Source organism: Eleutherodactylus coqui, chromosome 6 (assembly GCF_035609145.1).
Source record: "Eleutherodactylus coqui strain aEleCoq1 chromosome 6, aEleCoq1.hap1, whole genome shotgun sequence".
Lineage (NCBI taxonomy): Eukaryota > Metazoa > Chordata > Amphibia > Anura > Eleutherodactylidae > Eleutherodactylus > Eleutherodactylus coqui.
The window spans coordinates 37,495,206-37,617,101 of record NC_089842.1 but is presented as its reverse complement, the minus strand read 5'-3'; the positions used below and the strand labels follow the sequence as shown (position 1 = coordinate 37,617,101).

General features: G+C 44.1%; 2 protein-coding genes across 2 annotated transcripts; one reads left to right on the top strand and one right to left on the bottom strand.

The window, feature by feature from the left end:
• Nucleotides 1-1,150: 1,150 nt before the first annotated feature.
• LOC136572047 (uncharacterized protein CXorf65-like) lies at nt 1,151-19,125 on the top strand. The gene is made up of 6 exons (XM_066572665.1): nt 1,151-1,205; nt 3,600-3,686; nt 10,017-10,133; nt 11,565-11,639; nt 15,421-15,522; nt 18,262-19,125. Exons 1-6 carry the CDS (start codon nt 1,181-1,183, stop codon nt 18,309-18,311), a joined length of 456 nt encoding a protein of 151 aa, XP_066428762.1. The 5' UTR covers nt 1,151-1,180; the 3' UTR covers nt 18,312-19,125.
• A 20,414-nt stretch (nt 19,126-39,539) lies between these two features.
• On the bottom strand, nt 39,540-57,435 carry ATP12A (ATPase H+/K+ transporting non-gastric alpha2 subunit). The gene is made up of 23 exons (XM_066606607.1): nt 57,177-57,435; nt 55,933-56,085; nt 55,359-55,418; nt 54,449-54,652; nt 53,829-53,942; nt 52,360-52,494; nt 51,386-51,503; nt 50,996-51,264; nt 49,669-49,867; nt 49,310-49,419; nt 48,147-48,281; nt 47,876-48,068; nt 47,602-47,777; nt 47,202-47,338; nt 46,453-46,603; nt 45,984-46,152; nt 45,281-45,435; nt 43,663-43,786; nt 43,423-43,568; nt 42,255-42,388; nt 41,661-41,762; nt 40,436-40,527; nt 39,540-39,846 (listed from the first exon to the last, which is right to left on the bottom strand). Exons 1-23 carry the CDS (start codon nt 57,186-57,188, stop codon nt 39,818-39,820), a joined length of 3,117 nt encoding a protein of 1,038 aa, XP_066462704.1. The 5' UTR covers nt 57,189-57,435; the 3' UTR covers nt 39,540-39,817.
• Between the last annotated feature and the right edge of the window lie 64,461 nt (nt 57,436-121,896).

Below are 121,896 nucleotides of genomic sequence, written 5' to 3'. Positions count from 1 at the left end.
TGGCCTAAATCTGGAGTCAGAGCCTGGGGTAACCTGCCTTTCACCCTACCAATTGGGATCTGGTCTTTGCTGCGGGATCCCTTAATTGTTACATGGAGAAGTAGTCTCAGTTATATTGCAGTTGATGCTACACGAGGCCAAGGTGCGGTACCTTAGGGTGTGAACACAGACGTAACCAGGGGAGTTAGGAGAGGTCAGGACGGGCAGCATAAAGTTCTGTTCGGCAATCAGATCAGAGGTCAGGGCTGACAGAACAGGTGTAGTACGATAAACAGTCGGGGCAGGCAGCTGGCAGGGAAAGTAGTCCAATAAATGCTGCCGAGGTCAGGAATGGAGAAAGCAAAGTAGTCAGGAATAAGCAGGATTCCAAAAACCAGAAGAGCACATAAAGTACTGAACAGGTGGAACCAAATAGCTTAGTATCCTCCATAGGGAGGGGGGTTCCTAATACAGCCAGGACTGACAGAGGCTAGATTGGGGACAATTCTACAGGAGCGCATATGTGCCCTATTGACAGAATCAAAGGACTTCACCAAGTAGGATCCGGCGAAGGTATCTGAACAGCAAGCAACCAAGATGGTGGCTGCAGCGGTGCACCATGACAATATTGTTGACATATGAACTTTTGCGCAGTTTTTTTTTTTTAGTTTTTTAGGCAAAATTACATTATTTGTCCTATGAAGATATATGATTTACAGTCATTCATCCCATAAGCCAATTCTAAGCAAAGAAAATTAATCCAGCGTCGTTCAACATGTCAGTCAATGCTCGTTGCAACCGGCCAACTGATGTCACGGAACCATTACCCCCCCCGAGAAGGTAAGAGAAGAATCTTATGCATTGTAGTTGCTGTGATTGGAGATCTACTGGGCAGCGTGCGACGGATGCAAGACGTGCGCACAGATCTGATGCATTCTTGGCAGCAGCGTCTAGCAACACCTTGGAGACAAATCTATGTAAAGCCAAGCTGTGCGCGGGGCTCTGCACTGATAATAGGCACTGTGTACCCAGCAATCAGGGCTGGTTGGTAAACAGCAGCAGTCGCTGGCTGCCATGCCCGCTCTCCCTGGTGACTGCTGCTGTCAGGAACACTTACACTATCAGCTGCTGACATAAGCCTCCGTTGTCCCCGGCTCTCAGGCTTCTCCCACCGTCTGGTCCTTCCAGGAGGGCCGCAGAGATGTTCATAACCGTTCTCTATGGAGGTAAGTCACAATGGAGGAGGATCCCGCAAGGTTTCTACCAAATGAGTCCATTTGCGCACCAAAAGTCCCCATAGAAGTCATCGTGGATGCGCAAATGTGCGTGCAATACGCTAGGAGATGCGTGATATGCTGCGTAATTCTGCAGGAAAATGAACACGTCTGGAACTCATTAGACTAATTATGGCTGTGAGCATCAGTCCGTATTTTTTTGCGCGTGCAAAAAGTACAGCAAAATATGCCAATGTGCGCGCAAAAAGGCAAGGTTTGTTCCACAAAAACTCTATGCTCATGCGTAAAATGTGCAATTCGCAGAGAATAGATCCCATCAACGCAAAAAAGGCACCCGATGCCCGCGCAATTTCACAGGGAATCAAAAACGCCTGGCACTAATTAATTTAGCCTTCTAAATCACGGTGCAGGTGTGTCCGCGCCGATGTAAATGGTCTGCGGCAGTACAGTCAAATGCGCAGATACGCACGCTCGTGTGAGGCCCCCCTTAATGTGTGTTGTAAGGCAGCAGGTGCCTCAGCAAGACTGAAATGCCAAAATTAAGCAGATTCACACAAGCACAGCATTTTTGCGGAATGATTTTTGCTTTTTTTGGCGTGTTCTCCTGAACGTTTTATGCACGCAAGTCGTGCGCAAAAAATATGCCTCAATGCTCACAGCCATTAGTCTAATGAGTTCCAGAGGTGTTCCTTTTCTTGCGCAGTTATGCAGTGTTTCACGCATCTCCTAGCGTATTTTGCGCGGTTTGTGCTCTCCCTTTGACTTCTATGGGGACTTTTGTTGCGTAAATAGAGGATAGAGCACGCCACGATTTTTCTTTTTGGGCGACTGAAATATATGTGCATGTGAACAACCCATTGAAGTCAATGGGTTCTATTTTTTGCGTATTGCTCATGCAAGTTTTGTGCACGGAAATGCGAAGGAAGCCTTACGGTATTTTTTGCACGTGCATGTTGTGCAACTTACTTGAGAATACTAGCCGCGAATAGCGTGCTCGCAGCTGCTATTCGTTCGCACGATTTAACACTTCAATAGCCGTAATGTTTTAGCACGGCTATCTGAGCCTTAAACGGACACTCGTGTGAAAAAGCCCCTACTCACTCACTATGGCGCTACAACATATTGGAGACTCCACGCCGGCTAAGTGTACTTCCTCCATTACTACTTGGCATCTTGGTCCATCATCACGTCCCTCACAAGGCTGTACATCCACTTTTACTGACATTAGTACATACACATCTGCACAGACCGGAATTGGCAACTTGTGGAAAAGAGAACTTACTGGCATTTTTTCATTAAATGGGACACTGTATGAATTGATGTCTTGAACATGAATTTACAATCGCTTGCCAATACCAGCGACATCAACTATTAGCTAGTGTAGTACGCAGGAAAGTTGGCTTTGTCCACTTTATCCTTTGAAAGCTGCTGCTATACAACTACTGGCTGAGACTGCTTCAGTTTATGGCGTTGTACTTGCACTTTACACTAACATGCCAAAAGTCATGGGACAGGAACTAATATCATGTAGGACCAGGGGCGTAACTATAGAGGATGCAGGGGATGCGGTCGCACCCGGGCCCCGGAGCCTTAGGGGGCCCATAAGGCCTCTCTTCTCCATATAGGGAACCCAGTACTATGAGTAAAGCATTATAGTTGGGGGCCCTGTTACATGTTTTGCATCGGGGCCCGGGAGCTTCAAGTTACGCCTCTGTGTAGGACTCCTCTAGTACAGCGACTCAATGTGGCATCAATTGCACAAGTGATTGATTGATATCTGGAGAGATGTCGAGCCATGCTGTCTGGATAGCCCCTACAGCTCTGTGGTATTTGCAGGTTCAGAATCTCAGGTGTCAATGGACCTCTATTGCGCTCATGTTGAGCAAGCGTGCAAACTTCACCACTTATAGGAACGCTCTAGAACATAAATAAATAAATCTTGGGATTTGTATAGCGCCAACTTATTCCGCAGCGCTTTCAGGTAATTATTACTCATTACCCCCCACCAAACTGGGTTCTCATTTTACCGACCTCGGAAGGATAGAAGGCTGAGTCAACCTTGAGCCTGCTACCTGAATCACGCAGGGATCGAACTTGCAACCTTCAGCATTCCTCAAACCAGTTCTGTTTTGATCGACCAAAATATGAGTGCAAAATACGGAAATGTGAACGAACACAGTGAAATCAATGGGTTCTAGCACGCAAATACGTCCGTGTGATGCCGGCCTCGACCTTGTTCTTCTATGTACTTTAGCATATGAATTGCATGTGGTTTTTAATTAACCTACCCCAGTGCCTTTTTCTCTCGTTTTCCCTGTAACCTTATCCTGGTTGTATTGTATAACTCCAAATCTTCATTAATTGACCCCTAGATTTCCTTTGCAGACAGTGAAGAGACGCTCTTCAATATCAACTGTAAAGTTCAGCTTCTCATGGAAAGCATCAAGAACGCTTGTCGATATGAAAGTGAAGGTATAAAGAAAAGATGGGGGAAGGAATGGATGCAGTACGGCACAGGAGCATTCTAAGGCCTTCATGATGATACATTGTGTGTAGCAGTAGGTGATACATTGTCATCTATGATGTGTTATTTGTACTAACATACTATAATACATTATGATACTCCATGCTGAATAGGATGCAGTATGGGGATGTATCGCAACATAGTATTCATTATGATACAGTCATGTAGTGTGATAGTCTATGCCACAACTCAGAATTGGCCATATTGTTAAGGCCCTCCTTTAAAGGGTTTGTTCCATCAGAGACAGACCCTTTTTAGAATTCAGCACCCAAGGTGCACAGCCAATTGCACCCTCTGATACTCTATAACAGGGTTCAAAATTACCTGTATCCATGACTTCTAGGTGATACAGGTGGTGTGATTATGTCATTGCGTTGCTAGTGTCATTACGCAGGATGTGGGACAGAAGACGCTTGGTGGTGGATGGAAGACACCATTGGTCATCAGGGGAGATGAGTGAATTTATTATTTTACTATGTGGGGCATAGTATGGCTACAAAAGGGGACAGTATGGCTGATAATAAAGGGGGTATTATGGTTCCTATAGGAACATTATGGATATTTTTTTTTAGTACAAGGAACATTGTGGCTACTACTACAGGGAGATATTATGGCTATTTATTACTGTAGGGGACATTATTGCTATTTATTACTACAGAGGAACAGTATAGCTCCTTATTTACTACAGGAAGACATTATGGCTATTTATTACTCCAGCGAACAGTACAGCTATTTATTACTACAGGAGGACAGTGTAGTTCCTTTTTTACTGCAGGAGGTACAGTACAACTATTTATTACTACAAGGAGACAGTATGGCTATTTGTTACTGCAGGAGAACAGTATGGCTATTTATTACTACAGGGGGGCAGTATGGCTATTTGTTACTAAGGGAGAACAGTAGAGCTATTTATTACTACAGGGGGGCAGTATGGCTATTTGTTACTACAAGAGAACAGTAGAGCTATTTATTACTACAGAAGGACAGTGTAGTTCTTTTTTTACTGCAGGAGGTACAGTACAACTATTTATTACTACAAGGAGACAGTATGGCTATTTGTTACTGCAGGAGAACAGTATGGCTATTTATTACTACAGGGGGGCAGTATGGCTATTTGTTACTACAAGAGAACAGTAGAGCTATTTATTACTACAGGGACAGTATGGCTATTTGTTAATAAACGAGAAAAGTACAGCTATTTATTACTACAGGGCAACAGTATCACTATTTGCTATTACAAGAGAACAGTAGAGCTATTTATTACTACAGGGGACAGTATGGATATTTGTTACTACAGGAGAAGAGTAGAGCTATTTATTACTACAGGGACAGTATGGCTATTTGTTACTACAGGAGAACAGTAGAGCTGTTTATTACTACAGGGGGGCAGTATGGCTATTTGTTACTACAAGAGAACAGTAGAGCTGTTTATTACTACAGGGGGGCAGTATGGCTACATATTATTACAGGGGACAGTGCTTCTTGTTGTTTATTACTCAGGGGGCGCTATAAGTTGCACTGTTATACAGTATTTAGGGTAATCCATGTGTGGCACTATTAAAATGTCATCTTAATATAGCGATTACAGATCTGTGTAAGTAATTAATTAAAAACATCTGTGGTGCAATCGCTGATTGACAAATTGCGTTCAGTTGAAGTTGTCTGGACTGGATGGAGAAGAAAACCATAATGCTAATTAGAGATGATGTAACTTGTGGGTTACCATGTCCTCCTTTATCCTGCCTCTGATCGTCACTGTATGGGGCTGTAGAGTGATGACGGGTAGTAGCTAGAGATGAGCGAACGTACTCATTTAGGGCGATTTCGCACTCGAGCACTGCTTTTTTCGAGTAACTGACTACTCGGACGAAAAGATTCGTGGGGGCACCGGGGGTGAGCGGGGGGTTGTAGAGGGATCTGGGGGGGGGGGGGAGAGAGAGCTCTCCCTGTTTCCCCCTGTTCCCCGCTCTACCACGCCGCCCCCCAAATCTTTTCGCCCGAGTAGTCAGTTACTCGAAAAAAGCGGTGCTCGATTGCGAAATCGCCCTAAACGAGTGCGTTCGCTCATCTCTAGTAGTAGCATTCTTGTTTGTGAACTGACAGCTCCCATCATACTTTACCATTATTCAGGTCGTACTAGGAAGCACAAACTGGCTCACTTGACAGTTCAGCCCTTTATTGATCCTGGTTCTGGTACTGCATTTATGTAATTATCTGCTCTGGTAATAATGGTAACAATAATGTATCTATTTTAATTGTTTTATGGGATTATTAGTCAATTTGTCATTATATAATACACAATTTGTTTTTTTTTCTTTGTCAGTGAAGTACTGTTTCTTTTTTTTGGGGGGGGGGTTGTGGGGGAGTGGGGGGTGCATTTTGCTTTTGGCAGCAGAAAATCAATCTTTCCCCCCCTGATCCCAAAGGTAGTGGTACCTTTGTACATGTCATCTATCATTCCACCACCATCTTTATCAATCAGAGAACATATTTGCTTTCTGATTGTCATTTAGCCCCACAGATGCTACAGTCATTGCTGACCGCAGCAGCAGCTAAATGTTTTTTTTTTATAGAAAAACATTTTTAAAAAGTTTTTATCCCTTTGCATAATGCTTTAAATATTAAAAAATAAAAAGGACAAAAGCCCGTGTGCATAACTGGTATCGCCACAACTATAACAACGTGCACAATAAAATAGTACATTACTTATGCAGCATAAATTCCATTAAAAAAAAGGGTAAAAAAAGAAAATGCCAAAAATAGCTGTTTTCTGTTCATCCTGCTTCTCCAAAATAGGAATAAAAAGTAAAGAATAAGTCATACAAACTTCAAAACGGTAGCAGTAAAAACTACAAGTCGCCCCGCAGAACACAAGCCCTCCTGCAGCTCTGCTGGCAGAGAAATAAAACTGAACTGCTCCGGTCGTGAAACCTGGTGACGCAAAAAGTATTTTTTTTAGAAACAATAAAAACATTTAATATCCGCTCATATGTGGGTTTCAGTTGGTAAATATGCTGCTTATTTACACGAACGAAAATCACAATTGTCTGCGTATCTTCGCTGTTCCAGTGAGTGTCTGTGCATGTAAATACTCTGCATACAAATACACAGAGCGGCCCATTGATTGGATGTACAAATATGCAGTGAATACAGAGGTTCCCTGCGTATCTGCGCTGGCCCATTCACTTCAATGGGTTATTACGGTGTGCAGAGGCGTAACTTGAAGCTGCCGGGCCCCAATGCAAAACCTGTAACAGGGCCCCCAACTATAATGCTTTATTCATAGTACTGGGCTCCCTATATGGAGAAGAGAGGCCTTATGGGCCCCCTAAGGCTCCTGGGCCCGGGTGCAACCGCATCCACTGCACCCTCTATAGTTATGCCCCTGATGGTGTGTAATACGCACCCAAATAGAATATGTTGTGCTTTTTTTCACACAATCGAACATCGCATGAAACAATCTGCACATATGAACGAACCCATTGAAATCAATGAGTTTTGTTCACTGCGAAATACGCGCATAAAATGCTCCTGCGAACGAGCCCTTATATTGTGCAAATTAGTAAGACTTAATAAAACTTCTTCACATTTGACGTTCTCCTAAATCGTAATGATCTGTAGAATTACATTTACACAATATCTATACCACATGGTGAACACCGTAAAAATAAATCCCCCCCAAAAATAGTGGAACTGCTTTTTTTTTTCCCCCATTGCTCCTAGCAAAAGCAATACTAACAGTTATTGAATACATTATATGCACCCTATAGTAACGAGAAGTCATCTCAGAAGATACAAGGTCTCATACAACAACATTCATGAAAAATAAAAAAAAAGCTATGAGTGCTGAAACAGAAGAGGGAAACTATTTACTGCCTTTTAAGGGTAAAATTAGTTGTGTCACTAAGGGGTAAAATATGGATTTAAGGTGAGTGACTCCTGCGCCAAACATATTTACATGAGACGTAAATTGATAGTCAATAGAGATGAGCGAGCGTACTCGGTTCGGGTGTTTTTGCACTCGAGCACCGCTTTTTCCGAGTAATTGACTACCTAAACGAAAAGATTCGGGAGGCGGGGGGCGGTGTGGTGGAGCGGGGTTAGCAGTGGGGAACAGGGGGAGCTCTCTCTCTCTCTCTGCCCCCCCCCCCCACTCCCCTCTGCAACCCCCCCACTCACCCTCGGCACCCCCAAAATCTTTTCATCCGAGTAGTCAGTTACTCAGAAAAAGCAGTGCTCGAGTGCAATAACACCCGAACCGAGTACGTTCGCTCATCTCTAATAGTCAAGAATAAAAAGTGGCATTTTTTGAGGGGGGGTTTTCCAATCTTGATGTGCCTTTTAGGGGGTTAAGGGAGGGAGCGCCACTTGGAATTGCAGTGCTGCCCCTTATTTTTCATAGGACACAGCGCAGATGTGGATTTTTGTCAATTAGTGCTTTTTCTCCGATCCAAAAGCCAGGCAGCTGGTTGGAAAGTGGGCAGACTACTTTATAGTCAATGGGGTCCTCCTGGCGCTGTCCCCAAAACGGAGCAGGAAAGTGGGATCCCCAACGCACTTATTGTTACTGGTTTATCCCTTCTTTAGCTTTTAGTACTTACCTGTTTGAGCTTTTTTTCTAAGATAAAGTTACCCTCATCACTGAAGGAAGAACTTTCTGGAACAGGTACGAGCCGAGTCCTCTGAATATTGATAGATTAGTCATCCAACAGCGTCTGGAGGCCGTTATACAGTACAGGCATCCTGAGAGGAGGTGACAGATGATTGGAGCAGCTCCGTTCCTCGGTCACAGCACTTTCAGTGAGTTTGTTGCCCTGTTAATGCCAGGTGAACTCCGAGCCGTAGGTCTGTGTTCATTTGGTCACATCATTTATTGACCTGTTTTCTTTGAGTTGATATAAAAAAGTCCCCTAGTTGAATTATTTACCATTCATTACAATGCTATCCCATATTAATGCTAGTTATAGCGTGCATCCCGTAATAAGCACCGTGGCCCGATTTATTCCAAGTCTGCTATATATTAATTTATGTTAATTGTAATCCCATGACATTTGGACTTTATACGCCCTTCTCACAAATTCATACCTGATGATCAACATAAGTTTTTTTGCTGCTCTAGCCTCATCCCACCCTGAGCCATTCCTCAGAATATACATACATTGACAACAAAAAAAAACAACGCACCAAGAAGGAATTGTTGGAGTCACTTTCTATGTGTGAATGTAATGATGGTATATGTAAGTGATTACAATATTAGAGGGAAAGGATACATTTACTGGGAAAAACTGTACACTTCAAAGGAGGCTCTAGTACCCTGTTGGGCTGCCTCTAGCCTGAATACATGATGAGATACGGGCAGGCATGGAGGCTCTAGCACTTTGTTGGCCCACCTCTAGCTTGGATACATGATAATATACGATCAGCCATGGAGGCTCTAGTACCCTGTTGGGCCACCTCTAGCCTGGATACATGATGAGATACGGTCAGTCATGGAGGCTCTAGTACCCTGTTGGACCACCACTAGCCTGGATACATGTTGAGATATGGTCAGACATGAATGTATACAGGTTCTGCATGTTTCTCTACTACACATATGCCCACAGATGTTGCAACTGGGCTTCTAGATCCTACACACTCGTAGGCTCCCAAAGTTGGCATCCCCACTGGTCTCATAAATGCTGGACAGCAATAAATCTGCTGATGGGCAGGCCAAGTAAGCGTGGCAACCTGGTGGAGGCATTCCTGGGAAACCCTTACTATGTGTGGCTGGGCATTATCCTGCTAAAAAATGGCATGATCTCTACATATATATTCTCTACATACGTTGTGACCATGCAAACGCACAAGCTAATAAAAGGGCTAATAAAGATCAATGCAATAGGAAATATGTTGCTTTCCCCACAGCAAACCAGAGACACATATAATGCCTCCAACATAAGGATAAGTGCCCATAGCAGGTGAGGGAATAAAGCATCAAGAGATCGTGTCCACACTGGCTGCAGGTCTGAGAGCAGTGTGAGTAGAGGGGCTGCACTTCAGCCTTGATCTACAGGGATAAAACAAAAAAGAAATTAATTAAAGTTCATCACAAGATTGATGAGACTCACACAGGCTGTTAGATTGAAACATTAGTAGAAAAATAATCAGCCTATTGCTGTTGGAAGGTAACAATGCAAAAATGTAAAAAAAAAATACTGGTTAATGTTTACTATAATTACCTTTATTTCAAACTGTCGGGCTGATCCTATCGCCGGTCAATGTCAACTTTTGTATTGCAGGGGAAATAGAACTTGCAGACGACAGTGGACAAGTGAAGAACCTTCTGGAAAACCAACAGCGCTATGCCAATGAGCTCCTCAATGAGAGGGAGACGTGTGTCCTGCTAGCTGTGACCAGTAAGTAGTGAGTTTGGCCAACAAGATCACTCTGATGGTAACTTTGATATCATTGGTTTCTGTTTCACACCAATAATTGACTTATGGTTGCTAAGAGGCTTAGTTTTAAGGGGCCACCTACTAAAGGGGTTTTCCAGGCCTTAAAAAAATTTCACAGGAGCAGAAATGTATAAAGTAGTAGAATAGCACATACTCACCTGCCTCCGGTGATGGAACCCCAGTTCCAGTTGCTCGGGACCTGAAAGAAGCTAGCGGGTGGTCACAACCCATCTATTACGGTATGCTTCTAACCACTCAGCCAATCACAGGTTTCAACGCCTATGGAAGAATCACCACTGAAGCCTGTGATTGGCTGAACGGCCACATGCACAATGAGCAGCATGGGATCGCCAGCTGGCTTTTTACGGTTTTGAGCGGCGGGCACATGGGGTGTGTCTTGGTGGTAAGGGGTGTGGATTATCATAAAAGCAAGTGCTCTTAAATACGACAGTGGGTGCAAACGAAGGCAACCAATTGGTGGGTTAAGGTCAGATAAGTGTGCCTAAAGATGCATTAAATTCATCATCCAACATGAACTACTGACAAATATGGCAAAGTTTTAGATGCGTGGTATAAGATTACACTGCCTTATATCAGACAGGATTAGTCAATTTGCCCCAATATGTTACTGGTGTAAGTTATTTTCCCAATTTCTTTCCATGAAAATGCCCCCCTCCTCTTCCCTGAGTTGAGTTAATAAAATCTAGTATATTAGATGGGAAGTGACATCACCACCCATCTCAAGATAACCCCTCCTACACTTTCTGTGATGTCATCAACCCTCTGGAAATTATTCCCCTCACTCTATTGTCAGGGAAATTCTGCGTACAGCACCAATCAGGCCCACCCATATGCCCCGCTGCCGGCGGTAAAGAAGAGACACCACACACGGAGGTCTGGTATAGTTCCTCACACGGGGACATGACTGCGCACTTTATTACAGATTACATGGGATCTTATACCCTTTGGTCACATCACTAGGAATGGGTAATGGTCTCATTGGCTCAAATTCACCGCATAACCATATATGTTAAGTCCGGAGTTCCGGCTGAGGCACTGATAGTCATATACGTAGTTAAACAGTCGTTATCTTGATACGGCGCCTCCGGGAAGACAGCCAAGCATGCGGCCTTCGTGTTCGGTTCTGTATCATCTCTGAATTTCTGGACACATCTCTCTCAGCCTTGCAAACTTTTGGAATATCTGATGTAAGGCGACATATAAGTTTTTCTCATTTTAACTTTGAATAGAACGTTCATACAGGTATAAAAGCATAAAAAACATATGGCAATATATGCATATACCCTCACACTATTCTGTATCTTCTAATGTAGCTGTCTGTTCTGTTTTTAATGCTTTGCCTTTCACTGTGCATTACTCCTCTATCCGCAGGGTTTCCGAACTCCTCAGAGGTCATATTTACCCCACTGCTGAATGACGATACCATTGTAAATGCCAAATTTCTAGGTAAGGCTGAGCCATGTTAAAGGAATATTCCTCAGGATGGGTCATCAGTAGTTGATCAACAGGGCTCGAATGCTCAGGATCCCTGTTGATCAGCTGATGGTCCAACCCCCTATCAGTGCAGGGGGGCTTGTCATTTGATTAGTGGTCAGGGGAGGAAGTGTAAGCACTGGCATTGAAATCAATAGGAGTGGGACAATTCCTGATTCTTCTTAGGGTCAGGACCGGAAAAAATCTACCAGAAACTGGCGTCAAAAATTCCCCTGATGATAAATTATACCTGAATGGTATCTCAGAAAGTTGTTGAACTTTTCATTATAAGATAGTCTTCCTTCCATAGATTTTACAGATTGTGTTATCACCGTTCTATTGTTTGTAGTGTAGGAGATAGAACATAGGAAACCAGTAAAATTCTACAACCGAGAACCAGCCGATTGCAGCTTAGTGGAGGACGAACCCAAACAAGGTGTCATAAGTCACTAAACCAGAAATCAACAGGGGCGCGGGCTGAGAAAGGCCACATTAAAGTGTTGATTCAATGACTTCACTGTGTGTAAAACATCAACAGGGAAAGGTGCCAGAAATGATGGGACAAGTTCATCGCTAGTAAGAATGTGTATATCAGATGGTTATCAGGACTATTCCTTGTCTAGGAGCCAACTAGGGCACCAGTGTCACTGTAGCAGAGCTGAGCCAGTCTGGTGTTGGCCACAGCTGCGTTGGTATTCTGTACAGAGTCTAATGCCCCTTTAACCCCTAAGTGACCACCTCATAGACTTTTTACGTCCTGCCTTGCTGGGCTTTAATACCCAAGGCAGTAAAAACACGCTTTCTCTGGGGATTAAAGTCCTTCAGGCTGTGGATGTGACAGCTCCATGCTGCTAGTTGCTGGAGGTAGCCAACAACCTGGAGCTGTCATGGGGGGCTGCGGGAAGCCCCCTGCCCGGTCACACGATCACCGCTCTATCTATTGAATCGCAAGAAAGTAAATAAAAAGTTTTAAAAAGTTAAAGATTCAGCTACCATGATGGATTGTATCCATGAGAGCAGCTGAAAATACTCACCAACTACCTCTGTGATGTTCTGCAGCGATCTGGTCCTCCAGGACCTTACGCCGGTCTTCTGTGCATGCGTGTAAGACATTATTATGTCAGCTACATGCACAGAAGGCCGGGAGGCCCGGCAAATTTGAATTCTCCTGGCTCCCAGCTACTGAAGGTAGCCGTGAGGCAGGAGATATCACCTGGGACCGCGGTGACTAGTCCCTGGGCCTGTGATCGCCGTTATTCAATTGATAACGATGATGACAGAAAAGTGATTAAAAAGTGCATCAGATCCATTAGGGCAGCTGAAAATACTCACCTCTATGCTCACCGATGTCCCGTACACAGCGCCACAGCCGGGTTCACAGCTGGGATCCGCTGCAGGCTCCCCCAAGCAGATTCCACATAAGGCTGTGTGAGTCCGGCATTATTCAGATCGCTACCTGTAATGCCTACGTAATTTACGCCCCCCCAGGAACACTCACCTTCCTGCAGTTCCAGGAGCAGCTTGTTGAGCGCCTTCTGTGTGACACTGCCGCACCTCAGCAAGCTTACAAAACCTCTCAGTGCGCCACGTTTTACACCCCATCCCTGCTGCTGAGGTCAAGAAATACCCCCCAGAAAAGCATGGGTGGACGAGGGATACCCAGTTTTATTGCCCCATGTGCCCATCCCAACCGAGCCTCCGTAGTTACCCCTGCCTTCAGACATACCACACAGTTTACATTTACATTACTTTTATCTAAGATTTAGGGAATGACAAAAAATGCAGGTGGGGGGGGATTATTTTTGGGGAGTCAATTTTTTTTTCTGCACAAGTGGGCAATGGGGCCTGGAATTAATTCAGTTTTGCCCTGAAATCCAATGGGTGTTCCCTCCATTATGGGCCTAGCCATGTGTCCTGTAAGTAGATTAGGGCTACACTGGGGATGTCATGTACTTTACGTTGGTACCAATCCGGAATACATACGATTTTATGTTCGCTTTTTATTGCATTTTTTCTGGGAAACAGGGTGACTGAAAAAGTGCATTTCTGGCGTTCTTTATTTTTTTTTCGGACTACATTCACCGTGCGGGGTAAATAATGCACTACTTTGATAGATCGGACATTTATGAACGCGGCAATACCAAATTTGTATTTTTCTTTTAGGATTTAAATTTTTTATTATAGATATGGCAAAAGGAGGATGATTTAAACTTTCATTACTTTTTTTTTTTTAAAGTGTGAAAAAGTCATGAAAAAGAAAAATAACTATTCAATTTGGTATTGGCGTAACTGTACTGGCCTGTAGAATTACTTTAAGGCCTCGGTCACACGGGCGTTTTTTGCCGCGATTTGCGGATCGCATGATGGATGCGCATCCGCAAAACGCGTGACCGGGGCCAAAAAATCGCCCGAAAAATCTGCTCCTAGACGCGTTTCCTTTGAAACGGGCCCGAGCAGTGGAGCGCTGTCCAGCCCATTGAATTCAATGGAGCCGGCAATACAGCCGGCTCCATTGAAAGCAATGGGCTGCGGGCGATCTCAGGATGAATTTTCAGGAAGGGCTTAAAAATATAAGCCCTTCCCTGAAAATCATCCAAAAATGTGTAAAAAGTAAAAAAAAATATATACTCACCTTGTCCCCACAGACGGAGTTCAGCTGCAGCCGGCCGGCAGTTCTCCTGAACTGCTGTGAGTAGTATTCAGCAGGCGGGGATTTAAAATCCCCACCTGCCGAATGGGCTGCCTCTGATTGGTCACAGCCTCACCAATCAGAGGCAGCTCTCACTTACCCATTCATGCATTCATAAATGGGTGAGTGAGTGCTGCCTCTGATTGGCTCAGCGCAGGGACCAATCAGGGGCAGCTCTCAGCTATTGAATGATCAGTGATGCTGCTTATTGGAGCTTTTGTGGGCAGGTGTCGGCTGTAAGAAACAGCCGGCACCCACATTGTATGGAGCAGGATCAACTCCCGATTCCACTCCATACAAACCCCCAACCCCTAGGATGTAAATGTACATCCTGTAGCATTAAAGGGTTAAAAAAAGAAAAGATAAAGGGTTTTCGTTTTTGATACCTCAAGCAGATTACTACATGATAAGCGCTAGATGACAATTTATGTGATGACACCGTGTTAATGATTATTTCACTTTTTATGTCCTATAGCTACATACATAGAATGTTTCCAATTTTCTTCTTCGCATTGCCTTACTTTTTCTTCCATAGTCTCATGTTATTGGATGGCTTCAAGCAGCTCCCTTCTCCCACAGCTCCCTTCTTACTGAGGCTCATTCTTCTTAATCCACATTGCACACACCCCGCTTGTCTTCTGCATCCATATTGAGTAGAGATGAGTGAACGTACTCGTTTAGGGCGATTTCGCACTCGAGCACTGCTTTTTTCGAGTAACTGACTACTCGGGCGAAAAGATTCGGGGGGCGCCAGGGGGCGGCGTAGTGGAGCGGTGGGTAGCAGTGGGGAACAGGGGGAAGCTCTCTCTCTCTCTCTCCCCCCCCCCCCCCACTGCAACCCCCCGCTCACCCCCGGCACCCCCCGAATCTTTTCGCCCGAGTAGTCAGTTACTTGAAAAAAGCAGTACTCGTTTGCGAAATCACCCTAAACGAGTACGTTCGCTCATCTCTAATATTGAGCCCAGAACAGAAGATCTGCTTTAATCCCGTTTCACAGAATTTTCAGGTGTAATCTTGTACAATCCCCTTTTATGTCCTAGTAATGTATCCCTTATATTTTTGCAGCAAAGTTGGGAAACTGGGGAGAATCTAAAGACTCCAGTCGTAAGCTGAGATCAAAGAAGCCTAACAAAAAAGGCACTCTTGTGATTTCCACCTCTCCCGATGGTAAAAAAACATTATGGTTAGAGATGAGCGAGCACCCAAGTGCTCGGGTCCGCGTTATTCGAGTCGAGCTTTTTGTAAAATTCGAGAGCTCTACTCGAGTAACAAACCCCATTGACTACAATGGGAGACTCAAGCATTTTTGTATGTGGGACCCTGGGTGCTGAGCTTTGTTTTGTTTTTTTTCCTAGGTTCGTCTCTGTCTGTCTCTCTATCCCTCTGTCTGTCTGTCTCTCTGTCTCTCTCTCTCTCTCATTTGCCAATGACGAGCGCTGCATCGCGGCGGGGAGGGGCCAAAACAGGCACGTCACAGCGGGGAGGAGCCAAAAACTGGGATGGGGTTGAACATGGCGTGATGCTCGTTCGAGTAACGAGCACCATCGAGTACGCTAATACTTGAATGAGCATCAACTCTAATTATGGTATAATAAAAAAAAACAATGAGTAGTTTTTCTGCCATTTTGCTGCTGAATTCTTTTTGGACATGTACAATAATCCCAGCAATGTGTCAGTTCTATATACTAACATATATAGTGGCCATCAAAAATACATGCATCACATTGAGCATAAAGAAGCAGAAAGATACAAAGCAGCCGAGCGAGACCAGCGTGTGGCCGCTCTCACACGGGCGTTTTTTTTCTGTCAGTCACTACCATTAATTTCAGCGCTGCTGCGGCGTCTCAGTCCAGCATTTTTTCAGCACTGTCTGTTCTATTATCCTGCGTTTCTGTGTTTTGAAACGCGATGCTTTGCGCATTGAAATAAAAAGGGTGAACGCGGTTACCCCGTTTTTGACTGCATTATCAGCTTTCTTGGCTGTGTCTATAACTGTGCTGAAAACGCAGTCAAAAACGCTCAGCAACGCAGCGAAAAGGCACTTAAGGTTTTTACAAGCGCATGTGTGAGAGTGGCCTGATACTTCCTATATAGAGATGAGTGAGTATACTCGCTAAGGCACATTACTCGAGCGAGTAGTGCCTTAGCCGAGTATCTCCCCGCTCGTCTCTAAAGATTCGAGGGGGGGGGAGCGGCGGGGGAGAGCGGGGAAGAACGGAGGAGAGATCTCTGTCTCCCTCTCCCCCCCCCCCCCCGCCCCCGCTCCCCGACGCAACTCACCTGTCACCCGTGCCGGCCCCCAAATCTTTAGAGACGAGCAGGAGGATACTCGGCTAAGGCACTACTCGCTCGAGTAATGTGCCTTAGCGAGTATACTCGCTCATCTCTATTCCTATATGCAGATCTGCAGAACTCACACGGCACTTAACATTTCTAGACTCCAACTCTTGGCCTATTAGCTGCCGACAGTTGTCTGATGTAATCACATTGCACACGGCTTATGTATAAGGTGCATATTCACATTCGTTGTAGTCAGGCTCTTGTGCTGTAAGTCAAGTATAAGTGGAAAAACTAAAAGTCAGAATCAGATGATCATCACATTCTGCTCCAACATATTGGGATATAATCATAATAATGACAGGCAGCATGGTGGCTCAGTGGTTAGCGCTGCTGCCTTGTAGTGCTGGGGTCCTGCGTTCAGATTCCACCAAGGACAACATTTGCATGGTGATTGTATCCTCACCCCATGTTTGTGTGGATTTCCTCTGGGATACTCGCATACTCTTAGGTGACTCAGACTGTGAGCCCCAATGGGAACCCATACTGATGTACAGCGCTGTGGAATAAGTATGCACTCTATACATGTGTAAAATAAATTAATAATATAATCTAACTATTGAAAATTCACCATTTTTGGGGCACAAATTGCAGCATAAGCTTGTATTACCCATCTTGCACCACATTTATGATGTGTTTTAGACACATTTGGACACTTTTTTTGCTCCATACGACACTAGAGGCTTGGCTTTTTGGTAAGGGTCATGGGATAAATGAGGCATCGTGCAGCAATAGTTACGCCAAATTTGCACAAAAATGTTGGTACAAAATCTGGCATAAAGTAAGACTACTAGTAGGTGATATAAAGATAGCCTGGATAGTCTAGAGATGTGCCAGATTTATAATCCAATTGTCTAGTCTAAAGGCCCATTTAGACGGGACGAATGTTGGGCAAACGATGCCCGACACTCGTCCCTGTGTGTCCTCACTCTTGTGCTGTTGCACGGGAGCTAGTATCGGTGGCTCACTCACAGAGCGGCCAGCAGAGGGTGGGGCAGCTGCAGGAGATTTCTCTCCTTGCTCTCCCTCCCCCCTCTCCATTGAGTTAACATAGCGGCCGTTGAGCACTGAACGGCTGCTATTTACACTGAACGATGAGCGATCTGCTCATCGTCCATCGTCTATGCAGCATGAACAATGGACGATCAGCTGATCACTCCTCGCTCGGTATTAATAGCGGCCGTTCAGTACTGAACGGCCACTGTGTTAAGTCAATAGATCAAGTGATCTGCATGATAACTGCTAGGAGCAAATGTGAGCAGCAAGCGAATGATCTTGTTATTTGTATAGCGCCAACCTATTCCGCAGCGCTTTCAGATAATGTATTTAATACCCCCCACCAAGCTGGGTACTCATTTTACCCACCTTGGAAGGATGGAAGGCTGAGTCAACCTTGAGTCGGCTACCTGAACCAAGCGGGGATTGAATTTGTAACCTTCAAGTCGTGAGCGAGAGCTTAGAACTGCATGCTGCTGTCTTAACACTCTGTGTGTGCAGATAGATAGACAGAGAGAGTATTAGAGTCATGTCACTGACACTGCACCAATTGATCTTTTTTATTTTCCATAGTGACAGGAAAGCCGGCCCCATCTGTCCGAAAACGATCAACTAAACCATGAGAACAAAGCTAACATCCGCCGGTTCGCTGTGCTTTTTACTTGCCTGTATTGGACCGGGATGTCTTCTCTCTACAAACACATATTTTACATTTCTAGATGAGATTCTTTTATCAACGTCAAGAACATTCACAAATACTGAGAAGACCTCTACAGTGGAAATAGAGAGTATGCACCAGGGTATCCACCAGAGTCTCCACCAAGGTATCCACCAGGGTACCCACCAGGGTATCCACCAGAGTCTCCACCAAGGTATCCACCAGGGTACCCACCAGGGTATCCACCAGAGTACCCACCAAAGTATCCACCAGGGTATCCACCAAGGTATCCACCAAAGTATCCACCAGGGTATCCACCAGAGTATCCCCCATCAGACCAGAACAGGTTGTGCATTCCCGATCTCGGTTTTGCTCTGTAAGAACCTGTAAACACCAATAGGACATTAATATCATTTCTATTCATTGACATTTCCAGGAAAAATCCATCCTTCAACACTTCTCTGGTAGTTCAGGCTATATTATAACAATGGAACTGAAGTCTCCACCCCAACTGCGATACATTACATCAAAATTATGCATCAACATGAAACCTCGCCATCTCCAAGCAACACCAGATCATTATCAGGCTGATCTGGAATGTGTTAAAAGCCACATGTTCCCGGGTTATTAATGCTAACTCGCTCTTATAGCCTTAGGAGCTTTATGCCACCAATTAACAGATATGTTCTAAAATGCTAATCCAGCTATCTGCCACAGTGAGGAATGAAGCAAGTAATGCCGTCTGCCCGGCCTCCTTGACATCACACTTATTTTATGAATAAAAGATGAGTTCACTGAAATATGTTGTAACTTCTTCCCTGTACATTGGAACATACACTCTCACTGCTCTCATGCTCATCTTACACTAGCTGGACTAAGGCCAGAATCACACGAGTGAGCGCGCTCCAGCCGTGATCTGCCTGTCTAAACACTCTGTACGAGTGTAAACAACCTTACAGTGACATCAGCACTCATGCAGTCGTTCAGATGAGTCTCATCCCAACTAGCCAGGACCACTAGTAGACATGATCCGCCTATCGGACAGTCCGGGGCTAATTAACAACTGATGGGTGCAGGCGGCTCCCTACTAAATGCCATCTGAACAGCACTTGAATCCATTAATGTAATGACTGTTTGTGGTGACTGCTAATCAGAAGCATGGCTTCCCTCAGATGAACTCTTGATCTGGGCGATGTCTGCCCTTCAGGTGAAGTGCTGCCCAGACAGATCTGGCGGTGTCATGATGTTTCCAGGTAGTGCAGCAACTTCTGTGAATTGTTACCAAATTGCTACAGATGTTTAGTAAGAATGTACAAAGGGTGATTCCCAAAGAATGGTGCAAGCGTGAAGCTGTTTTATTTGTAGTAACCTGGACTGGCACTACAGGATAAAAGTACTTTACCTGCAAGTTAAGAGCAAGTGTTCTAACCACCAGTTATATTAACAAAGGGTAGTTATGCTGCACTTCATTTAATAAGAAGAGGGAGTCAGGAAACTAAAGAGGTAAGGTTGTTTAGGCACCGTCATGAATCAGTTAGCTGCTGAGCTGTGACAAGCCCCTTGAGTGAGGAAAAAAGGTGGGGGTTCTGGCTCATTTTTGAGTGGTGCAGGTTTTTTTTTATGAAAAACAGTGTTAGAAGACAGAAGTGAAAGGGCTGTATGGAGTGAGGTAGTGAGCCGTTCAGTCAGAGAAGAGAGAGAGGAGCTGAGATGAATACTAAGAAAGCTGAAAGCCATGTGAAGACCCAGCTTCTTCCTTCTCCTCTGTTCTGCTGTAATTAGAGACACGTTATGTAAACTTTCAAGAAATCCTGTGTGCAGCTGCTCATAAATTACCCCGATGCTGAGAGAAACGGTTTATTTTTCCAAACCTGATGTCTGTTTAAGCCAGCTCTGCTTTTTACCGGATGACAGCTTCAGACAAGCAGTAGAGAATCTTCATAGGATTTTGTGAGTACTAAAGAAAACCTGAGCACAGCGTTTCAGGAATGACAAAACTGTTAGTGGAGTTGATAAGGGGTATTTTCTCATCAGTTCTCTCTCTATAGCTCCTTCTTAGCTCAGATGTTGCCTCCTCAAGGCTTGTTTATCCACGTATAAAGTGTTAAACAGCGTATATGCAAGTTATATATGCAATTTCGGGTGCTTAAGAATAATACAGATAGCCATGGGCCTGAAAGTAAATGGTGTGCCTGTCATTTACCTACATACCTGTGTTAGTCTTATTTTGCTACCAAGCGCTTTAAATCCAGGCACTGGCGTCATGATCACCTAATTCCCTTAGTTGTCCAGATCCCCTTCTATACCTTCAATGGTGCACAAGATTACAAAGAGCATGCTGCACTTATTGCCACCGTGACTCGGCTCATCGGCCACATCTTAGAAACCGTTCATAGAGTGCAGCCGTCTGTCCGCTTGTCGCCGCTTGTAAATCCATACATGAAGTAGCACCCAACAGCCAGAATAACATGAACAGATCCTAAAACTCTTCACGTCTTTAACCCCTTAAGAACCATCCCTCTTTTTTCCGTTTTGGATTTTTCCTCCCCCTTTTTGAAAAATCATAACTTTTTTTTTTGCAATAAACTTTATTGTAATTTTATTATATAACATTCACAGTTCACAAATAATTTGTCAGCAACATCATTTAAGTTCTCACAGCATTTCACATACAAAAAAATCTAAACTTTTTTTTAATTTTTTTTAGAAAACATTCAGAGTGGCATTTCCAGAATACAATCTCTGTCGTTCTTCATCAGTACAGCCATTAATCTTAAATACAAAGGCTTACAATTAACAATTGTCAAAAGCTACTCTCTAAAAAGCATTCAAGCCCCCCATTAATCTTTGGAACCTAATGATATTTTATACACCAAACATTTTGCCAATATGGGAAATGACTTCCAGCAGCAATTTATGTCTTGGGACGCTATCATACGAGCGGCGGCAGGGCCTACGGCTCCCTGACAATTACCAGACTGAACCTGCAAGTAGAGGTGTAGCCGGCACTTGGTGCTATTACCTGAGTGTTAATAGCGCCCTTAAAGGATCAGCAGTAACCCACCCACAAGACGGAGATCTAAACAGTAATATCAAGGGTTAAAAAAGAAGACACAAGTATTAAATTGAGCTACTACTGTGTGACTATTCCCCCAGAACAAGAGCTCTGATGTTGTCACAGGCCGGCAGAAGGGAGAACAGGCAAGACGACATGCTACAACTTGATATAAAAGTCCACAGTAGCCATAGATGTTATATGCACATTAGGCCTCATTCACATGGGTGAGTTTACGAGCCACAATAAAAGGTCAGCCAAAAATCGCAACCATGTGAAGAATTTGATTCCAATGCATTCATTCACATGGGCGATTTTCCGTTGCGTGAAAAAAAAAAAAATCGCACTGTCAACACGGCGACCGTTTTCACGCTGTGACACTTCTTGACTAGAGATGAGCGAGTATACTCAGTAAAGGCAATTGCTCGAGCAAGCATTGTTTTTAGCGAGTACCTGCCCGCTCGAGACGGAAGGTTCGGGTGCTGGCGCGGGGGAGCGGTGAGTAGCGGCAGTCAGCAGGAGGGAGGCAGGGGGGGAGAGAGGGAGAGAGAGATCTCCCCTCCATTCCGCCCCGCTCTCCCCCGCAGCTCCCTGCCCGCTGCCGGTACCCGAACCTGCAGTCTCGCTCATCTCTATTCTTGACCTATCTTTTGACAAAAAACACTGATGGCTCCCATAAACTTATATGGGAGCTGAAAACAAAGGGAGGAGGAGTGAGTTTATCTGCGTCCGGCGCTCGGAAACGAAGACATCTGGCTCTGTTTAAGCATTAGTAGTCATTCCGACGATTTCTGCTGATCGATGGAATTCCACGCTGCAGCGTCTTTGTCACGCGATACGCCAGTGTGGATGGACGCTAATTAATCTCAGGGCTTGATCGCAGCTATGCGGCCAGCTTAAGATTGCGTTGCCAGTGTGAATGAGGCCTTAATCTAACACTAAGGTCTCACTCTTAGATTACCTAATAGCTGACAGCCTGAGTTATTAACAGGAATATGTACGGAGGTCACTCAACTACATACATATCTGCTTGGCTCTATAATGCTTACCTCTGTTGGCCCCCAAAGGCTTCTCTAAAGGTTTAAATACCGATCATTCAGTCCTTCTCATTCACTTGTGCAACAAATGTGAAAGATTGAAGCATTTAAGGCCCCCTGTCCACGGCCGAGGCGGAATAACACTAGTGGGAGAGGAGGGGGGAGCACTGACAGGTCTCTGAGGTGAGCCTATCTGATAGATAGGTTCACCGCGGAGAATCACGGCATGCAGCGATTTAAATCCCGTGAGTGGAGAATCGCTATGATTGGACGTTGGCGCAGCGCTTTCCATAGCAACGTTATGGAAAGCTTCAGAGAGCGTGATCCGCGGGCGATCATCATCCGCTAAGGATCATCATCCGCTAAGGATCATCGCCTGTGGACAGGCAGCCTTATAGTTTAAATGGGTGTCAAAGTAGGAAAGCTAAACTGGATAATGTGTCCTAAGAAGATAATTATATATATTGTACCGATTATAAAGACACAATGGATATTTTACCGCCTAGACACAAGATGCCTTCTAGACTGCAAAACACACAACCTAAAAGATGCAGATCTGCACAATCCATTATCACTCCAACATCCGAAAACCCAACATTCTGTATTACTTATCAGTTTGTGTTAAAAGCCCTCAATAGAAATAAAATCTAGAAGTGACTGTGACGTGGCTGTTGTAAAGTGAAGCTTGTAAGTCACTTTATATCAGGAAATGTCTTTATTAGAGATGAGCGAGCGTACTCGGAAAAGCACTACTCGCTCGAGTAATTTGCTTTATCCGAGTATCGCTGTGCTCGTCCCTGAAGATTCGGGTGCCGCTGCGGCTGACAGGTGAGTCGCAGCGGGGAGCAGGGGAGAGCGGGTGGGAGAGAGAAAGATCTCCCCTCCGTTCCTCCCCGCTCTCCCCTGCAGCTCCCCGCTCCATGCCGGCACCCGAATCTTCAGGGACGAGCACAGCGATACTCGGATAAAGCAAATTACTCGAGCGAGTAGTGCTTTTCCGAGTACGCTCGCTCATCTCTAGTCTTTATGAACAACTCTTTACTATATCACCGTTATCAGAATCATTCCCACTCCGGCAGTTCAGGTGAGCGAGGAGGGCAACTAGGAATCCAATGAGCCGGCCTCCTGCCACATACAAATGGCGTTAACATCTGCTGTATCTTTGGAATTTCGTATTTCTGCTCCACCTTTTTAACCCTTTCAAATCCACTGTCTGATGTCTGAAGACATTCTGATTGAAGGCTGTACAGCTCTGATGTTGGAAGACATCCAGCAGGGTATTCTTACTGTATATTACTGGCCGCTTTGTTGTCGGGGGCCTCTCCAGCATGTCCCATACCGCAGTACTGGCTCTAGCCAGCAGATGGTGCCATTGTATAATGGCAGAAAGAGAAAGCCCCCTAGGAAACCCTGAATCTAAAATTGGACTGCGAACCTCTAACTGTACTTGGCATTGCTTCAATCAACAAGTCCAGGCAAACAGCAGAGATCTGCGGGCATTGTGGTGGAGATCTGGAACATGCAGAAAACCCCTAAGGGCGATTCCGCAGCCGAAAACTCACAGGAAAACCACAGCGGCGAAATCCACCACATCCACATTGGGTTCTGGAGTAGAAATGTTGTGGGTTTGCTGCGGGTTTCACTTTTTGCAAGGAAAGTGGTGAAATCCACACTGAAAATAATGGACATATTGTGGATCTAAAATCTGCGTTACCGCTCAACGTACGTGCGGGTATAAATGTGGGTTCTTTATAAGCAGGTGTATGAGAATTTGGGAATATCGTCTACGTCACTGCTACTAGAAATGCTGCGGATTTCCCAAGCAGAAATTGTGCAAGGAAATTCCACAGTAAACCTGCGCTCTGTGAAGATGTGTGAACGGCCTCTTAGATGTTTGTTTGCTAAATAGCAGAACGGCATCATCAACAATTCCCACAGTGGATCCTATAGATGTATAGGAGCAGATGTATTAATAGTGACCTATGAAGACAACGTGAAGCTAGAGGAACAAGGCTATGTGCCAAATATATCACCAAGGTGCCTGCGGTTTTATAGGTTTGGCAAATCTTGCATATACCCTGTTTCCCTGAAAATAAGACATACCCTGAAAATAAGACATAGCATGATTTTCCAGAATGTTCGAGGATGCAAAATGATTTTTCAGGCTTTTTGAGGATGCTTGAAATATAAGCCCTACTCCAAAATTAAGCCCTGCTAACGATTAATTACAAAAGTCAATTTAAATAGTGTCCAGGCAGCTATGCGTGTAACAAAAATTAATATAAGACACTGTCTTATTTTCGGGGGAAACACGGTATGTGCCGAGCCCGTGCATCAGATGATAGAATATATCAACCAGCCATGAAAACACCCTCTACATTCTGGATTCATGTTATTACACAGACCAGGCTTCTGTGGTAAAATCATAACCTGCTTTCACTCACTATCAATCCCCAACATTCCTCCATCGTTGTGTCATTTCTGTCTGGTTTCCTATAGAAATGCACATGGTGAAAATTATGGAGCAGACTGAACCTGTGTAAAAGAAAATCTGTCTTTGTTGCCCATAGAAACCAATCACAGCGCAGCTTTCATGTTACCTCAGCAGAATAAGAAATAACAACCAATCACAGTGCAGTTTACATGTTACCTCAGTAGTATAAGAAATAGCAACCAATCACAGCGCAGCTTTCACTTTACCTCAGCAGCATAAGAAATGACAACCAATCACAGTGCAGCTTTCACTTTACCTCAGCAGTAGAATATATAACAACCAATCACAGGGCAGCTTTCATGTTACCTCAGCAGTATAATATATAACAACCAATCACAGGGCAGCTTTCATGTTACCTCAGCAGTATAAGAAATAACAACCAATCACAGCACAGTTTTCATGTTACCTCAGCAGTATAAGAAATAGCAACCAATCACAGTGCAGCTTTCACTTTACCTCAGCATTATAAGAAATGACAACCAATCACAGCGCAGCTTTCATGTTACCTCAGCAGTATAAAAAATACCAACAAATCACATTGCAGATTTCATTTTACCTCAGCAGTATGAGGAATGAAAGCTGTGCTGTGATTGGTTGCTATAGACAACTGAGACAGATTTTGTATTAGACAGTTCCCTAAACCTCCCGCTACGTCTATTGAGCCTCTCAGTGAAGTGGACTCTACCTGTTCTAGACAAGAAAGCCAAATGGGGGCACTACAAACGTACTCAGTTGAACAGCTTCTCTTTATGGTTCCTGAATAGTGGCAAATGGGTTCATTTAACACCTTAGACCGGTACTGTTTTTCCCTGAAAGTTAGGCCTACCCCAAAAGTAAGCCCTGCCCTGGCTTGAAATATCAGCCCTCTACCAAAAATATGCTCTAGCTAAAGTACATGAAAAAAAAAACAAAAAAACATCCATACTCACCTGGTCCACGGCATCCCTTGCAATGGTCCCCGGCACTGTAGCAAGCTGCCGTGTCCTCCACGCTGAGGTATCCTCTTCTTTCTGGTGACGGTGCTTTGAATATCCTGCCTCTAGCAAGGCAAGTGCTGTGATTAGATCGAGTGACAGCCAATCAGTCATTGAATGGCTGTGATTGGTTCATCGAGGGTCGGCACTGATTGGCTGGTGCTCAACCCAATCACAGTTCTTACTTTGCTGGAGGCAGGGTATTCAAAACCCTGTCACCAGAAAGAAGAGGATATTCAAGCGCGGAGGACACTGCAGACTGCCGCATCGCCGCAAGAGACCAACAGCACGAGGCAGCGGGACGCCGCGGACCAGGTGAGTATAAGGCCCCCCCCCCCCCTGAAAATAAAACACTGTGCCTTTTTTGGGGCAAAAAATAATATAAGGCAGTGTCTTATTTTTGGGGAAACACAGTATCACATGGGCGTCAGAGCATGTACATGTGCTTTTGTGGAATGGGCGTTACGTATTTGAGCGGGTTTTGCACTTTTTGAAAAAAAAAATCAAGCTCCCATTCATTGAAATGCACAATTAGTGTAATTAGTTCAATATGGGCTCTTTGCCTGCGTAAATGGGCATGAGGCTGGATTCAGGCGACAGCCACCACCCACCTGCAACAGCGATCACGATCATTGTGGCTGTTAATCTTTTAAATGCCCTGGTCGGAGTTCGGGGCATAAAGAGGTATCCGCTCAGACCCTTCCATCTCCTCTAGTACTCAGACTGAAGGTGTCTGAGTACAGGCCTAGGCTAGTCCTGTCCACTGACCCCTCTCTCCACAAACTAAACTCAACAACAACCAACAACCACTTTCATGTGCTGTGCATCCACATATATCAAACAAGGTCACATGACATACAAAGTGATACTTTCCCAGACGTAACCTAGACAGTAACCCATTTAGTGCTGCAAAGGTGCAATACACATCATATTCATACACATAGAAGACAGTGGAAAAACACAGAAACACAAGACTACACAAGACTACATAGACCATCCAGAAACTTCCAGAACATTTGCACATCAAGTCCTGTACACTACAACAGCGCAGCAGTATAACAAATAGCAACCAATCACAGTACAGCAAAAAGAGCTCTTTTAAAAGAACCAATGGGTTCCTAGTAATTACTCGATCGAGCACCGCGATTTTCGAATATTTCAGTACTCGGGTGAAAAGATTCGGGGGGGCGCAGGGGGGCGGGGGGAGGCGCGAGGGGTAGCAGCGGGGAACAGGGGGGAGCCCTCTCTCTCTCTCCCCCACTCCCCACTGCAACCCCCCACTCACCCACGGCGCCCCCCGAATCTTTTCGCCCGAGTACGGAAGTACTCGAAAATCGAGGTACTCGGGCGAAAAAAGGGCGTGGCCAAGTACGCTCGCTCATCTCTAGTTCCTATAGAAGCTCTCTCATGAGAGAATGTTAGGTGCGTGAAACGGTGAAATGGTGCGAGCTGTGCAGGCGTTTCCATAGACTCCTATGGGAGCAGCAGTTAATGGAAACTCCTGCGCTGGGAATAGATCCCCCGCTGCTTACAGCCGGACATTTAAAACAAGCTGCCCAGAAGCACATTTTAAATGACCTGCTGTAAACTCCTGTTAGTCCCTGCGGGGATGAGGGGACTGCCCGAGGGTTCCAGTAATTCCCACGGTGACTAACGGGAATTTACAATGGGACATTTAAAATGTGCTTCTGGGCAGCTTGTTTTAAATGTTCTGCTGTAGACAGCGGGGTATTCTTTGATTGCAACATTTAGTTGATAGACACTCCCATAAAAGCACGTATTTCTTGTTATTAGCCGACTAATGTTTTGTAGGCTTCTGGAACCCTTTTTCATCACTACTGATCTGTGTGATTCTTCTCCTTCTGCTTCTAGTATAGATATCTTGGTATGTATGTATGTGTGTAAACCGTGTTACCCTGAAAATAAGACCCTGTCTTATAATAATTTTTTGCCCACAAAAGGCAGTAGGTCTTATTTTTGGGAAATATCTTATTATACTTACATAGCAGGCTCGGTCGACATTCCTCCTAGATCTCTCCGGAGCTCCGGCAGCCATCGCTCTGTGGAGGTTGGATTTATGAATCGGTTGAGCCGTGGCATTGATTCACCAATTCATAAATCCTGCCTCTAGAACGTGATGGCTGTGATTGGTTCTCAAGCGCTGCTCAGCCAATTAATGAAGTGCTGGATGTACCAATCCCAGCCATCACATTGGTTCATCGAGCGCTGCACTAATTGGCTAGGCAGCACTCGAGAATCAATCAGAGCCACCGCTTCCTGGAGGCAGGATTTTTGAATCCTGTAACCAGGAGGCGATCTTGTCTGGGCAGCCATGGACGGTAGGAAGCCTGCCGGAGCTCTGAAGAGGCAGCGGGAGGGACGTGGACCGAGCCTGCTAGGTAATGTATTGTTTTTTAATGTATTGCAGCTAGGGCTTATTTTCAGGGTAGGGCTTATATTTCAAGCCTCCCCAAAAATCCCGAAAAAAGCAGGGTAGAGCTTATTTTTGGGTAGGTCTTTTTTGGGGGGAGAGAGGCTATGTGTGCGTGTGCCTCTATCTATCTATCTATCTCAACTTAATGTTGCAATCAAAGTTTCTATATATTCCATTTCTGCTCCAGATGCATAGAAGCTGATAGAGGCCACTCATTAACATTGCATGCTGCATCTAGTTTGCGCTGGCTGGCTGGGATGGGCGGAGGAGAGCTGTATAATGGTGAGAATGTGCTGGTACCACACTCCGGCATCTTATCAATCATGTGTCATTCCTGTGAGTTGCTGGTACCAGCGCATTCTCTGCTCGGCCCACACCCAGAGGGATGAGAGCCATATAATCTACGGAGAGGCAGGTAGACGTGTGCGGCTTAGAATGCTTTATGGGGAAGGGGAGAGTTCATGCTTTTATACAATGTAAAAAATTTGCTGCAAGTTACATTTGTTATTTGTACTTTAGTTTTTTGAAACTTTGTTGCTGATTTGGGATTTAGCTGCTGAAAAACATAGTAGCAGATGTACTATTAAAACTCTGCAAGCCGGCCTTGGAAATGAGTGCAGAACATCAGTATGATGTCTAGTAGCGGTTGCTATTAGGGGTTACTGTTTGCACATTACTTGGCGCTGTTATGGGAGCCCTGAATGAGGCTGCTTGCACACCTGCGTTAGGGTCAGTTCAGGAGTTTCAGAAAAATGGAAAGCAAAAGGAAAAATGACGCTGCAGGCTGCGCTATTTTCCTGGAAACGTATTGGAACAGAAGCAAACAGAAACCTTCACGTTTTTTTGAAATCCCATTGAAATCAATGGGAGGAAAAAACGGATCATTTTTTTTCCATTTTATTTCAGTTTCTCTCCTCGAAAAGCGGAGATGAGAGATGGAAACCCTGAACTGACCCTAACGCAGGGCCATTTATGCCCTTTATGTAGCGGTTCCAAGGGTCATTGTGCAGAATTCCACTATTATTGTAGAGCTGTACAACCATTTATTACCTGACTGCAGTATTTTTAGTGCACTGGATAGGTTTCCTCTTGCTATACCTCTTACTAACAGGCAATGTTCGGTTCCAGCTTCATATCTCCCATTAATATGCCCCTTCAAATGTTCCCAATTTAAAAAAAATCAGATATAGTGCCGACAAATCCATGATATTTGCCCGACCCGATTATCCTTACATGAACTGAGACTATAAACAAAGTTAACAGCAGATTGTAATGGCTGTACATCAGTCTATGAAACAGGGCTCCACTAGGGGGCAGCAGGTAATAAGGGCACTTCTGTATTAGTTGCAGGTACCAGCACATTTTCCAGTTTCCAGAAAGGTCAACTTCTTATCAGGCATGGGTAGCATAGGTAACTACCAGGGTAGCAGGCAAATCAGTTGCTGTGGGGTTCCTATCGTTGGACCAATAGCCAATTGGGGCTCATCTCAACTCAGAAGTAATGGGTTTTTAATCCCCTTAGCATCTTCAGATTACCCCAAGAAAACCATCTGCAAGGGCTCCTTCACACAAGGGTATGCGCATTTGCACGCGCCTCAGCACAACTTTTTTGCACTCTGAGCAAAGCTTTTTTGGTGTGCATATCGGTATATTTCACTGCGCTTTTTCCACCCCTAGGGCATGTTCACTGTTTGGAATGGCTAATATACTCTAATGAGTTCTAGATGTATGCTTTTTACAGCTTAATTACAGTGTATTACGCATATCCTTGCATATTGCACGCACATTTGCACCCCATCCCCCCCCCCCCTTTGACTTCTATGGGGGTCTTTGGTGTATAAATGCGCAAAAACACAGAGCATTCTGCAGATTTGTTTGCGGGCCCTAAATGCACACAATCAAAATTGAAATCAGTGGGTAAAATTCTCTGCATATTGTGCATGTAAATATTCCCATGTGAAGGAGCCCTATTTCTCCTGTCTGTCCCAGGAAAGGAGTGACATGGGCACCCCCTCATCAATCAGAGAACATACTTGGGGGTCTTTTTTTTCAGAAAAGCAGTGAGAATATGAGGACTTACTCATCTAATCACTCCTCTACTATTTAACTGTTTAACCCCCGCAGATGCGACAGTCATTGCTGATCATGGCATCTAACTGTTTTAACAGAAAAAAAAACATTTTTAAAGTTTTTTTTTCCCCTTACTCAATGCTTTAAATATTTTTAAAAAAAACCTACACATTGGTATCACCGCATCCATAACAACAATACTATAAAATATTACACTATTTATCCAGCCTAGTAAATTTTGAAAAACAAAGAATCCAAGAAAAAATGCATGAATAGTCATTTTCTTCTCAAAATAGGAATAAAAAGTAATCAGAAAGTTGTATTTACCTCCAAAATGGTACTGATAAAAACTGCAAGTCATCCCACAAAAACAAATCCGCATAGAGCTCTAACAATGGAAACTTGCACTTGTCTTGGAATGTGAAGCTACAAAAAAATTTTTGTAGAAAAAAAGTGTTTATTGCAAAACATAATAAATTTGACGCTGTCATAATCATAATGACCCAAAAAATAAAAACGTAATACCTGTAACACATGGTGAACGCCGTCAAAATAAATTCCCCAAACAATGTTGCTCTTCTCCTTTGCCCATGCAAAAACTTGATGAAAACTATTTTATATATGATATGTACCCAAACTTAGGTCCAGCCTGCACAGTTCCTTGTTGACAACTGGGGTCCATGGCTTCATGGGGTCTGTATCACACCCTACCATCAGCCTGAAACAATTGGCACCATGCCACATGTTGCCAGCCTTCTAGAGTCCAGTTAGCAACTTCACGAGCCCAGGTGAGGCGTTATGTCCGGGGTTGTGGTGGAAACAGAGGTCTCTGATGAGTCTTCTGCTCCGATATCCCATCGAAGCTAAAGAATACTGCACTGACCTGCAGGATATACATGTGGGGCTCCTGGATTGTATGTGGATGTGATTTCTGCCCGAGTCGATGGTCTGTTTGCATGGACAATTCTAGCCAGCCGCTATCATTAAGCACCTGCGCTGTCCACTGTGGGTGGTAATGCCATCCACCATTTTTGTTTAGTACATTATTGATTGGGGAATATTAAATACCAGCACAACTTTGGAAACTCAATGTCCCATCCGTCTGGCACCCACTATAATGCACTTGGGTTTTGGTATTTGGCTTTCTGTATCATTTACAGCAGGTTATTCTGGGTCCGCTCCCCATTACATATTTCAGTATGGAAGGTGCATGTACTTTGCATTTGGAAGAACTTTACAGAGGAGATCAGACTGTTATCTGGATTTAATACAAGTTTTTCAACCTAAAACCATTGCTGGTTAAACGTTATCTCTTAAATCAGCACCTTCCCCCCAGGGATTTACAGAAGTAGTGACATCTAAGAGTAATCAGCACACACTTGTCAATGTCAATGAGGGAACACATCCCTGAAAAGACTCCTCTCTACAAGGACAACAATGTTCCTCTGCCCGGTCGAGGATCTCATTATAGGGAAACAGGAGTAGAACATAGTACTGAGCGCGGAGGGGAGTCCAGAAATAAACTCTTGCCATAGGGCCTCTTAGATTGCTTCTGATTGGTCCAGCAGGTTACAAGGAAGTTAGATGTATTGTTGGGAAATATCCACCAGTTCTAAATCACCCATGTTGTAAAAACTCTTAGAAGGAGGAAATGAATGTGTTGCTAGAAAGGTAATATTCTGTCCTAGAGCTTTTTTCATCATAAAACTACCTTAAAAATATGGTTAGTGCAAAAATGACATTTTCTTTGCTGTTGAACTAAATGTCACATATAAATTTACCCCCACCTTCCCCCCACATTCTTTTTGTTAAGGTAATTTGATTATATAAAATAATGGTTCATGTCTCTTTAAAAACAGGCTTTTTCCTATGGTCTATTACCGTATTATATAGTAAGCTCTGTTCTGGTACCATATCTATGTAGTACATCTGTATGTACTAATGCTTGGTTCCGTTACTGTATCTTCATATCTATATAGTAAGCTGTATGTAGTAAGCTTGGTTCTGTAATCACATCTATGTAGTAAGCTTGATTCTGTTCTCATATTTATGTAGTACATCTGTATGTAGTAAGCTTGGTTCTGTAATCACATCTATGTAGTAAGCTTGATTCTGTTCTCATATTTATGTAGTACATCTGTATGCAGTAAACTTGGGTTCTTTGTTTCTCGACACTCCGCTGTAAATCCAGATGCCTCAACAATCACTATTAATGTTCTTATATTTTACACTATGAACTCTCTTTCTCGTTGTTCTTTGCTACAAGTGCCCAGTGATGCGAGGAGGTAGCCCGCAGGCCACCAGTAAACCCAAGATTACAATAAATATTTAGAATAACCTTGGCTATTATTAGTATAAAGTGAGATTCTCTAAGGGGAACCCTGCAGGTCGCAGTCACTCCCCCCCCCCCCCCCCACGCGCCCCCTCCGAAGGTCTTAGGTTTAGCAACAGTTGTTATCCCTTTTAGGACCGCCTCATAAACATACAGAAATAGCTCTGGGCTTGTTGCTGGTACCAGCACATTCTACTGTGTCTTCAGCCGGAGGAGAACTTCTGGGAACGTTCTGGGTGCACACTGAAATTCCTTAAAAACAACTTTCCTGTTACAGTATGAGCTGTCCTCATAGCAATATTGAGGTCAGACGCTTGGGTTAAGTGCAATACATATCATATGCAACGTGGCATACTGTAACTGTGTGTAACAAGACTAACATTCTGCCAGCAGTTCACTGTCCTGCACTTCCTTGCTGACACTTCCAATACTGCATTGCACAGTCTGTGGTCCAGTCAGGGGGGTGGCAGTATCTGACTGCCCATCCCTCTGCCCTCCCAGGACAATTTATGGCCTAATGGTGAGTAAACCCAATGTAATGTGTGTACACACACCCCTAGGAGAGGCAGAGATCATGGTGGAGATTGCTATTACAGTCTCTGCAGATCGGTCAGCCTGCAGCCTCTGAGTGCACGGGAGCCACGTGTCAAGATAGCTCCCTCCCCCCATTGCTAAGGCAACGTCCCTGTGTCTTTGTCACTACAGAAGCTCTGTACCCAATGACAGCCAGTGGATTGCAGAGAAGCTTCTCGTGTGAGTTTTCTGTGTTGCAAGATGCACAAAACCCGTGCTGAAATAGACCCCATTGTTTTTCATGTGGTCTATTTACATGTGTGATTTTTCTCTTGCAGATAGAGAAATCGCAGCATGTTCTATTTTTCTGTGAATCTGCAGAAATCTCGCCAATTGTTTTCAATGAGTGAGAAAAAAATGACATCACATTCGCATACACATCATGCAAGTAAGATGCGATTTTTTTTTTCCTATGGAAAATGCATACACTGTTTTACACTATGACCTTTCTATCATGTTGTTCTTTGCTACAAGTGTCCAGTGATGCGAGGAGGTAGCCCGCAGGCCACCAGTAAGCCCAAGATTACAATAGTTGGCTAGAGTAACCTTAGCTATTATTACTATCCATGTGTACTTCTATTTCCATGTCCCCAACCCCATGGTTAACTGGTAACGTTTTCTATAGGGATCCCTGTAGGTTGCAGCCACACACCCCTTCCTTAAAAAGTTCTTAAGTTTAACAACAGTTGTTATCCCTTTTATGACCACTTTATAAGCATACAGAAATAGCTCTGGTCTTGTTGCTGGTACCAGCACATTCTACTGTGTCTTCACCCGGAGGTGAATGTCCTGGGTGCACTCTGCAAATTCCTTTAAAACAACTTCCCTGTTACAGTATGAACTGTCCTCATAGGGATACTGAGGTCAGACGCTTGGGTTAAGTGTAGTACATATAATATGAAAAATGGCATACCACTACTGGCAGCTTCAGTATATTCTATATTCACCTCAGAGGCATAACTTGAAGCTCTTAGGCCCCAATGCAAGACCTGGAACGGGGCCCCCCAACTATAATGCTTTATTCATAGTATTGGGCTTCCTATATGGAGAAGAGAGGCCTTATGGGCCCCCTGAGGCTCCTGGGCCCGGGTGTAACCGCATCCCCTGCATCCTCTATAGTTACGCCCCTGATTCACCTATATAAACTACAGACCATAATTATACAATTAGGAGGATGAACTGTGATCTCCTTCATTATAACTGTGTGACAGGAGTCCCTATTGATCAGCAGTAACCGTGATAGGAGTTTATGTCCCTCATAAAGAACATGTTTGGTAGAGGCCATGCAGTACAACCACACTGGAATTATGCTGAAATTCTTTTGATAACATGAAGCCAAATAAATCTCAAGTGGCCAGAATCAGATCACATGACCCAACTGTGGACGCCATGAAGTTTCAGATAGAATGGAGTAAATTACCAAAGTAATAATAGTTGACTTATATACACTGGGGGGATAGTTACACAACTTCGAGTAACTAGCACCATCGAGTACGCTAATACTCGAACGAGCATCAAGCTCGGCAGAGTACGTTCGCTCAACTCTACAAGTTATCCCTTATCCACAGGATAGTGGATAACTAGCTGATCAATTTGACTCTGACCACTAGGATTCCCACAGGTCCCAAGATTTCATCCCGGCACATCTGTACTCCTGCTCCATTCACTTTAATGGAAGCACTAGAGGTAGCCGAGTTTCAATGCTCAGCTTTCTCCAGCAGTCCAGTTGAAGTGAACAGAGAATAGCCTCCATTGACCATGCTTGGCACACTCTGTGGCTGAAATCTCAGGATCGGTGGGGGTCCCACCTGTCGACTCTCCACCAACCAGCAAGTTATTCCCTATCCTGTCTGACCAGACTGTTAGGAAGTGATGAGACCAGTGGATACATGAGTATAGAAATGATCACCAGCAGCACTGGTTAACAACCCACCAGGGTGAGGCAAGATATATGCATAGCCACGAAGAGACCTAAACCTGGATCCCAAGTTTATGTCCATAGAAGAAGCTATAACCATTGTGTTAGGTTTAAATAGTTGGGGGAAAAAACATTACTGGAAGGGGATTGGGGTTAATGTTTGTTTTCCCCCAAGTATTTAAACCTGACACAATGGCTATAGCTTGACAAATAGCTTGCGTAGTCGAAACGTTGCCTTTTAATCTGGTTATGGAGGAATAAAGAATTTGATATTTTATTGCACCTCATGGATTCTGCCAGGCAGATTTTCTTCTTCAGTGGATATATGAGGGCATGTAAACAAGGCAACCAGGAAAAGGACGCCCCCGACACACCACCAGTAGAGAGGATCCTTTGACAAGTACAGGCAGCTTCAGCTGTTTCGTTGTCCGCCATCCAGAGACAAGTGGCACCATCGTTATACCCCTGACTCTGTCGGAACCATTTCCAGATGCTTCACTGAAGGACATTTGTTCTCACGGTGTCCATTACATGTACGGCCTTTGACACCCACTGCTGCCTCTGTTTGTAGTAGTGTCATGAAAGACACAACTGGACCCTACAGAGTGAAAACGGATTGTCTTCAGTGACAAATCCAGCTTTAGTTTGGGCACTGATGACGGTCGTGTTCATGTCTGGAGATTTCAAGGTGAGCGGATCAATCCTGCCTTTGCTGTGGAGTGGCACACTGCCCCCTGTTGGTGTAATGGCCTGGGGGGCCATCGCATGTGAGTGTACAGAAGAAGAAGAGATCTGCAGAGCATTATTATTCCTGTTAGTGGTTGTCGTAGGGGCCCCAGTACACTGCTTTGCCCAGGGGCCCATAATGCTGTTAAGACAGCACTGCCTGTGAGCCTGACTTTTAGACCGGGAAATTATTAAACAGCATGTATCCAAGTACTTTGGTGAGAATGGAGTATTACCAGAGCCAGCATGGCCTTGTGGCAAACAAGTCATGTCAGACGAATCTAATTTCCTTCTCTGACCAAATCACCCACTGGGTTGATCAGGAAAATGCAGTAGATGTCATATGCTCAGTGCAGGGGGGTGGACCAGATAACCTTGTTGGTCCCTTCCAACTGTACAATTCTATGATTCCATGAACAGACACCACTTTGCTGTCCATTTGACAGGTATCTGTTCATTTCTATTCGGGGAATAGAATAGTGTAGTCAATTATGTTGTTCTATACTCCAAATATGGCGGTAATTAACCAAACCCTTGTAAATGCACACCAAAAGTGTTGTCTGCATCACTAATGACAGTGAATGGTTCCATTCTTTTCTGCTTCAGGGGTCTCGTCACAATGCTGTTTTTTGGATCTTCTAGACAGAATCCCACAGTGTAATGAAAAATACAGTGTAGATCAGGGGTGTCAAACTCATTTTCACCGAGGGCCACATCAGCCTTATGGCTGCCTTCATAGGGACAATTCTAATTGTAAGACAGTATAGTTAAAGTAAACCCCATAGTAGCCCGATTGGTAATAAGGTCCCCCCATAGTGGCCAGTGGCGCACACTATTATACACATGTGTGTGTATATGTGTATATATATATATATATATATATATATATATATACACACACACAGGCGCACATTATTATACAAATACATGCACACTATTATACACATACATGCACACAGACGCACACTATTACACATACATGCACACAGATATACACTATTACACACATACATGCTCACAGACGTACACTATTACACATACATGCTCACAGACGCACACTACTATATACATACATGCACACAGACACACTTATATATATATATATATATATATATTACACAAACACACATACATACATACATACATACATATGCACACAAGGACACGTCTGCATTTTTATACACATTTTTATACTTACCTGCATCCAATGTGGTCCCACTGGCAGGTATACTGGCTGTTCTCAGTCCTTCTTGGGGCCCTCCTGCATACTTGGGCCCCTGATGTCTCCCCAGGCCTGCAGCCATAAACAGAGGTGGGGCTAGTGAGAGGAGGTCAGCACTGACCGTCTCTCACTCTGCAGCTGCTCCTCCTCCTCAGCGTTGCTCTCCTCGCTACAGAGATCATGTTCCCTGCAGTCTTCTTTCCTCCTTCGCGGCCAATGTCAGTCTGCTATCAGCACTCCTCTATTACTGTCTGCATTAGACAGAACAAGCCGATGGATGATCGCCTACTGACAGCAGCACGGAGGTGAGGGAACTTTGTGCACAGCCGGCGGGCCACAGAAAATGAGGTGGCGGGGCGGATTCAGCCCGCGGGCCTAGTGTTTGACACCTGTGTTGTAGATGCTTCCCGGTGATGCAGCGAGTGTCTGAAATGTGTGAGCGCTGTATCAGTAACTCATTTTATGGTCAGATTTTAATAAGTTCAAATAAAAACTTTACAAGCTGGATAAACTTTTTCTCCTTTTGCTCAGCATCTCCACATTTATACCTGACTTGCCTCTGAGAGGGGCCTGACTGTGCCACTTTAGCAATGCATTTGTTAAAGCGTTCCTGAGTTTTCAACATGTTTTCTAAAATACACTAGGTTCTCCTCACCCGCTCATTTGCTGTTATTTGCACCTTGTTTCAGGTCTATAAATTCTGATTTTTAAGTGGTCTTCCCATTTTTTCTAAAGTTCTGCTATTTGCAATTTGCTTTCATGCAGGGGTCGTGTAGCACGCCTAACATTCTGACAGTAGTTCACTGTCCTGCATTTTCTTGTCCACATTTCCAATGCTGCATTGCACAGTCTGTGGTCCAATCATCAGGGTAGCAGTATATGACTGCCCATCCCTCTGCTCTCCCAGGACAATTCAGGCTTTATGGCCAAATGGTGAGTAAAGCCAATATAATGTGTGTACACACACACCCAGGAGAGGCAGAGATCGTGGTGGAGATTGTTATCACAGTCTCTGCAGATCGGTCAGCGAACAGCCCCTGAGGGCACAGGAGCCACCTGTGACGATAGCTGCACCCCATTGCTAAAGAAATGTCCCTGTGTCCTTGGTACTACAGAAGATGCGGATTGCAGAAGTGGCTGTCACTGGGGGGTCTCCCTTCCAAATGTGATTACTAGCAGTAAAGCAATTTAATTTGTAATGCAAGTATATTACAGAAATGATGGAGACTAACACCAGCTAGTAGATGAGCAGAAGTTGTCTGAAAAGTTAAGGCCCTTTTAAAACACTTCTCTAAAAAGTTTTCTTCAATATACAGGTTTTGATATGTTGGTCCAGATGAGACTTCCTCCTTCAGTTCAGTGTGGCTTGTGTGTGGCTAGTTTTTTTTGTAAAACATTGAACGCTGATTAGTCTGAAAGGGGTTATCTGGGGACAATGGATTTTTTAAAAAGCTTTCAACTCTACTGTGCAAACACAACAGAAGCCATTCTTGCTTCTCCCTCAGCTCCGGGTCTGCTGCTTCACTTCCAGGTTCAGAGCGCAGACATCCCAACATCCAGGTAATGTGATTGGCCGCTGTGGTCACATGGCGCTGACTGTAGTGAGTCATTGCCGACTCCAGCACTTGGAAGTGTAGTTAAGTGAACACAAAGAGCCAGTGGACCAGGAGCTGCAGGACAGCAAGGGAAGCAAGTATGGCCGTAGTTATGTCTGTACAGTATAATGGGCAGCTTTTAAAAAAAAATATTACAGCTTATTTACTTTATTTACATTATGCCAGAAAACCATGTACATGCTTGAGCCACATTTATGTATTTTTAGACACTTTTGGACAGTTTTTCCAACTTGTCCAAAAGGGGGCATGGCCTAAATTGTACCACAATTTTGGCGCATTTTTTGTGCCAAGTAGTAAATGGTCTAAACTTAGACTAGACAGTCTTAAAATGCGACAGATTTATCATTCCCATGCCCCCCTTCCTCCTCACTACGGGCTCACTGCACCCCCTGCAGTAGGGAGGAGATTGAATGGAACGGCGGTCACACTTACGTAGTGCTGCTCCATTCATTTTTAATAGAACTGCCAGACATAGCCAAGGCTTGTACTCATCTGTTTCTGTCAGCCTCGCTGAAATGCATTGAACTGAGCCACTCATGCTTGACCACAGCTGCATTCACTCCAACATCACTGTAGGTGGGTGCAGCGATGGGACCCCAGTTGTTGGAATTAGTGAGACCCCTACCGAAGCAACATTTTTCACCTGGAGGATAGGTGATAAATTTAAAGGGTTATACCAGAAACAACCTTTTTATGTATCATATACACATTTTTGTTTTTCATTCACTAAAAAAAAGGTACATCGATATAAAAAAATTTTTTATTAACACCATTTGGTCAAGAAATAAAAAGCTGCAACTATAAACAAAATCTACATTTCCAGTACTTTGCAAGTAACGGAGCGACACACTTTATACATAACACTATTTAGTTAAAATATTCTTCTTCCTTATATAACTTTATACATTACAGCTATGATACATGAGTTTATTCTCCTGATTTGGTCAACAAACAGGATGGGTGTAATAGCAGTGACGTAAGTCCACACCACCAGGAAAGGTCCAAAACGGTCCAGCCAGCCTAGTAATACATGTTCTGGTCCCACCAGCCTGGAAAAGAGGGAAGACGGGTTAACTCTGACAAGTAACTCTGAAGTGGACAGACCTTAATCCCAGTACACAGCAACTCACAGGCTGCAGTTAGGCTGCTTTCACCTCTGCGTTGGAACCTCCGGCCGGAGATTCCGTCGCAGATCCAGCTGCAAATACCGGAAGGATAAGTGCTGCATGCAGTGCTTTTTCTTCTGTCCCGAAACCGGGCAACTGGGTGAAAAGCAGGTGGACCAGGGGCATAACTATAGAGGATGCAGGGGATGCGGTTACACCCGGGCCCAGGAGCCTTAGAGGGCCCATAAGGCCTCTTCTCCATATAGGGAGCCCAGTACTATGAGTAAAGCATTATAGTTGGGGGCCTGTTACAAGTTTTGCATCGGGGCCCGGGAGCTTCAAGTTACGCCTCTGGGGTGGACCCCATTATAGCTAATGGGATCTGCCCAGCTCTGTTTGGTTCCGTCCACAGACAGAACCATTCAGCTGCAGGGATTCCGAACGGAGCAGGAACGTGGAATCCCCAGCTCATGTATGAAAGCAGCCGTACACCTCTTTGGTGGGGGTGTATATGTTATTTGTGGATACTTACTGCCGGGATATTTCCTGATGAACAATTTACGGATCTCATCATATACAAAGATCAGAATGGCATATGGAGCCGCCACAAACCAGTACTGAGCCCTGCGCACAAGAAGAGCAGAGAAGGTAACATTACAACATTGCAGGATACTACAGGACAAACAGTGCTAACAAGGCCAAGTAGAGCAAGATTTACAGTATAGTCATCTGAATGAAAAAACTGAATGTCCATGCCACAAAAAAAACGAAAAAAGGAAAGCCACAAAAATGCATTTTTTGTAACATTTGGCATTAAAACAAATCTGTGTGCTGTAAAGTGTACACAAACCATGCATATTCAGGGGCATTGCATGTCATTCTCGGATGTAAAACGGACAACAAAAGGACATGCCATGAGATTTTTTAATGCGGACCAAGAGTCCCTGTGAAAAAACATCCATGTATATAACCAAAATTTGCCCCTGTGCATCTAGTCTTAAGCTGCCCAGCAATAAGCAGACAAACCTACGCTTGCAGGTTCAGCCTGGCAATTGTCGGGAAAACATAAGTGCTAGCGGCATCCACTAGCCCTTGTATAATAGCACCCTTAGAGAGCTGCAAGCTGAACAACATCCTGAGTTCCCCATATACATGTATGTGTTTTCAATGTGGAGAGGGGAATAAGCCACTGTCAGAGGAAAGTAAGAGGCATGTCTGACAAATGTCAATCTGTATGTTGTGTCTAAGGACAGAGGAGGACGCACTTAAAGGGGTTGTCTCATTTTACTGGTCATACTGGCGCTCCAGTCATGGCTTGTCTCGAAGTGTATGGGGGCAGGTGGTCGTGCACCAAGGCTCCATTCACTTCAATAGGATGACTGGAGCGTGCCAGAGATCTCTTCCAGCCACCCGGTTCCATTCAGAGTATACAGGCAGTGGTTCATACATGAACAACTGACTGATTATGGGCAACTGTCCTCTCGTGTAAACACTCTTTTGAGCAATCAGTCAGGCGACTATCAGTCCATATAAAAGTACCCTTAAACCCATCTGCTTTAAGGCCACTTATATGTCACCGGGAAGGTCTCTGAGAACGCCTCGGGAGATATCCCCATGACCTTTTAATATCACAATTTCTATCACTCTACAACATGGCTATTCACTATCCCATGAAATCAGAACAGCACATATCCATAAACTTCACTATCGAGTCCATATTGTTGCTGAAACCGGAGTCTTCAAGAACCAAACCTCACCTTAATGGTGTAAACTTCAAGGCGTACGGCATGCCTGGGCAGTAAGACAGAAAAGCTCCAATGATGATTTGTGATGCCAAACCCATCAAGAGAAATTTGTTACTGCAAAAATACAGAAAGAGAAGAGTAAGAAGGGATCAGGGTCAAACAGCCAATAAGTAATTATCTTAATAATGCTTGAGGGCTTCTACATATTCCACTATACAGTTGATGTCGCCATCTTTTTTCGTAGCTATGTGTATTTGCTTTTGTTAGAAATTGTGAGCCAAGATTGTATCCTAAACAGGGGCGTAACTAAAGGCTCAGGGGCCCTGATGCAAAACGTGAGCTGGTCCCCCCCCCCCCTCTATCTGTATCTGTACCCGTACCCATACCTAAACCATGCTGCACAGAGGCATAACTTAAAGCTTCTGGGCCCCAATGCAAAACCTGTAACAGGGCCCCCAACTATAATGCTTTATTCATAGTACTGGGCTCCCTATATGGAGAAGAGAAGCCTTATGGGCCCCCTAAGGCTCCTGGGCCCGGGTGCAACTGCATCCCCTGCATCCTCTATAGTTACACCCCTGATCCTAAAGAATCATGCCAACTTACCCAAAGAACCCTTGTTGAAAAAGTGAGTTTCTTCTGGTCTTCCGGATGATAAGATCTGCCAGCTGCTCCACAACGATACTGATAAAGAAAGCCGTGTACACTGTCCATTCCAGGAACTGCCTCTGACAAAACGTCTGCAACAAGACAGGCGACACATGATGAGGGACAGGTGCGTACCGCGGGTGTGATGACTGTTCAGAATTAGCCGTCGTTTGTACATGAGGAATAACACTATAACTATATCTGGTCATTATATGGCTTGCATTCTGCATTTTTCCCCTTTTTTCATTCTGCAGGCCCCATCCCTAATTCTCAGTTCTCTCTGAGCTGGTGGGTGGAGGCTAGCTGCTATGATGTCTCCCGTACATGTTATTGCAGTATGCAAAGTTTGTGGAAAGATTAGCAACCATTTAAATGGCTGTGACAATGACACCATGATATTTGCTTTGTTTCCTCCTTTTCTCTTTCTGAAAAGAGCAGTCATAAAAAAAATGGTGCTACTTCTGTGGCACCCATGGTAAGATGAACGAACCAACTCTTCTGAGCATGGACTTCCTGTCATGTGACCTCTACTTACAGAAAGACGTGAAATGGAAGTGAGATCATGTAACGTAGGTGTTGGCCATGCAGGGCCCAACACCTGGACAGGTGTCTTTGTTAAACCAGACAGTACCTTGGCTATTGGTAACTACTCATCGGCATTTGGTCGGACCTTTGGGATAGATAACCTGGCGACCAAAGCTATCCAGTCACATCCAGAAGTAGACACTGGATGCCACATTATCTTGCAGAAGAACTTGTAACTTTAATAGCAAGAACCAAACAATTCAGCAATTGCCACTTCTCTCACATGAGCAGAACTGGCCAATCATGCTGTCTACAGTGTCTTCAACTACCAATGCACCACCAGGGCTCCGCTGCGTATCTGCTAGACACAATGTACCATCTCGGTTTGTCCAGGACTGGAGGGTTACTTTAATCATAAGGATAGAGTCTAGTGTATGACCTGGCCACCGAAGAACATGATGGCCGATACTGTCAAAGCTGATACTGGCATGGATATCAACCAACTGAAAGAAGCAGTGCAAACCCGAAAAACATGGAGGGAGCTTGCCTCTGGAGTTACCGAGGGTCATGAATGACTAAACGGCCAACAATAAGAGCTTACCCATTCTTGCCCATAACTGTCCACCTGATCCTGATTGTTAGTATCCTCCCATTTGACACGGATTCCCAGCAATGTATAGGGCAGAAAGCCTTGTTCAGCCAGAACAGTGAAGTAATTCAGAAAAGCTCCAACAGACTGTATAATCCCTGGGTATAAAGAAGGGCTCTGGATTAGACACAGTTAATTATCATACTGTATGTATCTTCGATATATACCTTGATGCCCATGCAGTAGACTCACCGATCTGTATATAGGCATAGAGTGCCAGCTGCTGGTTGACCAGTCTGTCCACATTCTTCCTGCGGGGTTTCTTGTTCATAATGTCTCTCTCTGCCTTCTCATAGGCAAATGAAACCGATGGGATCTGTGGAAACATCCGTCGTACTTAGAAACCTTCTGGATTGTTGAGGATCAAATGAAGAAGAGCTTCTATGATACGTAACTACAGTGTAAACTCTGCATGTGCATTGGAGGAGCTGCACGCAGCCGCTCATACAAGCACCTATATCAGAGGCGTAACTTGAAGCTCCTGGGCCCCAATGCAAAACCTGGAATGGGGCCCCCAACTATAATGCTTTATTCATAGTACCGGGCTCCCTATATGGAGAAGAGAGACCTTATGGGTCCCCTAAGGCTCCTGGGCCCGGGTGCAACCGCATCCCCTGCACCCTCTATAGTTACGCCCCTGGCCTATACCTAAATATCTCCTCTTTATTCACTGTCATGTTCCTTTTTACTAGTTTTTTATTTTATCGTTATCTTTTTCACGTGTCGTTGTGTTTTTTTTCTTATGGAAATTACTTCTCACAGTTTCCATATTACTGTGATTATTTTATACACCTTTTTCATTATTGCATGTCTAAGTCCATTCTTCCTGTCCTTATGTCAGAGTTAGAGATGAGCGAGCCTCGCTCTTCTCGAGTAACTGCATTCTTGTCCGAGCATGCTCAGGGGGGAGGGGGGGGGGGGCAGCGGGGGAGAGTGTGAGAGAGAATGCGGTTACACGAGAGTAACTGACTTATCCGAGCGTGCTCGCTTATCTCTAGTCGGAGTGTCATTGCACACATGGTGGTCGTTGCAATGTTGCTGATGACGTTTTGGCCTCCTCTGTACGGATATAATGTTTTTTTCATTTTTTATCAAGCATCGCTCCGTGAGAGCTGCCTATCGCCCTTGGTTTCCTTGCGTCTTCAACATATGCGCCATGATGTCACCTGTTACAGGGACATCTATAGTTGAGACATGGACTGAAAAAAACAGTTTTTTTTTCCAAAGCCATTTTTTTCTAAAAATTTTTTTTTTTAAAGTGTGTAGAAAATGTTCTTTTCCAATGACAAATAATTAGAGATGAGCGAGTATACTCGTTTCGAGTAATTACTCGATCGAGCACTGCGATTTTCGAGTACTTCCATACTCGGGTGAAAAGATTCGGGGGGCGCCGGGGGGCGGGAGGAGGCATGGCGGAGCGGGGGGTAGCAGCGGGAAACAGGGGGGAGCTCTCTTTCCCTCCCCCCCCCACTCCCCGCTGCAACCCCCCACTCACCCACGGCGCCCCCCGAATCTTTTCGCCCGAGTACGGAAGTACTCGAAAATCGCAGTGCTCGGGTGAAAAAGGGGCGTGGCCGAGTAGGTTCACTCATCTCTACAAATAATATATCTATGACAGGGTATTCAAACTATATGACATAAAAATAGCTTTGGGGGAAAAAAATGGAAAAAAAAACTGGTTTTTCCCAATTTTTGCAGGCTTTCCCATCTTTATAATATGACTTTCTCATATTAAATAAATATATATATATTTTTACAAGTCCAGCAGTCCAGTTTATTTTTCTTCTGTTTGATAAGCACCCATACTCACAATGTCTGTGCCCAGGTCAATGAACAGGATCGTGATGGTGCCGATAGGCAGCGGGACGTCAGCAATGATGTAAATCAGAAAGGGGCAGAGCTCAGCAATGTTCTTGGTGAGGGTGTAGCCAATGGACTTCTTAATATTGTCAAAAATTAAACGACCTGTGAAATGAGACCAGCAATGAGAACCCTGAAATATCCCATCTCCAATACAAGTGCATGGGTGTAATAGTAGTAATGCTCCCCAGATCCTACACTCCACGTCATGTCACTTATGCCAGTTCTTGACCCGGGATGATTTTGATATACGAGTTCTAAACTTTTATGATTTACTGTTCCAGTGATGTAAAACTGCAACTTTTTAACTCTTGTATCATGATCATCCAAAGATTTTGTTACACAAGTACGAAAACCTAGGGAAAGTAAGGCTGTGTTCACATGTTGCCGGAGTCTTCAGTCAGACACAAGTTGGGCTAACTTCCCAGATGCAGGTTTACTTGGTAAATCTTCGTAAAGTCTTTTTATATACAGCATCACATTCCACACCTGTCACCTGGCTCACACCAACCATAACCTAACAATGCTATCTAAAAACAATCTGAACACCACCTTATCAGTTCTGGCACAAAGCATGAAGACCTCATCAACCGCCTTGAACTTAATGTTTCTAATGTTCACAATTGTACATCCCGACAAGGAACACTTTTTACCTTCTTCGACTCCGGTGACAATAGAAGCAAAGTTATCATCTAGTAAAATCATGTCCGCAGCATTCTTGGCAGCATCTGAACCAGAAATACCCATGGCAATACCAATGTCTGCTTTCTTCAGAGCTGGAGAGTCATTAACACCATCACCGGTCACGGCAACCACAAAGTTCTGGAACACAGAGTACGGCATTAGTCTATCATAGTCAAAGGAACATCAGGGTAATGTCAATGAGATAGAATTTCATCTTATAAGTGACCTCAATCTGTTGGCTTGGGTTTCCATTCTACGGTAACTGCATATTTTTGAAACCCTGCTTGCCCATGGCAATCAATAGCCACACGGTCTTGCTGCTCATGTTGGCAAGTTTTTGGAGCCATGGATGGTAGGGTTTTGAACTCACGCAGTTACCGCAGTGTAGATGCCCAGCCTAAATCTGGACACTATATGCTAGTGGAAAATCCCTCTCACCTGTCTTTGACAGCCTTCCACTATGATCAGCTTCTGTTGAGGGGAGGTCCTGGCGAATACAATCTCAGAATGATTGATTAGAATTTCGTCCAGCTCTTCACTATTCATGTCTTTCAGTTCTCCACCATTCACCACAGCCGCCTTTGCGTCTCTGTGCCAGAAAGAAATAACAGGTCAGTACTCAAAGTTGGGCAAAAGTTGCACACTTCAGTCATATGGTCTAACAATTCCTGCACACCTTCATCTGTATGACATAATTAAATCAGTCATCCGATTTCAGGCCAAAATTCTGTCCCAGGCCCAGAGAGGGCAGGGTGTATATTGGCTGCAGTTGTTCTTCTCCACCGTCCCTCCAATACACCAGCTCTAGGTTCCATTCTTGGTCATTTAAGATGGTCTATACTCTATACAATCTTCAGACTACCTTATCTCCACAGTGCATTGCTAGTGTTAGATTGCCAATGCACTATATTTGCTGTCTGATTGGCCAGAGTTGCCCATGTGATCAACAATAGCCAATCAGACAGCAGTGCACAATATGCATCAGGTAGTCATAAAATTCAGCATCTTGAATGGCTGAAAATGGGGCCTACAACCAGCGGATTGGAGGGGAGGCAGAGAACAACTGCAAGTAATATGCCCCACTCACCCTCCTGTCTTGGGACCGACTTTCTCCTGAAACTAGAGAGTGTCTTTAAGTCTATGGAACATCATGCGGGACATTTACCAATGCAGAAAAAGGATCTTACCGCTTATTAACCTGCTCCACTGAAATGTTAAGACGTTTGGCAATATCATCCACCGTTTCACTCCCTTCTGAAATGATTCCGACGCTTCTAGCTATAGCCTTTGCTGTTATTGGATGGTCTCCAGTTACCATTATAACCTGTGGGAAATAAAGCAGTCTGTTTCATCACAAGGACACAAAATGCAGACAGTGGCTGTCCATTACAGTATATATACACAGCCATGGAGACTGTTCACCACCTACATATACATCATTTGGAAAAGTTCATTCATCTCCAGTGATACATAGATTGCCACCTCTAATGGCATTAAGCCAAATCAAAGTACATTGCCTCTCCCATGCAGAGCACATAAGGTAGGTGATGCACTATGCAAAATACTGTATCTAATGATTAATCCTACCTTAATTCCTGCTGACCGACACTTTGAAACAGCATCTGGCACTGTTGAACGAGGAGGATCTATCATGGACAGGAGCCCAACAAAGCAAAGGTTTGAGGTTGGAAAATTCATGTTCTCTATGTCAAATTCATAAGAAGAGGGATATTCATCTACCGGGAGGTAGAAATGGCAAAATCCTAGAAGACAAGAACTGTGATGTGAGCAACTGAAGAATAAAACGGAACTTGTATGTATTTTGTCTCCTTTTCTTATACTATAGTAATTTGTGTTTTACCCAATACTCTCTCGCCAAGTCCACCAAGCTGCATATAAGCCGTCTGGAAGGCATCCTTCATGGACTCGTCCAGTGGCAGCTCCTTGCCTCCCATTATAATGGTTGAGCATTTGTCTAATATTCTCTCAGGGGCACCTTTCATGACAAGCAAGAATCTCTGGTCATGGGGATCATCGGTCTCATGTACTGAGAGCTGTAAATAGAAGTATCCTCCAATTAGCTTTAGCGACACCTGTGTCTGTATGTGTGTTGGGCCAGTAAGATCTCATACCTGGAACTTGTTGGTGGAGTTGAATGGGACTTCACAGACCTTCCTGTTCTGACTCCGACTCTCCATTACATTCCCAGTGAGTACCTCTGAGAATTTTAAGAGGGCTGTCTCAGAAGCATCTCCAACGACAATTTTCTGCAGAGACCAAGAGGAGGGTTAATTATTTATCTGAAAAGGAACCTGTCATCACATTTTAGGCCCCTAAACCGCTACCCAATGGTAATTGGTTTCTAAGGATGACCCTGTATTACCTGTCTAAAGTATGAAATGAAGTTATAAAATAGTTATAATACTCTCTATGTTAACTTGAATAGTCATCTTGGCAGTCCAGCTCCCCTTAAATAGAACCTGTAACGACTTTTAAGCCCCATGGTGTTCCAAGGTCGTAGAACAGGAAGCCTGGGGAGTGGTGTTTAATTCTCACCGGGCACCCTGTTTCTGCAATTTGTCCCCCTGAAATCGATGCGCACCAACAGCGTAACTCTTTTCAGTCTACTCTGTGCGTGCGCTCTCCCTTTCAACTCTATGGGAGAGCATGCATACAGAAAGACTGAATAGAGGTCATGATAGGTTCCCTCAAGAGACAGACCAGGATTGCTGCATTTATGGCCTGATTGATGTCCCACAGGTATGTAGTAAACTGGCCTCAACACTATGCATGCACAGGACCTGGCTTGTAATAACATTTTGTCAAAACTACCAGATGTGGATTCACTATGCCCGACGTTGGGTTGACTTAGGGCCAAATCCAGAGGCGAGAACCAAAGAACTTCAGTCTTCACCCCTTCCACCCCACAAGTCATGATCTGGGCTTTTCTGTAGGGTCCCCAGGTCGTTAAATTGGAAGTGGTCCCTATAATGTGGCAGCTGACGCTACTATAGTCCAAGGAGGGGCATGTTTAAACCAGGAGGGGCATGTTTAAGCACTGGACTGCCTCACTATGCAAGAAAGATGGACCACCCGGATGACCATTCACAGGTAATTAACATGCTATTTTAGAACTTCATTTTCTGCTGCAGCAGATTTAATGATGTTCCTGTATAAATGATTATTTTTGGGTGTAATGGCGTGGTGGTGGTTTCATGGCCAAAAATGTGGTGCCAGGTCCTCTTTAAAGGACACCCTCAGCTGATATATAGCTACAGTAATAGAGTGATCATACCTTCATGATTGGCAAATCTTCCTGTCCAGCCTTGAACTCGGCACGGTTACACAAAGTCACGATTTTGCTCAAGGCTCTCCACGTCCCCGATGTCTGCTCAAATGCATGATCTGTAGAGATAAACCTCTCTTTTAAACCATGCTATGACCTCTCATAAAGCAACAGTGTGTTAGCATCAAGTACCGTTTCATCTCCACCCATAATTCCCCAGACTTAAGATTTCATCTCATAGGAACATTGCTCAAATATTAGTCTTCAAGCATTTTTCAAAGAGAGTTGAGTGATTCCAGAACCAGCTACAAAAAGCGCCCAAAGGAAGCAGAAGTCGAAAGCTGTTGTTGTATGATTTACACACGTACGTTCTTGTTCTTCACTTGTGTCAGCTGCGTGGATATGACCATCAAACCATAGATGGGCCACAGTCATTCTGTTTTGAGTCAGGGTTCCTGTTTTGTCAGAACAGATGATGGAGGTTGAGCCGAGTGTCTCCACAGCTTCCAAGTTCTTCACAAGGCAGTTCTTTTTTGCCATACGTTTTGCAGTTAGAGAAAGTGTTACCTAAAAGATAACAAATTGCACCAGTCAAATCTGCCTCCGCTGTGTACACCTAAAGTCATCAAAATCCTTCTCATTTTTGGACTGGCCCACTCTTCATAAGGTGGATTAGAAGAGCGAGCCAGTTTAGAAAAACATGGCTGCCTATGGGAAAGAATGGTTTTAATCAGGGCTGTGACGAAGGGTAGGTGAGGGTAGATGACCACCTAGCACCACCTCACCCCAAGTGCGAAGAGGGCCCAGTTTTATTGGTAACACTTAATATGCTATACAATGGGCACTTCCATCAGTGATTGAAGGGCTCATTGTTACTGGAGTCTCCAGGAATGGTGAGCATGATTTGTATTGCTCACCACTCCTCACTCCCAGCAGGTCCTCCTCTGCTCCGGGCGCTGGCACTGCACTGAGTTCTGATGCCACCCATGTCAAGATGACATGCATATCAGCGTCAAGACATGGCACATTGCTCGCAGCAGAGGAGGACACAGTGGCGACTTGCAAAGTATGCACAGAGTGGCGGGAGTGGCACCAGGAGAGAAGGAATGAGGAGAGGTGAGTAAATTTATTTTTTGCGGTTAAGTCTGAGGTCTGAAAGGAGACTAGGGCTATATTCATTACGGGGTCTGATCTGGGGGCCAGTACAAAATTTGCAACAGGGCCATCCAGCCTTCTGTCATTTAGAATACTAGAGTCTTCTTTTGTGACAGAGGGGTCTTTCGGCCGCATATAGGTCCAGTGTCTGAGTGCAACTGCTACTGTTGCACCTACTATAGTCTAGACAGTCTTTGGAAGAAATTGCCAGGGCGGTCTGTGCCAAATGGAGAAGAAAAGTAAAGTAAGTAACCAGATTAAATATTTATTCTGTTTGTATTTGTTTCTTTTCATTGCTTTTGGGGGTTGCAGGAAGCGGGCATGCAATTTGCCAAACCTGCTTATGGTACCAAATCACCTTGTCCCGGACCTCTTTCTTATGTCATACAACCCCTTTAAGCATAGCATACTAAGTAATAACACTGATGTCTTTAGGCTAACTGACATACAGTATGTGATCATTTTTGAAGGATTGCTGAAGTCCTACACGGCCCATTCTAGAATTGTTTACTTCTCTTATGTCCAAAAACAAGTACTCACTGTCACGGTGGCAAGGAGTCCCTCAGGCACATTGGCCACAATGATGCCAATAAGGAAAATAATGGAGTTGAGAACCGTGTATCCCATACACATTGCAATGATGAAGAACAGAACTCCAACAGACACGGCCACACCAGCCACGATGTGCACAAAGTGCTCAATCTCCACAGCAATGGGGGTCTTCTCATTCCCAACTCCGGATGTCAGCGAAGCAATCCGACCAATAATCGTCCTGTCGCCAGTATTTATCACGAAACCTTTCGCTGTACCTATAGAAGAGAACTTGTAAGGGCTCTTGAAAATAGTCCCAATTTCCACCACAACTGTCCGACAGCTCTAAACAAATCAATCGTCTTCAGACCTCAGATGACGTATGGGTCATGTCTTTACCTTCTAGGCAGATGGTAGAGTAGAAGGCGATGTTTTTACTCTCAAGAGGGTTGTCATGTGTGAATTCACAGGATCGCGATTGAGCCTCTGACTCTCCAGTTAGAGATGAATTGTCCACCTGAAATAGAGCCAAAGATGAAATTCTGACTCGTAGTAGTTACATAATTAGTCTAAATCCATTGTGTTCATCGCCTGAATACTTACAAAACAAGTTATGGAGATCCTGGGTGTATGATACAGTATACTAATTGGAGAGCAGAGCAATGCAAAATATGGCAAGTTCTTTCTGGCTGTAACTGCTTTGAACCTGATGATGATGCTGGGGGTAAGCTACTGAGATGGAGCTCTAGCTGCGCCCTTCAGCAGGATGGCGAAAACATGGTATGGCCTCCCATAATATTAGTACAGGGGGCTATAAACTTGAGAGCCCACTAGGTAAACTCTTAACTACTTAAAGAGCTCCTTTTCTATGTAAGTAATCTATGTAAATTTAACCCAATGGTTATGACTGACCTCTTTACTTTTCATTAAATGGGTCTTTGCTTAAACAGTAATTGCACTTTTAACTAACTTTTGACTATGTGAAAAGTTTTGCTCAATGCAAATCCAGATGCTGAGACCCCTGCTTGATCACTAAAACAAGGGGGCTACTCAAGTCCTACTCAACTTCAACTGCTTTCGTTACTTCCCGTTTCCCTGTGGCAGCTGAAGATAGTGTTACTATGCACCAATAGGCTATTATGCACCCATCTTCAGCTGCTGGGAGGAGCTGGTAAATAAGAAAGACAGCCGAAGAGGCACAGCACTCAGGTTAGCACTGCAGTTGCCTCATGCTTGCAATCAGCAAAGATCTTAGCAGCGGGACTTCCATTGATCAAAACTTTTGACATGTCTCTATGACATGTCAAAAGTTAGTTAAAAGTACAGTTCCTCTTCAAAGAATGCAAAGCTTCTTATCTAGTAGTGATTATTACCTTGCAGCCTTGAGCATAGACAAGCCTGAGATCTGCTGGGATTCGATCTCCACCTTTAATTTCCACCAGATCTCCTACTACAAGCTCCGTCGCTGGGACCTCTAGCTTTTCTCCATCCCGGGTAACGATAGCTTGCTGAAGACACATAAATAAGGGTCATTGTTTTCTGTAATCTACGACTGCATTGTAAACATACATGAGAACCTGTTAGGTTCTGTTCATATCCATGTTGGGCATTCCAATTGTTCTGTTTCATTAGAGGAATGCAAGCAGGGGATGGATCCGTCCTATGACTGACATGAACAGTGCCCAACAGACTCAATTGACTATAATTAAGTCCATCAAGTTTCATCATAGTATTGGGAAAAAAAGCAAAGAATGCTGAGCTATTCTTTCCACTCTTTTTTTCATTAATGGGATCTGCGATGGAGGCTTCTAACAAAGATGTAAACAGAGACTACAGAGACATGGCTCTTTCTTCCAGAAATACTACCACACACATCCATGGGTTGTCTTTGGTATTGCAGCTCACCACCATTGAAGTTAAGGGGCTCAGATGCAACACAAGGGCTGAGGTTCTGTGGATAGTCTGGGGCCATTTTTAGAAGACTGCAGCCATGGTTTTCTAATCCTTAACAATCCAGAAAAGCCAGCGTCTTCTCTGGGCCAAAACTAATTTAAAATGGACTGAGGCAAAGTGGAAAACTGTTCTGGGGTCAGATGAATCAAAATTTGAAATTGTTTTTGGAAATCATGGATGCCATGTCCTGTGGACTCAAGAGGAGAGGGACCATCCAACTTGCTATCAGCTTACAGTTCAAAAGCTTGCATCTATAATGGTATGGAGCTGCATTAGTGTCTATGGCATGGGACGCTTATAAATCATGAAAGGCATGCTGAGCAGTTTATAGAGGTTTGAGAACAACATATGCTCCCATCCAGACAATGTCTCTTTCAGGGAAGGCCTTGCATGTTTCAACAAGACAGCACTAAACCACATACTACATCCATCACTATAGCATGGCTTTGCAGAAGGAGAGTCCGGGGGCTGAACTGGCTGTCTGCAGTTCAGACCTTTTACTAAAACACTTGGTGCATTATGAAATGAACCAAATATCCAGCAAAGACGCCCCAGGACTGCTGAGCAGCAAGAATCCTACATCAGACAAGAATGGGACAACATTCCTTGCCCCAAAGTCCAGCAATTGGTCTCCCAACTTTTTTGGAATTGGAATTTACTGCTGATGACCTATCTTGCAGAGAGGTCATCAATAGTTTACAACTAGACAACCCCTTTAAAGTTGCCCATACACTTTATATAGCTGCCAGCTGAACGAGTAAGTATTTGTCTCGACCCCCTATATACTTTCACACTTGCCTGTTATATACATGGTTCTTCCATCTTTCCTTTGAGTCAAAACCTTAGCACACAGAGAATTCAGGGGACCATGGGATAGATAGGCACTCACCTGTGGGATCATCTGATTAAAGCTTGCCATGATGTTAGTGCTTTTAGCCTCTTGGAAATATGCGAAACAGCCGGTGAGGAAGACAACCACTGCCAGGACAATAGCCAGATACAGCTGAGAAGGAGGGAAACATAACATAAGAGGTGTAGGTTAGTGCCCCATAACCATACCCATAACCCTGCCTGCATAATTATGTCTGCCCAGATTATATCAATAGTTGACTGGCTGGGGTCCATCGTTGGGACCCCGGCTGATCGGACACCCACTGTCAGCACCACAACACACAGGAATACGGACGGGACAGAAGCTACTGTTTCACCCCTGTGTAATGGTCAGCGCTTGTATCTACAGGTATAGCTCGCATTGATTTTAATGAGCTCCCAGCCTGCAGTTACAAGTACCGGCCACTACACAGAGGTCGGAGAGCTTGAGTCTGACTTTCTCACCATTTGCAGTTAAATCTATTTATTACTTTGAAACATATGATATCTGGACTTAGACATTCGATTGCTGATCTTTTAGTCTATGCCACCAATAATACATGTGTGGAATCTGTCAACATATATATGGGGTCCATAGGAACCATAATGACATAAAGAAAATGAAACTATGCTGCTTACATTGTCACGGGGTGTAGAATTGTCCTGAGCATATTGAATTCCATATGCGATCCAGCAAAGTATGGCTCCGGCCCACAGCAAGAGGGAGAAGCCACCTATCATCTGCTTCATGAACTTAACGATTTCTGGAGTGCCTTTAGGGGGTGTTAGTGCGTTGGGACCATCACGAGCCAGAATCTCTGCTGCTTTTGCACTGGTGAGCCCCTGTTAGGAAGAAAGAAAAAAAGCAACGTTTGTTCACTACACAACATGAATCTCAATATAATGCTTTTATATATGGCCAGCAGGAACAGTGCTCGCGAATAGAGGCCAAGAACTAGTTGAACTCATCACACAAATCATAGGGTGCATATGTACAGATTTTGCTGCAGGAAGTAGACTGCGCTGTACATTGTGCAGTGGCCGGAGTTGGTACTGCAGGCTGAGTCCCATTCACTTCAATAGGACTGAGCCTGCAGTACCAACCTGAGCCACTGCACGGTTAGAGGAGGAACAACTCTTTTAATCCTTGTGTTCATATAACTTTTGGTACTTTTGCTGTTTGAGCCCAGTAAAGAGACAACAGCAGAAGGTGACTGCGATAACATCTCTGGAAACGTCTTGTTCCGTTTTTGGTTTCCATTGACTATAAACTTGTCTTCAGAATGCAGAATTCTCACCGTAATTTTGAGTACTGATTAACCAGTGCAATATCCTGCAGGTCATGGGGATTACATCTTTTGATTGTATCTCAACAGCAGCAAAGTAATAACCGCCATAAGCAGTCGTTTGTGACAGACACGTGTCGCCAGCAGGGAACAAGCTAGATGAAGCCACTTGTCACAGGCAAATGCCTACGGAATCATAAAGTCTCTGCCAAGCTTGTTAAATGGATCATGACCCGCGGTGGACCTGCTTGCTATTTACTCACTTTGAAAAGACTTGTTTCATATTTTGATTCAAGTTCCTCAATGCCAAGTTTATGATCATCCTGAAAGTAAAGCACAAGATAAAACCATGAACATAAAACAAAAGTCTGCTGGTATATCAGCATGATACAGAATTGCTACCATATCTATATACTCATTTCTCTCCAAGTTAATGGCTAGCTATATATGTTTTATGATCAATCACTTGATCATGTTTGGGATCATTAACAAAGTCAATACTAAGGAAGCATCTGGATACAATAGCATGACAAGGGACAACCCTGTTCATTCTTCTAACTTGTGAAACCCCCCAAAATGTAAATTACAGTAGACCAAAACTGTTGTGACCTACTCTGCATACAAAGAGCACAAGCCTGACTAGTTCACATCAAATGCTGCATTGTACAAAGCTGAGGGTTGGAGGAAGCAGCGCAGCATGGAGAAGGATACCTATCTATATAGAGAAGTCTAAACATTCTAATATATATTACACATACATGACCCATGTAACATACAGACTTGATATAATACTGGACACTGTAGGGAATGTTGGGTTCAGTATGAAGACTTCCTCACCAACTCAAGCTCTTGTTTCAGATCATCAACCTTCTTGCCTTTCTTCTTTTTTTTCTTCTTCACATCCGGATCTAAGTTTTCTTCCACTGTCTTCTCTGCATATTCCATGTCTTTTACTCCATTCATGTCCACAGTGTAAACATCAGACTTCTCCTGCAACACCAGCATAGCATAGACTTTAGCAGTGACACAAATAGTATTGAGTAAACTTTTGAAAAGTTTGCCAAACTTTTGAAAAGTTTGCCGAACTTTTGTAAAAAGTTCTGTTCGGTCCAAATTCGTTTGAAATGAACCAGAAGTTCACCAAAACCCCTTGCCTGGTGTAAAACATGATCTAAGAGTCATAAAAGTTCTTACATAGTAGTGTGATACAAGGCTTTTATGGCTCTTGGACAGTACTATACACCAGTGGTCAGCACGAGTGTTGAGCATACCGAATCAGTAGAACCCTGTTTCGAGTAGAACTTTGCTAAAAGTTCAATTCAGTTTCATGCCAGACTGAACTTTTAGCAAAGTTCAACCCGAAAAGGGCTTCTACTGGTTAAGTTCACCCAACACTACTTAGGAGGCTAGATAGAAGACAATTAATGATGCTGGAGTGTCCTCCAGGAAAAAGTGACAGCAGGCGGGTTTAGTGCAATGATTTTGTAATAAGTGGTAACAAACAAACATTTGTTGATTTCGGTTTTCCTTGAAATCTTAGATCACTGTGAAATGTCTGGATAAAATAACCACACGTAACACTATGGAAACCTAACAAATAGTTACGAAAGATAAGACATCTAAGTGACCTGACCTGGTTGTAATGCAACATATTGAAAAGATCGCCTGCACATGTATTGCTATAACAATTAATCCGCATCCACAGCTCTTGTATATCGGGATATAAGAGTGAATCACCAGTGAAAATGAGAAGAACTTCATACATCAAACTCCTGGCACATAAACCCTATGTTGGACCACTATAGAAAAGACATAGATCCGCAGTGTGGTGAGTGATGGCTGTAAAGTCACTGTCTAATCATTTACTATGCAGTTTGTAGTAAATCAGCTGTAGCTGCTTGTAAGGAGGATATGAAGTGTATCGGGAGATAAGGGGATTACAATGATTACCATGTATCGGAATATAAATGCTTCTTATTATCACCATTGAGTCACAGAAGCAATCCCAGAATCAGAGTTTTCTCAAGTCTTTATGTAAAGATTTGCTCTAGTTTGTACTTTTGTAACTACCAGCGACTTACCTCAGTTCCCATTTTTTCCTTATTTGATTTTACTTCTGATGCAGAAACCTGCTGCCCAGTTTTGGAATAAAGTCACAAAGACACCAAGACAGGTGATAATACAAAACTGGCAAAGTTGGGCGCCCACTAGGTAGTTCAAATGCAAAAGCTTTAGAGGTTCTGGCTGTCCCAACAGGAGCCAATGTTAGCTGCAGTTCTCCCCGCACCTTGACATCTTTACACAGGATAGGAAAGCCTTCCAGAGTCCTGTAAGTAGCATGGAGCTGCTGGTCCTATTTGTAGCTCTCAGCTGCTGCTGGTGACTCCTCCTCACAGACAGGTATCTCCTGTAACCCAACCCCGAATCATTACCTGGCCAGGTGGAAAATCACTACATGAAATAGCTTTATAGTACCTGCAGATCGTCTCCCGCAGTTTCCCATCCCCTGTGATGAAAGGGAATGTGTATGCATACCTATACGCCTAGTACATCCGCATTCTTCCCACTAGTCAACAAAAGTTAGCTATACAGTACTGGGCCACTGAAAGCATGGAGGGCTCAGCATCATCTGCAAATGTTGCATAGTCAAGTTTTCATGTTACATTTCATTTTTTTTCATATGTGTTGGAAACAAAAATGTAACTTAATTTAAGAAGTATCCATTCTACATTGAGCTTATCCAGAAATATTTTCAAAGAGAGTCTAAATAGGCGGCCCAAGTGCGAACATGTTGGTGGTGATGTCATCAGATCGTTCGCTCGGGAAACGACAATTGTTGGATTCCTGTAAAAGGGGCATGAGGTATCCAAGCGTAGCCCAACTGATTGACTTTAGGGCACTTTTACACGATGTGCCCATATAAACTGAGCAACGAAAATAAGAGAATGAATTATCATTCATCATTCATTTGTGTTTACAGTTTCAAGTGGATTCCAACATAGTAGCCACTGGTTGATCAAAACCTATCCGGTGTAAAGCCACAATCGCTCATATTTGAACGACTTGCGCACAAATTTGCACGGAGATTTCCCTTATGAACGATATCTCAGCAAACAATTAATGAAGAATCATCGCTCTGCGTAAACGAGCGACTGTCATTTGCACGCTTCTACAACTTTTCTGATTGTCTATCTGAACGATAGTTGCTCTATGTAAAGGTACTTATGTGTCAAGCACCATGAGTGTGGCCTTCATGGATAATAGTGTGCTGCTTGTCTACTTATGTCATATTTGGGTGTCTCTTATATTATAGTACAATCATAGGTCTTATGTGCTCCATCGTATCAGACAACACATGAGATGATCCAGTCTAGAGATCTGCAATAGGCACAGAAGATGAGCTACAAGATAGAACAGTCATTGTACCCCAGCGTCAATATTTACAGTTGTTTCCATAGTTGTAAACTTTGTTCATACACATCTGTACTCTCACACAGTGACTGATTAAATACTAAGTAGCAATTATCAGTAACAAACACAAAAATGTATATAATCACAAAATAAAAAAAACATATTTAGAAAGCTGCAGAATATGTAGTATACAATGTTTAAGCAATATTTACATGTCTGGGCATCTTAAAGTACAATATCAATGAGTCCTTTAGGCAATGGATGTCATTCAGTAACGGTGGTCTCATATCTGCGCTGGAACCTCCAACACAGATCCAAAACACCAGGAGAAAAAGCGCTGCATGCAATGCTCTGATGTAAAGCCACCCTGAGGCCTTATTCACACGACTGTATATACACGGCTGATTTAAGCTTCCTACCCACTTGCATTTTTTAACACGAATGTCAATGGGACTATCTAACATTAGAACGTTTTTAAGATTAGAAATTCCCATTGACATTCGTGAAAAAAAAAAACTGCAATTGGGTAGAAGCCCTTAGCCACGTCAAAAAATTGCGGCCATCTGAAGCATTGGATTCCAATTTATTCATTCAGATGAGCGAATTTTCAGGCACGTAAAAAAAAACAAAAAAACGGCAAAAATAGGACATCGGTGACTGTTTTTTATATGCTGCGTGAAAAGATAGATCTTGCCCTATCTTTTGCAGAGATACGCTGGAGGGTACTATAGGCTTCTATCGGACCTGAAAAAAGGGAGGTGTTTAGCTGCGTCCGACGCTGGGAAAAGAGGACAGCTGGCTCTATGAAAGAATTAGAAGTCATTCCGAGGCTTTCTGCTGAGGGATTTACGCGCTGCAGAGTATTTTTTCACCAAAAATGCTAATTTAGATCAGGACTTGATCGCGGCTAATCTTCTTTTTTTTAGCGACGATCGGCCGAGCATAAAAACGCATACGGTTGTCTGAAAGAGGCCTAATACTGTAAAGTTTTCTTCCCGGCACAACCAAGGTTACTTCCAACTGTAAATTAGGACAGATATTTTTTTTTTTATGAACCAAATTAAACAATTTACTAGAGCCCCCTGACCCTATAAGAAGCATGTCTAGCCCCTTCCACCCTGTGTTTTTTTCTGTCCTGTGTAAGGCTCTGTTCACATCGGCGTTGGAGGCTTTGTTAGGAGCCCCCAGCACAGATGAAATGCTGGACAAAGAAGTCATGCGTGCAGGACTTGTTAGTTCAGTAACAATGCGGGACAGTTGCAGGACTCTATTGCCGTTAATGGGGTCTGTTCGGCGAATTTTGATTCCATCTGGGAGCAAGAAAACTGAATCGCCAGCACCGATGTGAATTTAGCCTAAACTGCATTCTTACTGGTACTTTTCTACTTTGAATGTACTATGATGAACTTCCAAAATTGTGCTGAGAGATGCACAAGGGTGCTGCATTAACCCTATAATGGGTTCTCAGCAGGCTGAGCTGCTGCTTGCAGCCTGTGATTGGTTGCTTAGCTTGTTGCACTAATGCACCTTTTTTTGTCTATGAAGGTTCCACATATGCAATTGTCCTTAAAGGCGTAAATCCTCTCGGCCATAACACCTGCCAGGTTTATAAAGGAGATTCAAGCCTTATCTGTGGATCCTTACAATGGATTGCTGGCTGGCAGGGTCTTGCTGAGGCTACTGCCAAAGTTGGTAAACTGTAACAAGGTCATCTCCCTTCCAGTGCTGTTTTCTGAGCCATCCTCTCAATGTAACCTTCCATTCCTAGATCTGTCCAGTTGTCCCAAGTTCTATATAGCTGATAGTAGAGATCAGGAAGGTGGAGAATGTATTAATTCATTTAGTGGGGAGAAATAATAAGCCGCCTTACCTATTCTGAGTAAATGAAGCAGAGAGACCTTTAATCTGGTTTACAGGTTCCAAAACTTTGATCCACCTATTTTTCCTAGAGCCCACCCTCCTAGAGCAGTGTCCACCTCTCGGACTGAGTAAAGCCTGAGCTGGAATCTGGTTTGCCGTGCTGCTTGAAGCTTGCTGTATATATTCATGGACCATTATAGGTTGAAATTTTGGGTCTTTGAGGAGATGGCTCTTGGGGTGGTCAATTTTGAGTTCCACCATGCAACATCTTGCTGAATCCCCTTGGTTGTGCTGCTGTGGGACATAAGGGACATAACAATTGCTAATCGTTCAGTTTCAATACCAACCGCTCTGTCTTTCTAATTCACTAGTACAGCGAATTAATGACTGAATAATCCTGTAAAAAAATTAATGTGTTTAAACTGAACGCCCCGAGCGAACGAGCAAAGTGGGACATTATGTGCTCATTCGCTCGAATGATTTCTCGCTCCGTCTAGAAGCACCATAACAGCAGCACAAGGTTCCTTCCCTAATTATATACTATTACTTTATATTAAGCATAGGATGGGAGGGGCTAGACATGCTTCTTATAGGGTCAGGGGGCACTCATTAATTGTTTAATTCATTAAAAAGTTCACCAGTCCTAATTGTACACGGCGAATTGACCCCTTGGTTGTGCTGCTGTTAGAACTCAAGGCCCTTTTACACACAAAGATGATCGCTCAAAAGATGGCTTTTGGGCAATCATTTTGCATGAACTACTACTTGGTACTAATGCCTGTTAGTACCAATTATTAGTCTGTGAGCCGCTGGGAGCTGTATTCAGGGAACAGACCGCCCGCTGTTCTCTGAATAAATTCTCTTTGTTCTGCCACGGCGCTGACAGCTATGACAATGTAATCGGCGCTCCCCGGGCAGAGCACAGCGTGCGGTCCGTCTTATCAGCTCTTCTGCCGAATGATGGATTTTATGCTGAACTGAAAATCATCGTTCGGCAGAAAAGTGAAAGATGGGCACATTTACACCTAACGATTATCGCTCAAAAGATGGGTTTTGAGCGAAGTTTGAGTGATAATTTGTGTGTAAAAGGGCCTTAAGGGGTAAACAGATTATCAATCATAATCAACACTGACTTCCATGCTGAAACTTTGTTCTTTCATGTGAGCTCTAAATCAGAAACGGCATGAGAAAGAAGCGAATATCAGCGGGAATGTTCCAGTAGAATGATGCATTACACAATGAGATCAGGTGTATAACCACAGGCCACAGGTAGGGAGCGCTGTACTCTCAGCATTTAGTACACAGCAGGTACCTACCAGACAAGGATTCATAAAGCACAAGCTAGAAATATTGCTCCTTTACTGTACATCATTTCCCTGAAATAGTGATTTTTTTTTTACCATTTGGCTGCAGAAACTGTTATTACTCAGCATGAAGATTTCCCCAGACTTCTATACAACATAAAAAAGCATTATTAATAAATCTGGAAAAGATGTAAAAAAATATCCATAAATCATCTTTCTATGATCCCAGTTTTTGGGAAGGTCTTGTGTCAAGTTTAAAAGGATTGTCTTACCAAATAAGTCATGACCTATCCACAGAAGAAGGAATTGGTGGGATACGGCCCCTGGGACCCCCACTGATCCCAAGGATAAGTCCCCAATTGAACTGTTGAGCATGTGCTCCGCATATGTCCTCAAGATAGGTCATCAAAAGTTGATTGGCTGGGGTCTGCCACTCAGAACCCTAGCCGATCAGGTCGGCGCTTGTGATTGCTCATTGAAATCAATGGGAGCTGCGCCTGCAGGTACAAGCACCAGCCACTACAGTGGGGTTGGAGGCATCTGCTTTCGCTCTGACACCTGTGCATTCCAACACTGACAGCGGATGCCCAATCAGCTCATTGGCCAGGGTCCTGAGCAGCAGACCCCAGCCTATCAACCATTGATGAGGACAGGTCATCAATAGTATTTCCCTGGAAAGCAACTTTAATACCAGGTGAAGGCGTCCGTTCTGATCACCATATACTATAGTTTGCAGTTAATAATCCCACAGGGCCATAATTACAAAGGAGCTGGAATTTGCCAGATCAATGTATAAACCTATTATTCTTCACTAACTCCCCTCTCCCGCTCTCAGATCATAACCTCCTCTCTTTCTCTGTCACGCTCCCTAACATCTCTCCACACCCACCTACCCACCGTACCTATAGGAACTTTGAGGCCATACACACCCAAGACTTTGCTGTGTCCCTAAAGTCCTCTCTGTCCCCTATCTCTCTCCTCTCCTGCCCCAACCTGGCTGCTGATCGCTACAACACCACTCTCAAACATGCCCTGGATGAAGCGGCTCCCCCAGGATCCAAGCCATCCGATGTAGAACGCGCCAACCCTGGCTCACGCCTCAAACACGCTTTATCCGGCGGTGCTCTAGAAGTGCTGAATGGCTGTGGAGGAAATCGCAAACGTCCGCAGACTTCCTCCACTACAAATTCATGCTCAGAACCTACAACCTCACTCTCCATCATGCCAAACAAGTCTACTTCACCTCTCTCGTCTCCTCATTATCGCACAACCCTAAACGGCTCTTTGATACTTTTCACTCCCTTCTCAGCCCTAAACCGCAGCCCCCGGTGACGGATCTCAGTGCTGTAGAGCTGGCTGCCTATTTCAAAAAGAAAATTGATGACATCCGTCAGGAAATAACTTCCCAATCCCAGACTAGCCCTGACCCTAGTCTTGTCAGCACTGCATCTAGCTCCTGCTCACTGTCTGTACTCAGACCAACGACAGAGGAAGAAGTCTCCAAACTGCTCTTCTCTGCTCGCCCCACCACCTGCACCAGCGACCCTCTCCCCTCACACCTCCTCCGATCCCTCTCCCCAGTGGTCATCTCCCATCTCACCACTACATTCAACCTCTCTCTGACCTCTGGCATCTTTCCCTCTTCTTTCAAACACGCCATCATATCCCCACTGCTAAAGAAGCCGACTCTTGACGCGACTGATGTTGCCAATTACCGACCCATCTCAAACCTCCCCTTTATCTCCAAACTACTAGAACGGCTGGTTTACTCCCGCCTTGTAAGCTATCTATCAGAGAACTCTCTCCTCGATCCCTACAGTCTGGCTTCCGACCCCAACACTTGACAGAAACTGCCCTTACAAGGGTATCAAACGACCTACTGACAGCCAAGTCAAGGGGCGACTATTCCCTACTGATCCTCCTCGACCTCTCCGCAGCATTTGACACTGTCGACTACAAACTCCTCCTCAGTATGCTTCGCTCCATCGGCCTAAAGGACACCGCTCTCTCCTGGTTCTCCTCCTACCTATCTGACCACTCCTTCAGTGCCTCCTTTGCTGGTTCTACCTCTCCTTCCCTTCCCCTTGCTGTTGGGGTCCCCCAAGGCTCAGTCCTCGGCCCCCTCTATTTCTCTATTTACACAGCCCCTGTTGGACAAACCATCAGGAGCTTTGGCCTCCAATACCACCTCTATGCTGATGACACCCAGCTATACACCTCGTGACATCTCTGCACATTTCCTCCAAAACATCACCAACTGTCTGTCTGCTGTCTCCAACACTATGTCCTCTCTCTACCTAAAACTAAACCTCTCTAAAACTGACTTATTGGTGTTTCCTCCTTCCACTAACCGACCTCATCCTGACATCTCCATCTCAGTGTGTGGTGCCACCATAACTCCTAGACAACATGCCCGCTGCCTTGGGGTCATATTCGACTCCGATCTCTCATTTACCCCATACATCCAATCTCTGGCCCGAACCTGTCAGCTGCACCTCAAGAACATCGCAAGAATCCGCTCTTTTCTCACCATAGACACGCTGAAAACGCTTGTTGTTGCCCTCATCCACTCACGGCTCGATTATTGCAACTCGTTGCTGATCGGCCTCCCCTGCACCAGACTCTACCTTCTCCAATCCATCCTGAATGCGGCAGCCAGGCTCATATTCCTGTCCAGCCGCTACTCGGACGCCTCTTCCCTGTGCCAGTCACTGCACTGGCTGCCCGTTAAATACAGAATTCAATTTAAACTTACTACCCTAATCCACAAAGCCCTCCACAGTGCAGCGCCCCCCTATATTGCCTCCCTCATCTCAATCCATCACCCAGCCCGGGCTCTCCGCTCGGCAAACGAAACTACACTGCACACCCCTCTAATTCGAACTTCTCACTTCCGCCTCCAAGACTTCTCCAGAGCAGCACCAGCCGTCTGGAACGCATTACCAAAGGATACCTGGGCAATCCAGGACTCGAAAAACTTCAGGCGTGCTCTAAAAATGCACCTCTTCAGGGAGGCATACCGCATTCTCTAAACAAACTCCTCTATGCGCTGCCTGATAACATGCTCCCTGACCTACTGACTGCAATCCCTGCTAGCTGTCATAAACTGCCCCTGCAGTCACACCGATTCTGCCAAATATCTGACCATTGTCTATGTGTATAGAATCCCTCACTCTCCACCCCGCCATACCGTGCACATCTCCTGCCATTTTACCTTCTGTATCACCCCATTACTTGTAGTATGTAAGCTCGTTGGAGCAGGACCCTCACCCCTATTGTTTCCACCAACTGTTGACTATGTAACCGTGGTTCTGTAATTTTTTGTACTTTTGTCTTTCTGTATCCCCCCGTCTATGTAAGCGCTGCGGAATATGTTGGCGCTATACAAATAAAGATTATTATTATTATTATTATATTATTATTCTCCCATTAACATTCACATGGCACAATTTAAAGAAGATAACCAAATGGTGATTGATCAATTAAAGGACCAACATAAACAGTATAAGGGACAAATGATCATTACTTTAGTGACCAAGCCTTTTTGCTCCTTAGTGATGGAGCCAAATTTTGGAAATCTGACATATGTCACTTTAATATAGAATAACTCTGTAAAGGTTTTGCATATCCAAGCGATTCTGACATTGTTTTTTCGCCACATATTGTACTTCATTTAGGTGGTAAAAATAGACCGATAGAATTTGTGAATATGTATTAAAAGTGTAAAAATTAGGAAAATTTTGAAAAAATGTTCAGTCTTTCACATTTTCAACTGCAATATCTCAAATATGTGCAAACATACTGTACACATTTTTGATAAGATATATATTTCCATCTGTTTACTTTATTCTGGATGCACATTTAAAAAAGGTTAGATTTTTTTAACCATTTAGGAGACCTAAAACGTTAACATTAATTAGTAACATTTTGGGGAACATTTTGTTTTCATACACCAAGGCTCATAGGTGTCAGAATGATAGATACCCCCACAAATGACCCCATTTTGAAAAATACAACTCCCAATGTATTCATTAAGGGAGGTCAGGAGTATTTTGACCCCACAGTTTTTTTTTTCAGGAGTTAATGCAATTTAGAGGAGAAAAAAAAATTCATATTTTTGCATATATGTCATTTAAAAGATGGGATTTTTTTTCTGTAATGCACATGAAAATGAGGATTTGCACCCCAAGCTGGATACCCCTGTTTGTTCTCTGTTCAGAAACATACCCATTATGGCCCTAATTTTATGTCCATATGCACAACGGGGCCCGAAATAAAAGGAGCAGCAGGTGGCTTTCAGAACAGAAACTTTTAGGCACTATTGCGCACTTGTAGAGCCCTTGAGCACCCAAAACGATGGAGAACCCAACAAATGACCATATTTTGAAAACTAGACCCCTTAACGACTGCATCTAGGGGTGTACGGTGTATTTTGACTTCACAGTTTTTGAATTAATCTAAGCAAAGCAGAAGGAAAAAATAACGATTTTCATTCTTTTTGGCAATTGTGTCATTTTAAAAATATTTTTTTTTGTACAGCACATATATGAATGAAGACTTACACCCCAAAATGGATCCCCCTGTTTGTCCTGTATTCAGAAACATATCCATTGTAGCCCCAATCTGCTTACAGGACACATGGCTAGGCCTATAATTGAGGGAACACCCTTTGGCTTTCAGGGCACAACTGAATAAATTCCGGGCCCCTTTGCTCACTTGTAGAGCCATTAGGGTGCCAAAAGGATAGAACGCCCCCCACAAGGGTTCCCATTTTGAAATCTAGACCCATTTATCTAGGTGTGTACTGAGCATTCTGGCCCCACAGTTTTTTACAAAAATAATTATAAAGCATGTGAAAAATAAATAAAATTTAGCTTTTTCCATAAATGTAATTTTTTATGACAGTTTCCTTCGTTTCAAGCAAGGGAAACTGGGGAGATGCACCCCAAATGTTGTAGCACTAGGTCTTTTATGTTCAGCAATACCCCTATTGTAGCCCCATCTGCTTACTGCACACATGGCTAGCTCTATAATGAAGGGAACACCCGTTGGATTTCAGGCCCCAACTGAATAAATTCCAGGCCCCATTGCCCACTTGTGCAGAAAAACAAAGTTGACTCCCTAAATAGAACCCTCCCCCCTTTTTTGATGTTCCCCAAATCTTAGATAAAAGTAATAATGTAAAACTATGTGGTATGTCTGAAAACGGGTAATTACGGAGGCCTGGTTCGGATGGGCACAAGGGGCAATAAAACCGGGTATCCCTCCTCCTCCCATGCTTGCCGCAAAATGGATTATAATGGAAATGATATCCAGTATATGAGAAACCAAAACTGAAACCAAACTAAGGGTGACTACCCACTAGCATTTGCAATTTGGTTGCGTTATTTTTTTCCAGGTGTCTATGGGGCTTTCTAATGTTTCTAAAGTTACCGCCAAATCGTGATTTTGCGCAATGCGATTTTAACATTAACACGTCCCATAGTCCCCTGGAGAAAAAAAATGCTGCGGATTTCGCGATGAAAAAGAACCATAGTGGGTAGTCACCCTAAGGAAGTTTGGTTGGTCCTAAAATCCATGAATTAATGCATGATGACGCATTCAGATCCATTGAGCACGATTGAACTCGTGCTTAATTATGCATTTATGGTAGTTGCGCAAAACTTTCTTGGCAACCATCGGGCTCACAGCCATGCTGAACTTGTAAGGAACATGTTGGCCACATATCAGCAATTCAGCTGCCGAATGTCTGGATTTTTCGGATGACGTGAGTGATGAACATGGAGAAAGATTCCACAAGGATATTGTCACCATGGAAAAAAGATATCAGGGCCACTTCAACCCCAATACGAGGGGCAACTATTGCTGGCTTCTGCAGCGGTCAACAACAGACACTCACAAGCGCAAAAGCAAGTGCCTAAAGCACTTCTGAACAGTGTATGTGCATTGCGTAAAGACTCTAATGAACTTTTTATGTACACATCTGTTAATGTGAACAAGTGTTTGTGATCTCTCAGGTGTGAAGTACGATATGGTTATATATAAAGTGGCTGGATAACCAACAAAAAGTCTGTTTCTTGTGTCTGTACGATAAGCCAATAACACCGTGTATAACTTGAGAACCCGACGGCCCAGGCAAATTCAGACTACAGTTTTGGGCTCCACACACTCGGTTTAGTATAGGACACATGAAATACCCCAAGGAGCAGACAAAATGGGTTTTTTTTGTGATCCAGTGTAATCGTTCCAAGTTAAAGGCCCATTAGAGTCCACACAATAACCTCTGTATTTGCATATGAAGATAACAGTTCTTGAGAGCAGATGCACTGCGACCGCCCTGTAAGGACTCTGTTGTACTTCTCCAGCATGGCGAGAATGGCTTCATTTCTTTCACAAAAGGGATGGCTGTAGAGGCCACTGAACAGGACGGCTCTCAGGCCATTGCACATACCCCAGAGCCATCCTATTCACCTTTACGGCTCCTGTACACGGGCTTATGCACCTGACTCATTGCAACGCACATGCGCTATGAACAAAGCTTTTTTGCATGCGTATTTGCATATTTTACTATACTTTTTGTGCTCACATGCCATGTGTTTTTGTGCACGGGGCACGACCACACCCTGATTTAAATGGCTATTCAGCCTAATGAAATCCAGATGTATTTCTTTTCCAGCGTAATTGCACATCACCTTGCACATTTGTGCACCCCCATAGACTTTTATGGGGACCTTTGGTGCGCAAATGCACACAAAAGTAGAGCATCTACTAAGCAAAGCAGAGGGAGAAAATTATGATTTTCATTTTTTTTTGCAATTGTGTAATTAAAAAAAGTTTTTTTTCTGTACAGCACACGTATAAATGAAGACTTACACCCCAAAACAGATAACCCTGTTTGTCCCATGTTCAGAAACATACCCATTGTAGCCCCAATGTACTTACAGAACACATGGCTAGGCCTATAATGGAGGGAACACCCTTTCGCATTCAGGGCACAACTGAATAAATTCCAGGCCCCTTTGCTCACCTGTAGAGCCATCAAGGTGTTAAAACGATAGAACGCACCCCACAAGTGACCCCATTTTGAAATCTAGACCCCATAGCCCATTTATCTAGGTGTGTACTGAGCATTCTTCCCCCACAGTTTTTTGCAAAAATTATTATAAAGCATGTGAAACATAAATAAATTTTAGGTTTTTTTTCAAAAATGTCACTTTCATGACAGTTTCCTTTGTTTCAAGCAGGGAAAACTGGGGAGATGCACCCCAAATGTTGTAGCACTAGTTCTTTTATGTTCAGCAATACCCCTATTGTAGCCCCATCTGCTTACTGCACACATGAAGGGAAAACCCATTGGATTTCAGGCCCCAACTGAATAAATTCCAGGCCCCATTGCCCACTTGTGCAGAAAAACAAAGTTGACTCCATAAATAGAACCCTCCCCCTTTTTTGACATTCCCTAAATCTTAGATAAAAGTAATAATGTAAAACTATGTGGTATGTCTGAAAACGGGTAATTACGGAGGCCTGGTTGGGATGGGCACATGGGGCAATAAAATCAGGTATCCCTCCTCCTCCCATGCTTGCTGTAAACCTGACTTTTTGGTGGGTATTTCTTGACCTCGGCGGCAGAGATGGGGTGTAGTAAGTGGCGCTCTGTGAGGCTTCGTAAGCTCGCTGAGATGCGGCAGTCTCAAACCAAAGGCGCTCAACAAGCTGCTCCTGGAACTGCAGGAAGGCGAGCGTTCCCGGGGCTTCTTGTGATATACGTATTACAGGTAGCGATCTGAATAACGCTGGGCTCACACAGCCGAATGTGGAATCCGCTTGTGGAAGCCCGCAGCGGATTCCAGCTGTGAGCATGCTCATGGCGCTGCATACGGCCGTGTAATGTACAGGCGGCATGCAGCATTTTTTGTATTCCCTGCACCGTCGCTTAGCAATGACGTGGGTACGCCCACCACGTACACAATGTAATTCTAGACAGCCTGCGGGTATATCCGCAACCATAGAGCACAATGGGCTTTTATGTTGCGGATACCCATTGTAAAAATCCATTGGATAACGGCGATCGCATGACTAAGGGTCGCACACTGTGGCCCCGGTGACAGCTCCAGGCTATTGGCTGCCGGAGATAGCCTGGAGCTGTCAAATGCACAGACCCCGGGCTTTAGTCTACAGGGCAGGCGGGTTTTTACGGCCATGTAGCATAAAGCCCAGACACGCAGGACGTGAAAACACTGGTGGTCACTAAGGAGTTAATATGATTATGCCATTCATTCTCATTATTATTGACAGCACAGCCCTCTATATGGGAAGATGTGCTGTTGACAAGAATGATTTTTGGTCTTGCATAACGATGCAATCACCTAACAAATGAGTGTTGACTTATGGGTTGATCATCGGCACCTTTCCATGAACCAACAAGTGAGGGAATGAGCGTTCAAACAAATGTTCATCCCGATCATCAGCCTTTGTAAAAGGTTCTTCTCTCTAAAGGTACCTTTAGGGCTCCTGCAGACGAGCGTAGGCGTATATACACTTGTGAGAGTGTGACATGATTGCGCTAAGGGAGCGCTAGCAACGTATTCTACTGTACTTTTTTTGCATTTCCAGACCCGTTCACTTCGGTATGGGACCCGGCTGAGCAGCCTAATTAGTCCCCAGTGTTATCACTTAAAACTGCGAAATCGCACAGCTCCAAGTGCAATTTAGTGCGGACAGGGTGCGCATTGGCGCACCCCCATAGACTGTGCCACATGCCCAGAGAGTATAGTGCCAATGCCGCCTGCATCTTGTCCTCATGAGCGTGGCAGTTCTGATGGGGATCATGAGGATAATGCTACTGACACATGATATGAACCAGGATCTGAACAGGGAAGCCCCACCTGCCGAGCCCATCTGATTTAGATGATCTTGGGAGAGACCGATCTCCATCAATAGAGAAGTCTGAATTGTTAGATTACAGGAATGGGATTTACTACAAAATGTACAACTTCCCACTTTCGTGATCGTCATGCAAATTTAGCATCATTTTACATGCTGGAAAATGACATTTGCTGGGGAAATGAAAGCCCAATGAGTCAATGGAATCAACTGCAACATTTGATGAATGTTGTGGCACTCCTGTTGGGTCTACAGTCGGGGTATACAAACACACATGCTTTCTCTGTCTAGTCATGATGACAGCAGTCCTTACAAAGTGACGCAGCGGCCATCCATAGTTGAGCACACTGTTGGCATATACGATGTGCTACATGCATCACTGGTTGATCCATTGAAGGTGTACCTTCCACCGCTTCACATTAAGCTGGGCCTATTGGAAAACTTTTCTGAGGCTATGGAGTATAATGGAAATAGTTTCCGGTATAGGAAAAACCAAAACTGAAACCAGACTAAGGAAGTTTGGTTGGTCCTGAAATCCATGAAATAATGCATGATGACGCATTCAGATCCATTGAGCACGATTGAACTCGCGCTTAATTATGCATTTATGGTAGTTGCCCAAAACTTTCTTGGCAACCATCGGGCTCACAGCCATGCTGAACTTGTAAGGAACATGTTGGCAGCGTATCAGCAATTCAGCTGCCGAATGTCTGGATTTTTTGGATGACGTGAGTGATGAACATGGAGAAAGATTCCACCAGGATATTGTCACCATGGAAAAAAGATATCAGGGCCACTTCAACCCCAACGCGATGGGCGACTACTGCTGGCCTCTGCAGAAGGCAACAACACTCACAAGCACAAAAGCAAGTGCCTAGAGAACTTCTGAACAGTGTATGTGCATTGCGTAAAGACTCTAATGAACTTTTTGTGTACACGTCTGTTAATGCTAACAAGTGTTTGTGATCTCTCAGGTGTGAAGTACAATATGGTTATATATAAAGTGGCTGGATAACCAACAAAAAGTCCGTTTCTTGTGTCTGTATGATAAGCCAATAACACAGTGTATAACTTGAGAACCCGACGGCCCAGGCAAATTCAGACTACAGTTTTGGGCTCTACACACTCGGTTTAGTATAGGACACATGAAATACCCCAAGGAGCAGACAAAATGTTTTTTCTGTGATCAAGTGTAATCGTTCCAAGTTAAAGGCCTATTAAAGTCCACACAATAACCTCTGTATTTGCATATAAAGATAACAGTGCTTGAGAGCAGACGCACTGTGACCGCCCTGTAAGGACTCTGTTGTACTTCTCCAGCATGGCGAGAATGGCTTCATTTCTTTCACAAAAGGGACGGCTGTAGAGGCCACTGAACAGGACGGCTCTCAGGCCATTGCACATACCCCAGAGCCGTCCTATTTACCTTTACGGCTCCTGTACACGGGCTTATGCGCCTGACTCATTGCAACGCACATGCGCTATGAAGAAGGCTTTTTTGCATGCGTATTGGCATATTTTACTATACGTTTTGCGCTCACATGCCATGTGTTTTTGCGTACGGGACACAACCACACCCTGATTTAGATGGTATTTAGCCTAATGAGTTCCAGATGTGTTTCTTTTCCATTGCATTTTCGTGCACATTGCACATCTCCTTACACATTGCGCGCACATTTGTGCACCCCCATAGACTTCTATGGGGACCTTTGGTGTGCAAATGCATACAAAAGTAGAGCGTGCTGCGTTTTTTTTGTGCACGCAAAAAGGAAATGCGTGCAGACCCACTGAAATCACTGGGTTCTAGTAAGCAGAAATTTTGCGCGCACAAATACGCCCATGTGAACACTTAGTGAGCTGCAAAGAGGTAGGAGGGTGCTACTTTGCCCTCCAAATGCCCACTCCCGAGAACCCACCCTAATGTAACAGGATCAAAGCAGCCTGGCCGCTCATACAGGTCAACAGCGATGGTCGTAACCAAGGGAAGCCATAGATATACACAGAGAGGGTCTAGAACAGTGAGAAAGAGACAAATAAAGGTAATTTCGTCCATAATCTTACATAACGGACAGGCTGGAAGTTGTTTGGTCTCCTGCAAACAAGTTTTGTTACTTGAGGAGTGAACCAATTCTTTGATAAGAATACTCCATAGTCTCCGGGGTCAGTCTGTCTCCCCCTGCCCCTCTCATAGGCAAATAAACCCATTTCAAGATGTCCAACCTGTTCAGCAGATTGTTACCCTAATGAATCCTCTGCGGGGATTTCACATTCCATTTTTCACTGACCGCAATTGCACTCGCACATATGAATAAGGCCTTAAGGGGGCTGGCTCGGGCGTTAGGGCTCCGTCTGTCATGTCTTAGCCTGTGCGGGAAAATCCCGCTTGCAAAACATAGAGAATAGAAATCATTGATTTTAATGGATTCATTCTCTTTTTTTTGCGTATGCGGTTCTCACAGGAGGAAAAAAATCGGACCTGCTCTATTTTATTCGCATTCGCACACCAAAGAGTCCTATATGGGAGGTGCTCACATGCAAAACACTGCGCAATCCAGCGCGCACCAGAGCTTGCTTGGCTTAATAGCCATTTAAGTCAGAGCGGGTTAATTCCCCGCCCATGTGAGCTAGCGGTGCCTGTGCAAATACGCGTGTATGAAGCCGCCCTTATATAAATTTTTTTAAACCGCATCTCAATCAGTCAAAACAACACCAGCGCCCGCTCTCACCGTCCTCTTTCCCAGCGATTTAATGCCGCAGCGATTCTGATTGTTTAGGCCGGTGTCACACGGGAATAAGCGCATTTGCACGCAAATCGTGCGCAGTTGTGTGTGCTACAAAACCACGCAACCATGCTCCCATTCATTGAAATGGGTAATTAGTATAATTAGTACAATATGTGCTCTTTCCCTGCGCAAATTCGCATGAAAGTAAAGCATGTTACATTTTTTTTTTTTTTTGGGGGGGGGGCAAACTAAATCTGCGCAAATTACGCATAAATAAACAAACCCATTGAAATCAATTGGTTCTTTTCACTACTTATTGCATGTGCATAACGCTGCGCAGATATGACACAGGCGTTAGCGACGGCTACCACCAGCCAATCAGAGGCTGCAGCAGTCACATACAGTTCTCCTGGCATCACCACTGGAAGCTATGATGCCAGGATAATGCCACCTGACCAGGAGGACGGATGGGCTGCAGTGGTGGACCCCCGAAGAAGAGGACAGGTGAATACCACCGCTTTAGTTGTTTTAACAGATTGGGATACATATGCATAAGTCATATCCCACCCGGATCAGCCTTTTAACCCTTTAAAGACCAAGGGACATGTTCGTCCTATTATTTTAAACTGTTCACAAATTCCATTGAATCGTTTAGGGTCCTGAAAGGGTTAAGCTAAGAATGTAAGGAGTGTAGGAGTAGCTCCAAGGAACAAGCTGTCTTCAGGAGGGGATGTGCAGAGGACACTAGTTCTAGCAGGAATACAAGGAGTTCAATTATATTGTTCCTAATCATTTTCCAGACCATTGCTGAGCTGCATTGACCTGATGGGCAGGATAAGCCAGTCTCGCTGCATAACTCTCACTGACGAAGCCGGAGCCTGCAACATGAAGCTGACAGCAATGCAAAGGGAAGTAGGGGTCACTTACTAACCAATCAGCACACACAAGCTTCTGTCACATCCCATCAAGGTTCCTATTCCTTCTGGATACATTATACATTGCCCTATAAATGTATACTGGAGCAGTGGTGTACATAGAAGAGATGGGGCCCCATAGCACATACTTAAATGGGCTCTCCATTATGGTGCCCAGTTATGCTACCCCATGCAGGACAGGAGGGTCTGGTGTTTGTTTCCCATTCCATGTGCTTTAAAAGGATGACCCTTTCACCAATTCTAAGGTGACTAGACGTCCTGATTTAGGCAGCACATTCCCACTCTAAGGACCATGTGTCCTGCTCTCCCCAGGGTCCCAGGCGGCACAGCCTTTTGTCCTGCTTTTGGGATGTCTGTTCCGGTTTTGTACCACTGTAGTGTGGGGAACACTATTACTACTGGGGCTACTGTGGGGGTCACCATCACTACTGAGGCCAATGTGGGGGTAATTATCACTACTGGGGCCACTGTGGGGGTAATTATCACTACTGGGGCCACTGTGGGGAGCACTATTACTACTGAGACCACTGGGGGGGGGGCGTTTTTTACTACTGAGGCCGATATAGGGGACACTATTACTACTGGGGTCGTTCTGCATATGGCAGCATGTCTTAGGGCATGTTTACATGTGAAGGAAATGCTGCGGAATGTCTGTAGCACAAATTTCCGCGCCGAATTCCGCCACATTTCCGCATCCAAAAACCATTTTTACGGGAAGTCAGCCACGTTCCCGCAGCTGATTTCATTCTATGCAGCGCTCTCCTCACCTGCTCCGAAGGCTTCATGTTGTCAGCACTCCCTGGCTTGCAGTTCCCAGCACCGCTGGTCAAGTGATGTTGGTCAGATGAGGCCACTGCAGGCCAGTGGGAACTGTAAACCAGGAGTATGAAATCAGCAGTGGCTGATTTCCAGTCAAAATCCACACAAATGGTACAGATTTTTAATGTTTTTTGGATGCAAAAACGCTGCAGAATTTTCTCATTCTCCTTTTTGAAAGGGCCCTGTACTTTTTATAATGACAGGTAAAATATATGTTGTGATAAGCCCCGCCCCTGACCACACCCCTCTGTCCCGCTTTGACCCTGGGAAAATCTGGTCAATTTACCAATTCTCTAGCTCTTTGTTTGCTAACACTAACAATGGAGTTCCTCTTTGAAGTAAAGTCCTGGCCCTATATACACTCAAAACAATCCCTGCACTAGAAGGAGACAGAATCTAATAACAATTCCCATGGCTGATTGTAGGGTTAATATAAGTAATCAGAGCAAAAGGAGAATTTATTGTGGAAAATGTAACCCTTGAAGGTAGGCTCTACTGTGAATCCCCGAAAATAAGACAGTGTCTTATATTAATTTTTGTTCAAAAAGGTTTATTTTTTTTACATGTATAGCTGCCTGGACACTATTTAAATTGAACTTTTTTAATTAACTGTTAGCAGGGCTTAATTTTGGAGTAGGGCTTATATTTCAAGCATCCTCAAAAAGCCTGAAAAATTATTTTGCATCCTCAAAAATTCTGGAAAATCATGCTATGTCTTATTTTCAGGGTATGTCTTATTTTCAGGGAAACAGGGTACTACCCTGTTGTACTGCCTGTAGCTTTGATACAAGCTGTGATACGGATGGTATGGAGGCTCTAGTACCCTGTTGTACTGCCTCTAGCTTGGATACAAGATGTGATATGAGAAAGCATGGAGGCTCTAGTACCCTGTTGGGATGCCTCTAGCTTGGATACAAGATGTGATACAGGCAGGCATGGAGGCATACAGGTTCTGTATGGTATCCTGTGGCAGATTGATCCATATTTGCTGCAACTGAGCCACTAGATCATGCAAACTAGTGGGCTGTCAAAGCTGGCATCCCAGATGGTCCCATATATGCTCTATTGGTGATACATCTGGCAATCGGACAGCCATGGAAGTGGGACAATGTTGTGGGGACATTGCTATATTAGGACATACAACAGTAAAAGGAACACAAAGACATTCCACCTATTTCACCCCAGTGAAAACTGAAGGGGCGGGATACCGGTCATTATGTTTGAGCTGTACTACACCCACGAGATGGAAAAATAGTGAATGGAGGAAAATACAACAACAAAACTTTTATGAAGAGGCCCTATGCACATCTACCCATTGGGCTTCATCAGGGGTGACTGACTGTTATATGTGATGGCCCAAGACCATTGCACCAGCAGGGGGCAGTGTGCCGCTCCACAGAAAGGCAAGATTGAGGTGCTCACCCCTGGGTCTCCAGACACGAACACGGCCGTCATTAGTGCCCAAACTAAACTTGGATTTGTCGCTAAAGACAACACAGTTCCATTCCGTAGCATCCAGTTTTGTCGTTAATGACACCACTACAATAAATCCAATAGTATGTGGATGTCCAAGGCAGTACATTTACAGTCCTGCAGCCAAGTACTTGAAAATGGTTCTGATAGACATAGTGGTCTGTAACGATGTTGCCACCCTTCTCTGGATGGCGGACATTAGGAGCTGCTCATGTTTGAAGGACAATCAAATGATCCTCTCTACTGGTGGTCTGTTGAGGACGTCCTGAGCCCGGTCACCTTGTGTGCCCTCACACATCCACTGGTCCCAACACCTCCAAACAGTCTGGACAGACCCTCCTCTCTACTGGTGGTCTGTCGAGGATGTCCTGAGCCTGGTCACCTTGTGTGCCCTCACACATCCACTGGTCCCAACACCTCCTAACAGTCATGTAATAAAGGCTCCGGTGGCGGGCAATTTATCGATACGACCATCCAGCTTCTCACATCCTAACAATGCAACCCTTATCAAACTCTCTTAACTGGGTGAAATCTCTTCTCTGCGTCGTAGAGGCATTTAGTGGCCAACACGTTCTACACAAGCGGAAGAAGAGGTCACAGCACACAAGGAGCCTCCCAGAGCCTTTTATAGGCCAAGGGGGATCCACATTTAGGTCCTTAGGTGACAAGACAGTTCAGCTAATCACGCACCAACTCTATTAATTTGTATATCTGCCTGAGATGGAACTGCATGCCGAGTTTTGCAGTAAAGCAACAATTTCTTCCGGGGGTGGGATTATTTTTGACAAAGAGTGTATATAACAGGGGGAATAATGGACTTTACCTTCAGCCGAAAAAAAAATCTCAAGGATCCACAGATCGCAATAGTGAGAGCCTCTGACGTGTCTCTAATGGATCAAACTTTTATCTTGAGTGTGAGAACAGTTCTTGGATTAATGTGCCATTTTTTGATGCATCCAAAAGAAAAGTGTATCGAAAAGTCTTCTCTCTATTGTTTCCATTTCGGTGTTGGGATCATAAAAACGGTACTAAACTGCATATGTAATTCCAACCTCCAGGCCCATTCATACCAGCATGTTTATGTCCAAAAGGATTTTATTGAACTTCCATATGGAAATTACATTCCAAATTTAGAAATAGGACATTAATTATGGAACTGTACACAAATACAGAGCCATTGTCCACCGATATTTAATAGTTGCATGTGTGTAGAGAAGGGAGTAAACATTCCAGCATTATTCTTTATCTCGCTCTATAAACCTCCATCCGAGCCCCGCCAATCGTCTGGCTGTAGGACCCCCAGAGAGAATTTAACTAGCACCACAGCATCCATTCTTGTCCCATTTAGTCCAGATATACATGAAAGTAAATGTATACATTTAGAGAAAGCAACCAACACACAGAACAAAAGAAGAAGAAATGAGAAGAAAAGAAATCAGGAAGAAGGAGTCAAAGGAGAGATTTAGGGAAAGGAAGATACCTTCAGACATAGACCAAGATTGCTTATGGGATTTTTCCAGATTTCTGCACCCAACCACCTGGAGTCTCTTACATTATCGATCCACTCCTCAGCCAAGTTGTGATAAAGAGGAGTCACAGAACTCCACCCAAGCGGCCCGGGTAGCGTGAAATTTTGGGTATTCTGTTTCAAGGTCATTACATCTGAGCTCCTCCATATATTTCCAGGAGTCCATGGCCTCCAATCACTACTCTTGGGATTGCAACACACTGTCACCAATATCTGTGGATAATCTGTCACACTGCCTATAATATAGACACTAGCATGTTTAGATCTGTATTCTGCATCCCTTTTTTAAAGCCAGCACCAGGAGTGCAGCTTAAACCCCAGAAACTGTATAATGGAAAAATTTACATATCTCTTTTTTAATTTACTCCTATTGTTTGATTAAAACAATAGATGCAAAATACTGATCCAAATCTGACGTGTGAACTAGGTCTAAAGACATTGTGACTCATATGGTAAGAAAAATGGATCACTCAGTAGCAATAGGAAATTTTTTATATGGTACAAGCACGCTAATGTAGAGTAATGGGTAGATAATAAGCTAGACGTAATACGTCAACGGTAATTAATGAATGTTCTATGCAACCAAGAACAAATAGGGAAGTATGACCCAAGTATAAGAAATACTTGGAAACAATTGCTTTTTCCTACAGTTCACATTCAGCAGCTCCACCCTGACATACCGTTCCGCTGCACAAGGACCCAGGGGAGCGGGGGGGGGGGGGGGTCCGGCATGGCCGTCAGGTCCCCAAGTTACATTTTTTGTACAATACTCCCCTCTGCCACTCCTCCCAGCATATAGAGTAATAAGGGATAAGTACAGCGGCCTGCAATGGACAGAAGCACAAACTGTTTCCTGGGAGGTCTTCCCAAATCCTCATTTAATCAACTTCAGTGGAGAACCGCATGCAGAAGAGAAAATTAACCCCCCATCCTAATGGTGCGGGTAAAAGACAATTAGAAGACAACCAGGAATGCGCTCAGAGTCAAGCAAGTTGAGAGGATCAGGGTTTACTCACTCAGGTGAGGGGAGAGTACTCAGCCGGATACTGGGTGTACCCCCCCCCCCCCTAGAATCCAGGATAGCCTTGCACAAAAGTAAAGTCTACATCCTCTTGGGAAATGGAAATCTAATTTATTCTCAATAACAGAAATGAAACAGGCCTCAGGGTGAGGATCCGTGAAATACAGTGCAACGCGTCCTTGACAACTTCCTGCACAGTCATTGAAATGAATGGAGTGTTGACGTGTTGACATGTGCAACCACCCCTTCATTCATGTGGAGACCGTTGGGACCCCCATTCTTGAGATTGGTAGAGGTACCAACAATAAAACCTCCACTGATCATAAAGTTACCCCTATCCTGTGCATAGGGGATAAGTTTATATTTTGGTATAACCCATTTAACAGAGCCCTAGGGGCTGCTCACATAGGGCTGAAAATGCAGCGTCTTCAATGTTGCGCTTTGACAGCGATGCATGTTCTATTTTGGGGCGTTTTCAGCCCTGTATCGCCCATTGAAATGAACGGGCAGCGGTTTCAGCACTGCTGAAAACGCGGCAACGTGTTGCCGCGTTTTTGGCAGCGTTAACCGCACACCATTTTTGGGGAGGGAGGGCTTGCAATATAATCCCTACCCTGAAAATCACTCCTAACTGCACTAGATAGAGAAAAAAAAGTATAACTCACCTAGCTGCTGCCATCCGGGTCGTGGCTGCTGGTCTCTGCCACTGATTTGGGCTTTCCCTGCACTCACAAGTCTATTGCCGTAGGCCAGGTTTGAGAACCCCGCCACCAGCAATAGATTGCTGTGATTGTTTATCGGCGCTGGCTCAATGCCCAATCCCAGCCCTTCACTAACTGTCTCAGCCAATCAGAGCTTGCCGGCTGTTGTGGGTGTCTTAAACCCAGTCACCTTGTGTGCCCTCACACATTCACTGGTCCCAACACTTCCTAACAGTCATGTAATAAAGGCTCCGGTGGCGGGCAATTTATCAATAGGACCATCCAGCTTCTCACATCCCAATAATGCGCTCCTCTCAGACTCTGGTACCGGGTGAAATCTCTTCTCTGCGTCGTCTAGGTGTCTAGTGGTCAACAAGCTCTACAAGCAGAAGAAGAGGTCACTACATACAAGAAGCCTCCGAGAGCCTTTATAGACCAAGGGAGGGAACCACTTTTAGGGCCTTAGGTGACAAGACCGTTCAGCTAATCACGCCACAAGTCTATTAATTTGTATAGCTGCCTGAGATGGAACTGCATGCCAAGTTTTGCAGTAAAACGACAACCTCTTCTGGGGATGGGATTATTTTTGGCAAAGAGTGTATATAACAGTGGGAAACATGGACTTTCCCTCCAGCTGAAAAAAAATCTCAAGGATCCACAGACCGCAATAGTGAAAGCCTTTGACGTGTCTCGAACGCTTATCTAAAGTGTGGGAACAGTTCTTGGATTAATGTGACATTTTTTGATGCATCCAAAAGAAAAGTGTAACAAAAAGTCTTCTCTCTATTGTTTCCATTTCGGTGTTGGGATCATAAAAACGGTTCTAAACTGCATATGTAATTCCAACCTCCAGGCCCATTCATACCAGCACGTTTATGTCCAAAGGGATTTTATTGAACTTCCATATGAAAATTACATTCCAAATCTAGAAATAAGACATTAATTATTGAATTGTTCACAAATACAGAGCCATAGTCCACCGATATTTAATAGTTGCATGTGTGTAGAGAAGGGAGTAAACATTCCAGCATTATTCTTTATCTCGCTCTATAAACCTCCATCTGAGCCCCGCCAATAGTCTGGCTGTAGGACCCCCAGAAAGAGCTTAACTAGCACCACAGCATCCATTCTTGTCCCATTTAGTCCAGATATAGATGAAAGTAAATGTATAAATTTAGAGAAAGCAACCAACACACAGAACAAAAGTAGAAGAAATGAAAAGAAAAGAAATCAGGAAGAAGAAGTCAAAGGAGAGATTTAGGGAAAGGAAGATACCTTCAGACATAGACCAAGATTGCTTATGGGATTTTCCAGATTTCTGCACCCAACCATCACATTATTGATCCACTCCTCAGCCAAGATGTGAGAGAGAGGAGTCACAGAACTCTACCCAAGCGGCCCAGGTAGGTGAAATTTTGGGTATTCTGTTTCAAGGTCATTACATCTGAGCTCCTCCATATATTTCCAGGAGTCCATGGCCTCCAAGCACTACTCTTGGGATTGCAACACACTGTCACCAATATCTGTGGATAATCTGTCACATTGCCTATAATATAGACACTAGCATGTTTAGATCTGTATTTTGCACCCCTTTTTTAAAGCCAGCACCAGGAGTGCAGCTTAAACCCCAGAAACTGTATAATGGAAGAATTTACATATCTCTTTTTTAATTTACTCCTATTATTTGATTAAAACAATAGATGCAAAATACTGATCCAAATCTGACGTGTGAACTAGGTCTAAAGACATTGTGACTCATATGGTAAGAAAAATGGATCACTCAGTAGCAATAGGACATTTTTTATATGGTACAAGCACGCTAATGTAGAGTAATGGGTAGATAATAAGCTAGACGTAATACGTCAACGGTAATTAATGAATGTTCTATGCAACCAAGAACAAATAGGGAAGTATGACCCAAGTATAAGAAATACTTGGAAACAATTGCTTTTTCCTACAGTTCACATTCAGCAGCTCCACCCTGACATACCGTTCCGCTGCACAAGGACCCAGGGGAGCGGGGGGGGGGGGGGGGGGAGTCCGGCATGGCCGTCAGGTCCCCAAGTTACATTTTTTTAAATACTCCCCTTTGTCACTCCTCAGCGCCTTGAAATGGATAGAAGCACAAACTGTTTCCTGGGAGGTCTTCCCAAATCCTCATATAATCAACCTCAGTGGAGAGCCGCATGCAGAAGAGAAAATTAACCCCCCATCATAATGGTGCGGGTAAAAGACAATTAGAAGACAACCAGGAATGCGCTCAGACTTAAGAAAGTCGAGAGGATCAGGGTTTACTCACTCAGGAGAGGGGAGAGTACTCAGCCGGATACTGGATGTACACCCCCCCCCCCCCCAGATGTCGGAGGAGGTACCGTTGCCTATCTGTTGCACCCACGAGCGCCGTGGATGACCAGGAGGCCTTCGCCATCTGGCAGGGGGTCGTCTCAGCTCAAGGATGGAGCCCTTTTCAAGCATAAGTACAATAAAACCATACTGCTTTAAATAGAGGTGCACTTACATTCTAAAACCATGATGGAGCTAGTCAGTGCTGCTTGGCGCCATCGCGGAGCCGTTTGATGAAGTGTGTGGTAGCAGCGGGTCACATGACATGCGGCGACGTCCATTGAAACGCATATCGAAAACTGAAAGTAGGCAGCACCACTCCAATCGTTATCACACATTGAGGAAGAAATGCAGCTATGGTGCCTGCTCCACAGCGACCGTTGACCCCACGGTCATTAGTAATAGATCCAATAGCATATAATGGTGAGGCACTCAGGAACTCATTGCAGATCCAAGTTGTTTAAAAAAATGCAAGACGCTTATTTCACTCCATAATGTACAGAAACATGCGACATTTCAACCTAAAAGTGGTCTTTGTGCGTTCCAAGGGCTTAGAAAAGGGGAGGTGGTAAGGAGCCACCGCGCGTCATGTGACCCGCGCCGACCCGTCAACCACCCCAAACAATAGAAACTTTATTATACATGACAAATGGTATTAACGTATGATGTCCCTTGTTGACAATCCCTCTCCTGAAAACTTATAGAGGGCAAGCAGGAAAATCATGCATATTAAAGCATTTTTTATACGTAGAAAATATATATCAAACAAAAAGGGCCATGTTATAAATTAAGAGTCCATAAAATGCAATGTCTTAAAAACCATTTTTCCCACAGTAGATAGATAGTAAATGAAAAGATATGGTGGGGGTGATAAATATATAAAAAACAATATGAAAAAAATTATATAATAATAACCAATAAAAAATGAATGTATCCAGTTGCTGAGAAAATATACATATTAAGGGACCGAGATGCCTTATATTTTTTCAAGTACTTCATTCAAACCAGATGGCATCAAAGTGTTCCATTTTAAAATCCAGAACATCTCCCGTGCTTTGAGACAGTAGAAGGATCTGGAGTGTATTCGCTCTAGTGGCGTCACTTTTAGATGATTTATCATAGAATGGAAGGGACCTCCAGAGTCATCGGGTCCAACCCCCTACAAGCATGCTTTTCCATAAAGTGTCTTGATGCACTATGCTTGGTGTACCCCTCCAATATAGTGAAACAATGATTATTTATCCTCATCCTCATAGTGTTTGTGGTCCGCCCTATACATCGCAGGCCACACAAACATTCCATTAGATATACTAGAAAGTCTGAACCGCAGTTTAAAAACTCCTTTATTTTAAAGTATTCCCCCTCTGATTTTACGGGTTTTCTCCCATTTTGGATCACGTAACAGTGGTTATGGCCACATCTATAAACCCCCACTGTTCTTTGAAGGACGTCTTATCTATTTGTTTCTTGTCTTCTTCCGTTATGTGGACATGACGGCGCCAGAATTGTTTTTAGAGATTTATTTTTCTGGAAAATAACTAACGGGGTCTATAGTAGTTGATTCTGTAGAAATGGATTATTCCTGAGTATACCCCAATGGTTCTTCAAAATATTTTTGATTAGTCGATGTTGGGAACTGTGTTTTGTAACCAATGGTATGTTCATTCCGAGATCATTAGTCCGTCCTTGTTCTTCCAAGGCTCTCCTGTAGGCAAAATCGACGAGGGGTGAAGGATAGCCCTTCTCAATAAACCTTTTTCCCCAAATCCCTGCTTGTTCCTCAAAAGCTGAGATGGTGGAACAATTTCTTCTGATCCAATGGAATTGACCGTAGGGGATGTTAATTCTCCATTCCTTGGCATGACAACTCGAGAAGCTAAGATAGTCATTTGTGTCTGTTTCTTTGAAGTGGGTCTTGGTGCTCACTATTTTAACTGTTTCTGAATGAAGTTCAAGATCCAAAAATACCATATTTTTCTGGTTGATGGTCCCAGTCAATTCCAAATTCCAATCATTAAGGTTGATTTGGGATATGATAATTCTAAATCTTCTATACCCTCCTTCAAAACTAATCAAATATCGTCTATAAAACGCTTATAAAATACAATCTGATCACTAATAAAAAAAGTCTTTTCGAACTCCCCCATAAAAAGGTTTGCATAACTTGGCGCAAAATTTTGTCCCCTTGCAGTATCCCGGGTCTGTAGATAGAAAGACTTATCACATCTAAAATAATAGTTCTCTAAAATGAATCTAATAGCCCTCAATAATAATTTAATTTATTGCTCCGACATTAATGGATCTTCTTTCAAACATATTTCTACCGCTTTGAGACCTAAATCATGTCTGATGTTAGAATAAAGTGAACTGACGCCAAGAGTGCCCCATGTATAAGAATCCTCCCAGGTAAAATCTTTCATTAATTCCAGTAGGGGACCTGTGTCCTGTAGATATGATGGGAGATTAGTGACATAATGCTGTGAATGGGGGTCAATATATTGTGATGAATTGCTCGTCACCGAGCCCACCCTGCTACGAAGGGTCTTCCTGGTGGTTCAACAATTCTCTTGTGAATCTTCAGTAAGTGTAGAAGTAAGGTATTCCCGGGTTTCAGGTACATATAAAGTCCCATTCTTTCTTTGATAGGCAATTTTCTCCCAAGGCATCATTGATCATTGAATGTAGGGATTCAGTGGTCTTTTTTGTTGGGTCTTGATCTAACTTCCTATAATTTTTCTTATCACCCAACATTTTCAATGATTCCTTTTCATAAAAGGCTCGGGTCTATTATGACAATCCCCCTCCCCTTGTCTGCATTCTTAATAACGATATCATTGTTTAGAGATAAGGATTTGAGAGTGTCTCTCTGTCTGTTTAAATTCTGGGGGCCTTCTATACCCTTCTTTTGAATAGCCTTAAAATCGTGTAACACATTACGGTAAACAAGTCTACAAAATTTCCCTTACCTTCAACAGGATAAAAAGTGCTTGCTGGTTTTAAACTAGTTAAAATCGGATCGCCCGGATTAAACAAATTAGACGTGGTATCAATGTTCCCCTGAACAGGTCAACAAACAAATCAAATAAATCTGAGGGTCTTGATGGGCAAAATGACAATCCTTTGGCCAGAAGTGTAGCTTTCTTCCTTAATAGGATGTGTTTTGAAATGTTAAATATTCCAAGGGTTTGGGCTTCTGTGAAGTCTACTTCTTGACTCTGATAGAACTCTTATGGGTTTTTTTTGGAGAGGTGCGTTCCTCCACTCTTGCCCCTCCACCTTGGACGCTCTTTCGGCATAAGGTGGTGTGGAGTGGGATGATTTCAGAAACTGTGTTATTTTTGGGTGGGGCTGGCTGAGGATGATGAATAGTTTTGCTCCTTGTGGTACAGCCCTTAGGCATATGAGATGATCGGCCCAAGTGGCGATATTGTAAAGGGGTTTGTGAACTTGATGGATTTATAATTGACCGAGCCTTTTTTGAAAAGGAACCATTGAAAATGTTGGGTGATAAGAAAAACTATAGGAAGTTAGATCAAGACCCAACAAAAGAGACCACCGAATCCCTACATTCAATGATCAATGATGCCTTGGGAGAAAATTGCCTATCAAAGAAAGAATGGGACTTTATTTATACACGAAACCCGGGAATACCTTACTTCTATACTTACCGAAATCCGCAAGAGTATTTTTGAATTACCAGGAAGACCCATCGTAGCAGGGTAGGCTCGTGACGAGCAATTCATCACAATATATTGACCACCATTTACAGCGTTATGTCACTAATCTCCCATCATATCTACAGGACACAGGTCCCCTACTGGAATTAATGAAAGATTTTACCTGGGAGGATTCTTATACATGGGGCACTCTTGGCGTCAGTTCACTTTATTCTAACATCAGACATGATTTAGGTCTCAAAGTGGTAGAAGTATGTTTGAAAGAAGATCCATTAATGCCGGAACAACAAATTAAATTTTTATTGAAGGCTATTAGTTTTATTTTAGAGAACAATTATTTTAGATGTGATAAGTGTTTTTATCTACAGACCCGGGGGACTGCAATGGGGACAACATTTGCCCCAAGTTATGCAAACATTTTTATGGGGGAGTGTGAAAAGAATTTTTTTATCAGTGACCAGATTGTATTTTATAAGCGTTTATAGTTGATATTTTATTTATTTTGAAGGAGGGGATAGAAGATTTAGAAGTATTTATATCCCAAATCAACCTTAACGATTGGAATTTGGAATTGTCTGGGATCACCAACAAAAAAAATATAGTACTTTTGGATCTTGAACTACATTTGGAAACAGCAAAAATAGTGAGCACCAAGACCCACTTCAAAGACACAAATAGCTATGTTAGCTTCTCGAGTTTTCATGCCAAGGAATGGAGAATTAACATCCCCTACGGTCAATTCCATCGGATCAGAAGAAATTGTTCCACCATCTCAGCATATGAGGAACAAGCAGTGATTTTGAGAAAAAGGTTTATTGAGAAGGGCTATCCTCCACCCCTCGTCGAGTCCCTGATGAAGATAAATAGTCATCGTTTCAATATATTGAAGGGGTACACCAAGCATATTGTATCAAGACACTTTATGGAAAAACATGCTTGTAGCATAAATCATCTAAAAGTGACACCACTAGAGAAAATACACTCCAGATCTTTCTTCCGTTTCAACGCACGGGAAATGTTCTGGATTTATAAATTAAACACTTTGATGCCATCTGGTTTGAATGAAGTACTTGAAAAAAATATAAGACATTTCTGTCCCTTTCTTTTCCCCCCGCAGCCGCCCCCTCCCCTCCGCAGCATTCCAGTCTACATTTGCACATACATTTTTCCCCTCCGCCCCTTCTCTTCTCCCCCTTCAGCCCACCCTCTTCAGTATTTAGTTCCATAAGTATGACAAATGAACCAGTTCCTTTTTTTAATTGCATTTTTATTCACCAGTTTCCGAAAAAATCTGAAGGAATTGAAAAAAATAAAACAAAGAATAAAAGAGAGAAGAAAAGAAGGAACAAGGGTGAAAAACTAAAAGAGGATAAAAAAAAGTATAGAATTCCATTCTGGAGAATCCAGGGACGGGAGGGTGACCCAATATGTATTCACATTGACAATAAAAAATCAAACGCACTTTGAAAAATCACTAATATTATGATCATGTAGCACCTGAATAACATGGTTGTTCAGATATTGCATAATTGCATTTTATGGACTTTTTTAATATGCATGATTTTCCCACTTACCCTCTATACGTTTTCAGGACAGGGATTGTTTTTATCTTTTGCATGTCAGCAAGGGACATTATGGGTTAATACCATTTGTCATGTATATTAAAGTTTCTATTATTTGGGGTGGGTGACAGGACAAGCGCGGGTCACGTGACGCACGGTGGCTCCTTACCACCTCCCCTTTTCTAAGCCCTTGAAACGAACGTCTGCGTTCCAATGGACTTCGCCGCGTGTCATGTGACCCGCTGCTACCACACACACTATTAAACGGCCCCGCGATGGCGCCAGGCAGCACTGACCAGCTCCATCTCAGTTTTAGAATGGAAGTGCATCTCTATTTAAATCGGTATGGTTTTATTGTACTTATGCTTGAAAAGGGCTCCATGCTTGAGCCGAAACGCGTTGCACTGTATTTCACAGGTCCTCACCCTGAGGCCTGTTTTATTTCTGTTATTGAGAATAAATTGGATTTCCATTTCCCAAGAGGACGTGGACCTTGCTTTTGTACAAGGCTATCCTGGATTCCTAGGAGGGGGTGTACATCCAGTATCCGGCTGAGTACTCTCCTCTCTCCTGAGTAAACCCTAATCCTCTCGACTTACTTAAAGGGGTTGTCCCGCGCCGAAACGGGTTTTGTTTTTTTTTCAATAGGCCCCACGTTCGACGCGAGACAAACCCGATGCAGGGGTAAAAAAAAAACGGATAGTACTTACCCGAATCCCCGCGCTGCGGCGACTTCTTACTTACCTTGCTAAGATGGCCGCCGGGATCTTCACCCACGGTGGACCGCAGGTCTTCTCCCATGGTGCACCGTGGGCTCTGTGCGTTCCATTGCCGATTCCAGCCTCCTGATTGGCTGGAATCGGCACACGTGACGGGGCGGAGCTACGAGGAGCAGCTCTCCGGCACGAGCGGCCCCATTCAGAAGGGAGAAGACCGGACTGCGCAAGCGCGTCTAATCGGGAGATTAGACGCTGAAATTAGACGGCACCATGGAGACGAGGACGCTAGCAACGGAGCAGGTAAGTGAATAACTTCTGTTTGGCTCATATTTAATGCACGATGTATATTACAAAGTGCATTAATATGGCCATACAGAAGTGTATAACCCCATTTGATTTCGCGAGACAACCCCTTTAAGACTGAGTGCATTCCTGGTTGTCTTCTTAGCAGCTAGAGTAAGTATCACTCCAGTCCTTCACTGACAAGCACACATGCTTACTGCAGCCAATCCCCAGCCTCAGCACTGGTGAGGTCAGGGACTGGTTGTGGCGATCACGTGATCACACTACCTGGAAGTCAGGGAGACCAGTGTGGTTCAAGAAAAGGTGTTATTACTGGAAGAGGGGGTTTATGACTGAGTGGGGGGCACAAAAGAGGTATTATTATGGATGTGGGTAAAAAAGGGCATTATTACTGAGTGAAGGTAATAATTAAATACTAAATGGGGAAATTTTACTGTGTGGGAGGCACTAAAAGCGACACTTACTATTTGAGACCTATACAGAGCACAAAAAGGTGGATACTATTACTTCATAGAGTCCCAGCGGTGGCATTATTACTAACTGGGGCACAGTGGATGGGGGTTTTATGTAGAGGTGTGGAAAACTAAGGAAGGTTTCTGGAAAATTGAGCAGCACAAGATGTCTGTATATCAGATTCTAGAAATAGGTTGTAACTTGGAGAAGTGATCATGTTGGTCTGGGTTAGGTGAAGAAGAAAAAAAAGTCAACTCCAGGCAGAGAGGGAGTCACCTGTAATCAGTGGATGTAACTATATTTAATGACTTATTTGGTCTGCAGAATGCCTGTGCAGGGCTGCTATGTACTGCTATATGGTCACCATATAGTGGTAATGGTCTTTGCATAGTGTTGGATTTTCAGTGACAGTATGGTGGTATTAGGTTGTCATGGTCTGGGGTATTATTTGGGTAATATTGATCCTTGTAATGATCTTTATTCAGTAACATTATAGCAGTGTTTTCCATCACTATGTAATATGTGATCACTGTGTGGCGGTATTATTTGGACCTTAAATGGAGTTACTATTGGTAATATTGGTCTTGGTATATTGTGTCTTGTTCAGTAACAGCATGGAGATTAAGTAAATGGTGATAATATTCACAGCTTGTATATACAGCATGCAATATTGTTTTGGGGTCTGATCTCTGGAAATGTATCAGTACCGTTTGTTACACTGATCCTAATGATTAGAGATGAGCGAGCACCAAAATGCTCGGGTGCTCGTTACTCGGGACGAAATTTTCGCGATGCTCGAGGGTTCGTTTCGAGTAACGAACCCCATTGAAGTCAATGGGCGACCCGAGCATTTTTGTATATCGCCGATGCTCGCTAAGGTTTCCATTTGTGAAAATCTGGGCAATTCAAGAAAGTGATGGGAACGACACAGCAACGGATAGGGCAGGCGAGGGGCTACATGTTGGGCTGCATCTCAAGTTCACAGGTCCCACTATTAAGCCACAATAGCGGCAAGAGTGGGCCCCCCCCTCCCAACAACTTTTACTTCTGAAAAGCCCTCATTAGCAATGCATACCTTATCTAAGCACCACACTACCTACAACAAAGCACAATCACTGCCTGCATGACACTCCGCTGCCACTTCTCCTGGGTTACATGCTGCCCAACCCCCCCCCCCCCCTGCACGACCCAGTGTCCACAGCGCACACCAAATTGTCCCTGCGCAGCCTTCAGCTGCCCTCATGCCACACCACCCTCATGTCTATTTATAAGTGCGACTGCCATGAGGAGGAACCGCAGGCACACACTGCAGAGGGTTGGCACAGCCAGGCAGCGACCCTCTTTAAAAAGGGCGGGGCGATAGCCCACAATGCTGTACAGAAGCAATGAGAAATATAATCCTGTGCCACCGCCATCAGGAGCCGCACATGTGGGCATAGAAATGGGGAACCTATGTGCCACACACTATTCATTCTGTCAAGGTGTCTGTCTAGAAGTGGACACATGCAGTTACAACTCCGTGTGGACCGACAGCATGGGTGGCTCCCTGGAACCCACCGGCTGTACATAAATGTATCCCATTGCAGTGCCCTGGACAGCAGAGCTAACGTCCGATTAAATGCAGGTGGTCTTCGGCCCACACTGCATGCCCCAGTCTGACCGGGGTTTTTAATACATAGACACTGGCAGGTACAAATCCCTAATGTGAAGTCCCTGTGGACCGACAGCATGGGTGGCTCCCTGGAACCCACCGGCGGTACATAAAAATATCCCATTGCAGTGCCCAGCACAGCTGAGGTAACGTCAGCTTTAATGCAGGTGGGCTAAAAATTACTAGGATTACAATGTAGGCGAGGCCCCAAAAAATTGGTGTACCAACAGTACAAATGTACTTCAGAAAAATTGCCCATGCCCAACCAAGAGGGCAGGTGAAACCCATTAATCGCTTTGGTTAATGTGGCTTAATTTGTAACTAGGCCTGTAGGCAGCCCAGTTAAAAGAAAAAATTGGTTCAGGCGCAAGTTTCAACGCTTTAATGAGCATTGAAACGTATAAAAATTGTTTACAAAAGTTATATGACTGAGCCTTGTGGGCCTAAGAAAAATTGCCCGTTCGGCGTGATTACGTGAGGTTTCAGGAGGAGGAGCAGGAGGAGGAGGATGAATAGAATACACAGATTGATGAAGCTAAAAGGTCCCCGTTTTTGATGGTGATAGAGAACGATGTTTCCATCCGCGGGTGCAGCCTACGTATTGTTTAGGTAGCGCTGCTGTCCGCTGGTGGAGAAGAAAAGTCTGGGGAAATCCAGGCTTTGTTCATCTCTATGAGTGTAAGCCTGTCGGCACTGTCGGTTGACAGGCGGGTACGCTTATCCGTGATGATTCCCCCCAGCCGCACTAAACACCCTCTCTGACAAGACGCTAGCCGCAGGACAAGCAAGCACCTCCAGGGCATACAGCGCGAGTTCAGGCCTCGTGTCCAGCTTCGACACCCAGTAGTGGTAGGGGGCAGAGGCGTCACGGAGGACGGTCGTGCGATCGGCTACGTACTCCCTCACCATCCTTTTACAGTGCTCCCGCCGACTCAGCCTTGACTGGGGAGCGGTGACACAGTCTTGCTGGGGAGCCAGAAAGCTGTCAAAGGCCTTAGAGAGTGTTCCCCTGCCTGTGCTGTACATGCTGCCTGATCCCCGCGCCTCCCCTGCTACCTGGCCCTCGGAACTGCGCCTTCTGCCACTAACGCTGTCGGATGGGAATTTTACCATCAGCTTGTCCTCTTCGAGTATGAGAGTGGAAAGGTTCTCCTTATACCGTGGGTCGAGCAGTGTGTACACCCAGTAATCCGTAGTGGCCAGAATGCGTGTAACACGAGGGTCACGAGAAAGGCATCCTAACATGAAGTCAGCCATGTGTGCCAGGGTACCTGTACGCAACACATGGCTGTCCTCACTAGGAAGATCACTTTCAGGATCCTCCTCCTCCTCCTCCTCCTCCTCAGGCCATACACACTGAAAGGATGACAGGCAAGCAGCATGGGTAACCTCAGCAGTGGGCCAAGCTGTCTCTTCCCCCTCCCGCTCATGCTCCTCCACCTCCTCCTCCTCAACGCGCTGAGATATAGACAGGAGGGTGCTCTGACTATCCAGCGACATACTGTCTTCCCCCGGCTCTGTTTCCGAGCGCAAAGCGTCTGCCTTTATGCTTTGGAGGGAACTTCTCAAGAGGCATAGCAGAGGAATGGTGACGCTAATGATTGCAGCATCGCCGCTCACCATCTGGGTAGACTCCTCAAAGTTTCCAAGGACCTGGCAGATGTCTGCCAACCAGTCCCACTCTTCTGTAAAGAATTGAGGAGGCTGACTCCCACTACGCCGCCCATGTTGGAGTTGGCATTCCACTATAGCTCTATGCTGCTCATAGAGCCTGGCCAACATGTGGAGCGTAGAGTTCCACCGTGTGGGCACGTCGCACAGCAGTCGGTGCACTGGCAGATTAAACCGATGTTGCAGGGTGCGCAGGGTGGCAGCGTCCGCGTGGGACTTGCGGAAATGTGCGCAGAGCCGGCGCACCTTTCCGAGCAGGTATGACAAGCGTGGGTAGCTTTTCAGAAAGCGCTGAACCACCAAATTAAAGAAGAGCGCCAGGCATGGCACGTACATGAGGCTGCCGAGCTGCAGAGCCGTCACCAGGTTACGGCCATTGTCACACACGACCATGCCCGGTTGGAGGCTCAGCGGTCGGTCTGCTCTGTCAGATCCTGCAGAAGTTCGTGGGCCATGTGCCTCTTCTCTCCTAAGCTGAGTAGTTTCAGCACGGCCTGCTGACGCTTGCCCACCGCTGAGCTGCCATGCCGCGCGACACCGACTGCTGGCGACGTGCTGCTGCTGACACATCTTGATTGCGAGACAGAGCTTGCGTAGGAGGAGGAGGGTGGTTTAGTGGAGGAAGCATACACCGCCGCAGATACCACCACCGAGCTGGGGCCCGCAATTCTGAGGGTGGGTAGGACGTGAGCGGTCCCAGGCTCTGACTCTGTCCCAGCCTCCACTAAATTCACCCAATGTGCCGTCAGGGAGATATAGTGGCCCTGCCCGCCTGTGCTTGTCCACGTGTCCGTTGTTAAGTGGACCTTGGCAGTAACCGCGTTGGTGAGGGCGCGTACAATGTTGCGGGAGACGTGGTCGTGCAGGGCTGGGACGGCACATCGGGAAAAGTAGTGGCGACTGGGAACCGAGTAGCGCGGGGCCGCCGCCGGCATCATGCTTTTGAAAGCCTGCGTTTCCACAAGCCTATACGGCAGCATCTCCAGGCTGATCAATTTGGCTATGTGCACGTTTAACGCTTGAGTGTGCGGGTGCGTGGCGGCGTATTGCGCTTGCGCTCAAACACTTGCGCTAGCGACGGCTGGACGGTGCACTGACAGACATTGCTGGATGGGGCCGAGGACAGCGGAGGTGAGGGTGTGGGTGCAGGCCAGGAGACGGTAGTGCCTGTGTCTTGAGAGGGGGGTTGGATCTCAGTGGCAGGTTGGGGCACAGGGGGAGAGGCAGTGGTGCAAACCGGAGGCGGTGAACGGCCTTCGTCCCACCTTGTGGGGTGCTTGGCCATCATATGTCTGTGCATGCTGGTGGTGTTGAGGCTGGTGGTGGTGGCTCCACGGCTGATCTTGGTGCGACAAAGGTTGCACACCACTGTTCGTCGGTCGTCTGCACTCTCAGTGAAAAACTGCCAGACCTTTGAGCACCTCGGCCTCTGCAGGGTGGCATGGCCGAGTGGACGCTTTGGGAAACAGTTGGTGGATTATTCGGTCTGGCCCTGCCTCTACCCCTGGCCACCGCACTGGCTCTTCCAACCTGCCCTGCTGCTGCACTTGCCTCCCCCTCTGAAGACCTGTCCTCAGTAGGCTTAGCAAACCAGGTGGGGTCAGTCACCTCATCGTCCTGCTGCTCTTCCTCCGAATCCTCTCTGCGCTCCTCCCTCGGACTTACTGCAATAACTACTACCTGAGTGATAGACAACTGTGTCTCATCGTCGTCGTCCTCCTCACCCACTGAAAGCTCTTGAGACAGTTGCCAGAAGTCCCCAGCCTCATCCCCCGGACCCCGGGAACTTTCCAAAGGTTGGGCATCGGTCACGACAAACTCCTCCGGTGGGAGAGGAACCATTGCTGCCCATTCTGGGCAGGGGCCCGGGAACAGTTCCTGGGAGTCTGCCTGCTCCTCAGAATGTGTCATTGTAATGGAGTGAGGAGGCTTGGAGGAAGGAGGAGCAGCAGCCAGAGGATTCAGAGTTGCAGCAGTGGACGGCGCAGAACTCTGGGTGGTCGATAGATTGCTGGATGCACTTTCTGCCATCCACGACAGGACCTGCTCACGCTGCTCATTTTCTAATAAAGGTCTACCGCATGGACCCATTAATTGTGAGATGAATGTGGGGACGCCAGAAACGTGCCTTTCTCCTAATCCCGCAGCAGTCGGCTGCGATACACCTGGATCAGGAGCTCGGCCTGTGCCCACACCCTGACTTAGGCCTCCGCGTCCTCGCCCGCGTCCACGTCCTCAAGGCCTACCCCTACCCCTCAGCATGGTGTATTACCAGTAGTGCAGAAACAGAACGCTGTAATTAAATGTGCCGCTTATTGGCCTGTGGTTGGAGGCTGACTTCGCTTACGGAACGCACAGCAGAGCCAGGAAAGAATTTTGCGCAAGCCCGCTGTAACACTTAGCTGGCTGTGTATTAATTAAGACTACTACCCCCAGCATAGACGCAGTACAGTCAGGACGGTCACAGGCAGCCCAAATATATTTTTTTGTCCCAAATTTTTTGGGAAAAGCCCACTGCCTATATTGACAGTATATGTCTTTCACGTTTTTCACTGTCCCTGCCCTCAGCACTACTGGCCCTATACTATGTAAAATGATTGCAGACTGAGGACGCAATGCTCTGCACGGCCGATATACAAAAAAAAAAAAAAAAAAAGGTGCAACACTGCAAAAAGCAGCCTCAACAGTACTGCACACGGTCAGATGTGGCCCTGAGGAGGACCGTTGGGGTTCTTGAAGCCTAAAATAACTCCTAACGCTCTCCCTATAGCAGCTCCGGCACCAGCAGCACTTTCCCTGATCTCTGTCAGAATGCATCTGTGGCGAGCCGCGGGAGGGGCCGATTTATATACTCGGGTGACACCTGATCTCGCCAGCCACTCACTGCAGGGGGGTGGTATAGGGCTTGAACGTCACAGGGGGAAGTTGTAATGCCTTCCCTGTCTTTCTATTGGCCAGAAAAGCGCGCTAACGTCTCAGAGATGAAAGTGAAAGTAACCCGAACATCGCGTGGTGCTCGCCTCTAGTAACGAGCATCTCGAACACGCTAATACTCGAACGAGCATCAAGCTCGGACGAGTACGTTCGCTCATCTCTACTAATGATGTAAGTCTGTAAGGGTAAGTACACACTTAGCGGCCTAGCTTTTTTTTTTTTTTTTTTTTTAAGCTTGACTCAGCAGTAACGCATGTCCCTACCTGAACTTTTGCATGATGATAGTAAATGTTCATTCTTGAGGCGGGGAGGCACATGCCCTTAGCATTCTGTGTCCGCTCCTAGCTCCACCCCTTTTAGACTAAATATAGAAGGGAATCAGGTAATATATATATAGGAGCCTCATGCACCCTACACATCTCCTCGTATTATCACATTGTTCGTGCACGAAGGGAATAATTAAGTGGTTTCCTAAGCCGCTGGTGCAACATTTTTATGGAGATTACCAATTGCATAAAAATATTACACTTCAACAACTGGAAGCTTTCCAAATGAAGCAAATGACAAAACTAGAAAGCAGCTGCAATGGAGAAACCGAATAAATGTTGGTGATATGTAGAGAATTAGTAAGAATTAGTAATAGAACACAATAATTCCTGGGTCAACTCCAGATTTGTTTAGGATTAGTCAGAGACACAGATCCACCACTTAGCTTATAGTACCGGTATGTACATAGTTTATTGTCATACAGGTCTCACGTTACACTAGCCTCATAAACATATCAGATCTGCCCTTTATATCCCATATTTCAAGATGTAAGTCGTTGCTGGCAGTTGCGTTGCCCAGATCTCTCCTGTCTATTATGTCTCATTATGATTGGAGTTGCCAGTAATAAGGAACATGCCAAGAGGATGATCTATGAATTGCTTTATACAGTAAATATACACACAAGGACAGGAAGTCCAATGACCGAGGAGCATGTTCTGTTCCCTCAGTGCTAGAACATGCTATTATTGGAATTAAATACAGTACAGTCCTGTCTTATATAGTTACATGGGCTGAAAAAAGACACAAGTCAACCTTTTTAGATCTATATTCATAGGCGAAAGCCCTCACTGACTGACTGACTCGCCACTAATTCTCTAACTTCTCGGTGTCGTACAAAATTGAAATTTGGCACAATCGTTCTGTAGGTCCTGAATAGGAAAAGTAAAGGGGTTGCAACTTGATTATTCAATTCGAAATGCAAAAGTAAGTGACCCCGCTATGTAATGTACCTAATAATGTACATCTGTATCGCACAAAGGTAAAATTTGGCACGACCATTCTTTGGGTCGTAAATAGCAAAAGTAAAGCAGTCAGAACTTGATTATTCAATACTAAGTGTGAAAAACTGTGCAAAAATCCATGGTAAATGAGATAGTTCTTTTGTAAGAAACCATAAAGCCAATGGAAATGATTTGTATACTGAGGAGACTCTACTTCACCTCTATGTGTATATACTGAGGAGAATCTACCTCACCTCCATGTGTATATACTGAGGAGAATCTAACTGACCTCTGTGTGTAGATACTGAGGATAATCTACCTCACCTCTATGTACATATACTGAGGAGAATCTACCTCAACTCCATATGTATATACTGAGGAGAATCTAGCTAACCTCTATCTGTACATACTGAGGAGAATGGAACTGACCTCTGTGTGTATAAACTGAAGAGAATCCACCTTACCTCTATGTACATATACTGAAGAAAATCTACCTCACCTCTATATGTATATACTGAGGAACATCTACCTCACCTCTGTGTGTATATACTGAGGAGAATATAACTGACCTTTGTGTGTATATACTGAGGAGAATTTAACTGACCTCTATGTGTATATACTGAGAAGAATCTACCTGAGCTCTATGTGTATATACTGAGGCGAATCTACCTCATCTCTATGTGTATATACTGAGGAGAATCTACCTCACCTTTATGTACATATACTGCAGAGAATCTATCTCACCTCTATATGTATATACTGAGGAGAATCTACCTCATCTCTATGTGTATATACTGAGGAGAATCTAACTGACCTCTGTGTGCATATACTGAGGAGAATGTAACTCACCTATATGTGTATATACTGGGGGCGAATCTACCTCACCTTTGTACGTATATACTGAGGAGAATCTAACTGACCCCTGTGTGCATATACTGAGGAGAATATAACTCACCTATATGTGTATATACTGAGGAGAATCTACCTCACCTCTATGTATATATACTGGGGGCGAATCTACCTCACCTCTGTATGTATATACTGAGGAGAATCTAACTGACCTCTCAGTGCATATACTGAGGAGAATGTAACTCACCTATATGTGCATATACTGAGGAGAATCTACCTCACCTCTATGTGTATATACTGGGGGAGAATCTACCTCACCTCATCTACCTCACCTCTATGTGTATATACTGAGGTGAATCTACCTCCTCTCTATGTGTATATACTGAGGAGAATATAACTCACATCTGTGTGTATATACTGAGGAGAATTTAACTGACCTCCATGTGTATATACTGAAAAGAATCTAATTGACCTTTGTGTGCATATACTGAGGAGATTTTACATCACCTCTATGTACATATACTGAAGAAAATCTACCTCACCTCTATGTGTATATACTGAGGAGAATCTAACTGACCTCTATATGTATATACTGAGGAGAATCTAACTCACCTCTTTGTGTATATACTGAGGAGAATCTAACTCACCTCTTTGTGTATATACTGAGGAGAATCTAACTGACCTCTATGTATATATACTGAGGAGAATCTAACTCCCCTCTATGTGTATATACTGAGGAGAATCTAACTCACCTCTTTGTGTATATACTGAGGAGAATCTAACTGACCTCTATGTATATATACTGAGGAGAATCTAACTCCCCTCTATGTGTATATACTGAGGAGAATCTAACTCACCTCTTTGTGTATATACTGAGGAGAATCTAACTGACCTCTATGTATATATACTGAGGAGAATCTAACTCACCTCTTTGTGTATATACTGAGGAGAATCTAACTCACCTCATCTACCTCACCTCTATGTGCATATACTGAGGAGAATCTACCTCACCTCTTTGTGTATATACTGAGAATAATATAACTTACATCTATGTGTATATACTGAGGAGAATATAACTGACCTCTGTGTATATACTGAAAGGCTCCAAAGTACATAAGGAAGCGGCCATGGACTGCAGGGATGGAGCATGCCTTTAAGGCTAAGAAGAAGCTGCAAGCTCCAGTCTGGGGGTAAATAAAAATAAAAAGTGGCGTTACCATTAAAGGTAAACAGTGAGGAGAGTGGGAGGGGTGGCACATTCTGCAGAGGGACATCGGTACAAGCAGTCAGAGAAGAATCTAACACACCTATGTGTAAGCATATTTTATTCTTTGGTTCCTCTGAAGTAACCACGACTTCATAAAATTTTTCTTGTGAACAACAGGTAAACACCTGCACCAAATTAACTCAGGCAAAGCCGGGTATATCAGCTAGTTAATTATAACCCTCAATGCTATTTCTATATGTTCTAGGTGTGTGGGCCTAATATGGCACAGATTCAGAAAAGAAGCCGACTCCATACATGGCTGCTGTCAGCTGCCTTTGACGGTTAACAAACAGCTGCAACAGCCGTGATAAGAGTACATGCCTACTGTGGCTGATACCCCTTTAAATGCCACTGTCAATTCTAATAGCGACATTTAAATGGCCTGATCAGCAGCCAGAGATCCTAAATGGCATTTCTCAGCGATAAGCTTGCAAAGTGCCATCCGGGTGTCATGGCAGCCAGGGGCATAATAAGATGTGCCTGTGGCCTATAGAAGTACCATATACTGCAATACTTCAGTACTGCAATACACGGTATAAGCAATTAAATGATTGCAAGTTAAAGTCTCCTTAGTGGACTAAAAATTAAAGTGTGAAATAAAGTTTACTGTTGCGAGAAATAATTGATATTAAAAGTTAAAAAACTTTCTGCCCATGTTTATAATAAAGAAAAAAAAAACAACTGAAAGATATTTCATATTTCCACATTTATAAACATCCAATCAAAATAGTGCATTATTTATCCTGCATCGTGCACATCATAAATATGTAATGCCAGAATTGTGGGGATTTTTTGGGCCCCGAGTCTCCAAGAAAAAAAATGTAATAAAACACGATCAAAAAGTTGTATGTACTCCAAGATGGTACCAACAGAAACTACAGATTGTCCTGAAAAAAACAAGCCGCCAAAAAAAACAGATCGATGGAAGCGAAAAAAAAAAGTAATGACGAACAAAAATGATCTATATTTTTTAACATTTTTTATGAAAACAAGCCCTCAAACAACTTTGTCAATGGAAAAATATATAAGAGCACTGCTTTATTCAAATGGGCGCCCGACGAAAATTGCGACCACCTGAAGCAACAAGTTTCAATGCATTTGTTAAGATGGGCGATTTTGGGGAGCTTAATGCGGGTGATTTTCAGATGAAAGATTTTTGCGTATTCCGGGCGGCCGCTTTTACGCTGACTGGAAAAGATAGGTCTGGACCTATCTTTGACCGGAATATGGCGGCCGTTCCCATAGACTCCTATGGGAGCTGCCGGAAAAGGGAGGTGGAAGGGCATTTAGCAGTGGCTCTGCTAAGCTTCCCTCCCACTCTCCGCCCCTTGCCAAATGCTGGCAAAGGTAGGGGCAGGAGATTAGCACACTAGCTCCTACTCTGTCCCGCCCCCTCCCTTTGCCGGCAGCCAGAGAGGGGGAGGGAGTTTAGCTGAGCTAGACTCTCTTCCCCCGTCCGACGGTATTCCGGGCTGCGGTGTATATGCGCCGCAGCCCCGGACTTCTGAATGAGAGATGCAGCCGTGATTTGGTTGTGCCTGCCTCTCGTTCAAGTGATTTTCAGCCGGAGCCCTAAGGGTGGTTTCACATCTGCATTGGAGGTTCCAGTTTCCAGCTTTGTTCGGGAGCAAGAAAGGGGGATCCCTTCGCCAAACGGCTCGATCTTATGACAGCACTGAACAATGCCGCACAGTGCTTTCCACTCAGCTGCCTGGCTTTTCGCCGGAAGAAAAAGCACTGCATGTGACGGATCTGCGATGAAAGGGTCTAACGCAAATGTGAAACCACCTCTATAGAATTTTTTGAAAGTGGGGAGGAAATATCAAACATTCACTTTGCCATTACTAGCTATTTAGTAGTTTGACTACACTAACCATAAAAACTCCTTTCCTACTGTATATAGATGCTTAAATCACCTTTCCTTCACCAACTTTTTTTTTTAATGTATTTAATTAAACAATAAATGGATACAATAAAAATCCGGCCTGAAAACCGTCTCATCACACATAAGATAGAACAACGAAGCCATTTACAAGCCATTTAAACAGTTTTTATGTGAACAGCACAAAGAAACAAGCAGGCATAATCTGGAGCTGCACACCTGTCTGACAGGGTATATTTTAAGAATTAGGGATTAAGGGAGAGTTGCTTCCAGCCGCCCCTGATCCGATTACAATTGTCAACACATTTTCATTTTTTATATACAATCCTTTCATATGAGCTGGTTTGGTTTATCATGAATTTCCAGAAGGATAAAGTTGGTAGGTAAGGGTTAATCCAGTTGCCTTATGGGAGATGGAAGTTGTTTCCCAGTGATTGCATTGGGGGCGGATTGGGAAATTAAAATGTCCCAGAAAAACACTCTAAAAATGGCCTCATGCTGTAGGTGGGTCCGAATTACTAGTAAAGTTGCCAACACAAGTATTACAAGTATTGCCTGCTGCTCGATCTGTGCTTTGAGGTGTCATCCGTTTTTTGCATGGGTGATGTTTAAATGAGGAGAGACGCCTCAGCCGCCTGATGTCTACACAGACGCTAGCGCCACCTCAATGCTACACAGTCACACTGCCTTCTGTATAAAAGGTCTCTTACTGCAGCTTGCCTCTAGCTGCTCCCCCTAGCACCCTAAGCCAGTAGGACTGCAGCAAGTGCATATTCTTGCATCAACCCAAATTCAGCTGAAATGAGCCCATTGGCATGCAGCAGGTCCAAGCATTTGCCCACACGCTGACGCCAGCCCTGTCTGACCAGAGCTGCCCATGAACTGACCGGCTTACCAGGATTTCTCCCTGTACAGCCTATGACCAATCCGCCTTCGGTCATTGTTCACCATCTAATAACCCAGACAGATTAATGGCTATGGACTGACAGTCCTAAAATAGTTGAACTATGCTCTATTACCTGCTCCAAAATGGACTTAATGTTGGACAATCCCATATCATGTTCAAAAGCTAGTAGGCATATGAGCACTTCGAGGATATGTTGGAGTAAAGTCCTGCCCTTTCTATGCAGCCCGACTGACGTTAAAAGGATTGTCCAGCTATAAAGTATGGGTGTCCAGTCCTCAGGACAGGTCATTAATAGTAGGTCGGCTGCTAGATATCTGCAGGAAGCAGACAGCTCCATTCAAAGTGGCCAGGCTTGGTATTACAGGCATAGTTGATTTTGGGAACTTTGATTGCAATACCAAACCTGACCACTGCAGTGGTGGAGCTGTTTGTGGAGAGCATGGCATGACTGTAGGAATTGATAGAGTCCAGTTCTTGGAACAAGAAAGGCATTCTCTATGTCTTGAAAAGCACAAAACACTTCCAAGATAAATTCAGTTAAAGTGGTTATATATTATATGTTTCCCATAAGGGCGCACCATCGAGGTTAATCGATAAAGGTCAATACCTTCCTCACAGACCTTATGGGTCAATCTAAAGATTAGGATTAAAGGGAGCAGTGCCACCAAGGGGCATTCTAGAATAGGCCATAGGGTCTGCCAACCCAGATATAAAATTGAATGATACCCTGAATTAGGGAGGGATCTAGAGCAATCAAGTTACTAATAAAACGCAATTGGCCTGTTAAAAAACACAAAAACCAGTCCGGTAGCACCAGTTCTCCAAGATGTTTAGGGCGTTGCAGGTTGGACAGCTTAAGTATGTGCAGAATGATCCCTGGACAGATGGTGCCAGGAGTTAGTTGACTTGGTGAAAAAAGGGATTGAGGAACTATTGAGGGGTTGGACACATGCTCTAGCATATAAAGGAATTTGGGCATCAAAATCTTCATTAGATTTGTACGTCCAGCCACATGAATAGGAGACCCTTCCACAATGGGCAATTCATAGTGAGCATACACTATGGGGTTCTTTATTGATAAGGATGCCCAACTATGTGAATTCATTAACCACCTGCAGTCCGTGCAGAGGGTCCCAGCCAAGGCTTTAGAGATAAAGGCATATGTACAGCTTTCACACCGGAGTGATAATCGTTCAGTGAATGGAAATGAAAAGATTGCTTCTGCCCACTCTCCTCTTTTTTGTTTAAAATCCTCAACAAATTTCAAGATCTCTGCTTGCTACAGTGAATGACATTCTTGTTTACATTCAGAAGCTATAAAACTGTATATTGAAGTCCTACTTTGAGCTGAGAAGTGGCTACAAATGTATCCAGTGTAGACAATCCTCTGTGAGCTAAACACATCAGCAGCTGCACAGATGTCTCTGATAGTTACAATGTAGCAGTATGGAGTCCAGGCTGTTTAACACACATAATATGGCCTCGGCTGGATACAAAGTGGATCTGTGGGCAGCAGGTTATAGAGCAGGAGATGTGGAGCTGATTTATCTATATTTAATGATCCATATATCTGCTCTTTGTGGGCTTATGAGTCCAGTAGGTGGTATACATAGCTATCTTTATATACACACTTATGTAGCTATTCCACCCCTTTTCATAATAGTCCAGGTATTATGGTAGTCTGGGTATTAGTAAAATTGTGGTTGATTTCGAACTGTTTTGGACTGAACCAAAGTTTTTGCCAAAATTGGGTGAATCAGCGGACCTTAAATTTTCAAAAGTTCACTCATTACTAGCAGCAACCCTAAATCTCGTACATCAATGTTAACCAAACCTGCCAATTTTGGCAGAATTGGCAAACCATTAAATGTGAATAGGGCCTCCTGATGGCAAATGTTGGGGAAGAGGATGAGGCAGTTGGATTTTAGCATGACCGATTTTTTTTCTACTCGGGGGAAATAAGCCAATACGCCACCGTTAGAAGAGTCTGGCAGCATCTTATTACCCTTGCCCATTGAGAATACATTAGAGATCAGCGAGCGTACACACTAAGGGCAAATACTCTAGCGAGTATCGCCTTTTGCGAGTACCTGCCCGCTCGTCTCAAAAGATTCGGGTGTCGGCGGGGGGCGGGGAGCAGCGGGGGAGCGCGGGGAGGAACGGGGAGATCTCTCTCCACCCCCACCCCCCCCGCTCACCACTGCTCACTCCCGCAACTCACCGCTCACCCCCGCCAGCACCTGAATCTTTAGAGACGAGCGGGCAGGTACTCGCATAAGGCAATACTCGCTCGAGTATTTGCCCTTAGCGACTATGCTTACTCATCTCTAGAATACATGCAAGCTCAGCTGAGCCAAACATGCGTATGTGTTGTCTACAGTGTATGGCCAGCTTAATAGTCAACACTCATGTGAGGTTTCCATTTTTGCTTTAGAATTTGTATTTTTTTCACTCTAAGTAACAAAACATTCCTCTGATTTCCCAATAATAACACACAGAACACTAAAACACTGAACATCAATAGGTTAAAGCAAAGGAGCGACACTTGTAATTAATATGATCACACAGATCTGGAGTGGCTCCTTCTCCTTCACCCTATATTTAGGGATTTCTTTCACCACCTTGTATGCAATGGAAAAGAATTCTCTAATGTGCAGTTATATCACAGGCGCCTATTCTGCAACACCAAATGGCATAATCTGGGTGAAAGGGCATGAAGTAAAGTAGGGCATAAACAGACTCATACAGTGTTATTAAATGCCAAAGCTACAACTTGTGCTGTACGAGCCGGTGTTACGACATTTGTAAATACCTTGGTGAGTTTTCTTGTTTTATTACTGGCTCCAACCCATCTTGTGCTAAGGGTGTAGATTTGCTCTGTGGCATCAACAGTATTCTCTTCAGTGCCAGTATATTCTGGTTATTCCTGTGTTTGGTCTACGAAGTATCTCCCAACAGACAGCATAGGGGCACATGACAAGAACAGTGTTCTTCCTCTTTACAAGTCACACATAGAATATTGTGGACAGTTTTGGGCACCGGTACTCAAGAAGGACATATCAGAGCTTGAGCAGGTACAAAGGCGGGCAACAAATGTAATAACAGGAATGGGTGGACTACAATACCCAGAGAGGTTATCAAAATGGGGGTTATTTCATTTAGAAAAAAGACAATTGAGGGACGACCTAATAAGAATGTATAACATATCAGGGGACAATACAGAGATCTCTCCCATCATCTATTTATACCCACGTCTGTGACTGTAACAAGGGGGCACCCACTACATCTAGAGGAAAGAAGGTTTCTACACTGACATAGAAAGGGGTTCTTTACTGTAAGAGCAGTGAAACTATGGAACTTTCTGTTTGAGATGTGGGGATGGGGTACTCGATAAAAGAGTACAAGAGGAGCCCGGACTTGGGTGTTACAACATTACATGTTATAGCACTGATTACGGGGATTATTCTGATTGTCAGATTGGAATAAAGAAGGAAATTTTTTCCTCTAAAATAAGGAAAATTGGCATCCACCTCATGTTTTTTGCCTTTCTCTGAATCAATATTGCAGGATAAGAGGCCGAACTAGAAGGACATAGGTCTTTGTTCAGCCTTACGCACTATGGCACTATGTAACCACAGAGGAAACATTTCTAAACCTGCAAGCTGTTTCATACATAATGGTATATAGTCTCAGCTCTGCACATGGATTATCACCAAATCTCCAGAAGGCCCACTTGCTAATTTGTTGGGGGGAGGCATTGTTCAACCTTCCCTCTTACTGAAGAAAAGCAGCACTTGGCCACTCTGTGTGGCTCTGCCCCCTTCAGCCACATCATATTTGGGCAGGTGGGGGAGTGAAAGTGCTGAGAAGAGGGTGCCTGGCAGCGCCATAAAAGAGGCTCTGCCATCTCTGCTGACATCAGTGGTGAAACGGGTAGCATGTGACTGCCCCAATTCTGTCCCCAGAGGAACATCTGGGTCAACCATGCAGATTTCTGTGGACATGTGATCAAGGAACTCTCCTGATTCTTGATCAGCAGGTCTGCTGTATGTTAGAAAGGAGTACCAAATATATAGAAAGTAGGGACAAATCCAGGGCTTGACCAGATAGGGTGTTTTTTTTGGGGGGGGGATATTCATATGGACATATACTTTCAGTAACCTGTTACCAGATATTGCAGTTATTAGTTTACAATATCAATTTTAGATTTTTGTAGCTTTGTAGTCTGCATTGTATCCTGGACATCACCTACCATAAATTCATCAATGCAGCCCTAGGCAAATGAGATCTACCGAAATAAAATCCCTCCTGATGCTGTAGAGAAGTAGGTAATTGGGGTTTTTACTAATTTGGGTTTTTCAATATTGGTCCTTTTGAGGGCCAGTACATGTTGTGGCTAATCCACAAATCACTGCTAACTGCTGTCCTTCACCTGTACTTGCTGGTTGGAAGTTGCAATAACATGTGAAGCCTTAGTGGTAACCAACCTGTGGTTACTGTGACTTAGCCATGCAGTGAACACAAGGGCATATTCACCACTAGGTACTTGATGTCCGGTGCCTAGGGAGTCTGTCCACAGTGGAAGGAAAGCTGGGGGCCAGGTGCTGCCACGGAAGTAGAGTTGAAGAAGGATAAAGTCTCAGGCCATATGCTCATGACTGAATCTACTTCACACCTGCAAACCCCAGACAGTTGGCCCGCACTACAGGATGGATCTAGTGCCCCCGTAAGATCCGGAGCGGCCTGGATATCTGAAGAGGCCATGGCTCCATAAGTGCAGTGATGACAGAAGGCTGCACAAGCATGAAGCCTCTGATAATCTTAGAGCCGCCCAGTACCCAGCTCACCATCTGCCGGCCATATTAGGGGAACCCCAGAGGTACAGGGAGAAGGGGATTATGGGGTTGACAGGGAAATAGCACTAAAATTCAGAGAATGCTGTAAAAGCTTCAATGTAGCACATCTTACAGCGTGGTTAGACCATGGCCCTGCCCCGCACTTTTATTTTCTTAAAGTTGAAAAACCTGTCTGGCCTATTTGTTGAGTGCAAGTTTTATCTCTAATACCTTAAATGTTGTGTGTTGTGTTGTCAGTGTGTATGTCTGTAAATTGTAAACCGCTGATCCTGCATTCATGCTTGTAAGAAAATATGGTTTCCATCAAAGCGGTCTCATAACATTTTCTGGGTAGAAGAATTTTTATGTTTGAGCAAAAAATATCTTCATAAGAGGAAAAAGTGTTTTTCTTTATTTTTAGTCTTTATTTAAAAAAATAAAAAATGAAAAGCGTCTAAATGTAAAGGTGGCTAATGCCATACACACTAGAAGATTTTGGTGGGATCTGACCTGGTCTAATGTGCACGGGAGATTCCCGCCTCTTCCCCAGTGGTATATATCTTCCGTATTACAGCAGCTGTTTCACATCTAAATTCAGACCACATGTAAACCCATCCAAGGGCCTTCGGGGATCTTAGGAGCCACTGGCATGGAGGGCCTATTGGAATTGACATCAGGATCTGTATCGCAGGACCCTCCAGGAGTGGAGTTGGGCACACCTCGGGAGCCATAAGTCCTACATGAACAGGGGCTAGCTCGGTTTCTCCTGACATACTGGAGGTTTGACCCCATAGTCAATAATAGGCCTGGTCGCTGGGCTGCAACGTTGTGGATGGATGGATTGATAGATAAAGAGAGATAGAGATATAGATAGAAAGATAGATAGAGATACATATAGATAGACAAACAGAGATAGATAGATCAGATTAGATATGAGATAGATAGATGAGAGATAGATACATAGATAGATAGATAGATGTGAGATAGATAGATATAAGATAGATAGATAGATATGAGATAGATAGATAGATATGAGATAGATAGATGAGAGATAGATAGATAGATAGATTTATATGAGATAGATATAAGATAGATAGATATGAGATAGATAGATAGATAGATATAAGATAGATAGATATAAGATAGATAGATATAAGATAGATAGATATGAGGTAGATAGATAGATAGATAGATTGATATGAGATAGATAGATATAAGATTGATAGATATGAGATAGATAGATAGATGAGAGATAGATAGATACCGTAGATAAATATAAGATAGATAGACAAATAGAGATAGATAGATAGATAGATAGGAGATAGATAAATAGATAGATATGAGATAGATAGATAGATAGATAGATAGATAGATATGAGATAGATAGATAGATAGATAGATAGATAGATAGATAGATATGAGATAGATAGATAGATAGATATGAGATAGATAGATAGATAGATATGAGATAGATAGATAGATAGATAGATAAGGGATAGATAGATAGATAGATAGATAGATAGATAGATAGATAGATAGATAGATAGATAGATAGATAGATAGAGATAGATAGATAGATAGATAGATAGATATGAGATAGATAGGAGATAGATATGAGGTAGATAGATAGATATGAGATAGATGATAGATAGATAGATGATAGATAGATAGATAGAGATATGAGATAGATACATAGATAAATATGAGATAGATAGACAAATAGAGATAGTTATGAGAGATAGATAGATTGATTAGATTAGATATGAGATAGATAGACAGATAGATATGAGGTAGATTGAGATAAATACATACATACATACATAAATATGAGATAGATAGACAAATAGAGATAGATAAATAGATAGATTGATTAGATTAGATATGAGATAGGATAGATATGAGGTAGATTGAGATAGATAGATAGATAGATAGATAGATATGAGGTAGATGCATAGACACAAATTGTACGAATATGTGTATATTGAACTAATTACACAGGTAATCCTGAGGCTGCACGGGCGTTATGTCCTCTGCCCATAAATTAGACATACAGGATATTTTTTTATCCAGATTACATATCAATTATCAGAGAGAACCTCTACCTGGGGGGCCTCCAGCACAGAGGTATATCAAGTGGTCTTTCTTTTTTCCAATGTAGTCTATAAGAATGATGGACACAGACAAGCAAGCCCAGTATTTTTACAGGCTGAAATAATGAAAGGGGTTCTTTAACACAACTATGGCGTGCTCCTTTTCTCGTGAGGTGTCCCACCATTGTTTCAATGCAGGAGACAGACAGGGAAATCTCACATCTAAAAAGGGTTAATTAAAGGGGATGAAAAACAGGCAGCATCACATTTAGCTTGGTGCGTCTTCGGGTTTGGTTGGTCTTATTGTCTGTGAGGGGGCTGTTTTAAGTTGTATAAATGGAAAATCAGGACTTGTTAATAATGTGAGGAGGAGGAGTCAACGTATGCAGTTATGTGGTTCTAGTCCACATATTGATAGATGTGGTAAATATATTGCAAGTAGATGACAGACCAATGGCGGTTCCTGTTTGTCGACATTTCCGTTATCTTGTTATACAACTCAGACATGACCATGAAAGCTGAATGTGTCATAACTGGTGCCATACCAAATGTTGGAAGCGATCCATCATTTTACCCCAAAGAAACACTAATGCGCCTCAAGTTGTCCCATTGCTCTCTCCTTTCTCGCTGAGGACAATTTCTAAAACTTGTCAAGTATGATAATATACTACTCCTCCTAACTAACAGCTGTACTCGATCGAGTAGCAGTCTTATCGATTAACTATGTACTTGCCCGAGCAGCATACGGGGAGGGGGGCCGGCGGGGGGGGGAGCGGGAGACGGCAGGGGGAGAGTGAGAAAGGTCTCTCTCTCTTCCTCCCCCCCCCCCCGTTGCCCGCCACCGCTCCCCCACCACCACTGGCCCCCGCCACCCCCCCTTCCCCCGCATGCTGCTCGGGCGAGTACACAATTACTCGATAAGACTGATACTCGATCGAGTAGCAGCCTTAAACAAGCATGCTCGCTCATCTCTAATAATGACATCAGGAATATCTCAAAAACGAGAGCTCTTAGAATGAAATGTATGGTATTTTCGGAATCAGCCGCACAAAAATACCCAGAATAAGGTCCAAATTTCCAGGCACCATGAATTTTTTTTTTATTGATGAGGGCATAAGGGGGGATTATTACTGTGTAGGTATATGAAAGGGGCACTTTTACTGTTTGGAGGGCACTAAAAGCAGCACTTACTTTGTAGCGCCAAATTGCTATCTGGGGTACTGTGGATTTGGAGATTGTGTAGAAATGTAGGTGCTGGAAAAAGCAAAGAGCCAAGGAGAGGACTGTATGTTAAATTCTATAGAGACAAGCTGTGGCTATGAGAAGTTGTCATGGTGGTCTGTGCCTGATGGAGAAGAAAAGGTAAAGTGATTGATTGCAGTCATAGGGTTTTAACTGGCTATAATGATACTGTAATCACTTGTACAGTCTACACAGCACCTGTTTTTGCTTTAGTAGCAATATGGTGGTAATATGTGATCATAGTGTGGCGATATTGTTTTGCCCTTATGTATAGTGGGTTTCATTCAGTGATCGTATGGAGGTAATATGGATACTGATAATATTTGCACCTTGTATATATGATATGTGATATAATTTAGGGGGTCTGGTATAGGGAATACATATCAGTGCTTAGCTGTTTGTCATACTATTCCTATGCGTGAAAGGGTAAGGATGCACTACATGGCCTATATTTTTTCATAAATGTGACTCACCAGGAAAGGGTGTCCTTACCTGAACTTTTACGTAGGGCTGGCAAATCTTCATGATAAGAGCAAGGGTGCACTTAATGACCTCATTTTTTTAAAACACAACTCAGCAGGAAACTGTGTCCTCATATGAACTTTTACATGTGAAGCAGGTGGTTGGTGGTGTGTATGACACAGTGGTGGCAAACAGAAACGGAGGCAGCTAAATTTTAAAGAAATATATGTTTTTATTTAACAAATTAGTTAATTACTCACTCCATGGGAGGGTACGAATACTGATAATGTTGCATATAATTGACCAAACTTTCACATCTATAACATTGGTCTCCAGCTCGGTGTTCTGTAGCATCCGGGTTAAATGCACTGAAGATGTTGAGTTTTATCTCCTCTTCTTCCTCTGGGTGACAAGGCACTTCGATACCAATATTACTGTCCATTATCCTAGTATTGCTTTGTCATCACCCTAATACTCCGGATTACCAAAGGTCCATGGCATGCCAACATTGTGGCCTAATGCACTTTAGGTGCCAGAGTACTCCACTAAATCTCAGAGGTCCACATCACAGCAGCCTCAACGCACCTTAGGTGTGAACATCATCTCTGGCTCACACAGATCTCCTATGAGTGTGTATAAACATTGTATAACTCCCATTGGGCGATCATCCTATAACTCTTTTAGCCTAAAATTAATTCCCCAAATCCCACCTTAGGAGTTATGCTCCAAGTTCGTATTCATCTATCTGTCAGTGTCCATAATTGTGTGCACGCTACTGTCATTAGACTGGTCTTCTCCCCAACATTGGGACAGCATTCCAGACACCAGTTGTCAGGGCTCGAACCTGGTAGCTCCTGTGCTCCAGGTGGCAGATCTCCCAGCTGAGCTATCCAGCTGTCTGGACAGCTCCCCTATTTGACTTAGCCATGTCCCTGTACTCCTGGTCTGATTCCCTGTCCTGGCTCCACACTATTCCTGATTGGGCAAACTATAAAAGCATGGCACTTCCATTGCACCAGTGCACGATTATTGAGCTCCCTGCCAATAGTCTAGCTCTTCTTCCTAACTGAATCCTGCAAACTGCTACTACCTGTTACTGACTCCTAGCTTTCCTCTGACAATGCTACCTGCTTGCCGGATAGCTTCCTTGTTGGACTTAGCCATGTCTCTGTACTTCTGGTCCGGTTCCTTTTCCAAGCTCCGCCCTGACCCTGAATGGGCAAACTATAAAAGCCTGGCCCTTCCACTGCACCATTGTGCGATTATTGAGCAGCCTGCCAGTAGTCTAGCTCATCTTCCTTACTCGATCCTCCATACCTGCAAACTGCTACCACCTGTTACCAACTCCTGACTTTCCTCTGAAAACGCGACCTGCTTGCTCCCTTGAACCATAACTGATACCACCTGTTACTGACTCTTGGCTTTCCTCTAACCACACTACCTGCTTGCTTCTCTGTATCGCAACCGATACCAGCTGTTACTGACTACTGGTTTCCTCTGACTATGCTCTCTGTCTGCTCGGGTTACAATACAACCCAGGCTCCAACCTAGAACTAGACTGATTAAAAAATAATTGCTCCCAATATAGAGTCCGTTGTGGCCACCTTTAAGAAACAGGTTACTGAGCTCCAAGAGTTTTGTGCCACCTATCACTGAAATGCAAAGAGAGATAGATGGGTTACAGAGGCAACTCCTTGAGGTGCGCAATTCAGGTTCAGATGTCCGCATGCCACTGCCAGTGAAATTTGGTGGAGATCACCGCCAATATCGAGGATTCCTGAATCAGTGCCGATTCTACTTCCAGATGCAACCCACTCCATTTACCAGTGACTGGAAGAAGATATTTTTTATTGTCAACTTCTTCACAGATGAGTCACTTGCGTAGGCCTCGCCGTATATGGAGAGCAACAGTAACCTCCTCAACAGTCTTGATGCCTTCACTACCACTATGGATCAAGTCTTTGATGATCCAAATTGCTGTGCCACAGCAGAGGGTAGGCTAGGACAAGGGTGACACTCTGTTGCAGAATATATGGCAGAATTTTGTCGCTGGGTGACTGATACGACATGGAACCCAGGACTATCGGTTGCCAGTAAAAGATGAGCTTACCAGAGTCAATACCCCTAACGACTTGGAGGACTTTATGCAGTTGTGTATTCATACTGAACACAAGCTTACTGAACGTAAGAAGCAGAAGCTGCGGGTTTCAGGGAATTGTCATGCTTATTCTTTCAATCAACCAGCATTAAACTCCCCACAAAGGACTGAAGCTGTCCCTGAACCAATGCAGATTGATGTCATCCACAAACCTCTCTCTCTAGCAGAGAAGGCAAGGCATCGCACAGAGAATCTCTGTCTCTATTGTGGGTGCTCTGGACATTATGCCATTAACTGCCCCAACAAATTCCAAAAAACTATTACCTGTATCAGTGCCAAGACCCAAGGCAAATCTGACATTCCCAAACAGCCAAGTCAGGGGTCACAGTCCATCCCATTGATCACTCAAGAGAAAGATATGATACGTCCCCCATCTTTTCACTTCGTCATTTCCATAGAGGTCCTAGTCGGGGACCAAAAATTATAAAGCTCTACTATGTTCGGGAGTGGGAGAGAATTTCAGGGACTTTAAATACGCTCTTAATAATAACTTTGCAAGCAGGACCAACCCATACCCATTGATATGGAAACCGCGGATGGTTAAGCCTTGTCTTCGGGACCTGTAACTCATGAGACAATCAAACTTAAAATCATTATTGAACCTGATCACCATGAAATGATTCATTTTCATCTTATCTCTTCTCCACGTTTCCAGTTATCCTAGGAATCCCTTGGTTTTCTATCCACAATCTTTCCATCAACTGGGACTTAAGAACCATTACCTTCCCCTCTGAGTACTGTAAAGAAAAATGCCAGCTGCCACTACAAGCCCTTGAACATACCCTTTCCTCTGAGGATTATCAGCAGATTTCTGATAAGTTGCCACCTCAATACCAGTAATTCCGTGATGTCTGCAGCAAGAAAAAGTTAGATCAACTACCCCTTCATCAGCCAGAATAGAATTGCTCCCTGGAACAACCATTCCTTTTGGGTGAATGTATATTCTTTCTGAACCAGAATTAAAGGTACTCAGAGTATACCTGGATGAAAATGCAAAAAAGGGTTTATTTCGGCCTTCATCCCCAGCTAGCACACCCTTCTTTATTGTAGAAAAGCAATACCCAACCCTGTGGCCATGCATTGATTATAGGGAACTAAATAAAGTTATTGTCAAGAATTCCTACCCTCTCCCCTTAATCCCAGAATTGCTGGAATGACTGTATTCTGCCAAGATCTTTACCAAACTCGATCTGAGAGGGGCCTATAACCTCATATGGATCCGTCCAGGGAATGAGTGGAAGACCACCTTTAGTACAAGCTATGGACATTTTGAATACTTGGTTGCGTCTTTTGGCCTTTGCAATGTTCCGGCCACCTTTCAGCATTTTATTAATTACATATTTTGAGCTTTTTTCAATCAATTTGTTGTTGCTTACCTCGATGACATTCTTATATTTTCTTACAGCTTGAAGGAACATTGCAGGTATGTCCAGCTAGTTTTGGAATGTTTTCAAAGGAATCATCTGTATATCAAATTGGAAAAATGTGAGTTTGAACAACCCAGGATCCAATTATTTGGGTATATCATCTCTCCAGCTGGTCTGAGTATGGACCCCAGGAAAATTAAAGCTGTGGTTGATTGGCCCACTCCAAAAAGCCTAAAAGAAGTTCAATGCTTTATAGGATTTGCAAATTTCTACCAGAGATTCATTAAAAACTTCTCAAAAATCATCATTCCAATTACTTTACTCACAAAGAAATCCAAAACATATTCTTGGTCTTCAGAGGCACAGGGCGCCTTTGTGAAATTAAAAGCTCTGTTCACCTCAGCACCAGTACTGGTTCATCCAAATTCTGAATTACCCCTTGTTGTGGAAATGGACACCTCTGATTCCGCTGTGGGAGCGTCCTGTCCCAACGAGTTGGATACAGGATACAACTGCACCCATGTGCATTTATGTCACCATCTGAAAGAAACTATGACATTGGAAATAAAGAACTGTTAGTCATTAACGTTGCCCTCTCCAAATGGAGACATTGTTTGAAAGGTGCCAATCACCCTGTAATTGTCTTTACTGACCACAGAAATCTAGAATTTATTTGCGCAGCTAAGAGACTGTCAGCAAAATAAGTATGTTGGACCTTATTCTGCTCCAGATTTAATTTTACCATCTCTTATCGGCCTGGTTCAAGAAATGACAAGGCCGATGCCTTATCCAGGATCCTGGCTGAACCAGAGGAGGGGGTCTAATACAGACTGTACCATCTTGCCCCAAAAATGTTTCTGGGTATACTTGACTCAAAAGAATTTTTTTCAAAAATTCAAAGACGGATACCAAAACAATGTTTTTCTCAATCATCCTTCTAAGGACGTGGATGTCTCTTTTAAGAAGGGCTTTTGGATGCAGGAAAACAGACTGTATGTCGCCGATTCTATTCGACTTGAAGTTCTTAAACTTGTCCATGACTCTAAATTTGCAGTTATTTTGGAGTTACAAATACTGTTGAACTATTGCTTTTTTCATTCTGGTGGCCTAATTGTTAGAACGATGTGAAAAAATATATTGCCTCCTGTATAACATATGCTCGAAACAAAACACCATGATCTCTTCCATTAGGACGTCTTCAACCTCTTCCAGTCCCATCCAGGCTTTGGGGATCAATATTAATGAATGTATTGTGGGTCTTCTGCCCTTCAAAAGAAATGACTGCTACCTTTGTGGCGGTAAATCAATTCGCAAAAATGGCCCATTTTATTCCCACCGCTAAACAAACTGCATAACTGATGATCAAGGAGATATTTAGACTACATGGTATTCCTAATAATGTAGTTTCTGATAGAGGGGTGCAGTTTACCTCAAGATTTTTGAAAAACTGTCAGGGTTCAAACATATGACCCTCTGCACTCCAGCCATCAGCTCTCTCCAATAGGCTATCCAGGACTTCACTATCTCCTCTGCTGAAATCTAGCCATGCTCCTCTGCTTCCCTATCTTGGCTCCACCCTGTTCCTGATTAAGCTAGCTATTTAAATCTAGCCCTGATCCTTCATTCCTTGCATGATTATTGTGCTCCACAAGTCTTGATCTAGCTCCACTGCTGCCTGCTCCTCTACTATCTACACTGAGACCGCCTGATACTGACATCTGGCTTCCCTTCTGACATTGCTATCTGCCACCTCCATTTGTACCGCAACATGAGATCTCCTGATACGGTCTCTGGATTCCCTTCTGACAACGCTATCCACCTCCTCCATTTGTACTGCGACATGAGACCTCCCATTGCTGACTCCTGGAACTTCCCTGACTACTCTCCAGACCTGCGGCTGCTACACCTGAGGCTCCAACCTAGTGCCTGGGATTACTATTAATTTGTCTTCCGCTTTTCATCCTTAGTTTAATGGCCAGACGGAAAGGACTAACCAGACTCTTTAACAATACCTCCGCTGTTTCATTTCCTACCTCCAGGATGATTGAGTGGACTATTTCGCAAAAGCAGAATTTGCCTATAATAACTCGAAACATAGTTCCACATCTCAGAGTCCATTTTTGGCCAACAACAGACTACATCCAGTGTTCATTCTTGATCTTCCAGTAAATACTACCACTCCTATGGTTGATCACAGGCTGTCTGGTGTGCAGGAAACTCAGGGTAAGCTAAAGGAGACACTATGGGAAGCCCAGGAACGTTATAAGGGGGCAGTAGATAGACATGTCAAAGCTTCTCCAACCTTCCTGGTCAGTGATCAAGTTTGGCTATTCACCAGAAAACTGAGGATGTATTTGCCCTCTTCCAAACTGGGCCAGAAGTTTATCGGGCCTTGTTAGGTTGCAGCGAAGGTTGGTCAGGTTGCCTTCCGCTTGGAGCTCACTAGCGGGCTGGAGATACATCCCATATTCCACGAGGCACTGCTGAAGCCATTCATGGGTAATACCTTCTCAGGAAGAAACTAACCACCTTCTCTACCAGTGAGAATCCAAGAGGCAGAGCAGTTTGTAGTAGAGGAAATCTTTGATTCAAGAATGCACAGAAGAAGACTGCAATATCTCATGCAGTGGAAGGGGTATGGCCAGAGGAAAATTCTTGGGAGCTGGACCAAAATCTGCATGCTCTGATCCTGAGGGGGGAGTTCCACAGGAGGTTTCAAGCAAATCTAGCCCCTGTGACATCCAGAGGCCATCCTAGAAGGAGTGGGCTACTGTCAGGGCTTGAACCCAGGAGCTCCTGTTCTCTAGGCAGCAGCTCTACCTGCTAAGCTATTCAGCTGTCTGGACAGCTCCCCTATTTGACTTAGCTATGTCCCTGTACTCCTGGTCTGATTCCCTGTCCTGGCTCCACCCTATCCCTGATTGGGCAAACTATAAAAGTGCAGTGCACAATTATTGAGCTCCCTGCCAATAGTCTAGCTCTTCTTCCTAACTGAATCCTGCAAACTGCTACTACCTGTTACCGACTCCTAGCTTTCCTCTGTCAACGCTACCTGCTTGCTCCCTTGTACCGCAACTGACACCACCTGTTACCAACTCCTGGCTTCCCTCTGACAACGCTACCTGCTTGCTCCCCTATACCACAACCGATACCACCTGTCACCAACTCCTGGCTTCCCCTGAATATGATCTCTGTCTGCTTAGGCTACACCAGTCTTCCATGGCTGTTGCCACATCTTCTATTGCCTATACATTTCTGGCACCCTTACAGCCTAACCCCTGTGTGAGTGTGCTGCTCTCTCCTCTTTGCTTCTATCTGCCTCTGCCTGAAGTGATGCAGGTCAGAGGCTTATAGACCAGGTGCTTATTGCGCCAAAGTTTCCTGAGCTTTGCACAAGTGAATAATCTTTCTTGTAAACGTTTACACAAGTGAAAGAATTTTCTCTCATGTCATCACATGGACCCACTTACAAATGGAGCAGAGAAACACTCATGCTCGAGAAAGGTGGTGGTGGTGGGGAATTTAAAATTTTGCACACTTTTCTAATTATGCTCCCTGTCCAGAGTGGTACTCACTATTTTACTGAAATCTCCCAACATTCCCGGCTAGTTCCATGTCTGCACAGAGTTTTATCTGGTAATTTCTGTTTTGGGAAATGTGGAAGTCACACCAGCCAATGTACAAGGTATTGAGAACAGAACATGTTTACCCTGAAACATGAGCTGATGATGAAAAAGTGTGGTTGTGGACATCCACCCTACAGCAGAGTGACTATATAAAAAAAAAAAGGACCAGGACTGGGGCAAGGTTCACTCATTGACAAAAACAACCCCTCCCATAGAAGTTGTTGGAATTAAATGAGACTTTCTCTGTGTGATTGTAGCGTTGCTATAAGTAAGTGATTACAATATCAGAGCAAAAAGATCATTTATTGTGGAAAACTGATCCCTTGAAGGGAGGCTCTAGTACCCTGTTGTACCGCCGCTGGCTTGGATACAAGATGTGATACAGGTGGGCAGGGAGGCTCTAGTACCCTGTTGTACTGCCTCTAGCTTGGATACAAGATGTGATACAGGCAGGCATGGAGGCTCTAGTACCCTGCTGTACCACCTCTAGCTTGGATACAAGATGTGATACAGGCAGGCATGGAGGCTCTAGTACCCTGCTGTACCACCTCTAGCTTGGATGCAAGATCTGTTACGAGCGGGAATGGAGGCATTACAGGTTTTGGATTGTATCATGCAACACATCTCTCCACATTTGCAGTAACTGAGTCTCTCTATTGTGAAAACTTGTAGACTGTGGAAGTTGGCGTCCCAGATGGTCCCATACATGTTCTATTGGCAATAGCTCTGGCAACTGGGCAGCCACGGAAGAATGACAATGTTGTGGAGACACATGTGGCTGCAGGATGTCCTGAACATACCGTTCAGCTGTCATTGTACCACGTACCACTACTAGTGGTGACCGACTGTTATATGGGATGGCCCCCAGACCATCACACCAGCAATGGGGGCAGTGTGCTGCTCCACAGCAAAGGCAGGATTGAAGTGCTTGCCCTGAGGTCTCCAGACATGAAAACAATCTGCCATCAGTGCCCAAACTAAGCCTGGAATGGTCACTGAAGACAACCCCGTTCCACTCCATAGCAGTTCAGTTTTGTTATTCATGACACCACGAGGCGACGGTGGGTGACTGTCAAAGGCAGTACATGTAATAGCGACATGAGACTACCTGTCTTTCTGCCAAGCAGCTGGCAAAGGTTCTGAGAGACGCAGGGCCTGTAATGATGGTGCCACCTGTCTCTGTTTTCTTGTCCACCTAGTTGGAGCTGCTCATATTTGTTGGACTATCAGACAATCCTCTCTACTGGTGGTCTGTCGGGGGTCCTGAGCCCAGTCACCTTGTGTGCCCTCACACATCCACTGGTCCCAACACCTCCTAACAATCTGGCCAGAACAGCCCAGGTGGCGGCAATTCATTGATACGACCATCCAGCTTCTTGCATTCCAATAATGCGCCCCTCTCAGACTCTGGTAACGGGGTAAAATCTCTTCTCTGCATCGTACAGGAGTCTAGTGGTCAACAAGCTCTACAAGCAGAAGAAGAGGTCACTACACACCAGGAGCCTCTCAGAGCCTTTTATAAGACATGGGGGGTGTAAGGTCTCTGCCCTTCTTTCTGCTTCTGTCCAACATTGAGAGAGTTAACCAGCGCTGAGAGGGTTAACCAGGTCTCTGCCTCTCAGTTCACCTGTGGGGTTAATTACTCCCCTATTTAAGGTGAGGTAATGCACTTCTTGGTTGCCTTTGAACTGTTGTTTGTCTCTCCCTGCCAATCAACCTCACTGGTCATTCTGTCTGTGTCAGCTCTGCCTGCCCACTCTCTGGGTTTTGTCTTGCAGTCTGACTTCTGTCTTGTCTGGGTCCTCTCTGTCTCTCTGTTCTGGGTCTATTTCTGACCTTCTGTTTTGTATAAGGCTTCCTGCAAATCTGCATCTGTTCTTACATTTACTTTCTGTCCTGCATCTGTCTGTGTGCCAGCCCCATCTGGTTCCGTGTATTACCCCTTCAGGGATAGTCAGGCCCGAGGTTCCAGTGTGGGGCTGCCTTTATCAAGGCGATTGCTCCGCATATACATAGGCTCCTGCCATCTTCCCTGCAGCCAAGGGTCAGTCTCCCTTTCTGTGTTCTGAGTTCTGTCTATGCCTTCTCAGTTCTGTCTGTATTCATGTCTCTGGGTTGGTTCTGTATTCCTGTCTATGGTCCGCTTATCTGAGAAGTCATCTACCAACCACTCCAGGACTGTCGTCAGTCTTGGTGGGGTGGTCCAGTGGATCCACTTAATTCGTTTGAAAAAAAAACATCCGTAACAGGGGGAACCACTTTTAGGGCCTTCAGAGCCAAGACCGTCCATCTAATCACACCACAACTCTAATTATTTGTATATCTGCCTGAGATGTAACTGCATGCCACGTTTTGCAGCGAAATGACAACTTCTTCTAGGGGAAGATCTGTATTATTGTGCTTCATAAGTATATATTATATACTGTATGGCATCCAGAGAAACTTCCACAGGTTTCCGTTGCCCTCTCCAGCTGTGATTGGTTCTGTTGCACAGACCAATCACAGCAATGGAGGTGATGGCACGACTGCCGCCATCATAACTGTCATTTGCAGCAACAACCATATTTTAGTCTGCCACTTTTGCCCCTATAACTGGCTGATCTGCCCAGGAAGGCCAATCATGGCTCTTATAGGTGATGAGCATTGCGCGGGTAGTATAATAGTAAATTATATAAAATTCTATAAAAATAAAAACTGGCCTTAAGTTCCCCCATCATGTCCATCACTGTCGCTATTCACTTTGGGGTCAGATCTTGGGGTTTGCATTAATTTGGGAGTCTTTATTAATTTTGGGGTCTGGTCTATGAGTCTGTAGTAATTCTGGTTTGCGATCTCTATCCAGGACTGTGACTGTAACAAGGAGGCACCCTCTACATCTAGAGGAAAGGTTTCTACACAACATAGAAGGGGGTTCTTTACTGTAAGAGCAGTGAGACTAAGGAACTCTCTGCCTGAGGATGTGCTGATGGCAAATTCAAGTTAAAGTGGGGCCTGGATGGCTTTCTTGAGCGACACAATATTATATGTTATAATCATTAATAATTTCAAAGGGGTCGGGATTATTCCGACTGCCAGAGTCAGAAAGCAATTTTTTCCTTAAATGGGGAAAATTGTCTTCTACCTCACTGAATGTTCTTTGGCTTCCTCTGGATCAACATTGGGGGGTAATAGGCTGAACTAGATGGACATATGTCTTTTTTCAGCCTTACATGCTATGTTACTTTCTATAGGTCTGTATTACTGTATCTTTCTGACTATAGCATGCAGTTTTCAGTGAGATAAAATCTTGCTATAAAGCATCTGCTCCTTATCGTCCAGAGGCAGGGGGGTCTGGTAGACCCAGAGACCCCTAACCGCTGCCTTAATGATCCAGGAGTATGAAATATTGTCCACTGTTTTTTGTTGTCTACACCTGGGGTGCGTTTTATGGTCCGAAAAAAATGGTAATTTTGGGGTCTGGCCAAAAGCTGGACAGTCCTTTCTCTCTGATATTATAATCACTTACTTATATCAACGTTACAATCACACAGAGAAAGTTGCATTTGATTCCGACAACTCCTAGGGAAGGGATTGGTTTTGACAATAAGTGTATATACAACGTACAGGATATTTAGCATTCAACTAAATGAACTGGATGGACCAAATTAACCAGTCAATGCCCAGCCATGATTTATGAAGCATTACAGTAATTAATTACCAATATTTTGTTATTGTACAAATACGGTAGCTTTTTCTACTTATCAGCACATCGAATACTGTGACCGTACTGCCATCTGGTGGACTCCTTCATTACTTACCCTGCACTGCTATCTATTAGCACTACTAGAATGTTGTGCAAAAGATGGTTCCGCACTGCAGAAAACATGCAGTATTTAATATGTTCTTTTTTAAGATTTTTTTTTGTGTGTGTAAAATAGCAATAATGATGTATACAGATGTGCGCGGTTTTCGTGTTGGGTAATGGTTCCAGCTTTCTGCACGACCTTCAGCTTAATGTCTTTTGGGTAAAATGTCTTTTAAAGATTAATTCACACAGTTGTACTTACGGTTGTACTTACCAGATCCTATTGTGAGAAAGCAATAAAGCCACGCAGCCTAAGGCCGGCTTCACACGAGCGTATGCGTATTTGCGGTCGCATGAGCGTAACATTTTAGCAGGATGAACTATGCTTTTTTTTGCACGCATTCGTGTATTTTACTGTATTATTTGAGCCTGTAAGGCATATGCATTTATACGCTGCGAACATAGATGCACCGCTTGAAATGGCTAATCAGTCTTAATGTTATTCGGATGTGGGGTTTTTTTTTCAGTGCAATTGTGCAGTGTTTCATGCATGTCCTTGAGTATTTCATGTGCATTTTTGCCCCCCCCCCCCCCCCCCATTGACTTCTATGGGACAAATATGCAAAAAATAGAACATTTTCTATTTTATTCTGCATGCAACTAAAATGTGCATGCAACATACCGAAATGTGAACAAACCCATTAAAATTCATGGATTCTATTCTTTGCATATTTGTCTGTGTTTCCTGTTTATGTTGCACTCTATGCTGGAGTTTATATCATTTGTCATCTGTACCACTGCTGCCTTTTAGGGAGAGTGAGTTCAAGCCCTAGGTTTCTCACGTGGGGTCGTCCTTGTCGGGGCGATTACTCCGCTTATAGTCAGGTTTCGCCTCTTGGTGTAGACAGGGTTCAGATGTTTCTCAGTTGTTGGTATGACATTGCATTTGTGTTGTATTCTAGTCTTGTCTAATAAAACTATTGTGTATTCAGAATATCTGAGTGGTTATTATGTCCGGATACATACTGTTCAGTTAGGGGTAGAGATGAGCGAGCGTACTCGGTTCGGGTGTTTTTGCACTCGAGCACCG

What these genes read in the sequence shown, in the direction of transcription:
- LOC136572047 (XM_066572665.1), top strand. Translation starts at nt 1,181, where the DNA reads ATGTTCATAACCGTTCTCTATGGAG. An exon ending in CATAACCGTTCTCTATGGAG is followed by an intron (nt 1,206 to 3,599) that starts GTAAGTCACAAT and finishes TTTCCTTTGCAG; the next exon opens with ACAGTGAAGAGACGCTCTTC. An exon ending in TGTCCTGCTAGCTGTGACCA is followed by an intron (nt 10,134 to 11,564) that starts GTAAGTAGTGAG and finishes CTCTATCCGCAG; the next exon opens with GGTTTCCGAACTCCTCAGAG.
- ATP12A (XM_066606607.1), bottom strand. An exon ending in ACTCCACCAACAAGTTCCAG is followed by an intron (nt 48,069 to 48,146) that starts GTATGAGATCTT and finishes TTCTATTTACAG; the next exon opens with CTCTCAGTACATGAGACCGA. An exon ending in TGTCACCGGAGTCGAAGAAG is followed by an intron (nt 45,436 to 45,983) that starts GTAAAAAGTGTT and finishes CTCATTTCACAG; the next exon opens with GTCGTTTAATTTTTGACAAT.